The following is a 144,179-nucleotide window of genomic DNA, read 5'->3' on the forward strand; positions in this document are numbered from 1 at the left end:
ACCATGAGCCCAAATAAATACCTCTGACACTAAGTTGTTTGCTGAGGTGTTTTTAATCACAAGAGAAAAGCTCACTTACAGGAGCAGTAATTCTAGAATAGAGTAAGTGGCAGAAGTCGGGGTGGGGGACAAAGAGTATATTCTGCTATGTGTCTCTTCTCTAGGCTTCCTCGGATACTTGATATTGCCTTATCTCAATGGACAGTCCCATGCGCGGCCACTCCTTTAATGAGACAGGACAAAGAATGATAGGAAAATAGACAACTGTTCAACCATTGTGTGTGTGTGTTCATTTGAAGAACAGTGATTCCCACCACTACTACAACCCCACCACACACACACACACACACACACACACACACACACACACACACACACACCATTGCTTCCTGTCTTGCACTCAGGGCACCATCATACACTTACCTTGTTCACATCGACAAAATAGAACAAGAATCATTTCACCCTTTCCTCTTCTCATTTCAGACAATTACCAAACCCTAGAGACTCCAACTTCACTACAGCGACCCTCACTCAACCCACCTTTATCCTACGTGCCCCCGAGTGTTAGAAATCCAAGGGTTAGAAACCCCCCTAGGGTTTTCCCTAGTTTGGCTCCTGGAACTTGTACCCACACCACCTTTATCCTTCCTCCCTTTAGTCCACTTAGAGAAAGTCCTCGTGTCATTCATTTTTTTGACTTCTGCCTTCTGGTGTTCCTCCCCATCTCTGCCAGGAATTCTTTTTTATAATTATTAACTTATTTTTAAAAATGTATTCACTTTACATCCCTATTGTAGCTCCCTCCCTTCTCTCCTCTCAGTCCCACCTATCCTTTCTCTTCCCCTTTCCCCCTTCCCCTCTCCCCTCCCCACTCTCCCTCCCCGCTCCCCCCACCCCTAGTCCTTAAAAGGGGAAGCCCTCCTCCCCTATCATCTGACCCCAGCCTATCAAGTCTCATCAAAACAGCCTTCATCTTCTTCCTCTGTGCTCAGGAGTGACAAAGGAAATTTCACAATACAGCCAACTATCAATAAAGCAAGATATCACTTCATCACTGCACATCGTAACCATCAGCTGGGACTTGGCTACTCAAATAGCTGTGCATAGTCCTGAGCCCTGTGGATCTGTCTTTGAACAACCCAAATCACCATCTCCAGTGGAGTTTTACAGTATTAGAGGAAGAGATAAATAAACAAGTAAGTACAAATTATGCCCAGATTACCAGAAATTGTATGCAGAAGAAAAAGCAAAGAATTCTAGCAGCCAGAGAGTAGAAGAGTTGTCTGTGGTCCAGAGTCTTTACTACTGATGTGCCTGAGAAAAGCTCTGGATGAAGCCAGAGCTCGTGACCCAGGAGCCCCAAGCAGGGCTGGATGGCAATAAGATCTAAGGCAGGATGGTACTTGAATTTTTAAGGAAACATGAAAGACATCGGGTCATGCAGTGTATGCAAGAGCAAGTATGAAGAAAGCCTCGTAGGGGGAAGCAAGATATTAGGTCATAACCATGTGTTCTTTCAGATGATGACTGAGGTTCTAGCCCAAGGTGATGGTGAACCTACAGAGCGTTTAGGCAGCATCATGAGAAGAGTTGTCGGAGCCATCATCACTCTGGTTATTGTTTGGATAACTGACAAGAAGATGACATCTGGATAGAGTAAGAAGCAGACACTCCATCTAGGAGCTGCCTGCAGTCCAGCCTTGGCGTGGGCTGGATTGGTCACACTGCTTTATGCTGTAAATTAGTAGGACATAGGATGTGTTTTGAAAATAAAACATTGCTAATGGGATGGGTGCCGAGGCAATATATGAAAACAACCTCAGCAAACTGTAAATGTCCTTGAAATGCTATTTCACTTACATCTGCATCATACGTGAATTACCTGTCACAGTTCGTAAGTTACGGCGTACTCTTTATCCTAGTCATGCTCCCAGTGATCCTAGAGTGTTTGTGTGCATCTTTGCTTAGTAACTCACCAAGAACAACAGAATTATGCAAATATGGGCGCACACATATATATTTTAAAATTTCACAATGCATGTAGTATTCTCTCCTAATTTCATGTGTGTGTGTGTGTGTGTGTGTGTGTGTGTGTGTGTGTGTGTGTGCGCGTGTGTTTCAACACTGCACCTCCTCAGTTCTTCCAGTATGTGTGTGGTATGGGACCTTCCACTGGAGCATGGATAGCCTCTTAGAAGCTACACCCTAAAGAAAACTGACTCTCCCTCTCCCAGGAGTCAGGGTTGCCTATAGTTCCTCAGCTAGGGTGGGAAATCCTGAGCACCTCCCTTCTACATGCTAGGATTCTGTCTGTGCAGGTTTTGTGCATGCTGCCACAGATGATATGAATTGACACACTTGATGAAGGTCACAATACACATGCCATCTATCTATCTATCTATCTATCTATCTATCTATCTATCTATCTATCATCTATCTATTTATCTATCATCTATCTATCTATCTGTCATCTATCTATTTATCTATCATCTATCTATCTATCTATCTATCTGTCATCTATCTATTTATCTATCATCTATCTATCTATCTATCTATCTGTCATCTATCTATCTATCTATCTATCTATCTATCTCTTTCTTTCTATCCATTCACCCATCTCTCCCTCTCTCCCACTCTTCTCTCCTCTCCTGCTTTATTCTTTCTCTGCTTTTCAAGTGCTCAGATCATATATGTGAAGCATCTTTCCTGGCTTTTAGGAATAATCATTTTTATATACTGTAGTAGAGAATATAAAAAGGCACAATTCATAAAAATAAAGAATGTGACAAATGTGTAACAACATTACATATTCATTTCTCTTATATTTGGCAAATATTTAACAAAAATCGCATAAGTTATACTATCATAGGTAACCTCACTTTCAGAAATTTACCCCAGTGATTCTCTTGTAAAAATAGAAAAACATATATTCACAAAGCGATTCATTGTAATGCTCCTCTTGTGACATCAAAGGTACTAAGAGAAGCTCAGGGCCCAGGAAGAGGGTGAACTTGATTAAATTCTGGCACTTCCATAGCACTGTGAGATGCAGTTTAGGAAAAGAAGGGCTGTATTTATGCAATTCGTTGTTGGATAAATAGAATAGTGGCATCTTTACTTCTCGTCAAGAACTTTGAAGTAATCCTCATGGTGTCTTAATGAATGATAAAAGTACAGTGTGTTACACTGACAACAATTTGTTTTTTTGTGTGTGAATTCAGAGGGAGAGACATGGCAATTTATATATATATATATTCACATACGTATATGTTGACTTGATTCTATGTTCCAAGTTAATAAAAGAACAGTATTTTTTTTTTTTTTTTTTGGCTAGTTGTCAGTGTCTGAGATAGTCAATCTTCTCATAACCCAACAGGCTTTTTATTCTCACTTCTCTTAGGATCCTGCCCATTGCCAGCCTCTGTGAGCTTTCCTAAATAAAGAAAGACTTGCTTCTCAGCATCTGTCCTCTCTCTGTACATTCTATTTTCAGAATTCGGTTAAGGATTGTAGGTTGTGACTTGAGGGCACAAACAATAACTCATGAAGACAGCACATAATGAGAACTGTAGACTCCAAAGAGGTCTCTCTCTTTTGTTATAAAAAGAAGAATTTTAAAAATTTAGATAGTCCTTCTTTTTCTCTCTCTTGATTAAAAAAAAATGGAGCAAACTAAACAAAATATGCAAACAAAAGCAGGGAAAATGTGATTCATCAAACTGGCCCCAATGACATAAATTACATATGTAACCCTAGCCTTGGTACACACTGAAACCACAAGCAGTCCTTGAGATAATCTGGTTTCAGCTCACAGAATACCCAGGTATTCTCCTAGTCCAGGATAAAGTCACCTAAAGAGATTTTTTTTCCAGTCTGCAAGAGCTCATCTTGGCCCAGCACACAGCTTAATCTGTTCTGGTTGAGACCCATTCACCTCACAATGGAAACCATCCACAGAAGACGAAGGGCTGGGAACTGCCAGACAACAACCTCTGTAAAGTTCCTGGACTGAGCTTTCTGGGTGACCATATCTAGAAGTTCCTAGACTCAGGAATCTAGACACCCATATTCAGAGAGTCCTTTTCTGTTTAGATGTTATCTCTGGAAATGCTGAGCCTGCGGGTATCTGATTACTCCTGGATGTGCCTAAGCTGTAGGGTCTCAGGTGGCCATCTCCACCATCAAGTCGTTGCAGATCCCCGATGACATCTCTGGAAGAGCCTGGACCACATATCCAGGTCTCTGCACTCGGCAGCTCACATGGTCAAGTTGTGCCATCACAGCAAACCACTGATCTCTATTTTAAACTCATGGCTCAGTGAGGTAATTCTTGCTTTAAGTAGTATTAAAATTTTTTGGTGTTTATGGATCCCAGAGGATCCTGGGGTGCCTGGCCAGGTCTCTGGTTTTGAATGTGTTGAGTGGGATATTTTTTAAAAGAATGAAAAGTTCAGCAAAGATTCAATAACTCTATAAAGGATGAGTTTGGATTGTGGCATGAGGCAACTCAAGGGATTTAAGCGTCGGAGAAAAAACTGCCATCTGCCTTCCATACAATGTGCTGAAGCCTCAACCTTGAACTTATGATAAGCCTGGCTAAGTTTTATAAGATCAGTCATGCCAAGACTTTCATATATCATAATCAACTTTCAACAGATTCCATTTGATGTGTTTTCATCTGTGACTAAGTGTTCGGCTCTTAGTCACTTTAGAAAATGGTAAACTTTGTCTTAAGCACCCTGTGTCAAATTTGGATTGGTCTGACTCACAAAAGTCATTTAGAGGTTTGAGGCTGTAGCTCAGTTGCTTGCTTGAAACCCACAATCCAGCAATGAAAATCAAATGAAAAAGATGTCTTTTAAAGGTTCTGAAATCTACTGTCAGAAATGCCATGTACCTGCTAACCCACTCCCTTCTGTGTCTGTTCAACACCCATTCATTTCATTTCCATGACTTTGGGAGTTTGTTGCTGATGTTAGAAGGGCAGCACCTTGGCAGGAATTCATGACTTATCGGGGCCAGAGAGATGCCCACTTGTTAAGAACACTGATTGCTCTTGCAGAGGACCTGAGGATGGTTCTGGGCACGCATGTTGGCCAACTCACAACCACATGTAACTACAGCTCCAGGGGATCTGATATTCATTTTCGGCCTCCTTAGGGCACCCAAAGTTATGCACATCTGGCTACACACACATACGGTGGTGTGTGGTTTATTCGTAGAGCTTTGATGAAAAATAAAGGAAATATGGTGTCTTTTTGTTTTTGTGAATTTGAGGCTTGCTTGAAAAAAAAATCCAATTTCTAGCGCTATGTTGGTACTTTGAGAATAGGAAGCAGTGAAAACTGCAGTCTGTCATACTCAACACAAAATATTATGAGCTGGAGAGAGGCTTCAAAGGAAATAATAAACAACAACAAAGCTCCTGTATAGTTCATGCTTAAGGTATAAAGCCCACCTGTTCCACTAGGTAATTTGAGGAGTCCAAGTGGCTTCAGCTAGTGCTTTCAAATCACCACAATTTTCTGTGGAGAGAGACTCTGCAGACTAGAGCTGCTGTTCAATACCCAGAAAAGAGGCTGCACTCACGACTCTCCTGCAGCATTTCTGCATTATCAACCTTTGATTCTAGAAAGAATGAGAACCCACCGTGGCTTCTCCCACGAATGTCTGCACCATCTATTGAGCGAATCTATGCATCTTTTGTGGCACTTAGATATTGTTTCACACAAAAATGTATTGCTTTTACTTAGAGCTTCACAGCTCATCATCAGAATCTATGACTGCTGAAATTTTTTAAAAAGTTGAAACAACTTAATATTGTGTCATATCACCCTCTGTTTGGTATTTCTTTAGGACTTATCACATGAAGGTGTTACATTAACAATAAAAATATTCCAGGAGCTTTATTCAACTTTGTTAAGAAAAGAATTACTGTCATCCAAAGAACAAAAATCATTCACAAACAGGGGCCTACCAAAAGTTATAGCTCTGAATGTAGGTTGTATAGAATTAAAGTCTGCATGCATAAATGTGCACGTCCATGTACATACACACACATACACACACACACATTCATGCAGGCATGCACACACACACACATGTACACATGCACATAAGCATAGACTCAGCCCTCACGGACTTCCTTTATCTTTTCTTGCTTTCAACTGCAGACCTCTGAGACCTAATCCAAGCAGATCATGGTGTCAGCTACCTTCGCTAATAGTCAAAGTGCTAAGTAAAAATGAGAGCATCTTCAGTAAGGGAAAATCGTCTTCCAGTGAGGGCTATATTATGCAGCTGTATTGTATGATAGAATCGTGCAAGCTTTCAGAAATCAATCCCATATTTCAACAACCCTGAGGATTCATAGGGAGCAATATTTTAAACCCATCATGTATCCCTGGCCTTCACTAAAATATAACTACATGCACCTTCTCCTTACTGCCTCTCTAGGGCTCACTAAACCGTAGGTACTTATCTTAGTTTCTTTCCATGTTGCTTTGATAAAATATTGATGACAAAAGCAATGAAAGGGAGAAAAGGCTTATTTTGGCTTATATTTCAAAGGTATAGTCCATGAAAGGAAATTAAGAAACAGACAGAATGAATGCTTACGGTCAGTTCACTTTATTCCACCCCACCCCTTTAAAAATTACAGTCCAAAAATCCCAGCCCTTGGAATAGTGCCACCCATAGTGGACATTTCTTCAGACCTCAGTTAACCTAATCAAGAGAATTCTTCACTTTCATGCTAAGTGGCCCGTCTCCAAGATGCTAATTGAGATTAGAAAGTATCACAGTACTCCAAAATTGTTTGTTTATTCTTTTTCAACCATCCCCCTAACACTGGCAACTTCACCATTCTGTTTTGAAAGCATAAAATGGAGCCTTCTCCCAAAGACATGGAGGAATTTAAGACCCAGCTCTCCAAAAATCAGGAAAATATGTCATCTGGTTGATTTTTTTTTTAAAAGAAGAGCTTCACTTAAGATTTATGTCTAGCTTATAAACTAAACAGAAAAATAAAATGAACACATGGCCACCATTGAACCGATGTTTTAAAACTAAAATGCTTTTTCTGAGATCAAAACAAACACCTTGAGCCTTCTTCCTGGCTCAGACAGTTATAAATAGACTTGGTATTTTAAAGAGCAGACACTTAGTTTTTTTCAGTTCTAGAAGGCTGAAATCCCAAGATCAAGTCACAGCAGTTTATATGCTGGTGAGTCCTATGTTTTTGGATTTAAAGTGCTACCTTATGGATCCATCTCCATGTGGCCACGTTTCCCTCTGCTCCCAGGGCACTTGGTTCCTACAGCTTCTTCTTCCTCTAAAAAAAAAATCCAGTCTTGTTGGGCTAAAGCTTTCTCCTTAAGAGTCCATTTGTTCTTAAGGACCTGCTTAAAGGCCCTGTCTCCAAATACAGTCACCTTGGGGCTAGGGCTCTCATAGATGACTATAGAACGGTGGACGCAATTTGGGACATTACATTCTGATGAGGTCTCAAGGTGAGAGTCAAACACCAACCAAAGACTACACATTATCTTCTGAGGAGAGAACTTAGTTTTGTATAGGATAGTTGTAGCCTGCAGCAGGAATATGGCATTTTTTGTTGTCCTTATTTGAAGATTATACATGGGGCCGAATGCACAAGATAGAGATAATGAGTAAGTTCAGAAGAGGAGAATTACAAGGGGTTAAGTCGATTGGTCGATGTGATCGGGCCACAGAAACCCAAGAATTCGGCCAGACATTGCTTCGCCTATGTCTGCAGGGGTGAGCTTGTCTGAGACTCGCATTTGACTATGTAGATTCACACCACAGCGTATGAAGGTCTCATGAAACAAATCAAAAGTGTAGAAGGAAGATGCTGAGTTTTTCTCGAAGGAAAAAAAAAAGATATCTTTCCTACCTGCCAGTCTTTATGAGGGAGAAAAGCTCTTTCATTTGTGGAGGCCTTGGAACTGAGGTCTACATTTACTTCATGTTTCTGTGGATCCCTCCCAGTCCTCAGCCTCAAACCGGATCTACACTCTAAAGGTTTTAGCAGATCCCCATTGGTTCCTTTTCTCTCAAGAACTCTGACTAAAGCAGATGTGAGTGTAAAAGGCCAGCTGCTACCTCCTCCTCTTCCTCTCTTACTCATGTGTATTATAACTCTTTCCTATTTGGCCATATTTATATTCTGTTGTTGCAAAATTTAGAAATAAGAAACTCTTGGCCGTGATTTCTAGTTTTATGACTCCTCGTGTGAATCAGCAGCTTGAGTAATAATTACACAATATTTAAATGACTAAGGAAAAAAATTCCTATTTTCTGATGCACAGGCCACATGGTCTAGGGGGAAGCGTTTGGCTACTGTGACATCTAGATCCCCAATTATTAAGTGGGAATGAAATTTATTCTCCTTTCATCTCAGAGACTCGATTTATATCTCATGATAGCTCACTCCAATAGTCCTTAAAGGCATGAGTCTGTTATGTAACTAAGAGTTTGGTAGGAATACTGCATGACATACATACAACTTTGTTAGGATGGCTTTAATTGTGCAGTAAACATTTCTAAAGTTGGGGCTGAAGATATGCTTCGACACTTAACACCAAAAATGGGGTTAGGTTCCCAGCACTCACATGCTTGCTCACAGTCATCTGTTACTCCCGTTCCAGGAAACCTGATGACCTCTTCTGGCCTCATCCAACTCTGCATGCACATGTGGTGCACATACAAACATGCACTCATCTGCTAATAAATAAATAAATAAATAAATAAATAAATAAATAAATAAATAAATAAATATTTTTAAAAATTTATAAGTTTCTAAAGCTTAGGAAACAGCTTTTGGTGTGAGACTCCTTTGGCTGAATGCCAGGCTGCTAAGATCACCCTTCCTGTTCATTCCTTGCACTGGTTGACTTTGGAAATTCAGGAGAGATATACTCTTTTTGGTGAAAATTCTAGAATTCCTCCATGACCATTGTTCCCATAAACATACCAGAGGACCAGAGAGGCACATACATCATTGTTACCTCTAAATTACTTGCTCCCTGATTGATCCTGTGGGCTATCCTGTCCTGCCAAAGTCACATCTAAAATGTTATTAATTTTTGCCATTCAACATGGAGGTGTAGATGGAGTTGGAAATATATGGAGTCTAAATCGTTGCTGTTAACAATGGGAGTACAGCTTCATCTTGGTTGGTTTTTCTAAGATGTTCACAGTAATGTATTTCAATATGTTTAGCCCTGATGGTCAGAAAGACGGATTTTTCTTCTTTGCTGTATAGAACTCCAGACCCTGGGTTCCACACTTCAGAAAAAAGTGGTTTGAAAGGAAGAGCCGGATCAATCAGATAAAATGCCAAGAGTAGAAAATATGCTGAATTGATCTACTTTTCTCACCACCCCTTATCACCTTCCACCCACCATTATGAACATGAATCCTTCTGAACAGATTTTCTCATTTTTTGTTCAAATTACGCAGAAATAAAAACAGGGTTGTCTGATTAAAGTCAGCAGAAGGCTTTGTGGATTTTTTTTTGTCACTGAGTCATAAAGAAAGAAAACAAAACACACTCAGCTCAACTTAAATCTAACCAATCACATAATTTTATTAAACACAACATCAACAGAAAGAAAATATGTAGTGCTTTCCCAGGAAGGAAGAATGCCAAGAATAGAGTAATTTTCTGGCTTTGTCTTCAGTATCTATAAATTTCGTTCCATGCAGCTCACTATGTTACTGAACAGCTGTTGATATTAAACATGAGGGGAAAATCACAAATAGACAGTAAGATGCATCACGGGTTACTAGATATTAACTAGCCACACTCCATAAGGGCCCCACTCATATCTGTTTTTAACCTCAGACTAAGGAAAACATTTTCTTTTCGATTATTCTATCTCTTCATTTTTGTGGCCAAGTGTGTATTGGATACAAAACTTGTTCAGACCAAAACTTGGCACGTGAGCTCCTGATTTGACTGCAGTTGGGTTACCACCAATTTGCAAAAATAACGTATGAATAATAATCTTAGTTGTAAGAGTGCAAAGTAAAATAAATCTTTACTTTGCCATCTTATCAAGGAATATAAATCGATCTGGCATGCAAGTCAACCTTAATTTCTTATGTAACGGTTCCAGATGTAGCTACAATTCTGTTTTATAAATATAGCCAACATGTTAGACATAATGATATCTAAAGACGCCATGGATTTCAGACATGGCCCTTGCTCAAGGAACTCCATCCAAGCCTTGGGCCACAGACTTCAGGAATTTGACTCTGAGTTCACTTGACAGCACTGCCTCGATGCATACTCTCCTGGTCACTGGAGGCTCATCGGTGACTGGCAGTACTTACTGCTCTAGTAAAGGATTGGAGTTACAGCTACTTGCAATTTCAGTTCCGGTGCAATCTGAGGCTTCTTGCTTCTGCAGGCACCTGCACTCATGTGCACATACCTCCCTGTAGACATACATAACTGAAAATAATAACAATAATAAATATTTTTAAAGAGGAAGTTTAAAAGCATTAATATGATTGCCTGCACTGAGCCTGGCCCGCCAGCTTGATAATCAAAGCAAGCCCAGGCCCTCACCTAGTATCCCTCTTTTCCCTGCCTATATACATGTGGGGGTGTTGGAGGACACCTTACAACAGGCTGCTTTCTCCTTCCACCATGTAGATAGGCTCTAGGGACCAAACCTTGGGTTCTGCTCAGCAGCAAGGCCTTTACCCAGAGTGGCCCCCTAGGCTGGTGTATTTGAATCATTGGTTCCCAGTTTGTGAACTGTATAGGAGGGATGGTCCTTTTGGAGAAGGTTTGTCACTGGGGGATGGGCTTTGATGTTTTAAAATCCCACACTAAGCATAATATCTCTCTCTCTCTCTCTCTCTCTCTCTCTCTCTCTCTCTCTCTCTCTCTCTCTCTCTCTCTCTCTCTCTCTCTGCCTCTTATTTGGGGATACCAGGCCTGCTTGCCTCCTGTCATGTTTCTCGCCATGGTGCTCATAGGCTTACCCCATGAAATGGGAAATCAAGTCCAAAACTATAAATTTTTTTTTTAAGTTGCCCTTTTCTAGACTCATCTTCACTGACTCATGCTCTGAGTCATCTCATGATCCTTCCTGGCCATTTTTTTTTTCATACCTTAGTCTTGTACAGTTCGTACCAGTAGTGACTTCAAATGCCAAGATGTATTCTTTTGGTATTCAATCGAGTGTCTCCCCTTTTAAAAAATGGATTATTCTGGGTTATATAATGTCTTCCCCATCAAGTATATAATATGCATGGTGTATCTCCCCTCCTGAGCTCTCCAACCGCCCCCCTTTCTTGCCCTTCCCCTCATTAGTCATTTCTTCTCTCACACCATCTGTACTTTAGCATTTTATGTGCATGTGTACTATCTATGACCCACAACTGAGAGAAAATGTGGTAATCATCTTTCTGAGACTTACGTAACAGACATACTATTTCCACTTTCCCGCAAATGCCGTCACTCCATTCCTCACACGTGAACAGCATTGCACTGCACACACATCATAGGTTTATGTGTTCCTCTGTCAGTGAACACCCAACTAAAGGGCCACAAAAACACCAATGTGCGAGTACCTCTGTGACATGGTGACTAGCACAGCGAACAAACAGCCTACAGAATGAGAAGGGCTCTTTACTACCTATATATCTGACAGAGCACATGAATCTAAAGTATACAAAGTACTCAGAAAACAATGTACCTGCCAAACAAACAATACAGTCCATGAATGGGCTAATGAAATGAGCAAGCAGTTCTCCAAAGACAAAGCATGGGGGCCAATAAACACGAGAGCAATGCTTCACTTCACTACCCATGGAAGAAATGCAAATGAAAACTGCACCGAGATTCCATCCCACCCAAGTCAGAATGGTGGTCCTCAAGAAAAAAAAGTAACAACAAATGTTGGCGAAGATGCAGGCAAAGGGGGAACCCTTACACTGCTGCTTGGAATGTAAACCTGCCTAGCCACTACAGAAGCCAATAAGGAGGTGTCTCAAAAGTAAGGTCTACTATGTGATCAAGCCATTTCCCCCTCCCCTCCCCCCCACTCCCCTACCCCCTCCCTCTCCTCTCCCCATCCCTCTTAAATATCTATTCCAAACCCTCACATTTTTTTTTGAGGTGATTTCTTCTCCTGGAGTCAGTGGCACCAGATATTTTTAGACTAAATTTTGTTTTATTTTTGTGTGTGTGCGTAGTCTGTTTGGGTGTGCAGGCACCACGCGTGTGCAGGTGCCTGCAGAGGCCATAAGTGAGTCAGGTCCCCCAAGGCTAGAGTTATAGGTTGCTCTGAGCTGGCCAGTGTGGGTGCTGGGAACCCAACTCGGTGCTTTTAATTGCCACCCCTACAGCCTGGCATCAGAGTTTAATGTCCTTTGCTTCTTTTCACCCGACAGCATCATCAACTTCACTCCTTCCCCAGGAGCCGTCAGTGCTCAGACTTTATGGTCCTCTTCTATGAAGTTTAGTTTTAAGAGCTTTCCCTTTCCTTGCAGCAAAACAGGAAAACCTGACTTTCTTGCTGTCCGTTGTCTTTTCAGCTCATTGAATTTCTCTTCCTTTCTTTTTTTTAAATCTGACATGCTGTATACTTCATGTCTGATATTGGAAGTGTTGCAGTCAGCCCTTCCTCCTCTTCTCTGCTTCCTCTAGAAAGGTGAAATCTTAGGCAATGCTGCCATCTCATTTCCCTTTCTCTACCCTTGGACCACTGGCGGCTGCTGGAAGAAATGCTATATCCTTATATGTTGGTGCTAGTGCTGGGTTTGAGTCACCATCACCTGTTAGCCTCTTATCTCCCTCTGCATAGACTCGGCCTTTGGGTCCACAGAGTCAAACTCAAACCTTACCCAGGCTCCTCTGTTTCCCCCTCTCAGCCCCTACCCCTCCTTTCACATAACAACCTTACGCCCTACTTCAGACTGATGACTGAGGTCATCAGAGCTGACTCAGGCCAACTTCCTGTCTCCCTCCAGTCTTTGCTTTATCTCCACCTACACCCTTCCTTCCTTCCTCCCTGCGATCTCAGTGGATATGGTGCTGTTTCTCCCATCTGCATTTGTCTCCCCTCTCCCCTTAACTCCTCTCTCATCTTTGAAGGCTTCTCCTCCACTGGTCGCTCTTCTCCAGGAGTTTCTTAAGGCTGGTCCCACACTTGGGTTGGGTGACACTCCTTGGAGCCTTCCCAGGACGCAGGACACGTGTATATCCTTCTCTCAGGGACAAGGACACTGTGTCATAAACCGGTTGTCTGTCTCCTGTTGTGAGGTCCTTGAGTTAAGAGGCCAGATTTGAGTCATGCAATGCTTAGTGAAAATCTGTCCTTTAAAGAGACAGTGTACTTATCTGTTTTTTAAAAATCATCACACTTTCTTTTTTAACAGAGCCTGGCTATATTCCCTTAAAAGTCTGAACCAAAATCAAAACCCAAATAAGCCAACTATCTGGGAGTACAGCTCAGTGTTAGAGAGCTTTCCTGGAACCCACAAGACCCTGAAATCATTGTCCAGCATGCCAAACAAACAAATAAACAAACTAACTAACTAATGAAACAAAGAAGAACAAAAACAAGATGAACAGATCCACAGCAGGAATGTCCCAGGCTCACACACTTTTTTTCCTAAAAAATAAAAAACATGTGTGTGTTTTATTTAAATTATAGATATACATAGATACACTCCTATTTTTTTTAGAACTTTATGTGTTATTAAGAACAGATGTTTTGATTCACATTCCTAATGCTGTCAAAAGATAGGTTTTTACTTTTATCAAATGCCCTTTTAGTGCCTCAGTTTACACTTGCAAGGTTAGATTAGGTAAAGACTGTGTCCATTGCCATGTCAAGGTACCACTTTGGTCCATGATGATGATGATGATGATGGTGGTGGTGGTGGTGGTGGTGGTGATGATGATTATAACAGCAACAACACAGAGATTCTTCCCCTGAAAATCAAATCTGAAATCTAAAATTATCATGCTACATAACACTTCTTTTAGTTGACAACTCCTAACGATAAAAATTTACCTCATAAGTTGATTTCAAATATCATGAAATAACCAAGTAAAATTATGTGCCATCGGCCCTTCCTATGCACGGCTTCCTAATCCTTGGAGTCACTGTACTGAGAACCAAAAGCTTAAGACTTTATCCATTTCCACTAAGCAAGACTTGAAATATTTGTGTTGTCAAGGACCCTGCTGAGTATACATGAAACATGCCATGGTGGGGAGTCCCTGCATGTCCTTGCCATTTCAGGGGCTCTCAGCTTCCCTCAAGCACTTGCACGGACATTGACCTGCAGCTTGTGCGTGCTCGTGCTGTGTAGCTGAAACTACACAGTGCATCTGCACTGAACGTGGGCAGCCCATTCTTCTTGCCATATTCCCTTGACTGCGCATGCAGTCTAAGAACGCAGCGTTCAGTGTATGACTTGTATTAGGGACCATGAGCGGCCTATGGAAGACTGAAAAGTACACAGCAGGAATTCACACGTGACAGGTAGTATAAACACCATACTATTTTGTAGGGTAGACTTAAACATCTATTGGCTTTTAGTGCCCTGGCCGTGGGACCAGTATTTCAGTGTTACTAATGGACAATTTTATTTATATGCCACTTAACATCTTAACACTTTGAATGAACTGAATACGCTCTGACACAATTTCACGTGTGTGTTGTGCAGCCTGGCCTCATGCTGACTTTCCCCCCATCTCTCTGCCTCCCTTCCTCCCCACTTCCTCTCCCCTTCCTCCCCCTTCTTCCTTCCTTCCTCCCCACTTCCTTCCTCTCCACGACACTCTCTGACATTTGTGACTGTTCGTTCTCCTTCTCGTCCCACTGAATTAATCTTTTTAAGAATACATTTTAACTTTGATAATAGTTTTAGAATCACAGAAGATTTGTGAAAACAATAGCATTTTCTTTATGCCCCTTCACTCAAAAGTTTTCTTTGCTTTTGTTTTACGTTATTAAGCTACATTTCCCACCAAGATGGAGTCAAGATTGATTTGCTGTTACTATGCTTACCAAACTCTCTCAGCCATACATGAATTTCAATAGTTCTTATAAGTAATACCATTTTTGTGTTCCAGAATCACATTCTAGACATAGTATGCCATTTCCTAGCCATATCCTTTCAGTTTTAACTGGTGTGTGTGTGTGTGTGTGTGTGTGTGTGTGTGTCTGTGTGTGTATGTGCGTGTGTGTACGCATGTGTGTATGTATGTGTATGTGTGTGTGTGTGTATATGCGTGTGTGTGCGTGTGTGTATCTCCATGTGTGTGTGCACGTGTGTATGTGTTTGTGTGTATGTGTGTGTGTGTATGTGCGTGTGTGTGCGTGTGTGTATGTGTTTGTGTGTGTATGTGTGCGTGTATGTATGTGTGCGTGTGTATGGTGTGTGTGTTTATGTGTATGTGTGTATGTGTGTGAATGCATGTGTCTGTGTGTATACGTACGTTTGTGTGTATCTGTGTGTGTGTGTGTGTGTCTGTGTGTGTGGTGTGTCAATCTGTTTTTAGAGTGACAGCCTGCAATAAAGCCCTCACTCTGATTTTGGTGTGTCTCTCCTGGGAAGACTGAGATGATATATTTTGGGTAGAACGTCATTCAATCAGCAGCATGGACGGGCACGATCAATATGACTAACCACCGCTCAGATTGACCTGGACCATAGAGAATTTTCGTATCTTTCCCTGGTTTGATTCCTTTAATGATCATGAAAGGGACGAAACTGTCACCTTCAGCTCCACTTCACAGTGAAGAACCTTGAGGCAGAAGAAGGTGCTTTGAAAGACTGGCTGTCCAAAGCACTCTGACTACCTCCTTAAAATTACATATAAAAGAGCAGTAGCCGATATCTTACTGTGCTTTCCGGAGTCCTTGTGCTCCCAGGGTTAGCTGCAGTTAGGGTTCAATGATCCGTGCTGTGTTTTCTTTATACTGTAGTTGTAACCAGCTTTTGGAAAAAGCCACATCAGAATATCCAGTCAACCAAGTAAATGTATGTGAACCATACAACTAAATATCTCCATTTAAATGCATGTTAAAAACTAAAGTTTACTTTTTCAAGCTGTTATTTTTGTATCACTCAAATTTTTATGTATCCTAAGATTTATGGCCAGTTTTTAATCGAATTTTTAAAGATTTTTTTATATTAACAGGTGTTTTGCCTGCATGTGTGTCTATGCAGTGTATCCAAAGAAGCCAGAAGAGGGCATTGAAACCCCTGCAACTGGAATTATAGATGGTTGTGAGCTGCCACGTGAGTGTTGAGAATCAAACCCTGTCCTCCAGAAGAGCAATCAGCGCTCTTAACCAGAGTCATGTGGCTACTTTTTAAACCTAACACTAAAAGCAATTTAAAAGACAATTTCCTCAGAGAGAGAGAGAGAGAGAGAGAGAGAGAGAGAGAGAGAGAGAGAGAAGTTTGTGACTTCAAAATGCTACAACACGTAACAGAGCCCCTCAATTTTGAATCACAGAGAAACCAGCTTGTTGATTATCTCAAAGACAGTTCTAATTAAAACAATTATTGTTGTGATTATAAATATCATATATATTATCTATTGTTATCAAAAATTAATACTTTTAGCCATTAAAAATAATGACTATACTCAGCCCTTAATAGGAGCCAGGCTTTGTGCTAAATGATCTCACTCCATGATCAAAAAGCTGTAAGTTAAATCTCACTAGTTCATTCTTTTTTACAAGAGTTGTTTATTTTAATTTTTATGTATGTAGGTGTTTTGCCGGCATGTGTGTCTATGTACCATGTGTATAAAATGCCACTAGAGAACAGAAGAGGGGGTTGTATCTCCTGGAACTGGAGTTAGAGATGGTTGTTGGAGACTCCATGGCATAGGTAACACTATGTCCTGAAGGCTAAGGGTCTCAGGCCAAAGGCTAAGGCCTGATGTGTTTGCTTTGCTTTCTTCTCAGAATGCAGAGAGAGCTACTTTCTTATTTTAATTAAATCTTATTTAACTCCATGTTCTTTCTTTTGAAACTAATTCTTGTGGAATCCATGGCCCCCAAATTTCATTTTATCCCGAGGACAATGATGAGATTAGATTACTGGCTTGACTGCTGTGGCTCAGAGGCTCTTATTGATGTTGTCCCTACCAAATTCAGAAGTTATTTAAGATATTGTTTGGGAGGTGGGGCCCCTGTTAGGTGCCCTGTCCAGTCACTTGGCAAGGGAATTCCTCTGTTTTGCACTCCTGCTCTCTGCAACTCAGTGATATCCTGCCCTATGCTTTTGAACATAGACTTGCTTGTTGGACCAACAACCCTCCCAGAGCCTGAGACTTCCCCAGCACCCAGAATTATAAGACACAAATTGACATTTGTATAAACTAACCAGTCTAAATATTTCGCTGTAGTAACATGGATGACTAAGGCAAGATCATGTTCTACCGTTATCATCTTTCTAAAGACCCCATCCTTAAAACTGATGCTGAAGAAACCACAGATGGAGGATTAAAACTAGACCCTTGTTTCCTATTTTGTACGAAGACCTTATCATGAGGTCTGGGACTTTGACCTTATTATAGAAAAACCTACAAACATCTTAACATATAAGCCCAGGCAACTACTTTATAAACTAGACACTAATAAATTAAATAACTGAAAAAAAATATCGGCAAATGGTTAAGTCAAATTAAAAGTCATTGCACAACAGAAGAAACAATGTACAGAGAGTAAACAGACAACAGAATGAGAGAGACCCTGCCAGGTTCTCATTTAACATAGACTAATTATCCAGAATGTGTATTAAAAAAAAACTGAAAATACTTAAAACACAAGGAACATGTCACCCAATACTTTAAAAGAAGTGCAACAGTAGAGCTGGCCCTAGATTTGAGAATGTGGCTTTAACTAGAGGAGAAAGAGAGACAGACACACACACACACACACACACACACACACACACACACACACACACACAGAGAGAGAGAGAGAGAGAAAGAGAGAGAGAGAGAGAGAGAGAGAGAGAGAGAGAGAGAGAGAGAGAGAGAGAGACTCCTCCCCTCTGTTTTGTACTTGCCACCTGGGAGAGTTGATCAGGATGGGGTCATAAGAGTGTGAGAGTTGGCCTCGCCCCTCACCCCCTGCAGTCCCTGCCCCTCACCTAAGCAGCAAGGTAGAGTTGGCCTTGGTTGCAGGGTTTGCTGACGAGTTTCCCCGAGAGAGGAAAGCAGGAGCGGTAGGGTGCCCACATCAACTACCTTTCAGGCCCAGATCCAGGGCTTTGAATTGGTCCACCCCATATCTACCACATTGATGAAAGATTCGGTGCCCCAGATTCAAAACTACAGAATCTCCATGATGCAGGGCAGCATAGGCATTTCTGTGAGGGTCCAATATTGACAGAGCAGCAGAGGCTAGAGAGGTCTCGTACCACGCCAACAAGTCATTGCAATGACTGTGGGACACACTGTGACACACTACAGCATCCATAGTGAGAAAATTTCTCTGGTGTGGGGGGAAGGTTGCAGGGGTGGAGGACAGGTATGAGCGGAGGGAGAGATGAGTGGGATTTGGGGTGCATGATGTGAAATTTACAAAGAACCAACAAAAAAGGTTTTAAAAAGTGCAAAAGGCCAGTGAATTCATGAAAAACAAAAGATGTTCAATATCATTAGTGATCTGGAAAAGGTGAATTAAAATTACATAATAATCCCATCTCATTTCGGTCATAATAGTTATCATGGAGAGAGTGAAAAATAAATAAGGAGTGCTGGCAAAGATACACTGTTCATAGGCTGGTTAACTACTTCAGCCTTTAAGAAAATCCATATGGTGGTTTCTCAAGATTCTCAAAGGAGAGTGGAGCCCAGCTTTACCACTTCTGTGTATGTGCACGAAGGCACCAAATGCATCATGTGATGGAAACACCCACAGACAGATGGATAAAAGAGGGACAGGTTTACACGCTACAAGGACATTTTCAGGAAAAAGCATGGAACTGGAGATCTTTGTAAGGCTGCCTCAGGGCAGTCATCGTAAGTTTCCTCTCATGTGTCGGATGTGAAAACGACAGCATGTCAGTAGGGTGAGGACTATTAAGGAAGAGTAAAGTGGTCAGGGGGAAGGGGTGATGGGTCTAAGGGAGAGTAATGGAGTGTGTCCTCTAGTAGTGTACAGATGTCTGAAAGCGTCACATTGGAAACTACTGCTGTTTGTAATTGTTATACACTAAGGCCAAGCAGGACAAGGACAATGGAGACTTAGTTCTAAACATAGCCGTCTTCTGAGACTCTGGGGTTAGGATTTAAATAGAGCACAGGAGGGAACACTATCTGCTTATAACCTATCCGGGGTTCAAATCCAGCCAGATGGATCTGGAGGCTAATTAAACTCCTCTGCTGTTCTAGGAGGTGTGTCTCACTAGAGCAGCAAAAACTCCGGCGCCATTTTAGTATTACTTATCACAAAAGATGGGGCAGGAGTTTGGCCAAATATTGATTTTGCTTCACATGACAGAATGAGATATTAAGCTCCTACGCTCAGAGAAACATCATGTGTTGGTTTTATTTATTTCTATTTATTTATTTATTTATTTTTTACCTCCACAAGAAGCTAGCCTTAGAAGAAAATTCAATGATGAATGGCATGTAGGCTTCGCATGCTGTTCATTCGACCCTTTTGACAATTCCATTTGTTTATTTAGCAAACTATTTGCTACATGCCTACATTCTGGGAATTTTTCTAAGCACTTTAAAAAAATACTAAGCAGTTTAATGCTAACCATAGACAAGAGGGTACCATCACAACTCCAGTGAGGTGACCGACCACAGGCACATCGCTTAAGATGGAGGCCGGGCGTGGTGGCGCACGCTTTTAATTCCGGCACTCGGGAGGCAGAGGCAGGTGGATCGCTGTGAGTTCGAAGCCAGCCTGGTCTACAAAGTGAGTCCAGGATGGCCAAGGCTACACAGAGAAACCCTGTCTCGAAAACCAAAAAAAAAAAAAAAAAAAAAAAAAAATGGAGAATCCACCTATTATCCACCTATTGATAATTACAGTTGCTTTTTTTTTTTTTTTTTTAAACAATCACTAAGGTTAATTGTAAGCGTCCTACTTCTCCTCTAGCATGACCTTCCTGGGAAAGGTGCAGTTCTGTCTTGTGTTTAAGCCACACATTTTGAGATAGTAAATAAGTCTGTGAGTTTTGTGTCCTAATTTGTGAACCAGAAACCAAGACATTAGCTTTAAAATGCTAGGAAAAAGTTTGTAAACCCAGAAGAACACAATAGAAGCAATGCTGAAAAGCACAGGATTGGGAAAGGGATCCCAAGAATTTTCAGATGGACACAACATAGGTTGAACCATAAAAGTGGAAAAACCTGAGAAAACAAGAAAGCCCGAGACAACAAAGGTACCCACTTCCTCCCCAGAGGATGCTGGACAAGCTGACACTGTATATACGCAGCAAGGGCAGACAGCAGTCGCAGTTGGTTTGCTCAGCAGCAGTATCGGGAGTAGTGGAAATGGCTGCCAACCTTCCTCAAGGGTGCCATCAGTGATTCCCCTCAAACTAATATGAGCAGTTCTCTAAAGGAAGGGGCAGGAGACAGATCTTCATTTAGGTCAAGCTGTAGAGGACACTGAACAGAAGTGCCACTGTGCATAGATGCAGATAGACGGTCTCTGAAGTATGGCTTGGATCACAGGCTACTCTAGCCACTGTTACCTGCTCCTCCTCATTGCACGCTGAAAGGAAATGGGTCTCACAAGTGTTCCATGCCCATGTGTCTGCAACTACAGTTCATGCAATCGACAACAAGCAAATGGGACACACACACACACACACACACACACACACACACATATGTATATATGTATGTATATGTATGTGTGTATGCATATGTATATATGTGTATATCCCATATATACCTAACCCTAACATATATATACATACACACGTATATATGTATATGTATATATGTGTATATCCCATATATATGTATATTTCCCATATATATCACAATCTTAAACCACTCTGGCATTAGCATGTGTGCACACATGCACACGCACGCACGTGTGTGCACACACACACACACACACACACACACACACATCTTTGTTATTGATGTGATAAAACACCTGACAGAATGTAACTTAAGGAAGAAAAAAAATCCCCCATACAATTTGGGGGAAACCACAGTCTATCAAGTTGAGGGAATCTGGCAGAAGAACAAGAGCTGGTTGCCAGGAAACAGAGAGGAAGGCCAGTGCTCAGCTATTCTTTTCTTTTTCCTGTCTATTCAGTCCTGGATTACAGCCTATGAGATGGTATTGCCTAGAATTAGAATAAGTCTTCCCTCTTTTGTTAAACTGCTCTGAAATTGTCCTAACAAATACCCTCAAAGGTGTTTTTCCCAGATGACTCTAAATCCAATTAAGTTGATGGTAAAAATTGGCTATCACAGCTTATTTTATCCTATAGTAGCTCAGACATAGATTTTCAAATTTGAAAAGAATGTGGGCATCTTTAGTTATTTAAGAATACAAAACACTGATGGTGAAACATGGAATTGAGTAATGTGGGCAATCGAAAGAAATAATTCAGAAGGAGAGAATTATTTAAAAGCTGCAAATTATACTATTAAAGATAGTTTAAAGGGTACTAGTATACACCAAGAAAGAACAAGCCAGTGCAAAAAAAAAAAAAAAAAAAAAAAAAAAAAAAAAAGAAAAGAAAAGAAAAGAAAAGAAAAAGATATCAATTCACAACTATATAGCTTTTCACAATTTTAAATAGCTTAACAAAATTCACTGCTGAAGCCTAATAACAATATAAAGACAAAGGTAAATAGACATGTGGGCAATTTGGTAACCCCTGGGTAGAAATGTAACCTTGGTACCCCCACTGTAAATGTACAGATGCCAGGTTGAAGGCGGCCATGAGTCAGGGATACCTGTATTACGGCAAGTATTCTATGCTAGCATGTAAACACGGATACGAACGGTTCTACATGTGTCCATCAACATATCTTCCATCTTCCATTCCACCACTGCTCAAACAGCTCTACCCAGGATCCCATGTTGGAGGACCAGGAAAGCTGCATTAAAGCATTCATTCTGTAAGGGTGGTCAGCGACTGAAAGGAGGTCAACTGGTAGTGTACACAGTGGCTGGTGACATGACCTGGAGAGTTACTCTCTCAACACCATGATAAGATAGCGTGAACAACATAAGGGAGGAATGGTGTGTTTTGTCCCCTGGCTTCAGAATTTTCATTAGCACTACTTGACTGACTTCAGTTATCTAGGCCCGTGGTGAGAATGTCATGATGAGGGCAGAGTAAAGTATCGTGTCACTCATCTCATAGATGCCAGGAAACAGACAGTGGAATGTCTGGAGACAAGGTACACCTTCAAAATCTCACGCCCTGTGACATTTCTTGAAATCAGGCCCAAGCTTCTGCCATCTCCACTAACCTTCCAACGGTCAACCCAGTCAAGAGTCCATGCAGCAATCAATCCATCCTTTAACTCAGATCACTTGCATTGACTCAGTTCTCAACCATACCATCAACTAGAGACCAGGCCTTCAGCACATGAGCCTCTATGGAATGCTCCTGCACACAACCCATAACTCCTGTCACGGAGAGTTAAAAGGAAGTTGATAGATTGCCCTTCCAACTTGAAACATTTGGCTGGAACCAACAGGGTCAGAGTTGCTGGGCAGAGATCCACACACTGCAACTCTGAGATCACTGATCCCGCTCAAGTCCACAGCCGGCTTCCAGCTCTCATCACCTGTTCCTGGTTCTCAGGGAGTTTATCTCCTCTTTAGACCATGCACTCCCTCCAGCAGCTACTCTTTTTACTTGAACTTGGGTTACTTCCTTGCAACCCAAATCACAGGGTTTTCAAAAGAAACCTGAGAAAGAATGGTGCTCACTTTGCATTCAGAAAGCCATTCTGCTTATGGCTACAGGGGAGCTAATGGAGGGGTGGTGGTGGCATTTTGTATATAACCCCAGCTGATACCAAAAGGGCGCGACATCAACACACTATTTGTCAAGCAGTGTGGACATTTTGAATTGCTTAATGCTTTTATGCGCTCACAAATCTATACACAATGCTGAAGACTCCCCACATATTTCTCAGAGTTTCACCTCTATTTAGAAGGATGTAGAAGAAAAGGAAAAGAACTTTTAAAGTGTCATTAATGACAATTTTGTCTTTCGGACCCAGACAAAGGACTGCACTCAACTCAAACCTTCAAATCAGAAACCAATAAAAATGTCTACAAGACCTTGGATACATGTCCCTTGTTGTATGTCCCTTTCCAGAAGGAGGACAGAGAATTCCCTGCCAATGAGAGACCAGAGGTGTCTCTGTCAGGCACACTTTTGCATCCTCCTGCTGAAAAAAAGAGAAAACATCACAGCAGAGAAGGCCAATTGGGTGTCCCCTCAGATTGGGATACAAACAGTGTCCCTTTACACTCAGATGTGGAGACAGTAAAATCTAGTTATTCGAGCCACAAAAGACCAAACACTGCCCCATCCAAGGCAGCCAATCATGACACTAACCCACAGCATCCAATTTAAAGGCCCATGGTCTTTAAGGTCCAAGATCACCCTCATCAAGCCCAGATGCTTCCTTGCAAGTCGTTCCTGATATTTGAAAACTTTTCTAACACTCTTACCAATCTCGTCTAATTTCCATGGAGTGTCTTTCTCTGGGAAACCCTAGTAAATCCAATTTATTTGGCTCCAGGGGAATTAGCTTTGGTTTCTGCTGAAGGGTGTGACTGGCCTTAGGAATGCTGTGGCTATCTCCTCCTCATGCCCCTTTCTGATTTTCCTAGTCTCAATCACTAATGAGCAGGGACTTCCTTACTGCTTGCAATGATCTCCACGTTTACCCTCTATGGCCCAATGAATCCTTTATATGGGTCTCTGATAATGTGCCCTGTAGACTTTTCTTTCCATGTTTCTTGTGTGGACAAGAGAGCACTCCTGCGTCACAGTACCTTGACTATCATCTTCTAAACTCTCTCTGTAACCAAGCAAAGGGGGAGTTAGCCTCTCAGAGCTTTGAAGGCCCTAGGTAAATCCGGCAAGATTTCAGTAACTAAGTTTACTTAATAGTTTTTACAATTGCCTCCTAGCTGCATAACCTTTCAATGCACAAAGCATGTAACTTTTTTCACATATATTTCACTGAGATGTTGACTCTGTTTAAAAGCAAAAACAAACAAACAAAACAAAACAAACAACAGCAACAACAACAACAAAACCCTTGCAAAATAAAAATAAAAGGCTGGAGGACATCAAACAAGGAAACAAAAGTCAGGCAGGGCTTTGAAGCCTTGACTTCAGTTTCTTCTTTGGCTTTGATGTTGGAAATTGAACTCAGGGCTCTAGAAATTTAACTCACAGCTCTACATCTCAAGAGGTCTAGATCCCAAACCTCTACCTCATTTACCCAAGATGTGCACCTCCTCCTCCTCCTCCTCCTCCTCCTCCTCTCCCCTTCCCCCATGCTCTCCAGCATTGGCCCCCTCCCCCATGCTAGATAAATGCACCTAGACTAAGATAAAGCCGCAGCCTTTCTTTAAATCTTTTCGGGTTATGGTTTCACACTGTAGCTCAGACTGGCCTCAAATTCGCAGCAATCCCCCAGCCTCCACCTCCAGGAGACCAGGAGTCACTAGCTAAAGAATAAGTACACCAGGTCTACTACCCAGGCACTGAAGGAGATGCTGGGAAAGGCCAGATTGTCTGTCTGTCTCTGTTCTCAGGGAAGTTTCAATTCTTTAAACTGGAGCAGGGAGAGCAGGGGAGAGGGTGCGGGGGAGGGGGGCGGAGGAAGGACACTTCAGTTTTAAAATTGCTTGCACAGCAGATTCTTTGGTTCTCCTGAGTCCCAGCTTTGAGTCACCAAGAGAGCCAGTTGTGCTCCTCTGGATGTGGGAGCGATCAAGAGAACACTTGGGTTAAAAAAAAGCAAAGAAAGGAAGTGTTCTGCCCCTTCCCCCTTGCAGCCAAGCAGCACCTTGGCCATCAGCTCACCTCCATCCACCTCCTTGGAGCGGGTGAAGGTTTTCTTGACTCCCTGGAGTCCTAGGGGTGGGGAAGAGGGCAGGGATGGAGGCTGGCCCCCAGCCTCCACAGGAGGATGGGCAGCGCTGCAGAATAACACCCGAGGGAGACTGGGTGGTGCAGTCCCAGATGCCTGCAGAGCCCAGCAGCCAGGAGAAGCTGGCTTTGGACCCGGGTCTTTGAAGAGTTCTCTGGAAGTTGGAGGGGCGGGGCGAGAGGCGCTCTCCTGTCCTACTGGAGTCTTGCGCGCGGGAGTGTGAGGAGGAACTCGGCCCCTCAGTCACATTCCCAGTGCTGTCCTGCTCCTATTCGGCTCAGGGTGCTGCCCACAGGGTCGGCGGTGCGACGCAGGCGCCGGGATGGCAGACCGCACAGGCAGAATGGAGGGGCTGGTCTTGCTCAAGGATCTGGTTCCCAGGCTGCTCTTTATATTGCACTCTCTGGTCGCCGTCTGGCGAGTGACCTGGGTGAAGAAAGAGCACCCTTACTGGCTGCTAGCCCTGCTCAACGTCTTGCTGGTCCTGGAGATGGTGCTCACCCTCAAGTTCAAGCGCGGCAGAGGCTACAAATGGTGAGAACATGCTCTGGGAAGGGAGGGTGCACAGGGTCCTAGGCATTGTTCGTCCTGGTGCTGGCAGGCAGCACCAAAGACCTTGTCCCCCACCCCCTCCCCCTTTAGTCCGTGGTTTCCTCTCCGGGATTCTGGCCCGTTTGGTTTTCCACGGAGCTTGGCCGGGACATGGGATGCGCGTGCATCTTTTGGGCACACCAGTGGTACCTTGGGTCCCAGCGCTGCGCTGGGAAGGCTAGAGTTCAGACGGATAAACAGGCACTTGGCTGACCAGCTAAGACTATTCACTAGAGAAGCGAGGCTGGTCGCTGGGTGCCCTGTTTTCTAAGTTGGAACATGAAACCTAGACTGACTAGTCCTGGATGTACGCGCAAGAGTAGGGGTGCCTTGCTAGCCATCTGCGATCCTCCCAGAGGTGACTGCTCCCCGAAGTGTCCACTGCCTAGTGGCTCCCTGGATTCCTCCCCTTCCCCCTCCCCTGCCTTTGGTTTTAGCCCCTTCCCTTCTTGGCAGCCCAGGCTGCGCCCCGCGGTTTTAGCCACTTCCAATTTCTTCCAACCGCAAAGGTCCTTGGCTCTCCGCTGTGGAACCAGTTTCAGGTGTCTGGGTTTGGTGGCTTGGGCGCTTGGCAGCCTCCCTACATACACAGGGTAGAGATACTGGAGGAGGGGACCAGCAGGTGGTGGTTTGGTCTTAACCTCAGCATTGAAACTCAGGTTCTGCTGAAGGCTACAATTCCTCCTGTACACCTAAGGGAAGTGGACCGGCTGACACAAAGATTGCCTGGCCATTTGCAAAGAGCACCCCTAGCTGCCCACCTTTACCTTCCAGGGAAGTTCTGTCTCTCAAACTTTTCCAAATGAGGTATTTTTCCTCAAGGAAGGAGAAGGTCGTATTAGTTCATTTACTAAAAGGCTTGTACTTTGCTGTTGTAGTAGCCATCAACAGAGTGCGGAAAGGTTGTATATTTCATAGTCACCATGGGAGAAAATTGTCTACCTTTAAAGACGATGTGAACACAACTTAAAAGCCCTGCTCTTTTGAAAAAACATCTAGAATCGTCAATACTAAAGTCCTTGGAGGGCCTGGGATAGCTAGCAGAGCAAGAATGGACATAGTGCTTCCCAGCATCCCCCCCCCCCCCAACAGTTTACTAAGCTTGAGGCATTTGTGGCTATTTCTAATCTGACTTCTTGGTATCACAAAGAAAAATGCTATTCTCTTCCCAAAAGAAGACCTCCTGGAAAAGAAGAGAAACAAAAGGGGGAGAAAGTGTAAGATCACCCCACACATCCCATAATATAAATCTGAATAAATCTGACGATTTATTTTATTTTTTTTTTTACTGCATACTTGTAATACAGTAGAGCAGGCATAGCTTCTGTCCCAGGAGGAAGTCTGAGGCCCCTCAAAAAGAACTTTCCTGACACCAACCATGAGCACTTGTGGAACAAATGTCAACCTCAGAGTCAGAGAAGAGCCAGCTCTGCAAAACCTGAAGTAACCCCTTTGTCCCCAAGAGGAGGCCAAAGCCATTCTGGATTGGTGCAACATTAGTCTCTTGTGTGTATGGTGACTGCTGAGTCAGGCTGTCGTGGCACTTACACATCCAAGAAGGAAAAAAAAATAAATCATCTGGACAAAAAGTAGGAGTGTCCGTGAATCAGGTTACTGGGTAGGCGGAGCCACGCTGCCAATGAAGAGGAGTTGAAGTTAAAATGGAGTAGACAGTGGGCATTCCTTCTTACTTCCTGTGTTACCTCAAGGAAGTCACCTAGTGTCTGTAGGCTTCAGCTTCAGATCTGCAAATATGTACTTCACAGATTGTTGAAGAGTTATGTGAATATATATATATATATATATATATATATATATATATATATATATATATATATATGTTGATGGTTAATGGATCATAAGAGGCTTCCTATATATCCTGACTTGTTCATTTCTTTCATATTAGAATATTATATATTAAAGTATCAGCTAGACACAGCTTATTCTTGTGTAATAAAAAGAACTTTAAAGGAGTGACCGTTGGTTCGGAGTACAAAAATGGTGGGGGAAAAATCTTCTATTTTAAACTGTAGATCTGTGCCATGTGTTGTGTATCTGAGCACTGGCTCAAGAGAAAGTCTGCTGGCTTGATAGCCATACTGACTAATATTTGAAAGCAAGCAGAGGGAAAAGTGGATACATCTGGCTTATGATAAAAGCTTAGGGACGAATGAGTGTTTGCAAAGCGATGCAGATGATCTTCTCTTAGTTCCACCCAATACCCGCGCTACACTTTGAGGTTGCAAACATACGTACTGTAGATAAAACCCCCAAGCAGGTATGAGAAAAATAAAAATAATGGGCTTCTAAAAATATACACAAGATTATCCTTGAAATACCATGCCAATGAGAAAGGTTTTGATTTGAGAGCCATTTCATTCTAGCATAATCATTTGCTACTTGGGAGCATAAAGAACAGTTTTCTATCCAAAAATGCCAGCTGATAGAATCAAAGAGAGAGAAAAAACCAACACTACAGTAATATCTACACTAACTATATACAGGGAAGTATAATAGATATTATCTATGGGGGAAAACGGTGATTTCATGCACTGAGATCGTCAAATAGGTGATAAACTTTTGAACCATGGGCCTTATATTTTGAAACCTTCCCATAGAACCAAAAGCTTCTGTAGGTAAAGAAATGAACAGCAACATTAACATCCCATTATATTGGGAGGAAATGGGTGTGGAAACATGCTGATTTATAATGAAGAACTAATTGGAACTGTGTCTATTGGTACTGTTGAAAGGGGCATGGTAGATTTTTAACCCCTATATAAGAGGGGGTATCCACAGTGTGTCGTCAGGACACTGCAGTTACAGGCTTCTGTGTTACGGCTTATTTGTTACAAGAATGGACTTGGAGAAGAATTACATATTTTTCAGCTGGAGACACTTATTTTACCCATAAAAGAAAAAAGAAAAAGAAAAAAAAAAGAAAACATGTGGCTGAGTGAGAACAATTAAAGAAGAAGAAAAAGGAAGAAGATAAGGGAGAGGAGGAAGAGAGGCGAAATTATCACCCAATTCAATGTTTTCTTGATTTTCCCCATTATCTGGGAAACAATCTAACAGGTCTATGAATTGTCATTTAGGTAAAGCCAAAGCACACAAGATGGTGTTTCAATTGTTTTGCAGCCAATAGTGCTAGGGGAGAAGAGGCCAACTCAGCAGCTGCAGCTCTCCCTTATTAAAAGACCAATCTAATCTAATAGAATCCAACCAATGGATATGACAGAGCAGAGCCTAGAGAACAGCTCAGCCCTGAAGGCAGGGGTAAGCATGCACACACAGGGCACAGAAACCCCCTTTGTAGTGACTATTACATCCATAAACTTCCTTCGGACTGTTTAAAGGCTAATTTGGGTATTATTCATTTTTTTTTTTAAATTTAAACCTGGACCCTGAAAAACTTTAAGAGGGACTGGCACAAGTCCCGGTGTTGTAAAGGACAGCGGGGGATCCAATTTCCTAATGTAGCAAGCCTGCACATGTCTCCAAGGGCATCTTCCCAAAGCTTTGGAAGGGAAACGTGGAACTAGATGCTGAGCTCAGCTACCCAGAGGCAAGGAGCATTACAGCATCCTCATTAGCTTGCCAGCTGGAGCAGTTAGTGCTGGAATCCTATAGAATCCAGAGGGTGGACCAGTGACACACCCTTGTGAAGCCCATAAGGAATGCCGGGGAAGTGTGCTTTCCATTCCCCTAGGGTTCACACTACCTGGATCTGCACTTAACGTGTTTCTCCAAGATAGAAGCCAGCCTCACTTAGTTTAACTTTTTCAGGATCTTTATTTTCAGTTTTCTGGGCAACAATCCAATGGATCTGTGAATTATCCTTTAGGTAGAAATCAAATACAAGACAGTGTTTCAATAGCTTCCCAGCCAATAGTGATAAATGTTCCTCGGGGGATAGAAAACGTACCCAAGATTGTGACAAATTTGAAGCCTATTCAATTAAAGTGAGGCAGTATCTGAGAATTTAAAAAAAAAAAAATCAAGTTGAATTTTCTGCCAAAAGTACAAAATTTTAAACACAGACCCCTCTAGATCTGAACATCAACATATTGCAAATGAATTTTTTTTTTAAGCTTTTGAGTTAGATAGCCTTTGTTATCTTTCCATTCTGATTCCTTTATGTTTGATTAGGCAAAAAGGTTTTTTTTGTTTTGGTTTTTTTTGGGGGGGTTGTTTTGTTTTGTTTTTGTTTTGTTTTCTAGACAGTCTTATGTCATCCTGGTGACCTTTAACCTGTGGCATTCTTTCTTCCTCCCTAGGGCTGTGATTATAGATATATGCCACCAAACCAGGCTTGACAATTCTTCCAGTGGCAAGTAACAATAATGTTATGCAAATACTGTGGCCTGGCAGAAGTAACGGGGTGGGATGGGGGAGGGGGAACCACATGCCTGAAGTTTTAAGATAAAAGGTACCATTTTGATTAAGTGCTCACATGTGTAGAAGGAGACTCGCTGGGAGCCTTTTGCATGTGCCGAGCTTCAAGGTTGCCAGACCCTACTCAGCTGACCCCATGTAACTCAGCCACCACTGCGATTGTCTGATTTTTTTTTTTTTCTGTTTTCCTATGGGAAACTGTGGCTCACGGAGTTGGAAATGAGCAGGGATGTCATGAAGATTGCAGCCTCCCATCCTTGTCTGCTGCCCTCCCCAACATCCCAGAGGGGGCAGAGTAGGATGAGCAACAGTAGGGAGGAGAGGAAAGGGCACTGCCCTCAAGCCACAGAGCCACAACAGGATAAAAAGGGGTGAGAGCAGACTCTAGAAGGAGGGGTGCGGAGCTAAATGGAGGACACCGCCAGCAGGCAGAGCACAGAAACGTGAGCATATATCTTAGGTGGAAGCATCAAGCCTCACCCTTCACTCAAACAAAATGAATGTGGACACTCCTGATGTGTAGCAGGTCTGCAAGTGTGGAGGATATGGAAATAAATAGAAGTGAGTTCCTGCCCTCAGACACCTCCCATTTTTTAAAAATCAAAGAATCCGAAAATTACTAAAGTATGTAACTAATAAAGCAGTGAGCTGGCACATCAAGTGAGCAAATGTTTCATGTAAGCAATGAGTGCCTGGGTGATGTAGATTACGGAACGAGAGACAGGTGGGTTCTGCCTGGTAGCTGGATGGCTCTGTAGAGGATTTGGTATCTCAGCATTGGTTTCAGGTGTGAAAAGGTCTGTGTTCATTACTTTTCTGTTGCTGTGAAGAAACACCAGGACCAAGGCAACTTACCTAAAAGTTTAGCATCTGATCCTGGAGGGTTAGATCCCACAGGGTGGCATGGCGACAGCCTGGCGGGAGACCACAAGCATGGTGGCAGGACCAGGAAGCTGAAAGCTCACATCTTTCTATCTTCCTGGCTACAGGACGTGGCAACTTCAGGTTCCTGATCCCCCATTACTAGGATTCTCAGCTAGGGTCATCTACATGGACTCCCAAGAGCCTCCCCTATTCCAGAAATGTACCTCCCCAACTCACACATACATATTTCCCTTCTTTCTCCCAGTCCTCCTCATAACCCCACTCTGCCCATGCCTGATCCCCATCTTCCATCTACCTCCTGAATCTATTTTATTCTCCCCTCTGAGTGAGATGCAAGCCCCGCCCCCCACCCCTTGGCTCTCCTTAGCTTCTTCAGGTCTGTGGATTGTAGCATGGTCGGTTATCCCATTATTTATAGCTAATATTTATGTATAAGTGAGTACATATCATGCATGTCTTTCTGGGTCTGAGTTACCACACTCAGGATAATGTTTTCTAGTTCCGTCCATTTGTCTGCAAAGTGTTTTTTGGTTTTTGTTTATTAATAGCTGAGTAGTATTCCATTGTATAAATGCACCACATTTTCTTTAGTCATTCTTCATTTGAGGGACTTCTAGGTTGTTTCCAGATTTTTGGCTATTATGAATAAAGTGGCTATGAACATAGTTGAGCAAGTGTCCTTGTGGTATGGCAGAGAAACTTTTGGGTATATGCCGAGGAGTAGTACAGCTGGGTCTTGAGGTATAACTATTCTCCTTTCCCCACATCCTCGCCAGCTTGGGCTGTCACTTGAGGTTTTGAGCTTAGCCATTCTGATGGGTGTAAGATGGAATCTCAGAGTCATTTTGATTTGCATTTCCCCGATGACTAGGGACATTGATCATTTCTTTAAGTGATTCTCAGCCATTAGAGATTTCTCTGTTGAGAATTCTGTTTAGGTCTGTACCCCATTTTTTAAAGATTCATTTTATTATTATGTATACAGTGTTGTCTGCTTGTTTACCTGAAGGCCAGAAGAGGGCACCAGATTACATTATAGATGGTTGTGAGCCACCATGTGGTTGCTGGGAATTGAACTCAGGACCTTTGGAAGAGCAGGTGGTGCTCTTAACCACTGAGCCATCTCTCCAGCCCCCTGTACCCCATTTTTAATTTGATTTTTTGGTGTTTAATTTCTTGAGTTCATTGCATACTTTAGATATTAGCCTCAGTCAGATGTAGGGTTGGTGAAGATCTTTTCCCATTCTGTAGGCTGCCGCTTTGTCCTATTGACTGTCCTTTGCCTCACAGAAACTTTTCAGTTTCATGAGGTTGTAGGATTTGAACTTTTATAAAGCTACTTTATTTGGGGTGCTTTAACGCCTATACCTCCCTTTCGACACACCTACCCTACACAGGAAAGAAAAGAGGTTAATGGGGACAGGATAAGTAGGCCATTTAATACTCAGTTCCTTGGGTGGATTCTACTCTTCACTGTCAGATTTCAGCAGACCTGTTCAGTAATTCAGCAAAAGTGACTAAAACCACAGCAGCCAAACGCAGGACCTTGAAATGTTCTCTGAAGTGTTCTTCTCTAGTATCCTCTATAAGTCGAGTGATGAACAACCAAATGATGCAAAACCCAAAAAGGCAAGCCTCTGGTTTGGGGGATCACATATATCTCCTCACAGATAAACTAAGATGTTCATCAGCTGGCAATAATTATGCCCTCGCAAGGGGCATACACTTCTAGTGGACAAACACGTGTCCTCTCACAAGTCTGTTTCCAGCAAACAAACAATGCATGCCCCCACACAAGTCTGTCTCACATCCCACACTTGGGATCAAAAACAAAACCAGGTTTACGTCCACTGTATGAGGTCCCGTTTATTAATTGCTGCTCTTAGTGGCTGAGCTGTTGGCGTTCTGTTCAGATGAGGTCTCCTGTACCATTGTGTCCAAGGCTAGTCCTCACTTCTGCTTCTAGTAGATGTAATGTGTCCGGGTTTATGTTGAGGTCTTTGATCCACTTGGACTTGAGTTTTGTGCAGGATGATAAATATGGATCTATTAGCATTCCTCTACATGCAGACATCCAATTAGACCAGCACCATTTGTTGAAGATTCTTTTTTCCATTGTATGGTTTTGGCTTCTTTGTAAACAAACAATCAATCAATCAATCAAATGTTTGTATGGTGTGTGGATTTATTTCTGGGTCTTTGACTTAATTCCATTGATCAACCTATCTATTTTAATGCCAACACCATGCAGTTCTTATTACTATTGCTCTGTAGTACAGCTTGAAACCACGGATGGTGATACCTGCAGGAGTTCTTTTATTGTACAGAATTGTTTCACCTACCCTGACTTTTTAATTTTTTCATATGAAATTGAGGCTTAAGAACTCAAATCTTGAACTACAAATGCAAATCAGAGAGAGCGAGATAGCAAGCTGGAAATGGTACGAAGGTTTCCATCTCAAAGCCTACCCTCTGTGACATACTTCCTACAGAAGGGCTACACTTCTTAAACCACCCCAAACAGCTGCATCACCTGGGGACTAAGTATTCAAATGCCTCGGAGTATGGGGGATATTTATCATTGAAAACATCACAAGGACCCATACAAATTAGAACCATGCAGGGAGAAGAAATAATCAAAAAGGGATGGTCCTTACGTGCCCTGAGATATTAACACACATCCTCAAATGACTGAGTCATTTCATTGCTATGTTCCTTCAGCAAACCAATAGGATTTGGTTTTCCCCTTGCTCTGTGGCCTATCTAGTCTCAGGCTCTTGACCACCCGAGCAGTATCAGACATGGGTCCCATCTCATGGAGTGGCCCTTATACCCAATCAGATAGTGTTGCTTGTTTTCATTCCCACTGATCTTTGGAACCACAGACAGGATAAAACAGAGGAGCATTTGAAAGGAGACCCAGAGACTTCCATGTGGCAAACTTGGGCCATGAAAGTTCTCTCAGAAGATAGACTCTGCTCTGCTGGTCTCACTCGCTGCTCACAGCTTTGGAAGGCTCTCTGGATTCTTAGTTATTTCAGTAGCGCTTGCACTGTTGGTCAGGTTCTCTGTCCTGCCTCCTGTGAGTCTCACAGCACTGTCTTCTGTGCTCATTGTATCTTTCAGTGTGCTTGTGGGGCAATGTGTTCTGTGTTCCAAGCCTCAACCTCAACGTGGAAAGTTGACTTAAGGGTTATAGGGATTTTGGAAGCACACATTGAATACCTCCCTTCCAATAGCGGTTTTGTGTCATTCTTGTCAAGGCTCAATCCTGGTTTCCCCGTTTTATTATTTCTGTGATGGACTCTCAAGGCAAAGTCACTGTTTTCTCCCTTTATTTCCTGGTGGACTGGGGACAGATGTAATAATCACACTTTAATTAGAGGAGGATACCAGGCAGTGAAAGTGGTGGCTGATGACCAAACTCTGCCTACGGATGAACAACTGATAACTTATGGAACTGAAATCAAGGGGACTGGCATCTTTAGAGCTTCCTCCCCCGGCTCCACCTTGTCTTAGAGAAAAACAAAGCAAAAATCAATGTGGGCAGCTCAAATACATTAGCACAAAAATATTCCTGCTTTTAAATTTCCTGTGTTACTCCTCGGAGCAGTGACATCGTTATGTGAACAGAATTGGGTTGAATGTGAGATGCTCAGCTTTTCTCAAGCAGTAGAGATTTTTCTCATTCGTATCAAGGCTGAGCTCCTTAGTGGATGCCCACAGTACTTTATCAATTCTTCTGAAGTACCTGTACTGAGAGACTGAAGCCTCAGGTGTGTCAGCTGCATTTGCTATGGAAAAAAAAAACCAGCATTTCTTTTCTTTTAAAATAATAATGTATGCACCATAAGAAGTAGTTGTTTGAAGGGCACATAGAAATGATATTCAGGAAACAAGAAATTGCTCATTTAAAGTGACAGAGTAGATACTGACTTAGTTCCCTTTCCCTGACTGTAAGTTTATTCCCCATATGTATTGTATATTACATACATATATTATATATTACACACATATATCATATATATTATATATGTACTATGTATAATTATAGTCTATATAATTGTATATAATACATATATTCTATGTCACACATATAATATATAGCATGTACTATATGTGATTTTATATATATATATACACTTATGGTTTATGTGTTGGGCCTCAAACAGGTAGATGATGTGTAGTTGTCTTAAGTTATGCATGCATTAAAGTTTAGTAATTCTTGAGAGAACAAAATTTCTCCTCTAACTTGTCCTACTATTCCTAGTTGAGTTATTTGTAATTTCTCTGCTTTGTATTTTCCAAGATATCCTTATTGGTTTATATAATATTTTGGTTCACCTATATTAACCACCTGATGACTTGGCTATGTGTTTCTTGAGCAGTCTCTGGTGATTCTAACAAGAATGATAAAGGTGACAATACGGAGTTATAACAGTCACAGGTCATGGAACATTGAAGACATACCAAACTATTTGCATATCTATTATCCCCTGTAATTCTCACGTGACATTATAAATTAACTTTCCTTTTTAAATGACAACTTAGAGGAACTAAACTGATGCAAAGAAAAGTGACTTGTCTAAGGTCGCAAATAGTGACAATAAGCCAAGATTTCTATTTCATTGTCTCTTCTTGCTATGAGAGATAGGGTGTTCTCCATAAGGCAGAAAAGTTCATGCTGAACACATGGCTCACACATTCATATGTAAGCAGATGTTCTTGAAAAAACTAAATAGGTCATAAGGAAAAAAGAAAGAGACAGAAATTCTAGACAGCTTCATTTGGATCTCCCAGCAAAGACTCAACCATTTCTATGGAAAAGAATAAAACTTTAGGCAAGAGTAGCATGGAAGAAAGGGGAAATAGTAGGACCCACAGGGTTCTGGAAACCTACAAGAAGAACTTTATGACAGGCAGATCTGGATCCTGGGGTCCTCCTCAAACTAAGGCACCAGCCAAGGAAAATATAGGCAGTAAGCTTCGAACCCCTACCAAGACCTAGCCAACGAACAGGATATTCTCCACCGTTGAGTGGAGAGTGAGATCTGACTCTCACACGAACTCTGGTGCCCCTTTTCTGACCATGTCCCCTGGATGGGGAGACCTGGTGGCATTCAGAGGAAGGATAGCAAGTTACCAAGAAGAGACTTGATATTCTAAGAGCATATATAGGGGGAGGAGGTCTCCCTCAGTCACAGACATAGGGGAGGGGAGAAGGAGAGAAATGGGCGGGAGGGAAGAATGGGAGGAAACAGGGGAAGGGCTAACAATCGAGATGCAATATGAATAAATTGATAAAATTAAAGAAAAAAACTATACTATTATCTTTATGTATAATTATATAAATCATAGTATTACATAAATCACATCCATAATATATTTATGTTATCAGGAACCACAAAAAATTCCTATAATCATGATCAATTTAATTTCACTTATTCTTAATTAAACAAACAGTTATTCTCACTCAACAAGCATTCCTCATACAAGATGTCATCATGTTCTTGAAGGAATATGAAGTTTGTTCAGCTGCATGTGTGTGCAGGCAAAGCGACATGTGGGGAAGCAAAAATTTCTCCAACAAAGTATGTTCAGGGTCCAGGAGGACTGCGTAGCATGGCCAAGATACAGCAGCAAAGCTGGCTGTCATCCAAGGGAAAGAAAGAGACATAAGGACACAGGTCAAGGAGCTGTCGTGATGGTGCTGTCATCTGAGGGACAAGCAGAGACTTCCTGACACAGGCTGATGACCTGGGAGACTGGAACCCTCAAGGCTTGGCTCAGAACCAGTTCATGTAAACAGATTATTATGGTTTCTTTTGCTCAGGAATATTTTGTGTCAAGAAATATTCATGGGTCTACAGATTAGTTCACACTTTTCCCCTATCACGAGTTTAGTGGTAAGGCAAGATCCTCAAGTTCAGACATGAGCTGTCTGACTGCAGTAATGTTATCCTTGCTTCAAATGTGTTCTTGGGGATTTTGACATTGAGTGCTATGTGTAGCTGTCTTTTCTTTCTTTTTTTAAAAAAGTTTTATTTATTTTTATGTGCATTGGTGTTTTTTCCTGCATGTATGTCTGTGTGAGAATGTCAGGTCCCCTGGTATTGGAGTTACAGACAGTTGTGAGCTGCTCTTTGGGTGCCGGGAATTGAACCTGGGTCCTTTGGAAGAGTGGCCAGTACTCTTAACTCCTGAGCCACCTCCCCTCCACACAGATTGTCTTATGTAGAGAACAAGTCTCCCTTTCTGCTTACATCATAACTTAGGAATATGATTTTTATTTTCATATTTATTAACAACAATGAAATGTATAATTAAGAATTTTAACACTCACTTTTAGAATTATCTCTTGACAAAACCTACAAGTGAGCAATCCTGAAAGAGCCTCAGGTACGGTGAAGGATCCTATTGAATCATTCTATCTGTCTAAGAACGTGATCCTCAATCTTTTCAAAATTCCGCCCTCCTCTCTTGCTAGTGCCTGTCTCATAGACCTCTATGAGATAACTGAAAAAAAATATCATCTAATCGACAGTCATTAATATATACCTGGTCTATTTCTTTAAGGTGTTCTCCCAAGCTTATAGTCACATAGTAATGGCCTCCCTTGGCTGTTAAAGGCACAACATATACAAAGAGGTCTGGGAACACTGGTAGAGAGAAGTGGTTTGTTATCTAAAATAGAAAAGGATACTGGGTAGGATCAAGAGAGTTACATTCGCAGGAGTCCGGAGGCTGTGCCTCTCCAGGCTCGGACTCATTTTGAGATGTAACAAATGGGCAGGTAAAGGACCAAAGGCTGCAGTGTTGACAGCCATAAATCCACTGACACTAATGGAATGCTCTTGTGAAGGAGCCAAGATGGAAGTCACACAGGCTGAAGTCCATGGAGAGAAACCAGCCTCCTTAAAAAGAAGCCAAGAAATCCTTAAATCAGAGCTCAAGGCTTAACACACGGACAACTTGACACAGTTTCTTAATTTCCAAGAAAACAATGTTTCCAGAAATTATATTTGGCACATTCGAGGGGCTTTAACATCAGATTTTGAAACTTGAGTGTATGATCCTTGCAACTCCATTCTGTTCTGTAGAGTGTAAAATGCCACGAAGTGAAATAGAAACTAAGTCTGTATTCATACAGAAGTAATTTTTGGACATTTTTGTTTCATTGAAATATTAACCATGTTCACATTTGTATATGTGATTAGAGGCCAGAAAAAAAAAACCAGAAAACTAATGTAGCAAGTGATATTATGGTTAATTTCCCTCTATATGTGTGTATATAATGTTATATGGCTAAAAATGAACAGGTGCTACACTTGCAATAAAAAGAACAATAATTGTCATTGTTAGAAAGAATGTAATGGAATCCTAATTCTAGACTAGTGACGAATGAAACACATAAAGCCAACTCTAGCCTTACAGTGCTAAATGCATGACATAATCATTTTGTGAAAAAAAAAACATTGTAATTTGATGAAATGAATACTTCGTATGATAAATAGCATTTTAGTCTTAGTACAAAATGAAAAGAAAAAATGCAACAAGTACATCTTTTGAAGGACTCCATGCTAAGCTTGATGCGGTGGTGCATGCTTACAACCCCAACAAGAGAAATGTGAAGGACAAAAGTTCAGGAGTTCGAGGTCAGGCTGAGCCATCTGAGACCACCCTCCCCCCCTCCTTAAAAGAGAAAATAAAATTGAAGTGAGAGATCTCAGATCTAGTGTTCTGCTAGACATAGATGCTCCTATGGTCAAGAAATAAAACAAAGTAAATAAATTAAATAGGTGAATCACTACATGAGTGAACATAGGAAAAGCCTATGAGGTATTTCTTTGGAGAGAAGTGGTATGTAGGAAAAAAATATTCAACAGAAATTTTAATTTAGGAAACACAGCTGAGCAAAACAATTTAGTGTTAAAAAAAAAAAAAGCCTTGCCTAGCAACTTTAATTTTCTGACCAGATAACAATAATAGAGACAAAAGTGCATTTGAGTTTCTCCAAGCAGCTGGCTCATTGGTGTTGGGCTATTATCAGTTTTGCAAAAATGTCCCACAGGGATGTGTCCTAGTCACTGAGGGATATATGTCAGTGTCCAGCAGTATATTGGGTGGCATTTTTATAAATAAGTGTCCAGAAACTCATTTGATTTCTGACCTGGTTAGGTCCTCTCGTGGCATTACTCATCAAGCATGTTGCTTGACGCCTAATTATCCTAAAGCCATCAAGGCGGGGGAAAAAAAGTGCAATTATCTGGTAGCTCCTAAGAAATACCATGCAAATTGATTAATTACACAGCCAAACATGGGCAAAGGTTTGATTTATTAATTTTTAAAATTTAAACTCTCCTTGGTTCCAAAACTGAACAGTATTGATGACACAAAAGTTATAATGCTATATACCTGGGGCAGCAGGATAGCTCCGTGAGTAAAGACGCTTGCAGCCAAGCTCAAGGACTCAAGTTAAATACTCAGAACCCACCTGATGGATGAAGACCACCAACTCCAGAAAGTTATCCTTTGACCTGCATGCCTGCGTTGTGCTACGCATGCATGCACCATACACCCAATAAATAAATTACTAAAGTGTTTTAGAGGAGTCTCCAGTCCTTCAGACTAAGGCATCATGGCTATCTTCTCAGAGTGAGACGCTAAACTTCCAAAAGAGCAGAAACCGAACCAAAACAAAAAACCATTAGTTTCACTCAGTAAAATTATTAATAAAAATTATTAACTTACAGTTTTGTTTCAGATCAAACTGGGGCTTTTTATCAAATCACTGTTTGTCGGGACCTCGCGTGTGCCAGGCACTCTAAAGGAACAGATAGTCAAAATTGTGTGTGCACTAAAATTTAGGATTACTTGGGGGAAGGTACATAATGAAATGATATCTAATACACACACACACACACACACACATATATATATATACATTTATATATATATATATATAATTAGAAAAAATTTAAATATATTGTGAAAATGCCTGAAAAGAAAGCTTGGAGGAAAGTTTTGTAAAGGAGTCTTCATACTGCTGAAGCAGGAGAAGGAAATGTTCAATCAGACACATTTGTGAAGGCCTGAGGCCGGCAGGTACCTTGTCCACTTGGCACTGGAAGAACGCTGTAGAAGCTCTGTGAGGAAGAAAGGTAACACAGCCCAGAGACGCACAGGGCCCAGCGTGGGCTGCCTCTTAGGGCCTACAACGGGCAAGTGGCCCACACACTTCTCTGTCCTGCAAAGGTCAAGTGTGAAGCTAACGTTGGTGGGCTGCGGTGTTCTCAGCCCTGCTAACTAATGGCAGCCCCCCCTACCCCCTTCTGTGCAAGCAGTTTTAAATAGTTTAGTTGTGAGAATCGTGGTTTAAAAATAGAATTTGTCTTAGGATATCTGAAGAAATGTTCTTCTAAAATAACTTAGTAAATGTTAACATAGTGAGCAAATGTGTACCCATGGGGGTAAAATTTCATAATTAAACCCCGGGAAGAGAGAAGCTATGTAACCGAGTAACTGAAATATTTGTTACATGTGTCACATTGTTTCTCCTAACACTTCCAATCAACCTTATGTCTCAAAAGGTAAGAAATATGCAAACACAAAGACGCGGTATTCCAAGTCAGGTCTCCCAGATGTGACCATTTCTACTGACCACTCTGCCTCAGACACAATGGGACCCTGGACTGCAGAAGTGGCTCAGTGGTCAAGATCACTGGCTGCTCTTCCAGAGGATACCACTTTGGTCCCCAGCTCCCGTTTCAGGCAGCTCATAACCCCTTGTAACTCCAGCACCAGGGGAATCTGAGGTCATCTTCTGGCCTCTGAGGACACCTTCATGCGTGTGCTGTATACCCATACATACGCATAATACAAAAATACATATTCACCTTTAAAAGTAACAATTTGGACACAACAAAAATGTTAGGTGAAACAAAGTTAACCTGTGTGAATAACAATTCTTTAAAGGTCACAATGCAAAGAACATCTTGGGTACTAGACTTCCAGAAATAAAAGGCCCATGTGTATATTTGTAGATCCATCCTTTTTTTCTTTCTTTATTCATTCAGTCATCCTTTATTCACAAATACAAACATTTGTCGAATGAACATTAAATGCAGGTTCTGAACACTGACTGCCATGCCTTGCAAGTACAAGTGGGATGCAAATGGGCAGACAAGTGCAGAAGAGCATTCCAAAGAAGCTTCCCTTATTTGGGGAGATGTTCACATTCAAAGGCATTTCACATTCTCTCTTTGTAGCTTGGCCAAAGTAGGCACGGTGTTCTGAATGGGGACCCATGATTTGTTAGAGAAAGCTATGGATAGAGTGGAATGTAATTTGTTTTTCAACTTGGTCATCTCTTCTCACCTTCTTTGTTACGTCACATAGACCTAGTAAAGAGCAGTTGAAGAAAAAGAACCCTTCCCAAACTGTTTTTGCTTAAGTAGCGTTGGGGCTAGAACTCAAGGCTCCAGCGAAGCATCGTACCACGGATCTAGCACACACTTTTGTTTTGTTTTTTGTTTGTTTTGTTCATCCCCACAGCAAGTTGGGGCTAAAGTTGTTGATCTTGACAGGATGAAGCAGGAGTAAGGAAGGTGACATTAAGACAGATCGTGGAGTCCTTGGCTACCAGGTGAATGAGATTAGACTTTCTACATTACACAACACATAAATTCTTGAATACTGAGTTTGTGTGTGTGTGTGTGTGTGTGTGTGTGTGTGTGTGTGTGTGTGTGTGTGTGTACAAAGTCAATCTCCTAATTAGTGGGAAATACGCTCAAAGGGGATAATATTATCTCTTCTAGCTATAGAAATGAATCTAATGAATCAAAGATATTAAGGTCATTGTTTTATTTTCAACATCTTTTTGAGATCGACTGTGTGGGATGTCTAAGGCTTCCCCAGATTATGATTGTACCAATAGTACTACGGTTGCTAGTCTCAAAATCAATCTCAGGGTAACTTTGTTTCACCTAACATTCCTTGGGTCCAAACAAAGACACCTGACATAGCGCAGCGTTCCCTCTGACCAAAATTGACTTCCTTCCCCATGTCACACAGTAAGTCTCCCTCATGCTTCCTGGGCTATCTGAAGTCAAAGACTTGATGGTTTTTCTTTTAAGAGCGTGCCCAACATGGGTTTTTGACATTTCTCTGTAGCTCAGACATCTTCCAAGTTAGATTTTAATAATATCTTGACCCATACCCTTTGGCTTCAAAATTGGTTTTGGCAAGAAATCAAAAGTAGGAGAGTGTCTATATTAAATATTGATTTTTTTCAAAAGACTTCTTTTTTTCCCCTCGCCCTTTCTCCCTCTTTCTCAGAAGATTAAAGAAGATAACAAAAGGGTTAATGGCCTTTTAAGATTCCACCTGATTTTTTTTCTTTTTCCTCTTTATCTTTATATCCTTTACTATCTGGCTTATAATAGTGTAGTTTGGTTAATGTTTAATCTCACAACTACAAATATGTGCTAAAAACATTTTCAATAAAAAGAATTAAGTTATAAATTTGATTTCAAGATACTCTATCGAGGTAAAGCTTAATTCAAAACCAATTTGAAGAAGTCAATTTGCAAAGAACATTGTCTATAATAATAATAATAATAATAATAATAATAATAATAATAATAATAATAATAATAGTAATAGTAATAGTAATAAACAATAATATATATTATATAATAAATATAATAATATTTTTATATTATTATTATTAGTGGTTTTAAAAGGTAAAAGTCTTGCTGTACATCACAAATTGGCCTTAAGTTTGCAATCCTCCTGCATCTCAACCTCTACGGTACTGAGGTTTCAGGTGTGCCCAACATATTATTTCAAATTTTTGAGACTGCATTTTCAGGCTGCATTTTGAGACTGCTGTGATGGAAACACCCTGACCCAAAGGCAACTTAGAGAAGAAAGAGTTTATTTGGTTTCTGATTCCAAGTTAGAGTCCATTATCCCAGGCAAGTCAAAGCAAGAACCGAACGCTTCATACCCGCAGTCAGAACAAAGAGAGAGAGAAAAAAAATGCATGAATCTTTGCATGTTTTTCTGCTAGCTGTCTTCTCGCTGACACGTGACGAGCCTAGAGGATGGTGCCGCCCACCTTCAGAGTGGATCCTCCCAACTCAATTGACCCAGTTAAGACCATCTCACCCACACCCTCAGGCAAGCCAATCCAGACAACTCCTCACTAAGAGTCTATTCCCTAGTGGTTCTAGATTGTGAAGGTAAAGATCACCGGCCCAATTCCACAGTAAACATGAGTACAATCCACCTTCCACTGAGAGCGGTCTTCCACCAGATGCCGAGGCAAACTGATCCTCGCCAGGTCTATGCGGCAGCCATGGTTCCCTTCCAAGTTCATATTCAAAAGTGGGGCAGGATTTGGAAATTAAATTGTATACAAGACTTCTAGTTCAATGAAACTGCTTTAAAAAGAGGAGGGGAGTGAGAGGCCTCTTCTAAACTTGCGCTCCGAGACAAGTCTATGCAAAGACAACACTCAAAAATTCTCACATAAGACCCGGAACGGAAGATTCACCTGAACCCTGTGGTTCAACCTCTAGAACTCTGAGAAAGTCAGTCACATTGGCAAAGCCGAGCAAATTGACCCTTGCCATTAAGAGCTGACAGTTGCAATGCTTGTCCCCATTGTGTGAATTGGGAAACAAATTAGGAGATCCTCAGCACAGGCCATCTGAACCCGAGTGAGGGTGTCTCTGTGAGTGGCGCCCTCTGATTTTTCAATCAGGAGGTAACAAATATTGAACCAACCAACCACTGAAAATTTCCCCAAACTTCAGCTGCCATTTTTCCTTTAATTTTCCAGGTTTAGCAAATACACAGGAGATCAAAGAAACGTCCTCCTTCCTTGTCTCCATCATTTGGGTTTTGTATTTTAGCAAGAGGTTATTATGTCAGATCTCAGAATGAGGCATGGGGGGCGGGGGAATTACCATCAACTTTCCTGAAATTGCAGTGTCGAAATAAATCCAGGATTTGCTCTGACTACATATGCTTTCTGTAAAACATCTTAAATACAAAATAATCACTGTTGTGCCTGAATCTAATTGGCGGTGTCCCACGATGCCATATTACAGTCAGTTTCTATTAATTGGATTAGGGATTCACTTCGAGTGGCAGCTGGCAGAGGCTTTGCAGTGACTGTGTGTGGGTCTCCGTAATCCCTGCGGCAGAAATCACGTAACAATAGCAGAGGGTGACTGTTATTGGGCTCGGGCATGTGCTGACGTTCTTTTTGGGAAGGCATGCATATGTGTCTGATGCCCATGTGTGTTCACAATGTGAGAGCTCATGTGTTTAAGCATGCATGTGTATGCGGAGGCAAAGGGTGGACATTGGATGCCTCCCTCGAGCCTTCTTCGCCTTCTAGATTGAGACAGGATGCTACCCCTGAACCTAGAATTTGCCAGTTCAGCTAGCCTAGCCAATCGGCTTGCCTGCGGCGGCGGGGGGGGGGGGGATCCCTACCTTCTACATACTGGACTCACCCAAGACCACGTGGCATTGACAGGAGCTCTTGGGATCTGACCTTAGCTTCTTAGGTTGTAAGCAAACACTCTACCTGCCGAACCATCTCCTGACCCCTTCCTTAGTATTCTCCCTTGGAAATTTCAAAAGTAAGAGCAAAACCCTCTCTCTCCCGCTTTCCAGGTTCTCTCCAGCCATCTTTTTATACCTGATCAACATCATGCCGTCCCTGTGGTTCCTTGAAATGCACCATGGAAACCAGGTACTCGTTTCTAAAGAAGCAAGAGATGGTGGCGTGAAGCAGCAATCCACTTTCAGAATAAGACATGAGTTGTTTCAGCTATGGGCTTTCCCGTGGGGTTGGAATTATCTAGAAATGAAGAAATAAGGGGCCAGAGGCAAAAGAAAGTGACCCTATAATCTGTCAAAAATAAATGAAGCAACCACAATTACTTTTGTATTATCATTACTCAATTAATTCCCTTGTTGGCGATTATCTTAGTTTGTTTACTGATGCTGTGAACAAAACCATGATGAAGAGCAACTTGGGGAAGGACGGGTTTATATGGCTTCCATGTCTGGTCACAGCTCACTGAGGGAAGCCAAGATAGAAATTCAAGCAAGGCAAGAGTCTAGAGACAGGAACTGGAGCAGGGGCCATGGAGGAATGCTGCTTACTGACTTGCTCACTCATGGCTTGCTCAGCTTGCTTTCTTATACAGCACAGGACCACCTACCCAGGGATGGCATTGTCCGTAGTGAAACCCCCTTCTAGATCAGTCATCAATTAAGAAAACGCCTCACAAGCTTGCTTAACAGGCCATTTTCTCAATTGAGTCTTCTCCTCAAATGACCCTAGTTTGTGTCAAGTTGCCATAAAAATCTTCTCCTTACAACTACCCTCCTGTCCCCACAACATGCTAACTACAACTCATAGTGGAATGTGAAAATGGTTATTTGCCCATTTATGTTGGTATGTATACGTGTGAGTGTGGTGTATGATGCGCATGTGTCTGGTATACGTGCACATAAATATTTGTGACTGTCTTCTTCCTGCAGAAGCCACTGGAAGACAGGATGCTCTCTCTCACTCTCTGCTGAATTTCCTCAAGGCCAGGTCTGTCACTGAACTCTGCCAGTAATGCCCAGTGATTCTCTTGTTTCTTTTTCTGCCAGCTCTTGGGTCATAGGGTCATGCAGTAAAACATAACTTTCATATGGCTGTTGGGGATTTGAACCCAGGTCCTTGTTCTTGCACAGCAAGCACTCTTACTTTCTGAGCCATCTCTCTATCTCTGTGAATGGGGTTTAACTCTTGCATCTTCAATGGGTCCCAAGAGTTTATGCTACGGTTCTCACTATGCTAAGGCCTCATTCTAGCATAATTTGATGGGACATTTTTACGAGACATAAAAGCAAAAATGAAATTACATTAAAAAAAACTTTACCTTCTGTGCCTGCATTAATGCATTCAAACTTCTAGAGAGCATTGAAAACATATCCCAGGAGCTTGTGGGGACATCATAGTAAAGCAGAAATTTGTGAGCTGGAGAGAAAGCTCAGCAGTTAAGAGTACTTGCTGCTATTGGGGAGGACTGGAGTTCAGATCCCAGAACCCACACCCAGCTGTAACAGTTCTAAGATCTCTAGTTCACGCATGTGGGCACACACAGACACACAGACACACAGACACACACACACACACACACACACACACACACAGAGAGAGAGAGAGAGAGAGAGAGAGAGAGAGAGAGACTTAAATATAAAAATAAAATAGAATATTCTTCTAGAACCCTGATATTAAACATAAAGGAGTGATATTATGGAGCCCAACACAGAAAAAAGTATTATATGTATCCAAGTAGATATGACCATGGATTCCAATCCAATCTCCGTTTCTACAGGGGTTCTTGCCACTCAGGTTTATTTGTTTGGTTGTTTTCTTGAGTCACAGTTTAGCCTGGTATTTGCCATGTAGCCTCAGGCTGGCCCTAAACTTGAAGCAGACATTCCCCAGCATAGCTGGCTTATACAGCGTTTTAAATATTGACCTTCTTCCTCCATGGGCTTGTCTGGCTCCTGGGCTCAAGACTGAGCCTGTCATTTGTTTTGTTAATTCCCCTGTGCAAGCTTAAGAGGCCGCATTGATAACATGCTTTAGGCAAGAACTGCTCAAAATTGACCCTGTATAGACGTCTTTGCTACCGCTGTTATTTTCTATCAAGGTCGAGTCTCTAATTTATGATTAACTTTATCTGAAAATGCCTTCTGCCAACTCGAGGCACACAGAGAGTAATTTACCTTTGTGGATCCCTTTTGAAAGAACTCCCAAGCAAATATCAATCTTGTAGCCATGAGTAAAACATTTCACCTCCTCAGCGCTCTCATCAATTCTACGACATGGCTATCATCCACAATAACAATTCATTTCTCCCAAATGCTTTAATAATATAAATGTATTACACAGTTAATTGATATACAAGTCCAATCCCATTACAACCAATAGCATGCAACCAAAAGCTCTCTTTTTAATGAGAAAAAAAAAAAAGTGAGAGAGTTTTTAGCCTCGGGCAAAACTTCTGTGATTTTCATACTACAAAAGAAATCAAGTCTTTATTGCTGGGATTTGACACTGAAAATTAAAATGAATGACTGGAGATTGAAGCAGGCAGGGCAAGTGTAGATAGAAGTAGAAAAAAGAGAGAGATAAAAATATTGGGATTCTGTTTAAAGAAATAAGTGGCGTGTCAGGATCAAGGGAGGTGTAGAAATCCACTCTCTCCTCTCACTGCGATAAGCACTTTTGCTGCATTTTACCTGACATTTCAGAGAGTTTTCAGTTAGCTTTTTTCACTTGTCGATTTAAAGACCCCATGCATTAGGCATGGTGCAGACATTTCTATTTTATAGACATGAACCCTGGGGCTTAGAAGGCTTAATTAAATTCAGAACCAACACCTGGTCCAGGAGAACACACTCTAGTGTTTCAGGGGAGCTTGCGTAAGAATCATCTACTTTTTTTCCATGATGGAAAAAGCCATTTGCTTTCCACTCATGGAGTCGAGAGATGGATTCATGGTTAAGAACACTTTCTGCTCTTGCAGAGATCCTGAGTTCAAGTCTTGACACCCAAGGGACCCATAACCTCTTTTCACTGCAGCTCCAGGAAACCTGACACCCTTTCTGGTCTCTTCAGTCATCTGCAGGAATGTGGACATAAAACCACAGAGACATGCACACAGTTAAAAACAAAAACACAAATTGTAATTTCCAACATTCTCCATTTATTTGCATCCCCATTGCTCTAGATAGGCAGTTTCATACCTTCATCCCGGAAGCGATATGATCTACACACATGTAAACAAAACTGTCCTAAGGACTGCAATTCTTTTTTTTTTTAATTTTTTATTATTAATTTATTCTTGTTACATCTCAATGGTTATCCCATCCCTTGTGTCCTCCCATTCTTCCCTCCCTCCCATTTTCCCATTATTCCCCTCCCCTATGACTGTTCCTGAGGGGGATTTCCTCCCCCTGTATATGCTCATAGGGTATCAAGTCTCTTCTTGGTAACCTGCTGTCCTTCCTCTGAGTGCCACCAGGTCTCCCCCTCCAGGGGACATGGTCAAATGTGAGGCACCAGAGTACATGAGAAAGTCATATCCCACTCTCTACTCAAGTGTGGAGACTGTTCTGACCATTGGCTAGATCTGGGTAGGGGTTTAAAGTTTACTGCCTATATTGTCCTTGGCTGGTGCCTTAGTTTGAGCGGGACCCCTGGGCCCAAATCTGCCCATCATAATGTTCTACTTGTAGGTTTCTGGGACCCTCTGGATCCTTCTTCTTTGCTATTCTCCCATGCTTCTCTCATCTAGAGTCCCAATAGGATGTCCTCCCCTCTGTCCTCAGTAGAAGAATGGATAAAGAAACTGTGGTACATATACACTATGGAATACTACTCAGCTATTAAAAACAAGGAATTCACGAAATTTGTGGATAAATGGATTGAGCTAGAAATTATCATGATTGAGTTAACCCAGAAGCAGAAAGACTCATATGGTATATACTCACTTATATCTGCATACTAGCCCAAGGGGCATGTCCCACAAAAGCCTTCACTTACCAGGACTGCAATTCTAACCACGTGTGAGCTCTTCTTGTGACAGAGCATGCTCAAAGTGACAGGAAAGCTCTTTGTCATGCCCTTGTTATCTTTGAGCCAAAGGGATACATTAGGTTTTAATGACACGGCCATAAATAAGTAACATGCTGGTATCAAAATGACCTTCATACAACCCTTTGCATGATGATAGCTACAAGGTCAGACACAAAAGCAGACCAAGGCAAATTAGGGTTAAGGGTTTAAATCCCATGTTGGTGGTAGCCTCACGGTCCTTAAAAGGAAAGTTCTGTTCATCTAAACCGAGTAACAGGAAAGGAGCTCAATTGCCACCACGACGCACATGAAAAGTCATTTGCTTCCAAATTAGAAAGCACTGCACTCAAGGGCAACATTTTCCCTAAATAGCAAGATGTTTATGGAGTTTGGGAGATAAAGGTATCAAGACGTATCATCTCCCTCTCACCAATTTTAATATACATTATATTTCCATGCCTATAAAAAAGGTGGTTAAATTTTGTTTCTAATGACAGTTATGTACTTAAGCTCACAGAGGCACTCTGTAAATGATGAGTTAGGGTGTAGATCAAAGATTAAATGTTTTGTCTCCATTATATCTTCTTTAAACCTTAGTGGCACAAATGTATACACATGTATGCATGCACACACAACATAAACACACATGCACTTTCATACAGATTCATATACATGCACATATGCTCACATAAACAGACACATACATACAGAGATTCACATACACCTACACACGTGAACATAACACACACACATACAATAATGCATATGCGTGCACACACACTTTCTTGCACTTGCATGTACATACGCACATACATGCACACACAAATGCACACACATTCATAGTGTGAATACTCCTAATCATTCATGTTATTTCACTTACAACACTAATCACTTGGGTTCGGAGCAGAAAATAGTGGCTTCTTGGAAGGCTTTTTTGTTTACTTGTCAAATGGCTTGTGGAATACATGGCATGGTATCAAGAATAGTTAAGAATAAAATATTTCTTATGGCTTGAGCACTTTTTTCCTCAATAGCTTTCTCTCTTTAAAAAAAAGTGTAATCATGGAGAGTGGTGATGATTTTGGTATTAGTGGTGGTCGTCATGGCCATAATTTGTGGTAGTAGCTCTCTTTCTCTGACTGTCTGTCTCTGTCTCTGTGTGTGTGTGTGTGAGAGAGGGGGGGGGGGAAGAGAGAGAGAGAGAGAAGAGAGAGAGAGAGAGAGAGAGAGAGAGAGAGAGAGAGAGAGAGAGAGAGAGATTGCTATAAAACCATGTCAGCACTGCAAATGCTTAGGAAGAGTCAACCAGTCTCGAAGACAAGTTTAAAGTGTGTGCCCACAGTGGCTACATTGCCAAGTGTTATCTCTGCTTTCTTATAACATTTTCCACCTCTTATTAATCTCAGTTTCCCAGTATCTGGCTAGAGAAAATTATACACAAAGAAAGGAAAGAAAGAAATTGTCTTTTATGCCAAGTATCCAATTTCTCAAGACCCTAAGTTGGCTTTGGTATCAACACTGGTGTCAGCGACATGGGACATGCTGACTTTGTGTGTGTGTGTGTGTGTGTGTGTGTGTGTGTGTGTGTGTGTGTGCCCCAATGCCTGGCCCGATGGGTGAAAAGTAATTGAATTATTTATTCAACTGGAATGATAATTTTAGATAGAGAGATTTCTTGGTAATGAGCAAACTCATAAAATAAATGCTTTGAATGGGTCCTATGTATTCTCAGAGTTTGTATCACAATTATTCTAACAAAGGTTCAACAAAGGGACCCCCACTACTCAGCCATAGATTGCATGGCTTTTTGTGACAGCTCAGCATCTCTATCCTCCTGTGCTGTTGGAAGGGAGACAGGCAGTGAACGCTCTCTGTGCGTGTCTTCCACTTCACACCCTGGTCCCAGGTAATGTCTACGCAGTCTCTGTAAATGTCACAGCTGCTTTGCTGTTACTTTGCTGTGATGGTTTTTGCACACCGATGTCAATTCTTAGTATTGCAGCACCCAGCCTGAGAAAACAGCACAGAACATCAGCAGAAGAGGAGATATCAACCAAACCCTGACGTCCCACAAGCACGCCAACGGGGTGGGGCATATCCTTGAGCTGGTAAGAGCTTTCCCCACCATGTACAAAAAGTTTCATAAAGTTGCCAAAAAACAAATTTTTTTGGCACAAGTGTTACAGAAGATGTACCACATTTGTTAAACCCGTATCACCTACATAATGATGCAGTTTTCCTTAGCAAGCAAATGCATTAGGAACACTCTCACAGCATGTGTATAGAAACATACACTAAAACGTATCAATATTACGGCATATTACTTGTATTCAAATTTATGTGCTCTAATTATATGCCTGTATTTTAAAATACGGTTGTGTATAATATCTTCCTTTAACCAGAGTCAATTTGAATTCACAGCGCAACCGAGAGGAAGGTAGTGATATTACCCATAAACATCTTTCTCTCATCCATACACAGCCTGCCCTTCTATTATATCTTGCACCTCGTTGACATATTAGTCCAGCATCTGTGTGTGCTTGAGGCAGGGTACCACACAGTCCAGGTTGGCTACGAGCTCACTATGTAGCTGAGAACGACCTTGAACTTCTAAGCATCCTGCCTCCACCTCCCACGTCCTAGGATCATCGGCATCTGCCAGGTACATGAGGTGCTGTGGATTGGACTCAGGACCTTGTGCATACTTGGCACTCTGCCAATGAGATATGTCCTGAGTCCCGATGTTTTTTGTCCCAAAGCATGATGCACCTACGTGGATGTGTCGTTGTCACTAAATGTTATGGTTTACATTAGAGTTCACTTTGGACATTGTATGTTCTATGCATTTAGACACACATATTATGGTTTCTATCCAAAATGTGTGCTCACTTATCAATGACCCTCCCTTCTTCGCCTTCCCCAACTACTTTTTAGAAAGCAGACCCTCCTTCCCCTCCCCTCTCCCTCCCTCCATCTCTCTCTCTCCTTTCTTCCCTATTCCCTTCCTCCCCTCTCTTCTTCTACCACTCCTTCTCTCTGTGATGAGGGAGATCAAGGCCACAGTTTTGCACGTGGTAATCACATCCTGCCAGTGGGCAACACCCCCTAAATAGACACATTCACACATCTTGTCCCATTTGCCTTCTGATTCAATTTTGGATCTTTATATGTTTTGGATAACAGTCCATTAGCAGATGTGTCTCCATTGAAAATATTTCTCCCTGTGCCCGTGGTTTGTCTTTTTGTTTTCTTGCCCTTTATAGAGCAGAACATTTTTTAGCAATTCTTTCCCAGATCCTTACTTAGATTCTGTATCTAAAATCAGCATCGTAACACACATCACTCTGGCTTCCCTAATGCAAGCTTCTGGGCACTTCATAGCTTTGCATTTTATGTCTAGTTCTTTGAATTTTGTGAAGACCGTAAGCTTCATAGCTCCATGTGGCTCAGTTCTTCTTTTCTTTCTCTATTTCTTTCTTTCTTTCTTTCTTTCTTTCTTTCTTTCTTTCTTTTCTTTCTTTCTTTCTTTCTTTCTTTCTTTCTTTCTTTCTTTCTTTCTTTCTTTCTAGGCATATGGATACCTAGTTATTCTAGTACCATTTTTAAAAAACAATTATTTTATCCCCTCTGAATTACATTTGCTAATATTTTGAAATTACTTGTGGGTTTTCGGGGTCTGTTTTTGGGTTCTCTTTTCTGTCCCATAGGCCTATTTGTTTATACTTTTTACCTAAAGTGAACTATCTATGTAATTAAAAGTTAGGTGGCATCAGGGCTCCAGTTTTGTTTTGCTTTAATATTGTGCCAGCCAGTTTGGATATTTTACCTATCCGTGCAAACATTAGACTCTGTTCTTCAGCGGTCACCAAATAGCTTGATGGCATTAGGGTTGAGCTGGCATCAAACCCATGTCAAGTTATCGATAGCTGACATGTTGGCAATGTTGAGCCTCTTTCTCCATCAACACGTGGCCTCTCTTCAGTTAGTCTTTGATTTTAGCCTTCCAGGACTGTGGGCAAAGTCCAGCATGAGAGCATGTGCCTCAAAGATGCAAGGTCCTGAGTCTGATTCCTGTACTGTCCAGAAAACAGACAGAGTGATTTAGCTCCTCAGCATTTAGTAGTTTTATCATATATGTATATGATACATATATACATATCTGACACACATATGCACGAACATAATATATTTTAACACAGATGCACATATAACATGTATGCTTTAACATTTCGTTAGATTCATAAGCTACTATTTTATTTTCCACAGTGGCAATGTAAGTGATACTGAATATTAGCTTCAATATTTATGTCTTTGCCAGTATGTAGAAGGAAGATTGACTCTTGGACATCAAACTTTATATCTGCAATTTGATTTTTAGTTCTGAGAAAGGTTTTTCTTCTTTCTCCCACCCATTCTTTAGGACTTTCTACATATACAAGAATGTGATGTCTGAACAAGACAGTTGTATTTCTTCCTTTCCTATGAGTACAACCTTTATTTTTTTCTTATTTTGCTGAACTAGCTAGAAATATATATATGAATATATAAATATTATATATAATGAGTTTGTGCACATAAATGCATACATATTCTTTATATATAATATTCATATAACAAAAAAGGATATTTGCCAAACTAGAGTGATAAGGTGGCATTTTTCCTTTATGCATCTTGTATAGAGCAACTTGATAAAGATCTCTTTGAAAATAGTTTACAGAAGGGACTCAACACAAGCAAAGGTCTCTACAACTAAAAAACAAACAGTGTTTTCTAAAATAAGTGCCAGAGCAGAACAGAGTGGTCCAGGCATTATTGTCCATGCATATTATTTCAGTTAGAGCTTATCTATATGACTGTGGATAAGTCATTCTTTTTTTTTTTTTTTTTTTTTTTTTTTTTTTTGCTATTTTTGTGTTTTTAATTAATTAATTAGTTAATTGATTTTATTTCTTCACTTTACACCCCAATTGTAACTCTTCTTTCCTCTCCTTCAAGTTTCACCTCCCCTCTTCCCCTATCCCTGCTCCCCTACTCCTCAGAAAAATGGGAAGCCCACTACCAACCCCACCCCAGCACATCAAGTTACATCAGAACTAGACATCCTCCTCCCCTGTAGCCTCAAGAGGCAGCCCCACCAGTGGGAAGTGATCAAAAAGCAGGCAACAGAGTCCATGTCAGAGACAACCCCTGCTCTCCTTATTAGGAGACCCATATGAAGCCTGAGCTGCCCATCAGCTACATCTGTGTAGGGTGCCTAGGCCCATTCTCTGCATGATCTTTGGTTAATGCTTCAGTCTCCACAAGCCCCTCTGGGCCTTGGTTGGTTAGCTCTGTTTGTCTTCTTGTGGAACTCCTGTCACCTCCAGGTCCTTCAGTCTTTCCCCCCAACTTTTCCACAAGACTCCCTACACAATACCCAATGTTTGGCTGCGAGTCTCGCTAGACAGGACTCCTAATTGGAGGGAGAGGAACACCAATCCACCCGCCAAAACTTTCTCCTAAAATGTACCCTGCCTACAAGATACGCAGATAAAGACAGAGCAGAGCTGAGGAAACAAACATCCAACCAATGCCCAGCCCAACCTGAGAGCCACCCTATGGGAGAGAGCCAACCCCTGACACTATGACCCTGGTATGCTTGTAGAAGGGAGCCTAGGACCACTGCCCTCTGAGAGGCTTCCCCCTCTGAACAGATGTTGAGCATCCCTAGGTTTTTCATCTTAACTAAAACAGTAACATTTATCCAGATAGCGTGTTTCCCCTGTGAGTTAAATGGGTTGTATGAGAAGCCTCACAGGAGAAACAGCAAGAACAAATGAGTGGAAAACTTTCTTGATCTTCCTGAATGGATTGAATCAGCCCTCTTATCCCTTGGTCATTTTTCTTCCTTGTCCTTGCATATTTCGTGTGGATAACTGATCAAAAGACACAAGTCAGTTCTGCACAAAGGCAACTACGCTGCTTGTATAGGTCACCTGGAATCATTGTCCTGTCTACTTGTGACACAGATCTTGTAGTCCTACATAGTTTAGCCCAAGCAAACATTAACATACTTTGAAATTTACTTAGAAATTAAATTGGAAGGGTATTTCCTCCATGATATGCTATGGGATCTAACTTTTTCTCAAACCTAAGAGTAAAGGCAGACTAAAATTTTCTTGCAGAATTATAGATGATTGAATAATATGCTATGTATTCAGAGTAAATATAGGAAATATTATAATTAGAATTATTCTCTTCCACTGAGTAAACAGATAAATTTTTATTACAATTTTAAGGCAGTGATGGACAAGAGGAAAATTGTAGTATGCTAAAAATTTCAAAGCCAATAAACTCTGATTTTAAATCAGTATAAGAGAAATACTGGATTTTTAAATAATTTTCATATGGAACTTATCAAACTTTGCTATGTATTATACTTTACTATGGAGTGTAATAGTCATATTTAAAATAATAATCATATTTAAAATAATCATATTTAAAAGGTTATTAATTTGGTTCTTTATATATCACAAAGGCTCATGTCACTAGCAGTATAAGGTTTAAATTAGGCACTTGCCAAGTAAGTCCTACCTTAGAACCCCAGTATCTTTCTTTTTTACAGTGTTCAGCTAAAAGGGCTGTGATTTTCCTTAATAAATGAGAGTGACTCTTGGAAAATGTTGACAAAAGCACACTGTTGACTGCAGGTCATGTTGATGTAGATAATCCTCTACACACTGGTGGTTTCTAACCCTGATGTCCATGGGATGTCTGTTCAACAGGCCAGGGGATTTGTAGATAACTTAGCCATGGTGTGTGAACCAGTCTGGACCTTAGGACTCCATCAAACGTTGCTGTTAATATTAATCATTGGGCGATGGTTTCTGCCGATTGGAGGCACCGTTACTAGAGATCAGCTCTCAGAACTGCTTCTGATGTTTGTGGGGACAGCAGCTGACATACTGGAATTCACTACGGAGACTCTGAAAGAAAATAATGTCAGGTAAGGTCAGAACCAACATCAGCACCACCTGTTTGTCTCATTGCTCCCTTATTCGGACTCTGCATGAGTCAGGTTTTATTGTTTGTTTGTTCGTTTGTTTTCTAAGATAGCCTCATGTCAGGGCTCGAGAGATGACTTACTTAGTGAATTGTTTTCCCATTAGGACCTGAGTTCAGATACCCAATTCCCATGGAAAAACCAGGCATGGTGGTGTGTGTCTGTGATCCCAGCACTGGTGATCCTAGCACTAGTGATGTGAAGACAGGAGACTCTGGGGCTCACTGGCCAGCTGCTCAAGCTGGGTCAGTAAGCTCCACGTTCAGTGAGAGACTCAGAAAGTATGGTGGAGGGTCACAGATGAAGACACGCCATGTCAAGGCCACCATATGCACCGTCACACATGTACAGGCACATTAACACACATACGCTCACCCGTGAACATGTATTCACATACACGGCACATGTACTGTGCATGCACATATATATTTAAGGACATGCTAGGGACAAACCTTTATAGTAAAAAGGAAAATACAGGAAGGAAGCACTGCTCAAGAAAGGGACAGCATATACCCACCCTGGATAGAACACAAGACACCTATACAGCTGCACCCTCAGTGCAGGAGGGTCATGGCGGAAGCACAGTGGCCACAGGTATCTGGATCTCTCGGGTGTCTCTTTCCTCTCTTACCCAGGTGTCAGGAGTATATCCAATGGCAATATTTTCTTCTAGATCACTGCATAGTTACAAGAGCCACAGAGAAAGTGTCCCTTTCTCCGGCTGAAGAATTTACATTTCCCGGTAAGAAAGGCGAATGGAGCAGATGAAATTTTATTGTGTGAAATTTTATTTTTAGTCAGTTTTGTTCAAAGTGCCCAAAGGCTTTCTGGTAGAGATGCCTATAAATTAAAACTTATTGAGTTGGTACTTTTCTTTTCTTTCTTTTTTTTTTTTTTTTTTTGCCACAAGCAAATAAACTCCGAATCCATGATCACATCTGTTTATGGAACTGCTTTCTTCCCATTAGGGATTTGAGTCTCCGTGCCTGGATGTACTTTAAGCTTGGGTTGTTTTGTATGATGCTATAAAAATAAATTGGAAAGAGGCTGGCTTTTAATGCTACAGTTTACTTTATCTCACACTCCTCAAACAACAAAACATAAAGCCTAAGCAAAGTACACCAGCTTATTAAGTAAACTTAATTTCTCAATTACAGTGTGAATCATTATTTATAAGCAAGAGGTATTTTATAAGAACACTCACCGTTTTGTGAATACTAATTTTTCTTTTGGTGTACAAAGTTGACATTTTTTTAAGGAGTCAGATATGAATTGGATGGCTGTACTCTTGGTGTTTATTTTAGTCTTGTGATTTCAATGCCTTATGTTTGACCAGCGATTTATATTGCATAATGCTTCCAAATACGTTTAAGATAATTATAATACAACGCCATTACTAAAGGAACACGAATGGATTGTGATGGAGGACATAAAATAATGAATGTGGATAGTTACAGAGGCATGGCACTATGATGATAAAGTACTCCTGTCTGCAAATGGATGCACGCATGCTGAATAGCTACAGAGGACATAGGCAACACAAGGTAGTAAAAGGGCTTGGGGAGGGCGATGTTTTATGGAGCTCGTCATAAAACAAGGCAGATGCCAAACCCAGTTATCTTAATGGACTCTCCGAGTCCCATCCACAAGTATCATCACAGAGTAATGTATCCCATGTTTATCAATAAATATTGATTATTAAATAAGTCTATTTAATCACTTGACCCATAAAAAAGCACCCTTGGAAGTCACTAGGCACTGTTTAATTGACTAAGAGCTGGTTTGTTATGTAACATTTGCCAGGTACTGTGCTAGGCAGAGCCTAGGGAGCCAAAGCATAAACCAGTTACGAACCAAAGAGCACACAGTTCAGCCAATGCAGCATTGTTTCGGTCCAGCAAGAATTTAGGGAGGACTTGATATCTCAAAGCTACATCTATACCTCCGATTTTTCTGCCACTGAGTATAGATTTTGGAAATTCTGAACTTGCCTTTCATACAAGTTAATGCTTACTGGGGCTGAATAAATTAGACTTGGCCCTTGTATCTCTAAGCTTCTCATCCATGGATAGAAAGTATTCTATAAATGACTCCCAAGTTTATTATAGATTGTGTGTGGATTATATGTTAATGGTATACAATGTTTTATAAGGATTTGAGTGTCCTAACAAGCACAGTCCCAAAGGATTTTTGTTACAGATTCTATTTTTAAATACATTTCAATATTATTTTCAATTATATTTTCTCAAATTGAAGTTATTTTCTTTCAAATCAGATTGTGCCAGTGGCCTTTTGCAACCTCCCATCTGCCCCTCTTGCACCTCCATAACTCAAATGCACCTCACCGTGAGGCCAAGTCCCGGAATGTATCTAGAGATTTTCCTTTCTTCAAAAAGATTCCTTCCAAGTTCTAAATTCCCACCCTGGTCTTACTTATATTGTAAGAAATGATACCACAAGCGTGCGTGCGTGCGTGCGTGTGTGTGTGTGTGTGTGTTCTCGCCTCTGGTCTTACTTATATTTTAAGAAATGATACCACAAACATTTGTGTGTGTGTGTGTGTGTCCATTTGATTTAATTTTGTGTGAACTTTCAAACTCAGCACTTTTGTCATCGACCCAGAATTTATTTGTTGTACCAGACTGGCATAGTTGTCTTAAAAACTATGTGTTGAAAATACTCTTTCGGAGTCCAGCTGGCGTATCCATTCAAAATCAGTCGAGTCCAGGTGTAAGAGCTCCAGTGAGGCATGTGTTTGTCTTTCCAGCATCATCACACCTGTGGTGATCCTTGAGGCGGGGTGCTGTAGACACTGCAGTACTGCTTTCTAAAATCATTGCTTCGGGTAACCCAGGGCCATTGCCTATCCTTGTGGCTGTGATTATCTTGCCAAACTTTAAAACAAAACAAAACAAACGAAACCAAGCAAGGAAACGAAAGGAAAACCCTGTGGTCTCAGAGGAAGCGAAGTGACCTGAAGGACTAGTTGGGAAGATTCAGAATTTTGAAGCCCTCGCATACTTGAATACGAAAAGGCTGGGATTGTTTCTGACACTTGTGCCTGCTTTGGGGACCTTTGTCCTCCTACGAGGTTGCCTCGCCCAGCCTTACTATGAGGGGAGATGCAAAAAATTTTATTGCAAGTTCATATGTCCCTGGGAGACTTGCCCTTTCCTGAAAGGAAACTGAGGAGGAGTGGATGGGGTAGAGAGGTCAGGGTAGGGTAGGGAATGTGGGAGGCGAGGGAGGGAGGGGAAACTGCAGTTGGGATGTAATATATGAGAGAATAAATTAATAAAAATATTTCTAAAAAGGAAAAAATGTCTGGGCTTAAGTACACTCCAATTCACCTTTGTTTTTCTTTTTTTAAGTCTTTTCTCTGCTTTTCTAAATGATTCTCTTGAGTCTTTTATTCATTTTTATTATTTCTTATAATCCTTCTAATGGGTTTTTCTTTTATTTTCATTTTATCACTTTTAGTTGCTTTAACCAAGACATAATCTACCTACATAATGAGTGTGTAATTGTCAATGATGCACGAAACTTGCTTATTTTGTTTTATGTCCAGGTTTTACTGTATGTCAGGTCATGTTGTTTATAATGAAAGACACTTCTGCTTATTGCCAAGGTTTGCTCCATGAATTTCTTTTTCTTGTCTTATTCTACTAACCAGTAGCTTTTCTCTCTGTTGGACAGAAGCAGTAGAACCGAGCAACTGGATCTGGAGAGAAACATTTCATCACTCTCCACTAAGGATGGGGTTCACATAGGCCTTCAGAGACTATCATTATAAACTTGAGGAAAGGTGTTTTTCTTTCTACGTTACTGAGAGTTTTTTTCTCTACATGTATTGAACTATCAGGAAGTCTCCCTTTATTGATATGGCTTATTTTCGTTGTCCTTTAGGGCTAAAAATTAACATTGTCAGGTGTTAAACCACCTTTGATGCCAGGATAAATTGAATTTAGTAATGCTGCATAATTCTTTATGATACGATTTTTGGTCTGATTCGTGGGCACTTCTCATTTTCTCTCTGTTACACACAGGAGTGTTGTTCCACAGCACCGTTGCTAGCTGTGCTTTGTATTGGCCTTTGCATCAGGGTAACACTGGCTTTTAGAAACACCCCAGGCAGCAACCTCTCTATTTTTAAGCCTTTACTTTGTTGGAAGCTGTTTCCTTTTCTTCTTCCTCTCTCTTCCTCATCTTCCTCCTTCCCTTCTTCATTTTATCTAATTACTAATTCAACATTATTTCTTCCTCTAGGATTAATCAGATACTCTGCATTTTTAAGTTTCGGGTTGTGTTGTTCTTTCTAAGGTTTTTTTTTTTCCTCTTCCATATAAATAGTCTATCTTTTGTCTTGAAGCTATCATACTGCTAACATATCTGTGTTAATCTCTGTAGAGTCAGGCGTGTGCCTTCTTTTTCATTCCTGGGTTTGAATGTTGGCTCACTCTCTTTGCTTTTCCCCAAAGAGGATGGACTTGCTTGTTCTGTGAGTATTATTGTATTATTATTAGTAGTATTAGTATTGGTATTAACAGTGTTGGGTTTTGTTGACTTGATTGCTATTCTGTTTTACATGTTATTTGTTTCTGCCATCATGTTTGAGCTTATTCTTCCTTATGATTGCCTTGGATTGTTTACAGTTTTTCATTTCTCACTGAGACCATAGGTGACCAGCCTTTCTCCTCTTGCATAAGCCAGGTTTCCGTCTCAGCACTGCTGTCTTAACAGCCTACGGATGCTGATGTGTTATCCTTTTCTTTAATATGATTCAACTCTCCGGTTCTCCTGTCATCTCTCCTTGGATCGTGATTATTTGAAAGTGAGGTGTGTCAGTTTCCAAGTAGATGAAGGTTCCTTAAATGTCTTTCCTTTGTTTTTACTTTAATTCTATTGTAGTCCGTTATTATAACTTAAATGGGTTCAAGACTTTTAAATGTGCTGATCCTTGCTTGGTGAAGTGTGTGGCTTCCTCTAGAGTGCTCCGCTTGCTTGTGAAGGATGTGTTCCTGTTTATGCTCTACAGCAGGTTAATACTGATGCAGTTACAGTAGAATGCAGCAGCATTCTCTATTTCATCGTCATGCCTGGCTCCATCTGCTTCATGGACCGTAACTTCACCTCCATCTCCTCCTGCATGCTGTCACGGCAATACATATAGTGCGCCTTTGTATATTATAGCACACAATATGGTTTTGTCCTTTACGATATTTCCACTTAACAAAACGGTGAGATCCCTTTCCATCCTGCTTGGCAACATCATTTGGGTTTTCTTCCCCTCAAGACAAACTTGCAAGCGAGAGACTTTCCAAGCCTTTCTTTAAATGGAAAAGTGTTTATTTTGTCTTTGTGTTGAAGAATAACTTTGTTTTAGAGAGAATGCTTGGTTGACAAGCTTTCCTTTTAACACACATATATGTCAAGTGTCTGTATTACACATGTGTAACTCAACCATGCGATTGTTTTCTCACCACCACCGTTGTCTCCTACCAGATGTTCCACCTTGCTTATTCACAGTCATCCTGAGCATGAAGAACGTTTGCTCTTGCAGCTCTTAAGGATTCCTTTTCTTTATGTACTGGCTGTGCTGCTGCGTCTAGGCACATACCTCAGGCACTGTCTCTAAACGCTTGCTCTGCTCGCCGTCCTCCTCACCTTGCTGAGATTGCTGTTGACCGTGCTTGTCTGAGTATTTCAGAGATCTTGGGTTCTATCTCTCTGAGCTTCAGGGTCAGATATTTTCTATGGTTCTATTTTCCAGGTTACTAATTCTTTCTCTTGCTATCTCAGATCTAGACGTAACGTCAAACTGTGGAGTCTTTTTAGTTGATTTTTTTTTTTCAAATCAATCCCCCTACTGTTGACTCTGTGTGTGTGTGGGGGGGGGGGTGTCTCTGTACTCATTTCACACAGTTGCTATCTCTTTACTTAGACTGTGAACTTATTGAGGCTTTCACATTCTGTTTTTTATTTAATTTATGCACAGAACTGTCTTTCAGCTTTAAAAATATTAACTGTTTTGATACTCCTATCTTTTGGTCTCCAGTTATAGCCTCCTTTATTTCTGTTTTTGACATATCACATACCTTGTCAGTAACTAGACATTTTCCAAATGGCTCTACCACCATCACAATCTTCTTCACTTGTCATCTTAAAACTGTTTCTATTTTATGCATATGAGTTTGCCTTCACATATGTATGTGCTCCATCTGTGTTTAGTGCCTGCCGAGACAAGAGGGTGGTTCGTGGAGCAGGAGTTGCAGGTAGGTGCTGGAAACTGAACCTGGATCCTCTAAAAGAAAAGCAAGTGTTCTTAACCACTGAGACTTTTCTCCAGCCCTCTGCCTCTGTTTTCTTAATCTGAAAGGATCTATCAGCGTTTCCACGACACTGGCTGATGCATTGACTTATTTGTTTGTTTGTTTGTTTAGTTTTCATTGTTATTTCTAGCTTGAATCTTGAGTAGTTCCAGTAAAAGGATGCAGTTTGTGGTCAGTCTGTGCTTTGAGCAGAAATAGTGATGAAGCCTTTAAACCCTCGCAGCTGGACCCACTGAATACACGCGATGTACTGAGTCATACATCTGGCCTCGAGGAATGTTCATGTGTTCCTCGGGCTCCCATTTAAACAGGGCCCTGTAGGGTCTCGGCTGAACAGGCCTGTAATTTCTCAGTCAACTGACCACATCGGGAGAATTTATCATGTCCCTCCAACGCTTCCTTGTTCTTAGAAATTGTCTAGGAAATTTGAAATCTGTTTATTGCTCGCATGCATAGGCTTACAACCTTGATACTGCAACTTTTCCCTTTTATCTAACAAACCCATTCCCTCCCTCCCTCCCTCTCACTGGATTACTTTTCTAATGATGCAGTAGAATACCCCAAAAGAAAAGAGTTAAGGCAAAAAGGTTTTAATTGGCTTACAGTTCCGGACAGGATGCTCCCAACATGCTGCGGAAGGCATGGCTGCAGGAACAGGAAGCTGGCTGCTGGCCAACAGGAAGCAGAGAGAGAGAGAGAGAGAGAGAGAGAGAGAGAGAAGACAAGTCAGGTCAGGTCAGGTTGTAAACTCTCAAACCCCATCCATCCCCAGCAACACACTTCCTCTAGCTAGGCTCCACCTCCCTCCATAAAGTCCCATAACCCCACCCCCCAGCCGTGCTAGGAACCAGATGTACAGACACAAAGGCCTACAGAGGACTTTCATATTCAGATCACAGGCATCCTTGGTTTCTCTCCCTTAGAGCACCTCTTTCAGGAAATCTAAAGAATAATTCTTTGCTTCTCTGTTCTGATAAATTTATTTTTATTTTTATTTTTTATTAATTTATTCTTGTTACATCTCAATGTTTATCCCATCCCTTGTATCCTCCCATTCTTCCCTCCCTCCCATTTTCCCATTATTCCCCTCCCCTATGACTGTGACTGAGGGGGATTACCTCCCCCTGTATATGCTCATAGGGTATCAAGTCTCTTCTTGGTAACCTGCTGTCCTTCCTCTGAGTGCCACCAGGTCTCCCCCTCCAGGGGACATGGTCAAATGTGAGGTACCAGAGTACGTGAGAAAGTCATATCCCACTCTCCACTCAACTGTGGAGAATGTTCTGACCATTGGCTAGATCTGGGTAGGGGTTTTAATCTTCTCCCAACTCTTGTCTTTCTTACGGACATAAGTTTCCTATCTTCCAGATATACTAAAAAAAAAAAAAAAAAAAAAAAAAAAAAAAAAAAAAAAAAAAAAAAAAAAAAATCTAATTAGGAGGCAATGTCATTGAGAAAGGTAGGGCTCCATCTCGCAGTACTTGTGGGAACATCGGAGCCTCACTTTAAGTCTCAATTAGCAAACAGAAATATTCCATCCACATCAATCAGCTGACGTCCAAGGGTCCTCCAGTGTTTTCTTTCCGAGGGTCTGAAACCTCTCCCACCATTTGTTGTAGCACATTAGAGTCAGGTTTCCCACTGACTGCAATCATTCGGAATAAATTCTTCCCAGGCCCCTTCAGCTCCATCCTCCACAATTCTCTCAGGCAGCTGAGCCACAAGCAATGGACACTGCGCATGCTCACTGCTCTTACCTGAAATGCTTGCTACATTAAGGAAAGTTGACGTTACTGATTTTGTTGCTCTCTCTGGGTAATTTCCACAGCGCGGACCGCGATCTTTGACAGCGTGTCTAATACAAGCCACATTTGTTGAAGGGGAGAGGCATCTGTTGACCTTTCCTTTCACCGTAGCTTCTCTTTCAAAGAGTTCGCGAGTCTAAATTCAGTATATACGGGAGAAATAGTTCATCACCTCTGGGAAACACTAGGTATGATTTCTGAACACAGATTATTCATTATAAAGAAAAAGTCCGTTCCCACAGCATTACTATATTTCAGAATACTTGGCATTGCAGAGAAGGGCCTCCCTGAGCGTCTTCCGTACTCAGTCGCTCTACAGTTTTCTCAGTGAAATGTTCCTTGTAAAACCTTCATGCTTTGTACCCATGCTTCTTCATTTTCTCTTCTTAATTGTCTTAATATGTGTGCGGCGTTTTTAAACGTGCACGAACCCTATTCACTATCTCTTTAAAAAAAAAAAAAAAAAAACCTTTATATTCCAAAAAGAATTAGTTAAGAAAATAATCAAGTGTGATATTTTAAACTAAATTTTTAAATTTTTATGTGTATGAGTGTTTTACCTGCATGCATATTTGTCTACTACGTGTGTGTCTGATATCCACTTGGTCAGAAAACAGTGTCAGCCCCTCCCCCCCACCCCCCACCCCCGGAACTAGAGATACAGGTGGTTGTGAGTCTCAGTGAGGGGTGCCAGGAGTGAAACCTGAGCCATCGCTGAGCCATCACTTCACACACACACACCCGCGCCGCGCCCCCCCCCCCCCCTCGTCGTTTCCTGTTTCTGTTTTTCACCTACTAGGTTGGTTGCGATGATTCACTCAAGGCTAGTCATGTATGTTCCCAATTACCAAAATGGAGACGCATAGACTCGCCTCTGTAATTTGACTTCTGGAGCTCTTTTATTTCTTGATTAAAAAGACCTATGCTGAATGTTGATGGTGCCATTCCGTGAGCTGAGATCTGACACTGAACAGGAGAGAGAGAGAGAGAGAGAGAGAGAGAGAGAGAGAGAGAGAGAGAGAGAGAGAGAGAGAGAGAGAGAGAGAGAGAGAGAAGCTGAGGCCCAGCAATCATCCATCTCTGTGTCCTGATGGGATACAAGATGAAGCCCACGGAAAGGCACGCTTTCTTGGATAATGTTTTTAAAGGTTGACCAGCATTCCAATGATAGTGTATAAATCCACCCCACAGTCCTTCGAGATTCTTGACGGCCACTTAAGCTCAGTAACTTATTTACTTTCCTACATTAATCTTCCAGGGCTCCCTCTTTTATCCAATAATCATTGTTCTTCTTTAGTTTCTTCTTTGTTTCAGATGTACCTTTCCAAAGTTGTCTTTTGATAATTTTTATTAATCAGCACCGATGTTCTTCTATACTCGGTGTGTTGACAGATAATACGTGCATGCGTTAAAACTTTGCAGGCACTGTTCGTGATTCTTAATCTTGACTCTCACCTTCATGAGATTGGAAATCACCTAGGAGATACATCTTTGGGTGTATCTTTGAGGGTCCTTCTATAGAGGCTTAACAGAGGAAGAACCACCCTTTCTAAATGGAGTTGGAACCATTTCCTAGGCTGAGTTCTGAGACTGAATGATGAAGAAAATCTGAAAAATTGAGCTAAGCACTATCATTCATCTCACTCTGCATCCTGACTATGGATACAATGTGGCCAGTCATCTCCGATGCCAGCCTGGGTGATTCTCCACTACAGTGAACCACACCCTGAAACTGTGAGCCTAAATCAACCCTGATTTCCTTCCTTTGCTTGCTTTTGTCACAGCAATAGAAAACGTAGCTACTATAGACAATGAGATGGTTACTCTGGACATGTATCGGTCTAGGGATATTCTGCAGTTTATTTCTAAATAATGAGAAGAAGAAATTGTGACAAAGAATTTTAAACAGAAGGTAGCGTAAAAGTAACATACTCATTAAATAAACAACAGTCCTAGCTATTGCTTACTTTTTTCACGATGTGTACCTGAAATTCTTCTGAGGTCTCTAGGTTAATAAGTTATTTAATTTTTACATGCACACCAAGGCAGACACTGTCGTGGATCCCTTCTAAATATGAGTGTTAGAAATATAGTTTCAGGCTTATATGTAATAAAATAAAAGTAACCGACACATTAGTTGTCCATGCACAGCCTGAGTCAGGTGCTATATCAAGATACGCCTCACAATAAAATAGCACACTGAAATAATTCTATGAAACCCAGTAGCTATTGTGATTGTCACCCTCACAATGCAGAGAAATAAACAAAAGCGTAATCATGATAAATGTCGTGGATAATATGTAGCCTGTCAGCATCAGGCTGCCGTTAAAGGCTTTGTTCTGCTTCTCCGAGATACTGGACTGCTGCTCGCATTCCTGTCCTAGGACCCAGAGACTGTACTGCCACTGTGCTCCGCCGTTTGACAGACAAATGTTTTTGCTTGAGTTATTGAAGTTTGAGTTTGCAAGACACTTCTTAAAATGGCCGTTTCGTAAAAACTCTCTTTGCATTTATCTGAAAGAGCTTCTCTAAAACGTTAACCATTTTCTTGCAAGCTTCTAACAAGATTAATCTTAACCGAGGCTGTCTGCCCCGGAAGTGATGTATTCTGCCTTTAGGCGATGTTATTAGAAATGATGGATGCATCTAAAATCCTCTGAGTGTTAGCTGTTGATCTGAACTCACAAGACAGAAGTTTATTTTATTTCCCTCGCTGGGTTGCTGTAAGTACAAAAGGGAATAAACATTCAGGGCCTTGAATCATTCTCTACCTAACATGGCTCTAAGTTTCCCGGCAGTCATAGGCTCTCTCTGTTTGTGCGCATTAACTTACACATCTCTCTCTCTTCAAACATGAAGCATGATGCATGTTTCAGACGCATGCTGAGCATTCTAAAATACAGTTGAACTAAACCTCTCCATCTAAGTCCTGGAAATGGTACAGGATGTGGGTGTGGTGAGTGTCCTGGATTGACGGGCATTAGAGTCACCTAGGAGACACAACTGCCGATATCTGTGAGGGAACTTCCAAACGGATTTGACTGAGAAAGGAAGACTTACTCTGATGTAGGTGTCACCTTACAGTCTTGAGTGAGTTGGCTAGTTTTGACACAGGATTCCAGGGGACCAGGATGAATGAAAATACAAAAGAGACTGTGCAGAGCACCTGCATTCATCCGTAAGTGCAGGATGCCTGCCCAGCCGTTCTGAGTAACACTCAAACCGCGAGCCAAGACAAACCCTTGTTGCCTGTACTTGCTTTGGTTAGCTGTTTTGTTACAACCAGGAGAAAACTATCAAAAGTGGCTAAAATGATAGATGTGGGCTGGAGAGATGGCTCAGCAGTTAAGAGTGCATACTGCTCTTCCAGAGGACTCCAGTACTGTTCCCGGCACCCAAGTCAGGCAGCTAACAACTGCCTGTGACTCTGCCAGGGGCTCTGATGCCTCCTTGTGCCTTGCATGGGGATCTGCATGCACACATACACATATTTATCTCTGCATGCACAGGGAATCTATTTGCAAAAATTAAACCATTAAAAACAACTCTTTTAATAGATGCTAAAATCTGCCATCGATCTTTTTTCTTTCCAGAAACATTGATTTGGACATATTTCCCCAATCCTATGTCTCAGTTTTCTTATTGATCAAACATGAGTAATGCATGCACCTTCTTTGTTGAGCTACTAGAGAATTAAACACAATCTCAGAGTTAGATACAGAGATAACTGTCTGCTGTGTAAGCCTAAAATCAGAAAACATATTTAATATTAGTTAAAAATGGAAGGTTTGCGATGTACAGACATTGACATGGTAGAGAAGAGGTTTAGTCTACATTCTCAAGGGACTTCCACTTAAACTTCAATTTCATATTTCTTGTGAATTGACCTATGGTTTCATTTGACTCTGGAAAGTCATAAATCATGTCACACCACAGGTGCATAATTAGATATCAAGGGAAAACCCGTGAACTGCTTCTGGGAAATGGAATCTTTTTCTATTCTGTTCCACCGCCAATTTAGGTTATGCAGTCACATCTTTTGGACTCACGATTGGGTTTTCTAGAGAACTGCTCTCGGTCCCCATGTATTACGTGCATATGAGAAGCCCTCCATCAGCATCATCAACAAGGTCATTGATCAAACACCACCCAGTGGATCCACAGGAGACAGAGCCTACCGCTCCAGTTAAGGCACTCCATCTGGGAAGTCATTGGCTCAGTCAGAAATCCACCTACCCACACTCACTTGCAATATTTCTTAATTTTGTTAATAAGATCCCATGGGAGATATTTGAGGGAGGCACATCTAGATCCAACTGTCTATTATCAATTTATAGCAATATCTCCCTGGTAATCCCAAGTCAAAAATTTTTTTTGAAATAAAGACAAAATAAGCTTACTTGAGAGCAGTTTTTCTTGCATAACCCACATGACTCTGGTAATAACTGCCTTCTCTGAGGGCTCTCAGAGACCTGCTGAAGACTCACTTATGCGGTCTAAGTAGGTGTTAATGGTAATTTGCCTTCTGTACTTTGAAATCTTTCTCGCTTCATTTTGAAAGGGGAGACTTCGTTTTGTTTTTATTTCTGTGGCCAACCCTTTCTCCATATCAACTACTGAGGCAGAGAACAGCTTAGGAGTTTCCCTCACAAATTCAGGGTCTTGAGCCTTGATTTCTCAAGGTCCCCACACCTGAAGCTTTTGCCGACACCCCTTGACACCATCTCATTGAGTTCGCTTCCAATCATACTTCCTGAAATCTCTCTGGCTCTGTTCAGTCAAAACCTCCCACTTGTTTGGTTGGTCTTGGTTTGTTTGTTGAAACTTGGCACTTGTGCCTCTTCTGTTCTTTCAGAATCTACTGTTCCAGATTGTTCTCTTAGGTCTGTGATATTTGGGAATTTCGTTCAACACAGACCCTTCTTTTGTACATCCAATCAAACTTTCCTATGATTATATACTGAATATCTATCATTTCCCGGTTCTAAGGGTTGAGGATACAATAGTGAAGGAGGAACACACACACACACACACACACACACACACACACACACGCACACACACATTCTTTGCCATGTAGTCTACACTTTGATGCAAGTCTTTGTTTAGTGAAATTATCACTGCTTTCCCTGCACCCCCTTTAAGGGCCTTTTGTTTTGTTTTGTTTTACTGTTGAGCTTTGGGTAGATGACCATCAGCTTGTCCTTTGGGTTGTCTCTTTGTCAGGTTTTTTAAAAATTATATATATGTATAAATGGTCCCCTGTGTTAATACATGGGCTGGTGCTAGAGGTCAAAAGAGGCTGCCAGATCCCTGTAGACTGCAATTATAGATGATTGCAAGCTGCTCCTTAGGTGTTACAAACCAAATCCAGGTCCTCTGCAAAAGCAGTGAGTGATCTTAACCACGAAGCCACCCCTCCAGCCTTTTGGATGGTCTTTTCAATAGAGTCCTGGAGCCTTGGTGCTATCATTAGCTTTTCAAAGAGATCATGATTGAAACTCAGAATCTGGGCTGAGTGTGATGACACACTCCTGTAATCTCAGCACGCAGGGAGGCAGATCTCTCTGAGTTTGAGGCCAGCCTATTCTACAAAGTGAGTCCAGGACAGCCAAGGCTACACAGAGAAACCCTGCCTCAAAAAACCAAACACCAAACAAATAAAATAAATAAATAAGTTGGACATCCGAATATTTATGTCTCTATTTAACTGTTTCTCATGGCATTTCTCTTCTGTAATATTTCTAGGGTGTTAACAAATTAGAGAAAAATATGAGATCAATAGGCACTATTCTTATTTATGCTTATTATAATTTACTATTATTTGTTTTTAAAGAAGAAAAATCAAATGTATACCAGGCTGACCTCTAACTTGCTATGTATCCAAGGACCAAATCTTTGTATGGTTCCATTACTGTTCATTGTTATTTTTCTTGAATTCACTATAACACAGGATAATTTGCCAACTCACAAAAGCTTTATTTAGTCCATAAAAAGCTGTGATTCATCTGATCTTTCTTTTCTGCATGTGTTCATGTGTTTTATTGCTAATTTAAAATGGTATTGTCTTCTAGAAATAACCCTGCATTGGTCTCCGGCATTCTTATGGTATGGACGTGGAGTATGCTGCAATTTCCCCTTGACCTGGCAGGTAAATGTTTTCATATTTGTGTAAAGAAATAGAAAATTACAACTCTTAAACACAAATTGTACTGGGACAAAGGAGGCAGCTGAGCGGACTCATGTTTTGATATCCTAGTGTTAGCTGTACTCCAACTTTGAAAGAAGGTGGGTTGAGACTCACAAAAACCAGCTGTGGACCCACTTTGGTGTGCAGTGAACTTAAGAGACATGCATGTAGCCAGCCATGGTGGTATGTGCTTTTAATCCCAGCATCCTGATCAGGAAGGCCAGAGGAGCAGGAGTTCACACCCATCCTTGGCTACATGGCAAATTTGAGGTCAGCCTCCTAAATAAACAATAACAAATACTTGAGTGGTTAACTACTTTATATTCAACTCAGTTAATACTTCTATTACCTATTATCTGTAATCCCGCCAAAATCAGTCGAGATATATGTGCCTCGATTTTTCATCTATGAAATGGGATGACACTCATAGCAGTTTAACTGATGACTCAATGACTTGGTGAGTTGCTAATGTGTAGTCTCCATATCATCTGCCCCTCACATTGTGAGAGCCCAGGTATGAGGTAAGAGGAGCACTTTCAAGCCCCAGTGTGGAAAATTAAGATTTTTTTCCTTAATGGAAGCTCTGGTTCTAGCTTTAATGAATACCTCTATTTTAAAGGGTTGGCAAGAATAAAACTGTTTGGCTGGCATGCCATCCTAGAAATTTCCTACAGCTGTGATGATGCCTTACGGTATAGTACAGTCCCCACAAGACACACACAGCTGGATGGATTCATATTAAGTAAAACCAAGGGAGCAACCCTTCAGAGGCACTAGACATAGTTCACCTGCTCCTTTGCTGCATGTGTCGCCCATGTTGGACAGCAGAGAAATAAAACAGCTTTACCACCACAGAGAGTTTCATTGAACGGTGTCAGCTTGGGATCACATCATAATGTTTTGGCTTGTTGGAAATGTAACTTGGGCATTCTTCTCCTTGGTTCTGTAGTTTGGAGATGCCCCAGACCTCAGTCATTCTTTTTCTTAATCTACTTTATCCTTTGTGGCAATCTTCCTGCTGGCTTCAGGATGAGAATAAGTTGGGATAAGTAAATTTGGGCCTCCACTGAGAACATTTTGGGTCGTAAGCACACGCTTTCTTGGATAAAATTGTTTCCTGGATAGGTGGAAAGAGTTTCCTGGCTTTTTTCAAATTAGGAAAACACCACCACCACCACCACCAACAACAACAACAAAAACCAAATTAACAACAACAACAAACACAAGTTGGGCATGGCAGTGCAGTCTTTAATCCCAGAACCCTGAAGAGAGAAACAAGCAAATCTCTGAGTTTGAGGCCAGCCTGGTTTACTTTCTAAGTTCCAGGCCAGCCATAGCTACACATTGAGATCCTTATCTTTTTTTAAGAAAAGGAAAATACTGATCCAATTACAAATTAATAATCGCAAACACCATAGGTGTTTTGCTGAAGTGTGCCTTAGGATGAACATGGTAATTTTACCCAGCTAGAAGCCAGCCAGCCTGTTGTCCCGAAAGATTCCTAAGCTCCAACCTTTATATACTGCGTAATATTACTGTTAGTGGGTCTTCCAGGAGGGGTTTTCTGAGCCTGGCTTCTTAAGAAAGGCACTTACTGACCTTATATTTGTCTTTCCTTTCCTGTTCTCTCGCCCTCTCCTATCATGTGGTTTACAGACTTGCTAAGAAAGTTTGTATTTAAGGAAGAAGTTTTGTTGACATTTAGAGGTGATAATGCTGTGCAGCTGTTTGAAAAACAAAGACCAAGTGTCACTTCTGACTGAACCGCTATTGTATTCTCCAACACGCGGCGCATTAAGTTCGCCCATATCAAAGGCGCTTCATGATATTTGCACGCTCTTGCTGGATTGAGACGTTCTTTGTTGGGAAACTCCAAATGGAAGGCTTTATTATTACAAAAAGGATTAGTTTCTTCCCTTGACCCTGAATTAAATTTACATCTTAGAAATTAAAACAAACGTTTCATCTGTTGATTGAGTCTCCTTTTGTTCAATTGGGGAAAATATGCAATTATACTCAGTCTTTCTTCTAAACTAGGAAACAAAAGCAGGAGGGATTAGGACAGAATAAAATAATGGCTTTTATTTGGGCTCCCACACATACACACACCATGACCAACATTAGAAAAATATGTTTAACGTGAGTTGCTGTTGAATTTGTGTTCTAAGCTCTTGAGTTCTCGCAGCAGAATTCACCCGAGTGGTTGAGTAAAGCAGTAAGTAGGAACAATCTAGAAAAAGCATCTGGGATGGTCTGTGCTGGGAACTCTGTCATTCATACACTGTGCTTACCAGTCAGGAAAGTCACCTATCCTTCCCACAGAGGACCAGGCTCCCTGACTTGAGGTGTTGCCTATAGCTCTTTGTAGCAAATCTCCAAACACAGAGACAGAAGTTTCCTTTACACCTGGCTCTCTTTAGTCTGTTCAATTAGCCGTCCCCTACAGGGAGGCTAGAGGATGGAACCACGTGGCCAAATCAGGAGGACTTAGATGGAGAAGTCTCCCCAATCGATCCTCCCAGTTAAACCGAACAGTCATTCTCCATCCTCCACAACCAGACCAACAGTAGTGACTTGTCACATGTCCCTTTCCAGTTGCGTTTCACAATGCTGACTGCTGTTTCTTTTCTTTTTCTCCCCCCAGTCCAGTTGAAACTGGTATGCCCCTCCTCAGTGAAAGCCAGGGGCTTCCTTAGGTTGTTCCTGAGCCAGTACAGCGCGGATTTATGGGCCATTGGCCTCAGCTTCTTCATCCAAGATGGTCCCTTCCTTGTCGTGCGCCTGGTCCTGATGATCTACTTCAAAGTCATCAACCACATGCTGGTGTTCTTTGCTGTGAAGAATTCTCTGGTGATGGCCTTGCACTTCTACCGGCTCGTGGCTTTGATCATGGCCACCCGTGCGTCCATGCAAGAGCAGCCAGGAAGCCCCAAAGCGCAGTACAGTGTCCCAGACCAACCTTCTGAAAGTGGGCCCAGTGACTTGGAGGTCACCTCCAGAGAGGCCCTGTCTCTGCAAACCTCACCTGTCACCTCTGAAGAGCCCTACCCTATACCTTAGTTACCTGTTCCCAGCATGCAATGGGGAGGCTCAATTCATTTTCTTCTTAAAGACTGGTTCTCTCATCTTACATGAAAAGATGTTCTAGTATCAAAGCTAAGGTATTTTTAATTTTTTTTTTCATCTGAATGGAAGGAACTTTGATGAATGGCTGTCGCTACAACCTCCTGCAATGGTAGGAGACCACACACTATTCTGAGAACTGCTCTGAGTGACAGGTTCTTATGGAACTGTTTAGAAAGCTGCAGACAGGGCTGTCATAGCACACCCTCCAAAATTTAGGCCTATTTACCACCCTCACCCCTGGCACTCCAGGATTACCTAGTAGTGTAGAGGCTTTTGACTGGCTGCACTGTCACACTTTCTCATCCGATGTTTTCTGCACCGTCCCTCTGACATTTAAAAAAATGTATATCCAGTGAATGCAGAACAAATGAGTGGGGGAAACATTTTCAAAATCAACTGGCCGTGGCCTGGAAGCTGGGAACTAGTGCTGCCCAGCATCCTCGATGCAGAAAGTAGCTGTGGAGGCCACACAGGCCTTTCCAGGAATCTTATTCTTCTAGATCAATGTGACAAAATGGTGCATATCGTCTTGAGAATCATGACAGCTCTGGGCTTGGCTAGTACAAAGTTCACAGCAAGCCATTTCGGTTCTACCAACTTGATAGCAAGTAGATATTATTGAGACACCTTCCAGTCACACTTTCCACCTTATTACAATTTACAGGATCATGACCATTGGTACTGGAATACCAAGTTAGTTGCCTTTTCAGCAGTGTCAAGGTGCATCATACTGACGAGGTTCCCGGGAGCTCTGGCATGTAGTGATGAAGGAATTTGAAGCCCTTACTCTTACCATGTTTTCTGGTGGCTGGCAATAGCCGATACAGAAGTAGTGACAGTAGTAGAGACAGCCATATCTCCTGGGAAATGCCTTCCCTGGCTCCACCTTGGTTTCAGGACAAGTTGGTGGTGCCAGCCTCATGCACAGGGCCTCCATCAATGTTGAGAGTCACCGCACGCTGCCCTGTTACCTCCTGGGAGTTGTGATGGCTTCTTTTCCCATGTATGAAATATCCTTTCCCTTACTTTACACATCTCTGTACATTCTGGGTAGAAATGATTCTAAGCCTTTGAAAGCGGCTCTTGCTTTTAAATACATGGTGAAAAAAAAACACTAGACTTGGCTATCTAGCAAATAGCTCTAAAACTATTAGTGTTGGAATTTAAGGCATTAATCAACACATGCCAGCATTCCCAGGCCATCAGAGATGTTTATTCAGAGAATTTCCTAAATTGGATGTGACCATCAGACAATTAGCGGGACTTTTATTTTATTTTGTTTTAATCTATACATTGCTGGTATGGGATGGTATTTATCCACCATGTTTGATAACAAGTTTATAAGGAAATCCTGTATAAACTAGGAAGCCACAACTCTTTTCTAGTACCTTCTACTCATTTTATTCTATGTGCCTTTGGTTTTTACAATATCATGCTTGTAAAACAGACAGGAAGTGAATGGAGTGCATTTATAGTTTTCATAATAATTGTATGCAAGTTAAGGTCAAGATTTACTATTTATCTAAAGTATAGAATATGAGCATTTTTAATAGTGTGTTATTTAAAAGTCTTCTCAATGGGACTTTGGGGAGACGTCTCATGATTAAGAACACGTAGATCTTGGAGAGGTCTTGAGTTCAACTGAACACCCATTCGCCAGGGCTTAACAACCACTCATAGCTCCAGCCTCTGTGGGTACCAACTACACTCATGCATGCATGCACACACACACACACACACACACACACACACACACACACACACACACACATACCGAGAGAGACAGAGAGAGAGTTAAAGAGCGAGAGAGAGTTAAAAATATTTTAAAATAAAATACTCTGTAATGGGAAACAAAAAAAGAAAGAAAGAAAAAAGAAAAACGATAATACTTGCTATTTGCCGAACTGCCTCAGCCTTCTCTTGTGGTGCCAGCTGCCTTGTGTTGAACACCTTTTCCCATGACACGTATGTGCCACTCCTTACTGCCTGTTTGCTCACAGCATATTTTTTTGTGTGAATTCTTCCCCAGAAAAACAAACACTGAGCCTCTAAAAATAGAACATAGGGTAGTATGACTGCTGCAAGGATATTTTTAAGTGCTTTCAAATCTGAGGCTTGGCTTGGTTTCGTGAAAGACTTTCTAGTGTTTAAATAAAGTATTTTGTAATTAGCTCTCCTCCTCGGGCCTGTCCAAGATCTGGCTTAACTTAGAATGCCAGGAAGTCAGAGAGCACCCAGGACCAGTTCAGTAATTAATGGATGGTCAAAAATAGACACACAAGTCTTCAAGGCTTTTCCAGGAAAATCTGCTAAAGACAGCGTTTAACCTAGCTGCCAGTGTTTCCATTTCCTTATGCTGGCTGCTTTGATCATGGGAAAAATGTCTGTTTGCTTAGTCTAGGTTTTTATCTCTGGTGAAAAACTAAAAATGTACTCAGTTGCCTGTTTGTAATTATTACTACTATTTTACCCTTCAGAACTGTGCTTTTATTGTAGACTGTTACACCCTGTAGTGTTTTTAGATAGCCAAGCGTTTGTCTGAACTGAACAGTGTATCAATCATCTCCAAAACGTTGGCATCTTTAGACTCTTTTACATTTTATTTGTAGTGAGATAACTACCACCACTGTTGGGTGCAGACTCCACCCTCTGGCCCCAGCCACAGTGCCTGCCAAGCTCCGGCCCCTCCCCAGGCCCCAGGAGGGGCTTCACTTACAGTTGCTGGAGCTGTTGCTGTTTGATTAAAGCTCAGTCAAATATCCTTCCTGCAAGCATGTTCTTGCACTGGTGAGAAAGCCCTGTGTCCGTGTTTGCAGGATGCTGTGTGGCCACACCTCAGGGTCCTCTTAGGCCTTTCTGTATCGAGTGCGTCGTAAATGCGAAAACACTGTGCTTAAGATGAACATATTGCTCCATCTTTGATTGCTCTGCAAGGTTATACTGCTGTTGTAAATAGCAGTGCTCGAGTGTGGGGCCTGCAACTGGTCACTGACATTGCACGCCTCCAAGGTGAGATCTGAGACAATTCCGTCACTGACTCTGTTGTCCCACCACAAGACATTGAAGCCATGAAGCCAGCCGGGTCCAGGTGAGGATGGCATTCACTGTGACCAGCACACCTTTTTCTGTTGAGCAGGAGCCTTTCAGAGGAGGAGAGCCTCGGAGGAGGTGTGAATCCTCTTAGCCAGATTCTCCAGTGAAAAGAGAGAACTGTTGAGACTCGGCCTGTCAAGCTCCATTCCACTCCAAGGCTTGCTGAAAGGGAATGCACAGACTCACAGATCAAACAGCCTTGGATTACAAGATGAAAAGCCACTGTTCGTTCTTTTCCTGTTTTCTAATCCTAGGCTTTGCTTTTCACTTAGGGGGACTTTTGATCTGTTCTCAGACATATCTGATGAGAGTTGGACGAGGCAGCTGGAGGCTCCCTAGAACTCTCAGGATGATGATGAGAGCCTGTAAACAGTGATTGAAGAATGAGCCATTGTGGCCTTCTCCTGTATCAGTTTTATCTTTGAGGTCTTTTTTACTGGAATAACACGTGAGTGCGTTTTCTGTGAATATTTCTAGATTGGGCTGTGACTGGCCTTTCGGTTTTATTATGGACATTAAATACTTGTGTAAAGCTTTTTCCCAGTGCCTGTTTTTTTTTTTTTTTTTTTTTTTGGCTTACTTTTTGTGTTTCTCTTCTCTACTGTAATTCATTTCCTTCATGGTTTTTAAGCTCTGGCTTAATAAGTAAAACTGATCTATTTAGAACACGATTCAAGTGGCATTTCCAACCAGCGAGCAAAGAATGACCAATTTTATAAATGATGTTGGAAAATGTTGCTATCCATCTGGAAAACATAAAGCGGGATTTTTATCTCATGAAATCTATAGAAATAAATTCCAGATGGATTAAATCTCATTGTAAAATGAAAACTATAAATATCGGATGGAAACACGGAATGTGTCTTGAGCGTGTGGGGGATGGGCAGCATTCTATGAAGGAAGTCCTGAAACCCAGAAGCAATTGACTGGCAGCCTTTTCTATATGGATACTTTACATTTAGAAGTGGCTAAAGGTGTCATGATCATACCAGTTGGAGAAAAAAATAAAAAGCTATAGTAGCCAAGAAAGAGGAGAAGAGTAGACATTGGGATGGAAGAGCCAAAAGTGTCTTTATTCATAAAAGGTTGAACATCTAAAAATAACTAAAACCTATGTAACAATTTTGTTTAATTATTAATTTATTCTTGTTACATCTCAATGGTTATCCCATCCCTTGTATCCTCCCATTCTTCCCTCCCTCCCATTTTCCCCTTATTCCCCTCCCCTATGACTGTTCCTGAGGGGGATTTCCTCCCCCTGTATATGCTCATAGGGCATCAAGTCTCTTCTTGGTATATGTAACAATTTAATAGCTACCTTGATAGCATATATGAGCATTCAACATGCAAGCAATTTTTGAACAGATTTTCTTTCTGATATGAATTAAGGTCTCAAAATGTATAAGTTTAAACTTCAAAATTGAGAGGAAATTTTCAAGTAATGCTGAGCACCATAGAGAACAAGTTACCAAGTACACACACACACACACACACACACACACACACATATTCTTCTGGGTGGTATTAAGTGACAATGATAATTTAGAAGTACCAAGATCTCCTAAATTCTTCTACGGATTAACATCTTCTCCATCATGCTATTAATAAGATCCTCTTTCGCATGTGTGTGCTATGCATGGGTGCATGTGTTCTAATGTGTGAGCATGTGAGCATGTGTGAAAGCCTTTGCAGGTGTCAGATGCCTTCCTCAGTCACTTTCCACATTTTGTTGACTAAGGCAAGGAGGATCTCTTCAGGAACCCGCCACTCACTAAGTCAGTCAAGTCAGCCAGTTTGTCTGTCTCTGCCTCTCTGCACTGCGATTACCTGTGACTTACCAAGCAGGAAGGTGTGTACATGAACCCTGGGGACTCAGACTCCGTTCTCTGTGCTTTAGGGCACGTGCCTTACCCACTGGACAATGTCTCATCCCAAGTCTTTAATTTCTACTGACCAACATTGATGTTAACAACAGGTTTTACGTTCTAGTGACTAAAGTATTTTATAATGGAATAAGCACAAAGGGATAGCTGGAGTATGTTTTAAAAAGACAAATGGGAGAGTGCTGCTTTCAGTATACTAAACTACATTACACAGTTACAGTAGACAAGAGAAGCTGGTTCTGTCATATGAATAGGCAAGCCAAAAATTTGAATGGTATAAAGTCAATAAATATGCTGAACTATGCAAGGGACTCGGCTACATGATAAATCACAGGCTAGGAGTAGATTATTATGAATAGTGTAGGTTTTGTAAAATATTAAATTGGATCTTTACTTCAATCCATATGTTGAAAACACTTCCAGATGGGTAAAGTGATTAAAGATTTAAAATTTAAGAGAGAGAGAGAGAGAGAGAGAGAGAGAGAGAGAGAGAGAGAGAGGATGTTGCTTTTGTACTTGAAGTGGCAAGAATGGATTTTTGATAAGACATAAACCAAGGATGCAGAGGGGATTCATACAGCGTGGAAAATTTCACATCAAGAGGACATCATAAGCAAACAACAAACTAAGTCAATAGAATAATAAAACAATAAGCCAGATGGATGGGCTTGCAACAAGTATACCTAAGTGTGGGTTTTCCTAAGTAACAAACAGATTCTGTAAATAAGAAAAAAGTAAAATGCCATTACATAAGCAAATGACTTATGATTTAATGCAGAATGAAGAAAGTAATGAAGTAAACCACAACAAAATAACATTTGTCAAATGAAACCTAAACTATGAGTTATCACTTTTCACATGTTGTATAGGGGGAAAAACACATTTTTTTGAAATTGCTTCAGTAGAAGGAAGCTAGAAGCAGGTGGTAGTGAGGTCCATGGGTAGTGAGTGTGCCCACTGGTACAGTTTGACAATAAAATTCAGAGATGGAAATTAACATTTGTGATCAGACCTAGCAACTCAACATCTAAAAAACCATCCGATGAGTGTATGTATGCAAAATGTGAGAGTAGACAGGCCCTGGGACACAAAATAAACAATGGGAATGTGATGCCCCATCAATTTCAGAAAGATTGTTTGATTTTTTTAAAAAATATGAACTGAGTGAACAGTCACCTCGAGCAGCAGATCCCAACCTATGGTTGTGGCCCCTTTGGGGGTGGAACCAACCCGTTCACAGAGATTATCTAAAACCATCGGAAATATCACACGTTTAAATTACTGCTCATAGCAGTAGCAGAATTACAGTTCTGAAGTAGCAATTGAAATAATTTTATGGTTGAGGGTCACCACAACACAAGGATTTGTATTAAACGGTCTCAGTATTAGGAAGGTTGAGAACCACTGGCTTAGAGAATTTGTTAAAAATTAAAGATGAGTGAAATCTAGTGTGTTGCTCTTTTTGTGCTACCAACACCTTCATGAGTGCCTATTAAACATGAAAATGCTGTTTTTTAAAAAAATATATATTATGTGTATTTCTGACTCTGCTTTTATCCTCTTTGGTAAAATGCATTTGTCTTCATTAAGTGTATGATATTGTTCCCTGTGTGCATGCATGTATGAGGAAGATGTGCACGCAGTGCCTATGGAGGCCATAAGAGGGTGTCAGATCCCGTGGAACCGGAGTTCCAATGGGCACTAAGAACCAAACCTCTACAAGAGCAGCAAGGGCTCTTAATAGATGAGCCATTTATACAGCCCAGTTTTTAATTTCTTTTAATAGCATGGGTTTTACAAATTGACTGGTTACCTTCAATATATAAAAAGAGAGTCAGCAATAAAAAGAAATCTTGTTGCCTTACGCACTTTATACATGGATCTGTCCCCTTGTACAAAAACTTTGATATCATTTTATGAATCAAGCTATTCATTTCTTTTTTTTTTTTTTAACCCAAAAAAATAAAGATCTTAGCATTGTAACCAAGAAAAATCCCATGAAGCACTTGATAAATCAAGGGCTTAGACCATGTCAAATTCTGTTTGCCTCATAAAGAATTGAACACATGGGAAAGAAAATCACGAGTACATCCATAATAGACCAGAAAATCAAACCGACTAAAGGATTCACTGGGCTCTGATTGATAAGCATCACAAAGGTTGAAATGTAACTGCCAATCTGACAAATCTTTACTCTGAGATTTATGGAGCCACCAAAACAAACCATACAGAGAGTTAGCTTTGAATAACATTGCCAAACTTATTTTTGAAGAGAGACTGGGGATTGAACAGAGCCTTGGGGAGGTGGGGAGTATGCTTCTGAGAGAATCCATGAGTTCATTTCCAAGCCCATTTTCACAGCCCATCTAATTTGAGCATGTAGCCATTTTAGATTTTTGTCAAATATTTACTAGATGTACAATGGGTTATGGTACATGATCTAATGGGTCATATGCAAATCTGATCAAATCACGAAGCAAAACAAACATTCCTAAGCCAACATATGTCAGATACCATATAGACTTTGCATCCAGTGAAGAATCTGGGCCAAGAAAATTTGGATCTATAAAGCAGATCTGTTTTCTCTGTGGAGAATAATGGCTCCTGCCAATAGTGTGGCTGGAAAATTCTGATGGCTGCGGTCCTGGTATCTTGGGCCTTGTTCCTTTCTTCTGGTAAAGACTGCTGCTGTCTATTATTTAAAGGTTCCCATGGGACCTGAGTGACAGCTAATAGCTGGGTCAAAAGCTGAAATTATGTCATCAGCTGTCTCCGTTTCAACTGGTTCAGACGACTGGTGGGTTTTACTGGTTTATCTAAGCCAAATATGTTTTATAGATGCTCTGTTTGTTCTCTCGCTGGTTGCTCTATATGTGTCACAAAGGCGACATGTATGCTTTATAAGGAGAACCCATGGCAGAATGAGATGTGTCCTTGACCCCTCTTCTTTATTCTTGCAGTTCCTTCCTAAACAGCACTGAGTTCTGCAAGGTGTTTTTGTTGCTGCTTTCTGCTTATGTTTCTCTTCCGTCTTTAGCAAACAGAGAGAATGAGCATAGATTACAATGGAAATTTATTAGATTTCTTTGCATAATACAAGCTTGAGGCTAGACAGTTCCACCACAGTCATCTGCATGCTAGAGAGAGAGAGAGAGAGAGAGAGAGAGAGAGAGAGACAGAGAGAGAGAGAGAGAGAGAGAGAGAGACAGAGAGAGAGAGAGACAGAGAGAGACAGAGAGAGAGAGAGAGAGAGAGAGAGAGAGAGAGAGAGAGAGAGAGAGAGAGAGAGAGAGAGAGAGAGCCTGAGAACCGACAGTTGCTCAGGACATGAGGCTGGGTGTCTTAGCAGCAGCAAGGTGTTGCTAAAAGCCTGGGAACTTCCTGGAGGATAGTATCTGGTCTTCAGTCTATGTAGGAAGGATAAAGAAGAGGGGTTCCAGTGTTGATGAAGGTAACAACACTACCAGCAGCACAGCAGATGCATGTACCAGCAAAGACTGCTGGCAAGCAGGCAAAAGCAGCCCTGCCTTTTGCTCAGACATATTTATATCTGAGCTGCTAGTCACCTGAAGGTGCTGCCTACTCTAGGAGAAGTATTGCCTGTGCTCTCAGCCTTTCAGGAAATAGCTTCCAGAGGGATCCTGCTTAGCTGAGTCTAGATCCAATCCCACATCTCTGAATAATTTGGCTTAATTTAGCATTTCAGCCTTTCTTCACCTCCAAAATTGCTATCCTTCTCCAATTGGCCTTTGGTCAACCTGCTTTCAATCTCCAGACTAATTTTCTAAACTGCATTTATAGCCATGGATTCATGTATCTCTTCTATTTAAGACATTTTATAAAAGCCTATTATCAATAAGACTTAAACCCTAGGACTCAAGGCTCCAGCTCCATTCTCTACAAAGCAGCCATCATAATAAATTCCCTTGCATCTGTCATTATCTTCTACATCATGTGCTTGTAAGCTGAGTTTTTTGTTTGATTTTTGTATTGATTCTTTCCCCCAGCAAACCCCCTACGACTCCCACCTTACTAGTAAAGGCACATCTAGTCACCTTTTCCTCTCAAGAGCAGCCCAACTACCCAGAGGAAGAAATAAACTTGACAGCCTTTCCTCCATCCTGGGAGCAGAGACCCCAGTGTTGACTCTTAATTTCTAGAGTGTGCAATGGGTCAACAATGGCCATGGCGCTGTGACTGCTTATTTATCATGAACCACAGCTACAGTTACACGAGAATCAAAAAGCCCATGGCCTCAGAAAGTTTCCTTTTTTTTTTTTTTTTTTTTTTTTTGAGTCTGAATGAAATACACATTCCCTCCAGAGTTCACCAATCCCATAACTTCTATGTAGAGTGCCTTGGTATTGCCTTCCTGCTGATCCCTGATCCCTGCAAAGACTTTGATTCATTCTTCCAATGGTGTTTCTCACTCCAGGTTGACCAGTTGGTTCCACACCATCTTCCACAAAAGCTTCCAAAGGCTGAGCTCAAACACGGCACTTTCCTGCCTCCAGAGCTGAGTGGCTCTCCTCGTTTCCTGTGCTTTAGAGCATGCTGGACTTGTCTCCAGCTGCATTCTCATCATCTGCACTGTGACAGTGTAATTATGACTCTATCTCTGCTGTCAGCCTTGCAGCTGCCTTGAGGCCACAGGTTACATTTTATACTCCCTTATAATAACCACAGAATTCTTCTCCCAGAATTCACCAGGATTTTTTTTTTAACTTTCTGGTACTTCTTGGGACATCCCTGTCCCAGTCTCTCCCACTCTGAGCCAGCTGCTTCTCATTTGACTACAGTTTACATGCAAGATCCGTGGGGAGGGTATCATATTTCTTTTTCCCCAACAGTCTCTCTTACATTCATGTTATAAATTTATTCTCCTATAACTTAATATATATATAGATATATATACCACATAGAGGGAAATAGATGATAAATAGATAAATAGATGATAGAAAGAAAGATAGATAGACAGGCAGACAGATGATAAATAGATATGGATACATGATAGAAAGATAGATAGATAGATTGATTGATTGATAGATAGATAGATAGATAGATAGATAGATACATCACATGAAATCCCTATTATTCTCTCTTATCTTACTCTACTTTCACACTCTATCACCCCTTTCTTTTTCCCAAAAAGTCCCCTCATGTGCTTGTACACATGCATGCGTGTGTGTGTGTGTGTGTGTGTGTGTGTGTGTGTGTGTGTGTGTGTCTATATGTACTTGGTAAGGCCACTTTCATGACCATGGATGGGATTTATTTACTGAAGTAAGAGAAACTTACTAGTGGCTGCTATACCACTGAGGAATGTAATCTTACCCCCATTCCCCAGAAATCATTACCTGCCTACAGCGCCTTGTTCGTGCAAGAGGCCCCAGGATCCTTCTGTGATAAACAGTTGATGGGCCCAGTCTTGTGAAGATAACCACAACTAAAGTGAGTTCACAATGGCAACAGCCATGACACATGTAGAGGAAAGCTTCTCACAACACTCCTCCCTATTTTTCCACCTTATACTCTTTCCATGCCCATCTCCCTGGTGTTTCCTCTACCTTGGTGGTGCAGATGTGTGATAGTCCCCTGGAGGGGGAGACCTGGTGGCACTCAGAGGAAGGACAGCAGGTTACCGAGAAGAGACTTGATACCCTATGAGCATATACAGGGGGAGGAAATCCCCCTCAGGAACAGTCATAGGGGAGGGGAATAAGGGGAAAATGGGAGGGAGGAAAGAATGGGAGGATACAAGGGATGGGATAACCATTGAGATGTAACAAGACTAAATTAATAAAAAAATTTTTAAAAATAAATATCTTACTTAGTACTAAGTACTGGACAGTCAATTATTCTCATCACATTAATCCATTGTGAGTCTCTACATTAACTTCTGTCCACTGCAAACAGAAGCTTCTCTCACCAAGGAGAGCAGCACAGTTCTGTGTATAGACACAAGCATTCCAAAGGCAGTTTAGCCCCCTGTCCATTTAACAAAGCAGCAGTAGTTGGCTCTTGCTTATGACCTCCTCAGCCATAGGCTTTTGACTAAGTTCTCACAGTACTAGACATAATCTCCTTCCAGTAAAACAGGCCTCAAGTCCAATCAGAAAGTGGTTGGTTGTACCTATAACAGTTATGCCCCTAGTGAGTCTCTGAGCATATCTTGCCTGACACGTTACTATTATTGTAGCACATAAGGTCCATAGCTGGGTAAGTTTGTTGCTAACGTCTCCTTCCCAAAAGGCTTCCTAGCACCTTCCAGCACTGTGAAAGCTTGTCAGCAGGGAGGAAGTTTCCAACTAAGTTCCAGCTTGGTTTCTTTATATTTTGCAACTAAAGCATGTGGCAACTTCAGGAACAGACTCGTACCATGTAGTTTTGAGGGTCAGGCAAGAGCAATGGCAGTACCTTGCTTGGTTGGGGACGGGGGTTAAGAAATCTCCTTGATTAACAGCCCATAGGGAGGCATCCCCTATCACCCACTGAGACCACATTTATCTTTATTTCCTTTCTAACATGTTTATAGTATCCAACTTACCTACAATACAAATGTGAAGATCAAGAGTATCTGTCTTATTCACCTTAGTCTATTGGCAAGTGTATTAGTAGTGGCTCACACACTCATTTTTAGTGCATTGTGTTGACTATCCCCCTGTATACAATAATTATTTTATAGTATGACAATCATACTTTGTAGTTACATAAGTGAATATATTAATGTGTTATCACTGACTGCACATTTCCTAATGTGAACTGTTTCATTTTTTCCTTAAAAGCATCTACTCCTATCTACTCTACTCCTGAATATGAACATAGAAAAAAAAATCCAATCAGAGAAACTGCAAGCTGTAACACCCCTAATCCTTCCCAATTATCTATCTTTTCTTTGTGGCCTCCTTGTGTTTCCCAAGGTGCTATGAGGAGCATCACCTACCATTGCCTACATTTCTCAGCATCAGCATCGTTCCTCTGCCCTGTGGTTGTCTCTTCATTCTCAGAATATACTTGCTCCACTCTTATCTACCTGGTGATGATCTTCTTTCTTGTCTCTCCTCTCACTGGCTTATTCAATGTCATCTCCAGCTTTCTCCCAAATTTCTCTTCTATTTCTACACACACACACACACACACACCTCAACTCACTGGGAACAAAACTTTAAATCATCTCCAAAATTAATTTCTTAACTTTGCTACATTATTTGTTGACAGAAATACCCTCCTTCTAGTCATTTCAGCTCAATGTTTGGGGCTCCTGTTCGGTTAACATTCTTCTTGTACTTGTTGAATTCTGACAATCCTAATCTTATTTTATAGTTAACACAGTTGTATTCCTTTCTCAGGCTCTGTAGGTAATATGTTTATGGATAAGATTTCAGGCATGCATACAAACATAAAGAACAGAGTAAAATGATCTCAGATCCCACCTTGTTACAATGTTCGCTATCAGCAATTTAGTGGTAATTATTTTGTGAATTTTTAAAGGTAGGTAATAGCTGGAAAGATAGACAGAAGTGAGATAGTGTATTGTTATTTTTTATTTTTGGTTGCGAGCTTAGCCTTTAATGGCTGAGACAACTCTCCAACCCTGTTATTTCTAAAGACAAAATTGCATCACACTGCAAGAATTGGAGAAAAATGTGGCTTAAATTTGCATTCTGAAATACTTCAGCTCTCAATATTTTTAATACTACTTCTCTGAATACAAACCCAACCTTATCGGGAAAAATAACAGGTATCTTAGAACTTTGTGACTATGAAGCTGGAACTAAATGGTGTACCCTGTGGTAAGCAGAAGAACGGAGATTTCATTTTACTCACAATCTATATCCCATAGACACTGTCATGTTAAATGGAGTATATATACATAGCAACAAAAATCTTCAAAGACTCTATGAGCCCTTGACCAACATGTGAGAAATGCACAAATAAATATGACATTGACCTTGGCTTAAGGGAGATTTATATCAGCGCTCTTCAAAAACAGCCACTACAGCCCCGTAAGCTTTATTCATTGCTACCCGTCTTCATTCCCAGAAAGGGCTCCCTTTGGTCCTCTGTGGGTTTTATATAGGATCTGAAGTTCCTGGCCTTGCTTCCATCGTGCACTTTGAAACATGAGAGGGGAGGCAAACAGGAAAGGAGATCTAAGGAAGCTGGTTTGAAAGAGATGAAAGTTGTTTGTGTTTTGAGAGCGCAATTTGTGTAGGTTGGTGGCAGTTGATTTCTGTGGTATGGCCACTGTCAGTTCCCTCAACGCTGCCAAATCTCATCTTGGGCCCGTCATGATTTTGGCAATAATCTATAGTCTTTGTTCAGAGGTAGCCATGCTCTTCTGGCTAAGGTTTCTGTCTGAACCCAGCCATGTTTCCATATACGAAGTCAAAAGAGTATTCACGTGCAAACACCATGGAAGACTTAAAAGCATAAATGAGCCTTCAGAAGAGTCCAAAGTAAGATCCTGGGAGATTTCCAGGCCAGGAGACATTGTTTTTGTCGCAGGTGAGTGAGCAGTAACATTTATTTTCACAGAAAAATGGGTAAGATCCTTGAAAGGAAGAAGAGTCATCAGAATCCAGCCATCTCAATTGCAGCAAAACAATTGTGTTTGAGGACTGCGATTTCTTCCAGAATGCTTTCCAATCACTTTGAACAAAGCTCACAATTATACTTTAAAAACATGTGTTAGAAGCCTTAAAGAAAACCCAACTTTAGGGAGCACGTCCATCTATTTAAGAGCAAGTCTCCATCAATGCACCTTAGGTAAGCACTTTCAACTGCACGTTACTAATTTGGATATGAGAAAACCAATCACTGGATTTTTGCCTGGGAGTCAAGGGCAAAAAATGGAAAGGGTTGGTATTTCTGAGCCCACCTTGATTCTTCACAAATTATCAAAATATGCTGTGTGGAACTCACATACATCTCCGGCTCTGATGTGCACATGACTTTGCAACCTGTGCACTTATGACTCATCACCCCATAGTTATTTAGATTTTAAAATTATATGCCTGCATATAAAGCAGCAGCTGCTGAAATAAGGCTGTGCATGGAATCTTTGTGTTCATTGTTCTTCCATAGAAGACTGAATATCCAGGAGCGGGTCCATTTGTTATACTGTATGTGGCATCTCCTGGGTGACAGCCACATTCATCAAACCTCCAGTCCCTGCAAAGGGATAATGTTCAGGAAATATTTGAGCAGCTATCAGAGAATTCATTCTTGCCCCATGGCTCTTCTCAAACTTAATTTAAAAAGAACCCCCTTTCTCTCAGTCTTCCAAAGAATACAAATTTCGTGCCTCCAACTTCTTGGGGAAGCCAAAGCAAACGTTAACTGTTATAACTTTTATTATTATTATATTTTGCTATAGATTCCTCAAAAAGGCTCTTTGTTTTAGCATCATGCTTTGACTTCCTGTAAAGGACAGCCTGCTAAGAAGTTTACCACCACAGACTAGACTTTCCAGGTATATTTTGAGCCATGGGCTCTCAAAGTATTGAACTGAGACTATAGTGTTGTATTTCCTGAGCTTTTGAAAAGCTGGGAAAGGGTAGCTGGAAGAAGAGTCACCACAGTCATAACCCAGTTAGTGGCAAACTCAAGATCAAAATGGCCTGTATACAAAAGCAATTTTTTAAAAATAAAACAAAATTTAAACACCTTTAGTTTTTACTGTCACTTCCTGTCTCCAGTGGCCTTGAAATAGTCTTACCCATGGTACAAGAGCTTAGACAATAATTTCATGTTTTTACCTTCATTTCTACAACCACTCTAGAAACAAGTTTAAAAATATAAGGACGTGAACATCAGGCAAGATGTGTTGGCGATCTGGTGCTATGTATATAAATGCTAAATTCTGGCCCCCAAGATCTGGTTGCAGTCCAGTCTCAAGTAGAATTTGTTGTATAAACTTTTCTCCTCAATTAACTCTGGTTGATTAATGAAGAAGTCTGGACAGCCTGTAACTGGGCAGAAGAGAAATGGGCAGAGTTTTTAGTTCCTGGGCTTAGGGATCTTAGGTAGGGACCATGAATCTGGGAGAAGAGAGAAGGGAAGAAGATGGCTTGATGGATGAGATCCATCTCAGACAGGATGACATATTGGCAAGAACCTTGGGGAGTGCAGCTTGGAGGTAGTCAGGCTGGCTTAGAAAAGTAGTTTCACTCATGCCAGCCCAGTTATTGTGCTTAAGGCTTGTTTAAAATAAATCAATAGGCCTCTGTCTCAATTATTGGGGGAACTAGCTGGGTTATAGAAAAACCCATTAGAAATAATAAATATTTCACAACAAAGATGGAATATATTTCCCTTCTCTATTTATTTCATGTTTTCTAGGCCTAGGTTCGACCAGCAAAGTTGATACACTTTCCTCATAATTGGGTTCAAATGCACCCAATAAAAGAGATAACTACAGGAGCTGGGGGAGATTGCTCAGTCAGTAAAGTGCTACCCTGAAAAAATGAAGACCAGAGTTTGGATTGGCAGCATCATCTAAAAGCAAGACAAAAGCCATACAGATCTGCACCTACAACATTTGAGCCAGGGGTGAAGACAGTTGGGTCCTTGGAACTCATTGAATAGTCAGCCTGGTTGGGAATGTTAACTTCAAGTTCTGTGAGAGACCCTGTCTCTAAACATAAGCTGAAGAGCAACCAAGAAAAATACCTGATTTTGACCTCTGGCCACTACACGCCCACCCCCCCACACACATACACATACACACACACACACACACCTGCACCCACGTGTGCACACACCATAGGCACACAGATGACAACTACAGCAATGGTTGCGGCCAAAGTAGAGTTATAACGTATGTCCTTAAATCATTAAGCAGTTTGCTAAAACCAGCTTCCACCTCCCAGAATATTCTAATGCTCCTTTAAAAAAAAAAAAAATGAATGAGAAGCATAGCTTGACTGGCTCTTTCCAAAGAAATGTTTGAACTGTGCACATTTGTTCAAAGAAAACTCTTGCCATTGTTTCTTCAGCACTGGGATTAATTAGGTCAGAACATTTTCTTTTGATTGTGTCCCTTTTCTGTATTTAATGAAGGTGGAAAAAGAAATAAAGCTAAATTTCCCTCCTTCACACGCTAAAGCCCTTACCACATTTGTAGGACAATTAAGAGCACATGAGATGGGCACAGTGGCAGGAAGTAGGTGGGGCTGTGGGACAGATCTGGGAGTTTCCATGACATAGCAGTCCCCCTTCCCTCCCAGCCTGTCCTCTCCTGCATATGCACTTGAAGTTACCCTTGTGGTGATTCCGCCCACAAGTACACTAGACCAGGAAACAAGCTTCTTTTTCTTGAACCTCATTTGCATAAATTAAAACAATCCAACTGGCTTGCCTTTACCAGGATGTTCTCCAGCGCATACGTAGTAGTCCTGGTGTCTGCCTCACTCTGTCTTTTCCTTCCTGAACTTTTTCCTTCACCTCCTCCAGGCTTTCTCCCATCAAATTGGCATAACTTTTTATGTGAAAGCTCAATTGGTGACCTTGGGAAGTCAGAACTTCTGGCTTCCGAAAAGAATTCATTGCCGTGTTGGGGTGACATTGGCTTTCATGAAAATGAATGCTCTGAAACAAACTATCGGCTTTGGGAAATAATTCATTACATTTCCTTTTGGTGGGGAGGGGGGAATGAAAATGTCTCACATAAAAGGACCTCTTGTGTGGGTAGCCTGTGTGACCTGTCTGTCATGAAAGCGTTAGGACAGTCCGCTGTTTGGGAGCCTGGAACACAGAAGCTTTCATGCCGACTTTCAGGAGAGCAAGGTGAATCATGAAATACTCAAAATTATTCTCCCGTGGTTCTGTTAAAATCTGAGCCTAATTGTTTCTGAGTGTGCACCTGGGAGATGCTGCATGCAGGACAGAGATGGGAAGTGGGGTTCCCAGGCTCTGTCCTGATCAGTGATGGGGATGCAGGGCTGAGTGTTTCTCTCTCAGCCCACTCTTCCCATCGGCTAGGCAGGTACGGTCACAGTTTGCTGCTTCTCCTCAGCGTGACAGAATGCTTATCACTTGCTCCAAGACTGGAAGGTTAACAAAATACCTTCAATGATTTTTTTCCTTAATTTTGAAACATTATAGTAAAGTTATTTTTATTAAAGTCTAAGATGTCTGGCCTGCAAGGGAGCATATAAAGGCATATGCTTACATACCTGATGACCTGTTATATCCCCCAGAACCTACATGGTAGAAGGAGAGAATTGACCCCTGCAAGTTGTCTTCTGGCCTACACACACACACACACACACACATACAGAGAGAGAGAGAGAGAGAGAGAGAGAGAGAGAGAGAGAGAGAGAGAGAGAGAGAGAAATATAGAGAAGAATTCATGTGTCTAATAGCCATCTTTAAACCATAGCATTATGTCGTATTTACTTTAGACATTTACTTATTTAAAAAAAGATGGGAATTTTATTTTAGCATTTTTCAAAAACTATGTATGTGTGTACATCTGTGTTGGCACATGCATATGAGTGTAGGAGCCTGCAGTGACCATAAGAGAACAGTGGATCTCTTGGAGGTGGGTATACAGGAGGTCATGAGCCATCTAATACAGGTGCTGGGAGCTGAGCCTAGGTCCTCTGGAGGAGTAGTAAGTTCTCTTAAACATTGAGCCATCTCTCCAGCTCCATGTTCCTCTTCTTTCACTTTTTTCCTTCCTTCCTTCCTCCCTTTTTCTTCTTCCTCCCTTTCCCCTTTCTTCTTCCTTCCTTTCTTTCTTCTTTCTCGTTATTGTATTTAATATGAGTGATATGCATGTGACACACTTATCAAGGTGTACACATGAAAGTCAGAGAAGAACTTTGTGAAGTCATTTGTATTCTTCCTCCTTCGTTTGTTTCCAGGAATCAAATTCCCATCACCAGGCTCATATTGCAAGTACCATGGAAGCCATCTTGCCCACACCAGACTGTCTTCACAGAAATATATAAGTTATAGAAAGATGAAATGAAAACCTTTGTATTCATTCCTAATTGCATTTCTCTTTCTCCCACCCTAGCAACAAATGCTCTCATAAATTTGGCATGTACCCTTTAAGTTTCTGCCTATATAGCTTTACGGTCCATCTTAATACATAGTATTTGAAACATACAAGTCTACTCGTGTCTAATTGTCATGATCCCATTTCCCACTCTGTCGGAATCCTGGCATGCTCCAAAAAGTCCCATTCACTGCCCCTCCTCATCTCGGTGGCCTCCATTTAAAGGGGGAGGTAATGGGTAAGAAATGACAAAACTCAAAAAAAAAAAAAAAAAAAAAAAAAGATGGGCTTACAAGAAAGCCTGTGTTTCTTGATATGAGGATATAGGTTCAGATTTGCTCTTTTGTTTTATGCTCTGACTCCAAGTATAAATAGAAGGGCCTCCTCTGGCACAGGAACTATTATCTTATGGTCAGTCTGCAGAATGAAAAGATGCAGAGAAGAAGCAGAGTAGGCTCTGAACCCTTTGCAAGGGGCGCTGGCTGCTAATTGGAGTCTTATGAAAGCTAGACCAATTAAACTTTTCTACACATATTATGCCCTGATCCCCGTTGAACCCAGGAAGAGTTAATTGCCTGAGCCTGCTGTCCCTCACTTTGTGGGATCTGACTGGTTGGTGGCATGTACATACCACCTTTATGTAGGCCACCTTCAGTTACACTGTAAGAGAACTGTAAGAGAACAGTCTGTCTTTACATGTAGCCAAGCGGCCCTAAATAGCAATGTGTTACTTTAGTTTGGAGAATTTTATGGACATGCCATTGTCTTACCAAGTTGTTCTGAAACCTACTTTTTTTTAACTAAATATTTCCTTTGTCCCTGTCTACTTTGATATCTATGTAGGGGTGTATGTGTGTGCGTGTGTGTGTGTGTGTGTGTGTGTGTGTGTGTGTCTGTGTGTCTGGGTGTGTGTCTGTGTGTGTGTGTGTGTGTCTGTGTGTCTAATGACAGAAAACTACACTTTAAGAATGCATGGAAGGTACAGTACCACTGACTGAGCTCTCTCCTAAGCCTTCTGTTTCCCTTTTTGAGACAACATCTCACCACATCACCCAGGCTGTCCTTGAATTCATTCAGGAGCTTGGGCCAGTCTTGTACTCACTGCATTACTTCTGCCTCAACTTTTGCAGTAGTTGGAATTGCAACCTATCCTGGCTGGACCATATCCTATTGTGCTCATTCATACAAAGCTATTTCATTTCTTATAGGTATTTGGGCTGCGTATGAGTTATCAGTTATACTGTGACAGAATCCTGTTCGCTTGCACAGACAAGGGTTTCTTTGAACACACACACACACACACACACACACACAGAGAGAGAGAGAGAGAGAGAGAGAGAGAGAGAGAGAGAGAGAGAGAGAGAGAGAGAGAGAGCGACTCACACTCAATGTAGGTTCTGGCTGACATTTCTGATCTCTTTCTTGCTGCCAAGAGGCTTTGTACTAAAAGTAATCAGATGTCACTGTAGGGTGTGCCATGAGGTTTGAGGACATGTCTTCATAGTATATTAATTAACAAAGTACTCAAGTCTCCTTGATCTTAAACACGCATCATTTCTCTGCAATGAGAATATTTAAGATCCTCTTTTTCAGCTCCGTGTGAATTATTAGCTATAACACTATTGACTGAACCATGCTTTTTAAAAATTGAATTGCAGGTATTCTTCCTCTTGCCTGTCTGTGAGGTTGTTCTCATCAGCCATTCTCTTCAGGCGGATTCCTAAAAGCCGCATTATTTGTCAATGATCATTTGTCTGTAGTTGTGTGTAAATATTCATAGGATCATAATGGTTGTTTTGAGGGAATCTCTAATATTGGGTCAGTGCTCTTGTTTTTCTTCATTTGTTAACTTGGAGGGGGTGCAGGATGAGAAGTAGCTAAGAAAGATTCTGCCCTCCACAAGCTTTATGTCTCCTTCTTTCTTTCTCCTTTTAAAAGTAAAACCTTCAGCAGAGGCACTTTTGACCTTTGGGGTCAGGTCATTTCTACTCTCAGGCTGCCCTGTGTGTTACAGGACACAGAGTGATCTCTCTGGCGTCCGGGACTAATGCCAGTAGCACGTGTGAACACCCAAAGTGACTCTAGGCATTGCCAAATGTTCTCCTGGGAAATACGGCATCAGATGACCCCAGGTTTATCATTTGAAATGAATACATTGAAGTAGAAACCAAAACCCACTCTCTTTTGGCTAAGCTGTCTTGGTATTAAATTGGGAGCCAGTAGTCAATGTGAATGTATGTAGATCAATCTATGAACACCGTACAAATCAAGACTGGCATTTACTTATCGAGGCTGTTTTGCAATAAAGTCAATTAAATTTCTTAAGCAGAATGTAATTGCCTTTTAAAAAGATAAATATGGGTGAATTAGATTCTATAATTTGTTGTAGAAGATTATGTTTATGCCCAGGCTTACAGATTTCAATTTTCTTCCTCTTTCTCTCTTTCCCAACCTCCATACTCTTAAAGCAAAGACCTAAGGGAGCTGGATTGAAGGTTGAAACAGAGTAAATTCAGAAAAACACTTGCTGAAGGACCCACATACTGCTAAGAGGAGACTGTAAATTAGCACTCTGCACTTTCATGACCAGTAGGAAAAAGAAAACCTGGTCCTTCAGAGTCCCCAAGGACCAACTGTCAGAGGCAATGATGCTGGTCCTGAGACCTAGGTCAGACAGGAAGCCATCTCACTGGGCCTGAGAAAGGCATGTTGTACGCTGTGCATCACTCATGCTAAGAAGTTGCACAAGACTAGTGGACGCTGTGATCGCCTTCTTAAAAAAATACCAATTGCAATTTGCAACTCTCACACACACTTCTGAAGTCACCGAAACACCGAATGACTAAGAATTTTCTGCCCAATACTTTAAAAATAATTTTTGCAAGTGTCTATTTGACCTCGTGCAAGCCTTTTGATGAATTTATGTATTTTTGACTATACTCTTACAGGCTTTTAAAATTCCATGATTTGTGCTCTGCACACCCCCCACACCCTCTGCCCCTGACAAAATACTCAATGGAGCCATTGTAGAGTCACTGCGGCTTGCACTACTAACTTAATAGCAATTTATGTAACTTCATTTCCCCAGTCTGCTCAGTTGCTCACACGCTGTAAGTCTCAGGGGCACCTTATAAATTAATAATTTTTAAAAAGCCTACAATAATAGCTGCAAAACCAGCAGAAAAAAAAAATCCCATGCTGGACAGGTTTCACTTTCTGTTCCAAATTGCTAGCACAGGTCTATTAGCAAGCACTGCAATCAGGAGGTTTAGAATGCCTTTGCCTGCAATTGTATCCTTTAAAGAAAATTCTATATAGTTGGTTCAGGTGAGATAGCTAAGATCTTCAGAAAACACTGGTATTTATCATCACCACCACCACCATCATCATTGTTGTTGCTATCATTACAAATGGTGAAAGTTGGGATGCATAAATAAAGCCTGCCCCAGGGGCAGCCTGGAGCTATATTCCAGCAAGTTACTGTGTGACTGTATTAGGAGAATTTTATCCATCATCAATAAAAAATGAGCATCACCATTATTATGGCAGTTTCCACAGTGACGGCTGCTTCTGCTATTACATCTCTTAGTAAAAGGGTGATTCTCTTCCCCCATTATACGGTGTCAACTCATCCACCTTACCAACATGAAAATACAATGCACGGTCTTACATGGACTCTTCCTTAGTGAGGTCACATTCCCATGAAGTCGGGGGCACGGCCACAATGATACCAAACCATGGGCAGAAAGTAAAGGTAAATTACATTAAAAAATAAAATAAAATAAAACCGATAACAGCACTGAAATACTTCCGTTCCTTTAGCCAGAAAGGAAGAGAGTTTAAATGAATTGGATAAAAATGCACATTTTACAGAATGAAAGTGAGCTCCTTGGTGGCAGAATTGTGTCAGAACAATGCCCTTGATGTTATACTGGAATGTTATCTAGCACCCCAAATCCTTCAGTGTGCCCAGGCTCTCTGGGGACAGACTGTGAAGAGATGATGAAAGCAAGTCACATCTCACTCAGCTAAAGCAGCAGGGTAGTTAGAGATCTCTTCCTCTACCATTCTTTGTTTATCCTTTCCCTAGGCATTTATTATTATTATTATTATTATTATTATTATTATTATTATTATTATTATTATTATTATTACCCAAATGATGTCATCAAAGGTATAGATAAGACTTATAGGTAACTCTTTGAAGAGTATGCACAAGAAAGATCCAGAAGACACAGAAGACAAGATCTGGAAGAGAATTTCCAAGTAAAGGCCCATCTTCAACTCTTCTTAGCTGTGTCCCTTTGTGATTGCCTCCCCCTCCCTTTTTTATCCTTTTATTATTAATTACAGTCTGCTCATAGCCCCCTCCCTGGTAGTCTCCTCCTGGTCCCGCCTTCACTCCCTCTTCTCCTTAGTCCTCAGAAGGCTGGATACCTCCTCCCCTACCAAATGACCTTGGCCTATCAAGCCTTATCAGGACTGCCTGTATCCTCTTCCTCTGTGGCCTGATAAAGCTGCCCCAACAGGGGGAAGTAATCAAAGAACAGGCAACAGTCCATGTCAGAGACAGTCCCTGCTCTTCTTACTAAGGAACTCACATGGAGACTAACCAGATTATTGGCTACATTTGGGCAGGGGGCTTAAGTCCTCACCTTACATGGTTCTTGGTTGGTGCATCCGTCTTTGCAGGTCCCCTGCCCTGCCAAGATTTGATGGCTTTGTTGGTCTTCTTGTGGAGCTCCTATTCTTTCTGAGTCCTTTTATCTCCCCTATTTTCCCATAAGACTTCCTGCACACTGCCTGAACGTTGGCTGAGTCTCAACATCTGCTTCAGTCTCCTGCTGGGGGGAGTCTTTCTCAGGACATCTATGGTAGGTTCTCATCCTGTTCCCTATCTTCAACTGTTTCCAGTGTTTATTCAATTTGCCCTTCTGAATGAGAATCAAGCATCCTCCCTATGGTCCTCCTTGTTACTTAGCTTCTTTAGGTCTGTGGATTGTAGTATGGTTATCGCATATTTTGTGGCTAATATCTGTTTATAAGTTAATATATACCATGTTTGCCTTTCTGGGTCTGGGTTGCCTCACTCAAGATGATCTTTTCCAGATCCATCCATTTGCCTGCAGATTTCATGATGTCCTTGTTTTTAATAGCCAAATAGTACTCCGTTGTGTAGATATACCACAGTTTTTAATTTTTTATCCATTCTTCAGTTACAGGACATTTGGGTTGTTTCCACCTCTCACCAAACAAGTGAAAGACTTGTATGAAAAAATACTTCAAGTCTCTGAAGAAAGAAATTGAAGAAGATACCAGAAAATGGAAAGATGTCCCATGCTCATGGATCAGGAGGATCAACACAGTAAAAATGGCCATCTTACCAAAAGCAATCTACAGATACAATGCAATCCCTATTTTTAAAAGCCTACATAATTCTTTACAGACCTTGAAAGATCAATTCTCAACTTCATATGGAAAACCAAAAAACCCAAAATAAAACAGTCCCGAGGAATCTCCATCCCTGATCTCAAGCTGTGCTATAGAGTAACAGTGATAAAAACAGCATGGTACTGGCATAGAAATAGGTTGGTTGATCAATGGGATCAAATCAAAAACCCAGATATAAACCCACATACCTATGGACACCTGGTTTTTGACAAAGAAGTCAAATCCATACAATGAAAGAAAAAGATAGCTTCTTAAACAAATGGTGCTGGTCTAACTGGATGTGTACATGGAGAAAAATACAAATAGATCCATATTTATCATCTTGCACAAAACTAAAGTCCAAGTATATTAAAGACCTCAACATAAAACCAGACACACCAAATCAGTTAGAAGAAAAAGTAGGGAAGAGTCTTGACATTGGCACCAGAGACTACTTCTTGAGCAGAACACGAACAGCTCAGGCTCTAAGTTCTACAATCAATAAACGGGACCTTATGAAACTGAAAAAAAATTCTGTAATGTAAAAACACGGACCAAATGGCAGCCTACAGACAGGGAAGAGATCTTCACCAACCCTATATCTGACAAAGGGCTAATATCCAAAATATGTAAAGAACTCAAGAAATTAAACACCACCAAATAAATTATCCAATTAAAAAATGGTGTACAGAGCTAAGCATTGATTTCTCAACAGAGGAACATCAACTGGCCGAGAAACACCTAAAAAATTGCCCCAAATCCTTAGTTATCAGGGAAATGCAAGTCAAAATGACTCTGAGATTCCACCTACCATAATGGCTAAGATAAAAATTTCAAGTGATGGCACATGCTGGCAAGAATGTGGTGAAAGGGAAACACTTCTCCCTTGCTGGTGGGAGTGCAAGCTTGTACAACCACTTTGGAAATCAATCTGGTACTTTTTTAGAAAATTGGAAATAGTGCTATAGCAAGAACCAACTACACCTCTCCTGTGCATACACCTAAAAGATGCTCCACCACACAACAAGGACATTTGTTCAACTATGCTCATAGCAGCTTTATTTGTAATAGCCAGAATCTGGAAACAACCTAGATGTCCCTCAACTGAAGAATGGGCAAAGAAACTGTGGTACCTTTACACAGTGGAATACCACTCAGCTATAAAAAAAAAAAAAAAAAAAAAAAAAAAAAAAAAAAAAAAAAAAAAAAAAAAGGCAGGAAATCTTGAAATTAGCAGGCAAATGGATGCAACTCAAATGATTGTCCTGAGTGAGGTAACCCAGACCCAGAAAGACATGCACTTATCACTTATAAGTGGATATTAGACCAACATAGATGTCCTCTGGGAGACTCCACCCAATGGGGGATCTGGACAGATGCTGGGACTCACAGCTGAATTCTCGATGGAGTGCTGAAAATGGTATGGAAGAGTGGAGGTAATGGAAGGACCCAGAGGGTTCAGGAGCCCCACAATGAGACCATCACAGCTGGTGGATCTAGATCCAGGGAGGCTTGCACAAACTGTTGCACCTATCAAGGACAACACATGCAGTGAACCTAGACCCCTGTTTAGAAATAGCCAACAGACAGCTCATTCTCCATAGTTGTGGAGGGAGTGGGGACTGCCTCTGACATGAACTCTGGTGCCCCAGATTTGATCACTTCCCTATGGTAGGGAAGCCACGTAGGTACACAGAAGAAAGGGATGCAGGGTATCCAGATGAGATCACCTGATATGCTCTGGTTATATTGTTGGGTGGAAGATACCCTTTTGTCAGAGATCTAGGGGAGGGGAATGGGGCGGAAGAAGGAGGAAGGGTCTGAATGGGAAGATACAAGCAAGGGGATACCAGTCAGGAGGTAATCTGAATAAATTATAATAAATTAAAAAACAAAAGTGGGTACAAAGCTAAACAGAGATTTCTCAACAGAGGAATCTCAAATGACCAACAAGCACTTAAAGAAATGATCAAAGTCCTTAGTCATCAGGGAAATGCAAATCAAAATGTCTCTGAGATTCTATCTTACACCTACCAGAATAGCTAAGATAGAAAATTCAAGTGGCAGCACATGCTGGCAAGGATGTGGAGAAAGGGGAATACTCTTCCATTGCTGGTGGGAGTGCAAACTTGTACAGCCACTTTGGAAATCAATCTGGCACTTTCTCAGGAAACTGGATATAGCCCAGCTATATCACTCCTAGGCATATACCCAAAAGATATTCTACCATAAAACAAGCATATTTGCTCAACTGCATCCATAGAGACTTTATTCATAGTAGCCTTTCCCTCTTTGTACAAGGACGTCTGACAGGTGATAGCTCATTTGCACACTCTCTGTTTGTAGCCAATTGGACTTTAGGAATTAGACTTTCTCTCCAAGTGGATTTAGCAGGTCAGTTGTGAAAAAGCTTCATTCTTTTATGGGAAAGGGTCAGGGAAAAAGCTAACCTGCACAGAGAAAAGAATGTGAAAAAAGTGAAGAAAATGTGCAAATACAAGAAATGGAGGAGGGTTGGTGTAATGACTTGAAGGAGACCATCAGCTAGTGCAGAGAGACTGAGGTCAGTCTCTGGGACTCACAGGAGGAAGGAGAGAATTTCTGCAAATTGTCTTCTGAAGCCGGGCATGGTTGCGCATGCCTTTAATCCCAGCACTTGGGAGGCAGAGGCAGGCGGAGCACTGTGAGTTCAAGGCCAGCCTGGTCTACAAAATGAGTCTAGGACAGCCAAGGCCACGCAGAGAAACCTTGTCTCGAAAAACCAAAAAATACAAAATAAAAAATACATTGGCTTCTGATCCTCACATGTGTGCAGTGGCATTCAGGTGCCCACACATATCCACACTAAATAGGTAAATAATAAATAAAATTAAACGTAGAAATGGAAACTGAGGCTTAGTATAGCAATAGGCTATTCTGAGGGAAGGGGAGGGACCCTCACCATAGCTTCCCACCTTGCAGATCCTATGAGGTCCCACTTAGCAGCATGCTTGCCCTCCAGTACAGTCTTGGTGCTAGGCCTCTATTGAGCTTCTGAATTTGTATGAGGTTTAACAGCTGCAGCTATGGAAAGTACTGAGATAGTGTTTGAAACCCTGACTTACCAAGGGCAAGATTTCCTGACCCAGGACCTTCCCAGGGCCACTGTAGGGAAAATTAACCCTGTATATGGACTCTAGCCCCCACGGGTGGACTATGACATGCATGTGCACACACCTAAACACACTAAAATAAATAAGCAAACATTTTAAAAAAATAAAGTGTAGTCCCTTAAGATTAGAGATTTGGGGGGGAAAAAAAAACAGTGGGTTTATGGTTTTTTATAGGCCTGATGGATCTTCTTGGTTTTTTGCAATTAGTTTGGGGTCAATATCTTTGAAGAAGACACAATCAGTGGCAAAACATTGCTTATCTATAAATAAATTCTCAGTAAACACGTGGGACTTCTAAGTCAGAAAAATGCAGAGATTATTGTGATAATAATTAACAAGTTATGTTTTGACGGATGAATGAGGGATAAGCATATCAAAGGTACAGAATTTATTAAGTGCTGGGTTTTGCTGTTGCCAGAGATTAACAAAGGCTAAGATTAGTAAGAAACAAATCATTAGCAAATAGATTTATATAAGAAAATGGATGTAAAAATGATAATTTCATTTAATTTTAAGGAAAAACAACCCTTTGCCTTCAGGAAATATAAGAGAGAGTTTAGAATCTGGCATGTTTCTAAGGATAGTTTTTCAATGAATAATACATTTTAAAAAAATCTATCTCTGGCTGTTTTATACTATGTTTGAAGGTTTAACTTAGTCTATAGTCTGTTTATTTGGCTAAGCAACCTATTAGCTAAAGAGATCATGAGGTTAAGAGATGTTTTGATGGTCCAGGACATGCCAAGAATGGAGACCCAGCTGAGAACCATGGAGGCCACGTAGCTTGGCTTAAAGAAAGCAGAACAGAGCAGACGTCTTAATTACACTCACCATTCCACTGATGAGCCATGTCCTATTGGCAAATGCACTGACGTGGCACACTCACAGGCCTCTTTGAGGCCAGAGATCCAGCAGTAATCTCATATCACATCTCGGACACCTCTGTCTCTGAGCCTTCAAGTCATCCTTGCTTTACAATTGCTTTACTCTTTAGGGTTTTAGTAGTAGTGGTAGTAGTGGTGGTGGTGGTGGTGGTGGTGGTGGTGGTGGTGGTGGTAGTGGTAGTGGCAGTGGCAGTGGCCGTGGTAGTGGCCGTGGTCATGATAGAAGTAGTGGTAGTGGTCCTAGTAGTAGTAATTGTTCACTTTATATCCCAGTCATAACCCTTCCCTTTCTCCCGTTCCCTCGTCCCTGTCTCCCCTATATCCCCTACTCCTCAGAGAAGGGGAGTCCCCACCCACCCACCCCAGCATATCAAGTTACATCAGGACCAAGCGCATCTTCTTCCCCTGTAGTCCAGGAAGTGGCCCCACCAAGGCAAAGTAATCGAAAAACAGGCAACATTGCCCATGTCAGAGTCAGTCCCCATTCCTCTTACTAGGTCACCATTATGAGGCTCCAGTTGCCCAACGGTTACATCTATGTAGGGGGCCTAGGTCCAGTCCATGCATGGTCCTTGATTGCTCATATAATGTCTGACCTGCTAGTACTATACTTTAACATAAAGTTTAACAAAGAGATAAAGAACAAAAGCAAGCCCTCCTTTCAAGCAAGGAGAAGCCACAAGAAGAGGATACAACAGGGAAACTCCTTCCAGGAGGCTTCCTCTGCCTGGGATGCTATGAAAGCTCCCTAAAAGACCTATCAACTCACAGAAGTCCACAAGGACTTTCCAGGTGAGTCTTTGATAATAGCTAGGCTCATGAAGGGCAAACAAAAAGTTATAAAAGCTAGAAATCTCAGAAATACAGAGGAAACACAAACATTTTCCTAGCCAAGAGCCCAGAAGCCGTACATAGGAAGAAAAGCTATTTCTAGAAAGAACAATCAAATATCATTCAGTCAGTTGCATGGAGATCATGGGCTCCTGGAATACAAAATCAGGGTGGGCCATCATAGGAGGTGAAGCTAGCAAGACAACTAAGAGTGAAATCCTGGGGGCTGAAGGTAGACCCCCCCCCCGGGCTCGATTCTCTTCCTGAGGAGTTATTGTTGTCTTGGATAACAAATCTTTTAGAGAGTCTGGGCGGCTATGGAATGTGTTAAATTACTAAGAACTAAGTAAGTGATTTTTATAGGTCTGCAGGCATTTCTTCTTTTATGTTATCCAGATGCCTAGGGATAAATGGAGCAAACGGCAAGCAAATAAATTCAAAGGAAATTAATTAATTAGCAAACCTCTTGTAGTTCAGCATCAGAATTAATGATACTTGCTACAAACATCTTTTAAATTGATTATTACAGATTATAACCAGAAAGCATAAATGCTAAGTCAATGACCTTGGAAGTCCATTATAACAATTTAAAATTTTTTCTTATTAGGGCCTGCCTATTTTCTGTGTCCAAGGGACTGGCAGAAAGGATTGTATTTTTGAAGACTAGAAAGTCAGTCTCAACCTGCATTGCAATATTTCTCTGATTTTGAAGCTTACTTCACAGCAAACCAGGAGAGTGCTCGATATGTGTTTCTCAGAGATGACTTCAAAGTTCAAGCAAGTATGGTAGTGTGTGGCTGTAGTCCTATATCTTGGGAGTTGGAGGCAGGAGGACCAGAAGTCCAAGACCAGCCCCAGATACAGGTATCTGAGGCTAGCCTGGGCTATATGAGACCCTGTCTCAAACAGTCCAAATTAAATAAAATACCAGTTTTTTGAAAATCTATTAGAGGAGTTCAGGAAATTAACCAGAGAGGAAAGTCAATGAGAAAGATGCAACACGCAGAAATATTAGTTTAAAAATACAAGAAATGGAGTTTATTAAAGGCATACAAAACTATAGATGGGCGGGTGTGACCCCGCAACTGAAGCTCACTGGAGCACAATACGATGTACATTTGATTCCTTGACTAAGAAATACAACCAGAAGACATAGACTTCGGGCTCTGGAACATTTTTACTTAAAAAAAAAATATATTATGGCTCCAGTCCTGTAATTATTGAGACTGCTGACCAGAGCTGTTTAAAACTCTTTGTAAATCAGGTTCATCATCATTTTTTAATTAAAAAAAAAATAGGGAAATGGCATAGCCTGTCTCTTAAGAAACAGGGTTCCTTGTGTCATTTAGCCTAATTAACTGGTTGGAGTAGACGTCCATAAAAACCCGAGCTAGCACTTCAGGGCCCATTACCATCACCCTGAGAAGCTGCTGTCCTTAGCTGATTTCTCTCTGTCTCAGCTTGAGGATCCTACCCCATAATACTGAAGGAAGCTTCTGCCCCAAACCTCCTTCTCTCTTTAGTTCTCTCGGTGGTTATGACAAGCTGCTAATGGGTTTTGTAATGAGCTAAAGTTCCCAGACGCTTTTGTCATACGATTGGACTTTAGGTTTACAGCTTACCACAGTCAGTTCCATCAAAATCCAACAGTGTGTATAATCTGGTATACATTTTCTCCCAGATAGCACACTGTAACTAAAACCGTTGAATTTTAAACATTTGTTGCATAAAACACTGATCCGCAAAACATAGTGAAGGAGAGAAGAAGAGGAGGAGGAGGAAGAGGAGGAGGAGGAAGAGGAGAAGGAGGAGGAGGAGGAGGAGGAGGAGGAGGAGGAGGAGGAGGAGAAGAAGAAGAAGAAGAAGAAGAAGAAGAAGAAGAAGAAGAAGAAGAAGAGGAGGAGGAAGAAAACTTCAATATTCCTTGAAATCAAAGGAGAAAAGTTCCAGGTGAATGTTTGTACGTTGCACATGACTTTGTATTTCAAGGTAAACATTTCCAGTGTCCGGAGACTAGTCCTTTTAGGAAGACTCTCAACCACCAGCATATTGTTTGGAAGCTTCTAACTGTAAATAAGCCTTTTCTCTCTACTAAATCAGAATTATAAACTTACTTGAGTAAATACTGTGTTTCTTTTACTTGTAGAATATACCAGTATGCAATGGAATTTCACTGTTTTAAAATATGTGATTGAATGATATTGAACTTTAATTTTTCTATTTGCTTTGCAACAAGCCCCTTTTGGCAGGTAACTTGAGGGTCTTGGATGTCATTCTGAGACTGACTTTCCCCAGCTGTAGGCCTGAGGATGGCCATGAGGATTCTTCATTTTAATTCAAATGTATTCCATTATGAGAGAATAATTTTTGTTCAGTTGACAGGGAAATAAAGAGTAGTGACTACTTTATTTGGAGAATTAACAAACTTCCTACCAGGCCTAGGAGTAGAAAAATATTCATAATTTTTTCAATGAAATGATGTCGATTGTTAAAAACAGCCAATATAATGCAGAATTTACATTATGCCCATAAAAATAATTCCTATATCATAGAGATCAGGGATCAAAACATATTGGGTATTCTGAGCGTTGATATGAACGTTACCAGGACAATTTTTTGTTTAAATGGCTAAAATCCGCTTAAAAGTGAGTACATACCATGTGTGTCTTTCAGGGTCTGGGTTACCTCACTTGGGATGATCTTTTCTAGTTCCATCCATTTGCCTACAATGTTCTTAATGGCTGAGTTGTATTTCATTGTGTAAATGTACCGGTTTCTTTAACTATTCTTTGGTTGAGGGACATCTATGTTATTTCCAGATTCTGGCTATTATGAATAAAGCTGCTATGAACATAGTTAAGCAAATATCCTTGATATATGCAGAAACATCTATTGGGTGTGTGCCCAGGAGTGGAAGAGCTCTGTCTTGTGGTACAGCTATTTCCTGTTTTTTGAGAAAGTTCCAGATTGATTTCCAAAGTGGTTGTACCAAGTTTACACTCTCACCAGCAATGGAGGAGTGTTCCCCTTTCTCCACATCCTCACCAGCATGTGCTGTCACTTGAGTTAACGACAAAAACAACTACAAAAAATTAACTATAGAAGAAAAACAAACAAACAAGGACAGGAAATTCTCTTGCAGTAGATATCCCAGAAGGCTATGAATATTAGAGGTTGCTATTAGAGGTGCTGAGCAGATTGTCTGTGGGGCAGGATTTTATGGCTGGCTAAACTTTAAATATGAAAGAAAAGAGATTTTTGAGTACCACCCAGTAAGAGTGTTCATACAAACATTCAGCTCAAAGAATAATTAATATTTTTCAAGAAGAAACATGAACTCAGACATTGACAGAATCCCAGTGAATATAATGATTTATTGACTGCTAAAACAATGTGCTATTTTGCATATTTAAATGTAAAATTATAGCTTTAATTGAAAACAAGAGAGCTTGAGATAATTAATTCCAAGAAGGATTTTTTTTATAAGCTCCATATTGTACAGGACAGAAAAAAAAGTCACACACTTGAGAATTTTTTAATGTTACTAACTGCAGTGTTCAGTTTAATTCAGAGTATCTACTGAAATAATGTGATGAGGCGTCTAAGCCAATAGCGGGGAATATAAGGCACCACTAAAAAATATTAATTTAAATCCTAATAAGAGAAGAAAGAAAAATGGAAATGGAATGAACAAAAGACCCTAAATTCAGATGACCTAAATAAAACTAGATATATTGCTCAGGCTGGGTAGAACATGCCTAACACTCAGTGGGCAGAGGCAGGGGAGAGCTACACATTTGAGAATGGTTGGACCTAACTTCTACATAGCAATTTCCAAAGCCAGCTAGATTTTATCCTTACCAGACACCCAAGAAAAAATTAAACAGATCAATAAAGGTAAGATAAAGCTCACAATGATTTCTGTCCTATGTTGATTAATGAAAATCCAAGCTAAGCTACCTTAGAAAACTGGAAGTTTGTATGGAGAAAGGGACTCCAAACAAGAACCAATAGAAAAGAAATCAGAGATTTGTTGTTGCTGTTGTTGTTGTTAAAAACTGGTCTAATGTAAAAATCAGACCAATAATTGCTTGAGAGTGGAATTGAAACAAAGAATAATAATAATAAAGAATTAAATTCACAAAAAATTATGCATCCAAATCATGACTCTGTATCTTTGCCTACAGGAAGCTGCCCTATACCTACACTGCGTCTTATTCCAAATCAAATCCTGGCAGAATTGAAAGGTCAAGCTTTGCAAACACAGGATCATAACGGAAGAGTTTAACTCAATTGTCAGAAACTGCACCAGCCGAACAGTCAGAAGCCAGGCAGTTAAGATGTGAGTGTTTTGAATAGAGTACAAACCCAGGAAAAGTTGGAAAAGATGGGAAAAGGATGGAAGGAGCAGAGGGAGGGGAGAGGAATGGAGGGAGAGGAAGAGGAGGAGGAGGAAGGGACTGAGGGGGAGGGAGGGAGAGATGGATTTACAACAAAGGAATATAAAACATACTTTCATTCTAAGCACTCAGGAAACGTTACTCACATTAATATATCCCACATTGTTTGACTCTCCAAAATTAAATTAAATTAGTAATCCAAGAGTAAATAGATGCTTTCTATTAGAATGTTTGAAATTTAGGAAGGCATGTCTAAATTGCTTGTAGAAAATTAAAAATATTTAGAGTTAAGTAACTACAAATGCAGTAAGTAATGATGAGAAATGTTTAGCTGACATTTTATTTAGGAGATTAGAGTCTTGCATGCCTTCATTAAAAAACCAAGAGTACTTGAAAACAATGGATTTAGCTTTCAAATCAAGCAAGGACTAGCAACAAGCTTATAAATGTTAGAGAGACGAAATCTTCATAAATATGGAAAATATTAATTCAAAATGAGTAAGAGAAGCAAATCAAATAAACCAAACTAAATATTCTTCTTTAAAGAACTAATAAATAATCACATTCCCAAAAGGAATGAGTAAGAAAAGCCGAGGAATTGAGAACATTATGAACAAACATGATATAATCACAGATAGATTTATTTTTGAGGTCATAAAGGAGCATTGTAACAAAAAGTAAGAGATAATTGAAAACTTAATGAAATAACAATATTACTATTTTATTTTATTTTATTTTAAGACATAGTCCCACTATGTAACCTTGGATGGCCTAGAAATGCAATATTCCTAAAGAAAATGTCTGAGAAACTGTAACAAATGACCATTAAAGGAATTTAATCTATAATCAAAATTATTGCCAACAAAATGAATTCCAGGATTCGACTACTCTTAGGGCTCATTTTGTTCAAACATTTAAAAGCCAGTAAATACAAAATATTTACCCGAACAGAAAAATGGAGAAAACTGCCAACTTTTTTTTAATGAGGCAAGAAGTAACCTTAAAATCAGAATCAGACAAGAACACACATAAAAACATAAAAATTATGAGTGCAGACAGAAAGTTCCTAAATAAAACCCTAGTGTAACATGAGCAGGCAGTTCACAGAGAAAAAGATTTACAAGCATGGTAACTTAGACGTCACTAGCATTTAGCCAAAAACACATAGTTAAAACACAACAGTGAAAGTGTTGGCTGAGAGGTGGCTGCCTGGCTAAGAGTGAGAACTGCATTTGCACCTGGGGTTCTGTTCCATTTGGGGAGCCTCACAACTGCTTGTAACTCTGCTTTGGAGGATCTGATGCCCCCTTCTGGCCTGAACAGTCACCTGCAGTCATGTGCACACACACACATACACACTCTGACAGACAAAAATACTATTTACACAAAAGGTTGCAAACATTTAGGAAGTCTGACAATATAAAATATTGGCAACTACAGAAAGAAACAGGATATCCATCTTGGTGGGAAAGTTGTAAATTGCTACAACTGCAAACATTTTGTTCAGCAACTAGACAATCTCCAATACGATTGAAAAGCATGGACCTTTAGGATTGTCAGAATTCTTCTTTGAGGCATGAGGTCAAGAAACGAATCTTGTAAAGCTACACTCCTGATGTGCACAGCTTGGGAACTGCAGCACTCTGTGTGTGTGTGTGTGTGTGTGTGTGTGTGTGTACTTATGTATATTTGTGTGTGCATGTGTAAACTACAGGACTGTTTTGTGGTTGTGTGTTTGTGTGTGAGTGTGTGAGTGTGTAAACTGCAGGGCTATTTGTGTGTGTATGTGTGTACTGGAGCACTTTATACATGCATGAATGTGTACAGAGGCAGTGTTTATAGATGGTGTGTGCGAGGGAACTGAAGCCCTGTTTATCTATGTACATGCGTGTTTCTTTATATGTGCCGAGGCATTGTTTATATATGTGTGCTTCATGATAGTACAAAAAAGACAGGAATGCAGCAGAGATCAGGTTTGCAGCTGAATAATGTGGCTTGAGCCCGTACTGCGTAATTACAGAGGGAAGATTACAGTGAGATGGAGGCGAGCCTGAACTATCTAGTTACTTCTAGACCGGGCTGAGCTACAGTTTAAGAACTTATCTAAAGAAAACGAGGAAGGTTCAGTAAGGAGAGTCCTCTCTTCCCCTAACATCTGACCTCAGCCTATCAAGTCTCAGCTCTACTATCCGTAGTCTCTTCCTCTGTAGCCTGGCAAGGCTGCCCTGCCGGGGGAAGTGAGCAAATTTCAGCGGCCAGAGTGCATGTCCAAAGTAGTCCCTACTCTCCACATTGTGGGACCCACAAGGAGACTGTGCTAGGTCCTTGCTCAGGTCCTTGGTTGATGTATCAGGATTTTAGCTGCACCAAGATAGGAAAGATGTTTTCTTCAAGGCTGCCAAATACAAATAGCCAAAACACTAAGAATGTAACATTTATACAATTCTTGGTTGTTTCATGGTTCTTCTTGCTGTAGGTAGTTTATTATATATACATGTAAAAATATGAATGTAAGTGTAAAATATTTAATAAGAAAAAGCAGAAAGGAAAACAAGGAAGGAAGGGAGGAGGGGGAAGAGAGGAAGGGAGAGGGATGGAGGGAAGGGAGGAGAAAAAGGATGTGAAAAGGGGAGAAGGGGAGGAATCATATTTTGGCCTGTAATTCCTTCCTAAGCTAGCATGGTGCACACAAAGCTCTATCCATCCTGATTGTCCCATCAGCCATACAGATGTTTAATGAATCGTATAGTTAAGTGCTATCATAGAACAGGTTATGCGTCACATCATTTCACCCTAATGTTGGGCACTGTAACTAAGGTAGGCTGGACTCAGCCACGTCCAGTACATTAAGTACATTAAATGCACTTTAACCCACAACATTTTCTGTTTGTAAAGTGTTTTTCAGGATGTAACCCCCATGTGAAATGAAGAAGTGAAATCTCTCGGTGTTCACGTGGGGTGAAATGGATCCAGAAATACACAGGAGATGTTAAAAAAAAAAAAAAAATGAAGCCTCATTGAGTAGACCGTAGAAATGATCTGTGAGCAGCTTGGCTGGTGGTGACAACTGATTTTATAATGTTTTCTTTCCATGATAGGCTAAATGACACCGCGTGGATGGTGTGTGTCGTTATGATACAGCCTACGAATAAGATTCATTATGCAGCCAAAGCGAATTGTAGCCATGGTCAGCTTATGAATCTGAAGGCTGGGACATTATCCTTCAGCACCCTGGTAGAGTCAGTATGATCCCAACGGTCCTTACATGAGGGAGACAGGAGTGTCGATGTCAGCATGTGACGGCAAAGGTGGGGCTTGGAAAGACTTAGCCTTGAGGCTGACATATTAGTAACCTCTAGTACATGGGAAAGGGAAGGAAGCGTACTCTTTAGAGCCTCCAGAAGGAGCACATATCTTTAATGTGCTGATTTGGGCTTCTGAAACCCCCAAACACTGTGAGATTGCATTAAACCACAGGCTGCTGGGAAATTGTTAAAGAGAACCACACTAGAATAGCAACATTTCACCATTTATAATAAAAGATCTTGACAAGTCTAACCAGGATGGAAGTTCCTTAATTTTAAAAGACATCTGTATACACACAATGCAAGCATCCTTGCGGCCAAGTGTGCGATTATTTTCCTCTGAGATCATATGTGAAACAGAGACGTTCATTATTCCTGTCTGTATTTAATGCCATACTGGAAAGTCTACCAAATGCCGGAATGCAGGGAAAATGGACGATGAAAATCTTGAAGGGGAATAAAGGAAAAAGTCCATTATTTGCAGATGGCATGATTATGAATAAATATCCAGAAGAATCTGTAATAACTATTGAAGTGGAGATGTGAATTTAGCAAATCAAAAGGATGTGTGGCTCTTTGAAGATCTGACTAATTTCATAACCATTACGCTCAAAGATGAGTCTGGAACATTTTGTTATGTCAAAAATTAAAGCAATGCCCAGAAGTCGAAGAGGATGTGTCAAGATGTTACAGAGAATTGGAGGAGGCTCTCTACTTACTTTATAAAAGAAATTTTATTTTTCAGAATTACTAAAAGCAAGCATTAACATTGAATAAAATGAGACTTCATGAGTCAGTAGTGACAGCAAAGAAATAAAGAGAAGAGAGTCTTTTCTGTTCGATATAAGCTTATATTAATGAATTCATACAAGGATCACAAATAGTTCTTAAACTATTGGAAGGATAGTTAAATGGCACCGAGCCTTTGTTCGGACTCAAAATATCTCTTCACATTTCATTGTCAGGTGTTAATTAAAGACATATAAATGACAACAAGGATAAAGACATATAAATTAATGGTCATTTCACAGTGAATGCCATAGAAGCGAAACAATCAAACCTAATCCATCTGCAGATGACAAGCACGCACCTTCAGATATGTATAGTGGAAAGGCTGGCTAAACCAATGATGGAGAGAGGGAGGAAAACTAGTTACACCATGATAAATAATTCATAGACAGACACCTAGACTAGATGACAGATAAGTAGACTGATAGATGACAAATGGATGCTAACAGATAATAAGTTATAGATAGGTGGTAGCTGAACATATCAATAGATACGTGATATATGACAAGATAAAGGCTTACGCAACCCCTCCCCATGTGTGTGTGTGCACGCGTGTGTGTTAGAGAGAGAGAGAGAGAGAGAGAGAGAGAGAGAGAGAGAGAGAGAGAGAGAGAGAGAGAGACATGAAAGATTTAGAAAAATAAAAGAACTAAAATGTAGATATATATTCATGAATCGAATATGTAGTCTTGTACAATTCTATTATTCCTAAGTATACTTTCTAGGAAAGAGCAGCAAAATAAAAAGAATTCATCTACCCCAAAGAAAATTCCGTATGTATCGTTAAAACTGTACACAGAAATGCAAGCATTAGGAGTGACCAAAAATGGATATGGGCATAGTGCAACAGGCCTGTAATTCTACACCGGCAGGATGGAGGCAGGAGCCTCGGTTGTTTAAGGCTAGCCTCTGCTTTATACTGATCTGAGCATCTATGTCAAAAAAAAAAAAAAAAAAAAAAGAATAAACCCTTGGAAAGGGACGGAGGAGAACAAACATGAGAGAGGAATCAGAACATTCAATAAGACACGGTGTCTCTCCCACAGTCTGTTGAACAAAACCTGTGAGGGAAATGTGTCCACCAGAAATGAAGGTTTGATACGGTACTACAGCAGCTAGTTACATATTACGGGATTTACATAAAGGTCAGCAAATTGGTCAGGGAAGCATGCTTTCATGTATGATTCATGAGCGATCTGCACTAAAGAGTTCTGGATGAAAACATAGTTTTAAGGAATCGTTGCTCAGTCAGTTCTATTTTCTTACATGGAAAAGCAAAACTGCTTTCACTAAAACAGACATAACAGCCAGCTCCAACGAACCTTATGATCTCGGAGACAAGACACCACAGTAAACCTCCAGATTAACACAACAGAGTTCTGTCATGAGACTGTCAGGCAGAGGCCATTCTCACTTAAGATGGACAGAGCTATTTCCCCTAAGAAAATGCTAGTTGTACACGCTGACATTAAGACTTTTCATTTGTCAAGTGGAAATAAAAAAATTAAAGGCAAACAGAGTCATGTAGTCATAATATTTATAATTTGAAAAGGGGTAGTCTCTAAGGAAAAGAAAGAAAGAAAGAGAAAGGAAGGAAGAGAAAAGAAAGGAAAGGAAAAAGAAAAGAAAAGAAGGTAGAGTTGGTCTTCCTGAGGGAGGTAATTCAGACCCAGAAAGACACGCATGGTATATACTCACTTATAAGCAGATATTAGCCATATAATACGGGATAACCACACTACAATGCACAGGCCTAAAGAAGCTAAATAACAAGGAGGACTTTCGGGAGGATACTTAATGCTCACTCAGAAGGGCAAATAGAGTAGACACCAGAAGCGGTTGAAGAGAGGGAACAGTATGGGAACCTGACATAAATGTCCTCTGAATGACTCCACCCAGCAGGGCATCAAAGCAGATGCTAAGACTCACAGTCAGACCTTGGGCAGAGCACCAGGAGTCTTATGAAAGAGTAGGGGGAAAGGAGGACCGTGAGGGCATAGGAGCTCCACAAGGAGACCAACAGAGCCAACAAATCTGGGTCCAGGGGCCTGCAGAGACTGATGCACCAACAAAGGACAATACATAGTGAGAATGTAGACTCCCTGTTCAGACATAGCCAATGGGCAGCTCAGTCTCCATGAGAGCCCCCTAATAAGGAGAGCAGAGTAGGGGTTTGAATATTTACTGCTTGTATTGTCCTTGGTTAGTGCAATAGTTTGAGCAGACCCCCTGGATCCCAATCTACCCATCACGATGTTCTTCTTGTGGGTTTCTAGGACCTTCTGGGTCCTTCTATTTCCCCATTGCCTATATTTCTCTTACCTAGAGTCTCAGGAGGATGTGCTCACATCTATCTCAATCTCCTGGTAAGTGAAGACTTTCATGGGACATGCTTTCGGGGCTAGTGCCCAATTATAAGTGAGTATGTACCATGTGAGTCTTTCTGCTTCTGGGTTAACTCACTCAGTATGATCATTTCTAGTCCCATCCATTTGTCCACAAATTTCAGGATTTCCTTGTTTTTACCCAATGGACAGGACATTCTCCACAGTTATGTGGAGAGCAGCGCCCGGCTTTGACATGAACTCTGGTGCTCCATATTTGACCACCTCCTCTTGGTGGGGAGGCCTGGTGGCACTCAAAGAAAGAATAAGCCGGCTACCAAGAAGAGACTTGATAGCCTACGACCATATAGTGGGGTCCCCCTTGGTCATAGACCTAGGGGAGGGGAATAGGGTGAAAGCGGGAGGGATGGAGGAATGGGAGCATACAAGTGATGGGATAACAATTAAGTTGTAAGCTGAATAAATTAATAAAATTAAAATTAGAAAAATAAGGAGAGCAGAGGATGTCTCTGACATGAACTCTGGTGTCCTCTATTTGATCACTTCCCCCTTTTGGGGTCACAGAGGAAGAGGATGATGGCAGTCCTAATGAGACCTAATAGTCTGTGGTCAGGTGGTAGAGGAGGAAGGCTCCCCTTCTGAGAAGACTAGGGGAATAGAGGGAAAAGGGAGGGGGTGGGACTGGGAGGAGACGAGGGAGAGGTTACAATTGGGATGTGATATGAATAAATTATAAAAATTAAAAATCTTAAAAAGAAGAAAAGAAAAACTGATCTGAGTACTTGGTTACAACTTTCATCCAAACAGGCCCATAAGCATATAAGGACATCGCGGGCCAGTAGTGAATTAGGCATGAATAATACGTGACATTCATAACAACCAAGATGAAAATGAAGAGATCTTGATTTTCATAATACACAGTTCTGCACTGGCAGCTCCAACTGGCAGTTGGTGGGGGGGTGGTGGGATTCTTTTTTATTTTTTATTTTTAAATTTGTTTACATCCTGATTGTAGCCCCCTCCCTTGTCACCTGCCAGCTCCGCCAGGGGTGGGACTCTTAATGTCAATATTTACTTGTGAACAGACAGGCATAACTAAAGAACTGGTTGAAAAACAAAGCTACCTACTGTGCTCATCTTTCCAAGTTCCTTTCTTCGCTTTTGTGACAAAGCATGGACTGAGAGCAACTTGCAGGAGGAAAGAGTTTAGATGGTTTACAGATTACAATCCAGTATCAATGGAAGCCAAGGCAGGAAGGGACGGATGCGGAGACTCAAGCAGAGACCGCGGAGGAACACCGCATGCTTGCTTGCCTCCTCTGACTTGCTCAGCAACTTTTCTCATACAGCCTGGTCTGCCTGCCTAGGGATGACACCACCTGTAGTGGGCTGGACCCTCTCACTAATTAGCAATGAAGAAACTGGCCCACAATCTTGTCCACAGGCCAGTCCATTAGAAGCAGTACCTCAGCTGAGATTCCCTCTTCCCAAATGACTACAGTTTGTGTCAAATTGCCAAAAATAGAAGAAAATTAGAAAAAAAAAAAAAAACAACAAAAAAGCCCTCAAATTGCCAAAAATAGAAAAAACCAACAACAACAACAACAAAAAACTCCTCTAAGCAACACAAGTAGTTGTTTTGTTGTTTGTTGTAAGAGATGTGAACTATGTGTGATTGCTGCCAGGCTATCAACTTTGCAAGCTCTTTGAACTCTTTTTTTTTTTTTTTTTTTTTAAACCAGGACCAAAGGTGTGTGCAACTCTTAACTCTTAAGCTTCTCTGCAAAGAGTGATGGGGAAATAAAAGGTGGTGTTTTGAGTCCCTGACTTTCTTATCTGGTGCATGAATGCTATTTTTCAGTTTTATTATATTTACATTATGATAACACTGTGGCTCTTGGTATTATTGTTAATACTGTGTGTGTGTGCCCATGTGTGCCGGTGTGTGTGTGTGTGTCTGTGTGTGTGTGTGTGTGTGCACGCACACATGTGTGTGTGTGTACAGACATGTACATGTTGACGCTGGAGAACAACCTTCAGGTGTGGGTACTCTCTTTCCAAATCTTGTTGGAAACAGGATCTCTCGTTTCTGCTGTGCTTTATATACTCTACACTTGCTGGCCTATGAGTTTCCTGTTGAGTCTCCTGTCTACTTCCCATCTCAGTGGAGGAGTGCCGGGAATGCAGACGCTTGCCCCTCCATCTGGCCTTTTTATATAGAGTTCTGGGGATCAAACTCCTATTGTCAGTTATGTACCGCAAGAACTTTTACACACTGAACGATCCCACTGCATCTTAAAGTCATACTTCAGTATGATTATTTCATTGTCATTATATTTTATTGCACTTATTGGTCATAGATGATTTGGCTGGCGCTCTGTTTTCTCCTGCCCACCCTTCTCTCTTGCATTTGCATATACACAGACACACAGACACACCCAAACCTCCCAGTTATGAATGGCTGAGAAAATGGCTTATTACCCTGTTTTCCAAAGACTGCTAAAGAGTTCAAGCTTTCCCAAAGACCAAGACACATGTCATTCATCACTGTGTATGTTGCATGGTCCATAAGGAGCTAATTTAAATTTCTTCCCACTGAGTAATACTGCAGGTCACGTCCTTATGTCAACATTTGCTTTGAGTTCTTTTCCACTTGGTGGGGTTTATAACATGTGTAAAATATTTTCTTGGCTCTTCAAGAGTAGGTTACATATGCATGTAAAAGCAAGAAGGAAATTAGTATATACTTTTCCAAAAAAAAAAAAAGCCTTTCAAAAATGAATGATCACTTTATTAGTTTCTCAGATAAAATTAACTCCATCACTTGAAAGAAATACAACACTCATATTTAATGCAAAGTATTGAGATGAGAGAATGAAATATGTCTATATTCATAATTCATCACAACATTTTATATTCAATTTTCACTTTGCCAGGATGCATCCATCACTGTAATTTAGAAAAATAGAAGAATCATTAATACTTTATGAAAAAAAAATGTCAGGGGATAGGCAGAATTCCTTCTAGCAGAGGTTTTATTTCAACACGTTATATTTTCAATTCTTTGATGAAGACAAAAATCTCAAGGGGGAAAATTAAATGTTGCAATATGTCCTTTTAATATATAAAATATAAAGGCTTAACCATCTAAGTACCACCAGCTCTCTGAGTCCATCCACTCCAGGCACTGACCATGGGAGCTGACCACTGGACAACTCGGAAAGGTCCTTTTCCTTCTGAGTCATGTTGCCATGGACAGGCAGCAACATCTCTCTGGGGACTGGCCTCCAGCAGCATTTTGTAAATTACTTACCATATATCAGTCTCCACTCAGTAGACTATAAGTCGTAGGTGCTTTCTATTGGCCAAACCTCGGGATATTTATAAAATGGAAGATAATGGTTTCCAGCAGGACAACCTAACCAAATGAAGACACACATGTGGAGAATAAAAACGAACCAGGTTTCCCCCGTGGAACCCCCTTCCCTCTTGACTTTCCAGTTCTGCCAAGAGAAACTAAAATTGTAAGCGTATTTTAACGTAAACCTATTTTATTTGACTCAAATAAATAATCAACAGTATCTCGAGACTTCTTTGCGTTTAAGCCATGTTTCCTGCTAATTGCTCAGCTGACTCTCTAGCAAGCCTGTAATCGTCCACTCGAGCCCTCCTGGAGCCTAGTTCTGACTTGTCATGTGTTGGAGACCAGAGCAGTGGACCCGCACAAAACTTGCTCTACATGAAAGCCTTTTGAGCTGGTCTTTCTGCAGATTCAATTCCTTTAACAGCTAAGAAACCACGAAGAGTGCAATGCAGGAAGCTTTGATGTAATGAAAAGAGACCGGGCCTCCATCATTCACCACTGTAAATTACATTTCTCTGAAATGAAGTCGTAAATATGGACTTTATTACTCTATTTATAAGCTTAGATTAAAAAAAATTTCAACTTAAAAGCAGCATCACCTTTTAAGGAAATGGGGGGCATACATCCAGGTTCGCAGGCAGGTAGAATCCAAACAGGTTCAACACACAGCCATTTAGTGGTGTGATTTTTCTGATAAGTGATAAACATGAATTCAGTTTGGGATTTTAAAAAATGGTACTGAGGCTGTTGCACGAAAATGCACACTATTGGAAAAACTTCACTACAGAAGAATCATATTGCTGAACAGCAGCAAAAACACGAGAAGAGCCTCTGTCTCAGTTTCCCCATTGTCCTATCTTACTAAATGCGAAGGACAGAGAGCATCACACAGAAGCCACACAAGATACCAGTGAGTCCCACCAGGTCTCCCCCTCCAGGGGACATGGTCAAATGTGAGGCACCAGAGTACGTGAGAAAGTCGTATCCCAGTCTCCACTCAGCTGTGGAGAATGTTCTGACTGTTGGCTAGATCTGGGTAGGGGTTTAAAGTTTACCGCCTGTATTGTCCTTGGCTGGTGCCTTAGTTTGAGCGGGACCCCTGGGCCCAAATCTGCCTATCATAATGTTCTACTTGTAGGTTTCTAGGACCCTCTGGATCCTTCTACTTTGCTATTCTCCCATGCTTCTCTCATCTAGAGTCCCAATAGGATGTCCTCTCCTCTGTCCCAGTTTCCTGGTGGCACTCAGAGGAAGGACAGCAGGTTACCAAGAAGAGACTTGATACCCTATGAGCATATACAGGGGAGGTAATCCCCCTCAGGAACAGTCATAGGGGAGGGAAATAAGGGGAAAATGGAAGGGAGGGACGAATGGGAGGACACAAGGGATGGGATAACCATTGAGATGTAACAAGAATAAATTAATAAAAAAAAAATTTTAAAAAAGAAAAAGAAAAAAGAAAAAACAAATGTCCCTAGACTTTAAAAAGAAAAAAAAAAAAAGAAAAAAAAAAGATACCAGTGAGTCTGAGGACCAAAATCTGAGACAGAAGTGAGGATATGTAAGCTCCTCAAAAGCAAATAACGCCAGAGTTGAGGCAGATAGAGTTACTATTGTCTTTCTATCAAAGCAGACTTCAGGGAATACATGGCCTACAGCCATTAAAATATATGGCAAAGCAACGAGAGGCACTAAATTTTTATCCTTTACATGAAAAACAGCATGGATTTGAGGAAAACGCCACCAGTGATTGGGGGAAATCTTCAGCATATCTAATCCCCACATGAGACGAGACTGCTGGAGGTAGGAGCAATGAGCCAACATGGCTACTGGGGTTGGTTTGGTGGTATCTGTATACAAATGCTAAATTCTGGGCCCTAATATATGGTTGTAGACCAGATGAGCGCACTCTTGTGCATACCGTTCTTTGTTGTATAACTTTTGCTCCTCAATCATCTCTGATTGGTTTATAAAGAAGGCTGGATGGCCTGTAACTGGCAGAAGAGAAATAGACAGAGCTTCAGTTCCCAGGCTTGGGGCCCTCAGGTAGGGACCAAGAGGTGAAGCAGAAGCAAGAAGAGGGGAGAAGAGAGAAGAAGGAAGATGGAGAGAGGGGATGCGGAGAAAGGATGTGGCCTGATGGACCAGACCCAGCCAAGACAGGATGAATTTTGGCAAGTAACTTGGGGGAATGCAGCTGGGAGGCAGCCAGACTAGCCAGGTCACAGAAAAGCCCTCTAGAATTAATATCTATTCTACAACGTATGGCGATGCTCTCACAGCTTCCATGGAAGGTGCTAGAACTAGAAATGGTGTCTCTAAGAAAATGATTTTCCTGTCCTCCAAGACACTCCAAAGAGTAAATGCTCTTGAGTTTTCAATTTATTGGCACCCATTTCACAGTTATATTTTAAGCATCATGTATGTGGCCAGCATCATGGTTTTTTCCTGAGGATTCAGGGTACTGAGGCATTACTCAAAAGAAAAAACTTCTTGGTAATCATGGAGGCTACAGGATTTTGTTGTTGTTGTTGTTGTTTTAGGAAAAACCTTAGGAAAAAACCTAACATCCAATATTATTTACAAAATTAATGATAACAGTAGTGGACTGTCCTGAAAGCTTGTGAAGTATCACTTATTTGTCATAGGCTCACTTCCTTTCTGTGCCTTAAGTCCTCTGTCTGGAGTCCTTAACATATGTCTTCTCTCATTTTGCTTCAACCTTATTGAACTTTCAACATGGCTGATGATTGGTTTTTTGTTTGTTTGTGGCTTCTGTTGATGTGACAGCATCCTTCTGAGAGGTGTCTCATCTTCTTTATTAACTAGGTATTGTTAAGGGCATGGGGTGCAGGCCAGGTCACAGACTGATAGGAACAGAGGCTGTGGATACAAATTTCCCACATTAGAGGAGCCAAAACACAGCCTTGGTGATCCAAAGTTTTGATGGAATCAAATGAATAGTGACAGCAACACACAGCACAGCAAAGTCTGGGAAGAACAAGTGTCTTGGATAGAAAAACTGGAGGACAAGTTGACTCCATTGACATTTCTTCTGAGATGGTTGTTTGCCAAGAGGTTTAAATACTATATTGCAAGTTTTCTTATAGAATAAAAACTTCTAAAGTAAGCACAATACAGTTACTTAAGTCATTACTACTTAATTGTTATAATTTTCAGTTAAGAAGCTGGTTTTCTTTATGTAAGTTACCAATAGATATGAAAGTATTAAATACAAATTTAAAATATGAAATGTCCATTTCTAGTCTACTGTAGAGCTTACTTCTTTGCACCCTGCCTGACATGTGACTTCAAGACAAAGGATAAAACCTCTACTCTTTGAAAGGCAGTGTGAAAAGGATAAAAGTAGATGATATCTATAAAGGACATGCCTGATAGAGAACAATTACATAAAGTTTACAATGAACTCACTAAACGAAAATGTAGAAAACAAACCATTTAATTAAAGAAAAGCAGAGCGAAGAATTTCAACAGTAAATACATATCCAGTGAGTATGAGAACAGACTTCCTTTCATATCTCATCAGGGAAATGTGAACTGGAACATAAATGAAATATCTGTGAAAGCTAATTTTGCTTGTCAGCTTGACCACATTCAGAATGAACTAAAACCAAAGATGTAGAGCACTCCCATGAAGGATTTTCTTTACTAAGTTACTAAAAGCAGGAAGATCCAAGATAAATGTGTGCAGTACCTTCTGGTGGCAGCCTGGGTAAATGATGTGGGATAAGAAAATTTTGCTTTCTGCCTACCTGTGTTCACTCTTGCTGGTGAGTTCATCCATGTTGTTGCAGCATTACTATCCTCGTATTAGAACCAATTGCTTCATGATTCTAAGATAGACCAATGGTCAACATCTTTCAAAGAATCCTCTAAGACTTGATGACAGATTGGGACTGATGAGACATCCAGAATGCCTAATGGGGAGATGGAGGACCACAAAGATGATTTTCTCAAGATACAGATTATCCATTGTACCTTGGGATTTCCATGAAGGTAAGAAATATGGCCACACACTTTACAACTGTGGTGATCCTATTTTGACACTTTCCCCCATGGGTGAACAAAAGGAGCAGAATGAGAAATACATACACAGAAAAAGAACATTCTGAAACTCCTTCTATGAAGTTAGCATCCCTCTAATACAAAAAACAAATAAACACACACATGTGAACCCTTGCATGTGTCCCCCATACACACACAAAGAAGAAGATGAAGACAGAGGAAGAAAGAAGAGGAGGAAGGGAAAAGGAAGAGGAGGAGGAGAAGAAGTAGAAGAAGAGGAAGAAGAAGAAGACAATGACTATAGGCCTCTATCCCTAATGAACATAGACTCAAAAATGTTAAAAAAACAAAAACAAAAAACTTGCAAACAGAATGCAGACATATAGCAAAAGGATTATCCACCTTGACCATGTTAACTTTATTCCTGAAATGCAAGGATAGTTCAACATATTGAAAGAAAATATAAATATAATAAGCCACATAAATGGACTTAAAGACAAAAATCAGATAATTGTCTCAATAGCTACAGAAAAAAATCCTCTCACAAAATCTAACATGCCGCCGGGCGTGATGGCGCACGCCTTTAATCCCAGCACTCGGGAGGCAGAGGCAGGCGGATTGCTATGAGTTCGAGGCCAGCCTGGTCTACAAAGTGAGTCCAGGATGGCCAAGGCTACACAGAGAAACCCTGTCTCGAAAAACCAAAAAAAAAAAAAAAAAAAAAAAAAAAAAAAAAAAAAAAAAAACCAACATGCCCTCATGATAAAAGTCTTAGAGCACATAGGGCTAGAGGAAACATACTTCAACATAATAAAGACTATATGTGAGAAACCCACAGCTAACATCATCCTAAATTAAAAGGATTGAAGCAATCCCAGTGATGTCAGGAAGGAGACAGGGATGTCTGTGCCCCAATTCCTTTTCTGTGTTGTGCTAGAAGTACTAGCTGGAGCAATAAGACAAGAGAAGTAAATTCAAGAGATATAAATGGAGAAAAAAGACATCAAACTATCCCTATTTGCAGATTATATGATAATACACATCAGAGATCCTAAAAATTCTACTAAAAAACTGGAAATAACAAACAAATTCAGCAATGTGTCAGGATATAGAATCAACTTGCAGAAATAATAACTTTTTTTTTTAACCAGCAATAAATACACAGAGAAGGGGATAAATGGCATGCTCCCATTCACAATAGTATTAAACAAAATAAAATATATAGGAAGAAAACTAACTAAGCATCTTGGGGAGGTGGCACATGCATGTAATCTCAACACTTCAGGAGCTAGAGGCAGAAGGACCTCTGTGAGTTTGAGAACAGCCTAGTCTGCAAAGGGAGTCCAGGACAGCCAGGGCTACACAGAAAAACTCTGTCTTGAAAACAAAACAAAACAAACAAACAAAAGTAACCAAGGAAGTTGAGGACTTCTACAATGAAAACTTTAAATTACCAAACAGAGAAATATACTATAAAATGAAAAAATATTCCATGATCATTGGTAAAATCAGTATCATGAAAATGATCACTTTACCAAAAGTTATTTATGATTCAATGCAAAATCTCTACCTTATTACTTACAGAAATAGAACATACTATCTTTAATATGTAATCACAAAAGACTTGATACAAACAAAAAATATCCTGAACAAAATAGCAATGCTGGAGAGATTAAAAATCCAGATCTTAAACTATATTAAGGAGTCCTCATGGTAAAAAAACAAAACAATATGGTACTGGCACAAAAGAGGCATGTAGACCAATGGCACAGAACTGAAGTCCCAAACATGAGTACATTTTATATCAGTCACTTAATATTTGATGAAGAGGCAAAAAATAGAAGCTGGAGAAATGAAAGCATCTTCAACAAATGGAGCTTGGAAAACCAAATGTCCACATGCAGAAAATGAAAGTAGACCAGTATCTAGCACCTTGCACAAAAACTAACTTTAAATGGATCAAAGACCTAAACTTGAAACTTGAAACTGCTACAAGAAAATACAGGCAGTGCCCTACATGATAGAGGTATAGGAATATGACTCTATTAGCCCAAGAATTAAGAACAACAATTGACAAGTGGGACTTCATTAACACTAGAAAGCTTCCTCAGAGGTAAAGAAACCACCAAGTGGTTGAAGATGAAGCTCACAGAATGGGACAGAATCTTTGCCAGCTTTGCATCTTACCAAGGTTTAATATCCAGAATATATAAAGAGCTAAAAGTAATAGTCAAGAAAAAGAAAACAAATGACCCATTCAGAAATAGGCCTGGGATCTGAATAGAGAGCTCTCAAAAGAGAAAAATAGCTAATAAATATCTCAAAAAAATGTTTCATCATCCTTATCAATTAGAGAAATAAAAGTCAAAACAACTTTGAGATTTTTATCTTACCCCAGTCATAGTGGCAAAGATCAACAAACCAACCAACACCAAATCTGGAGCAGGTGTGTAGAAAAGGTAATCCTCATTCACTGCTGGTGGGATTGCAAGTGGGTGTAAGCACTATAGAAATTATTGTGGAGAATTCTCAAAAGCCACAAACAAAACATACATCCTAATCCATGGATATTTGCTCATCCATGTTTATGGCTGCTTTATTCCCAACATTTAAGACATTGAAACAACCTCTACATCCTTCAACCAAATGGATAATGAAAACATTGGTGTGTATACATTATAGAACACTGTCCAACTGTAAAATAAAAGTAAAATTTAAAGTGTTTTCAGGTCAATGGATGGAACTGAAAATTATTGTACTTAACAAGGTAATTCAGACCCAGAAAGACAAACTCCATAGGATCTCTCTTATTGGAGCCCCTACAGACGTAAGTAGATATCTTGGAGCAACCGTAGAAACCAGGAAACAAAGAGACAGCACTGTTGTGGAAGGATGAGAGGTGAGAGCAACAGGAAACTGAATAGCAAGGAATAAGTAATATGACTGGGAAATGGGGAAAGGAGGGCATCTAAGGAAGGATTGGAGATAGAGATAAGTGCAGTAGAGGAATGAGGGATGAGGGATGAGGGAGGGTAAAATAACAGGAAGGATATCTGAAAAAGTCCTAAGGAATCATCTTATCATTCATCTGCATGAAAGAACATATGTCTGTATTGACATACTTATGTTTTAAATTAAGTTTTCTGATTTGGAACTGACAATGCTCCCTCCAATAGTTAAATATCGCCTAACAGAAATCTTAATACCAGATATGAGAAGCCGTGTTTGAGTTGTTGGTCAAGGTTGTCCAAGAGAGTACTAAAACATTAAAGGCTATTTCTATTTCCCTTGGCTGCCCCTCCGAGATGTGAGAGGTAAGTCACCGTTTCACACTTCAGACACTGTGCCCAGATACCCCTGAGATAGGACTGACCTGAATGCCCCGAGGACATGCAAGAAGGTGTGATGCAGACTTCCAAGGGAGGGAAGCCACCAACAGTCGCATCCATCCATGGTGTCTATGAACCATAACAACAACCAGAATGGCAGGATAAGCCTAGGGTACAATAGTGGCACCCATACCTTGGCAGTAACCAATACCTTTCTATTTGGACTTAAGGTCTGCTCGACAAAAAAGAAACCATACCTGGTATTAGAAATCTAGCCAATTATCCAGGACCAGTGAAACAATGATCTTGAAGGAGAAGCTATAACCAGTACTTTGTTCAACCAGCATAATCTGTAATTACACTCTAAGTAGTCCTCCGCCTTCATTGAGAAAACTGCTCTTGGAAAAGACAGACAAAAACACAACCTGTCAAATTTCATAATTGTGGAGCCTAGTCCCCATGGCTATGTCTACAAAACTCCCTCACTAAGACTTAGAGAATATTGTAGAAGAGGGAGGTTGTAAGAGCCAGAGCATCATGGAGTTTGCTGTGAGGTTGTGTCTCCTAGGAATGTCAAAGGATGCACCCATGATGTCTCAGCAACATGAGCTCCCAAACATGTGCTGAACAAGCACAGAAACAATAGACATGCCAAAGTGGACAGGCAAAAGTCCAAGAGGCCTCAGTCCTACACAGGCAACTAAGGAATGCTGAAGGTGGGAGAAATAGTCTTCCCCAGGGAAGAGCACACTAATTGGGTATCTAGTGTTAAATGGTCAGCCCTGAAAATAGATACCAGGGACGTTATACAGACCAAGCAGATTGTATTTATGAATATATATATATGCAAATACATTAGTGTGTATGTATGTATGTATGTATGCATGTTTATATGTATGTATATAAAACTAATTCATAAAAAAGAGGTCATACATTTGAGAGAGCAAGGAGGGATATACGGGAGGATTCACAGAAAGGAAAGAGAAAAGAGAAATGATATAAGTATTATAATATCAAAAAGGAAAGAAAAAATAAAAAATGTTAGATTAGTGACTATTGTGGGCATCAGAATTCACACACACACACACACACACACACACACACTAGCCAAATGTGTTGGTATTCTGTGCAATGAAGATTGATCTACTTTTAAGCCATATAGCTTGATGTAGGTAGCAAAACCCACCTTATGGATGCCCTGAAAGCAAGTTCCACCCATTCTGTAGCCCCACGCCATAGTTCAACACACGTGAACCCCTGCTCTTCAGACAGAATCTTTGCTAACCTAAAGAGCGTTGTGTAAATCAGATTGTACACAATGAAATGGACTCATAGCATTACTACTAATATTCTAAGGTGCAGATCAAGTTTCTAGGTGCTATTTGGTGACAAAGATGATCTTGATCCGTAGATACTGCTGGGTTCCTAGATTAGCTTACAACTACCCAGGAGGACCTGACAGAGCCTTGAAATAATCGTTAAAAATAGCGTTTGAGATCTCACCTTCACATTAGAAAGCTTGGAGCCTTCTAACACGGATTAAAAACACAACTTTAACTTGAAACGTGGATCCGTGCTTCTGGGGTATGAGTGGATGGATGTCTCTCAGTAAGAACTGCTGGGTTGTTGCTTATTATTTTTGTTTTGTTTGTCTTAGGAAAATAATAACAGTGGTCTGTCTGGAACCTCTGCTTTGGTAACCTTATTTTCACAGAAACTAAAAAAGAAAACACACATTAAGGCTTGCAGGTAGCACAGTGGTTCACTACAGAGAGGGAGGGAACCTGAGTGAATTCCCACACTACTTTCTCCTTCTGATCTAATACTCAATGGGTGCCAGGACCTAGTTAAATAAGATTCTCATATTTTTTTTTCCATTTTAGAAGACCTGATGGAGTAATGCCTCAAGATGATCATTGAACTTTTGTTATTTTAATTGCATGCCTGTCAATATGTCTGTAGGGATTCATTAGACATTGCTCTTGATACAATTTAAAGATTGTTTTTTTTTTTTTTTTTTTTTTTTTTTTTTTTTTTTTGCCTCTCAGCTCACGATCATTCAGTTTAGAGAGTGGAATTCTTAGAACTGTACTTTGCTGCTTAATAGGATTATAGCTCACCTTCTGGAGAATGCTAGCGCTGAATGCTTTATTCTTGGCTTTATGCTTTTAATAGTTCATTTTGTTCCAACCTGTTACTGTTTGCCACCCCCCTCCATCAATACATAAGAAATATTCTATATTCTAAGAGCCTTTCGCTGGCCTGCTGTGTCCTAGAGAAATATTAGTGAAAATAAAATGAAAAGGGAAAAGAAGCTCCATCTTGTGTAAAATAAATTCACCCTAGAAGATAAAAAGGAGATAATGTGCAATATTCACTTGAAAAAATCAATTTTTCTGGCACTTTTGCCCGAGGGTGGGCTATGTAGTCTTTTATAATCTCACTGTCCTGTGTGTTATTTACAAATTTCTTGTAAAAAAAAGAAAAAGATGGGGGAGGGAGGAACAAACAGCAATTGAGACAATCATACACACTGAAATTGGGGGTTGTGTCTTCCCTTTGTTTCAATGCATAGGTAGCTGAGGTTTTCTGTAAGAAAAAAAGTATTGGGAAATAAGAGGAAATGAATTATTGCCAGAAAAATAAATAGAATGATGTCTGAACATATACATTAAATTATCTTCCTAGGGGCTTTTTGTGAACACGAGTCTGATAGTGCACTTCAATGCATTTACATCTTGGAATTTTAAAAAGCCTGTCTATCGGTGAGCTTTCTGAATGGGTTTTCAATTGCACAAATGGTCTCCCTCGCATGGAAAGCAATACTGTGTTTTGAAAGGCAACATACCTATTGTGCTGTCCACATGGGACTATCAAGGCTTATTGGCTATCAACAATTGCCTTAGAAATGAAAAACATTGTTTGTATCAAAGAGCTGTTTGAGTCTACAGGAAAAGCTTCGTAGCCTGCCAATCATCCACATATCCTGAGGATTATATTGTTAATAGTTTTATGCAATTCTCATGCAGAAGATGACAATGACTCTGGTGAGTTATAGAACCCCACGGTGTTTTCACTCTGCCTGGGTTGTACTTCCTGACACTGCTGACATCAGAATCTTTCTGCGGTGGGAGGAACTGTTGTCCTCCTATTTTTAGATAGTGGAAGTCTGTCCAGCAATTGTTACTGTCAGTGACTTGAAATAACTCTCCCTTCCTGATTTCAGGAGGGGGGAAATCACTTTTTTTTTTCAGTTCAGTGGGGCATTAAGAAAAACAGTTATTACAAATATCTGCCTAGATTATAGGTTTAGAAAAACAGCAAATGGAATAATGTCCTAGATTCTTAGCCAAAGTCACCAGGGCTACTAAGTTCCCAGAACAGAGACACAACCTGGATATTTGCAAGGCAGTATTTTTAGATGTTTGTCATTTTAACGGATGGTTTATAGGAAAAGCTTCCTCATCCACTTTGAAATCATGAAGTTGAGCTGGGCTGTCAGTGCAAAATGTATTTCTTATTTCAGAAAACAGCATCTAGAATTTCCTTATTAACGTAGTTATGCCATAGCAGAAACTACTCGGGAGTCACAGACATGCCTGTGTCATTCAGCCGTCTATTTATCCAGCTAGTGCGTGAGAGTGAGCTACTGCAAAGCCAGATATGAGCAGAGGTATTATTTGATAAATAGATAACAGGATACGTAATGAAGGGTTAAGTGTTACCAGACACTCTTGGGATCTCTGGGGCACATTTTTAAAGGATCTCTTATCTTCTTATCCTTGCATAAGATTAATTCTGATTATTAACAGAAAGAGACATTTCTTTTTAATCCAAAACATACAGACTTGATATTTCAAAAACTGAAAAGTAAAAGGAAATAAATGGAAACGGGATTAGGATGGTGCAGAGAATACTATTGTTCTCATTTATAAAGTAAAACACATGAGCACTGTGTGTGTTCACTGGAGAAAGAATGGTGCTATGGGAGGTACTGTGTTTGGGGAGTTTACTTAGCCATATATATATATGTATATGTATATATATGTATATATATAATATATATGTATATGTATATATATGTACATATATAATATATATGTATATATGATCACAAATATATGTGAATATATTTTAGTACATACATTGAAGCTATACAACATACAGCACACAGTATAGAGAGAAGCAGTACATAGATATTTGATGTTTTACTATAATTTATCATTACTCATATTCACAAATTTTCAGAAGAACACAGTGTGACCCCAAATGGATCCCTGAACTCTTCACTCCCTAGAACTCTACCCTTAATTTCCAGTAAGTCCCAAGTTGACTGGCTGAGTCAACACATTTCCTCATTGACCCAGTGTTGAGGGACATCAAGATGGAGGTGATAGGGAAACTCAATTCATTCATTCCATTTTTCTATGTGACAAAAAAAAAATCACATTTTGGATAGTTTTCAGGGCCAAAGAAACCAGGGTAAAGTAAAGTGGTCAGCTATGGAGTTTTCGGGGTTCTTGTCTAGAGAGGAAACAAAGTGGTAAAAACAGATATTAGGATAGAAACATTTGGAGAAAACAAAGTGGAGACTGTGTTGGTAGATGCACAAGGAAGGACCAATAGGTTAACCAGAAACTGGGGATCAACCATTAGTTCAACTCTGACTCATGTATGCCCAAGGCAGCAAAGCTCACCTGAGTCCACTTCCGTGCTGGCTTTTATTCACTTACTCTGCTTCTGTAACACCTCCACCCCAACCCGGATACTTGAAAAATACACTTTCTTACAGAAGTGACAAGGGTGAAACACTTTCTGGGCAGAGCTGAGTGAGAAGCTTGGCTTATAAATCTGTGGAAGAAGGAGGAGGCTGGACCCAGGCCTAATGAGGAGGAAGCCACAAGTACCCACAACCCTCAACCCTTCAATTCTTGGTAAGCCTAGTTTCAATGTTGCAATGTATCCCATAGGCTCCTGAGGTTGAGCATATAGTTCCCAGCTGGTAGCGAACCTTTGAAGGCTGTTGAACAGGTGGGAAGCAGAGACTCAGTAGGAGAATTGGGTCATTTTGGGGGGGGACGGGTGTAGGCCTTTAGGTTTTGGTAGGATGGCCCACATCTCTACTTCCTCATTGCAGATGTGATGTGACCAGATGCCCCATGCTCCTGCCACCATTGGACTGTATCCCTTCAGATTGAGAGCCAAGTCGGAGCTCAAGCCACGTCGGAGCTTCTCTTTCTTTAAGTTGCTTTTGTCAAGCATGTCAAGCATTCTTGTGACAGCAATGAGAAAAGCAACCAATGCAGTAAGAAAGAAGTCCAAGGCAGAAACACAGCCCTGGCTTAATGAAGAGCATTCTATACTCTTCTTATATCGGGGGTGTAGGATTACAATGGGGCATTGATATACCAGGGGGCAGCAGAGAAGAAGAGATATGAGTATATTTCAAGGAAAAGGCAGACAGGACCAGAAGTTGGAAGGCAAGGATACAGGCATGAACTGATGAGAGCATCACTCGGGCATGAATGACAGGATGAGGTAGAACAGGAAGAGGAGTAGATGAGGAAACAGGAAGAGGAAGGACAACAGGAAGAGGAAGGACATGGACATTTAAGTGTGACTACGTATCCGGGAGGGTTTAGAAACAGGCCAGTCCTTTGCTTACTCCCATCACTCTTGAGTTTTATTCCAAGTAGGCCCTTCCTGGAAATAATTGTGCTATTTTTATCTTTTCTTCCACTTGTTTTCTCTGTCCTGCTGACCCCTTGGGTCTTTGGTGGTGAATTCAACGCTACTAAGGGCCCTGTGACATCAGACCCTTTAGTTTGCAAAGCATCTGTATCACAGCTTCCAGGATTGCATTGCAAAAGGAGAGTTTGCAGTGTGCTAAAACTCAGATGTCCCGCAACTCTTTAAAAGGGGGTCGGGGTGCGCACAGGGGTGGGATGTGATGTTTAATATGAAACGGTGAATGACTGCAGCATTGTTTTACTCACACAAGGACTCCTTTCCTCTCCATGTTCCTACATCATGGTTCACAGGCTCAGCAGACAGAACGACTTTTGTGCTTTTCTGTATGAAAGCTTATATACTGGAGTAGTAGCAGAGGTTCTGAGACAAAGAACGAGAAATATGAACTTTGTCAATTATCAGAGCCATCTTAGAAGCTTACATCGGATTGAGACATCTTGTTTCCCCCAACAGGATTGGTTTTTTTTTTTTCTGCTTCCTTTTTTTGCCCCACCTTCTTCATTCTCACCCCTCCCATTTCCTCCCTCCCTCCCTCCCTCCCTCATAACATATACTGATGTCTTGCAATGTTCTAGCCCTTGGTTCAGAGAAAATTGCAGTGATAAAATGCCTGACCAACGCAACATGGAGAAGGGGGCGCGTGGTGTTGTTTCTCAGGGCTGGAGGGAGTCCAGTTCGTCACAGCGGAGGGAGCAGAGTGTAAGGTAGATGATCGAGACCGCTGCTGGTGGGATGGCAGCACCTACATCCAAGGTTGTTCTGCCCTTCTCCAGGAAACCTGCTGGGAAACGCCTGCATTGATAGGCCGAGGGCCGATTCCAGATAGAGTCAACTGGACCATGAAGATGGGTCATCGCATAGAACTACTGTCTTCTCCCACACAGTACAGAATATATGTCAGGTGAAAATAATAGTTTAAAATTTTATCCATATTTAATACAAGTGCTGTGGGAGAACTGATGGTGGGTGCTATAGAGGAGAGTACAGGAATTACCAAAATAAACAGGTCCCCCAAATCATGAAGGTAACAGATAGTAATGTGATAAAGCTGATATGTTGGAAGAAGAAGAAAATGCCAGGAATCTATTTCAGAGGGACTAGGAAAGGTACGGTGTGAAAATAAAATCACTCAAAGAGCTAAAGAAATCTCACTAGCACCTGGCTCCTGTTTGTGGTCCCTGGGAGTCAGGCAGGAGCTGACACCAGAGAGTTCCAAGAGTGAGAGGATGGTTCAGTCTCAGGACCTATGTTAGTGAGATATACAATAATAGCGGGCGAAAGGAGAAAGAGCAGTCTGCTTGTGATAACAGAGGCAGGAAAGACATTAAAGCAAACACGCATGAAAAGCTCTTGGCAAGAAGACTCAAATCTCGTACTTCCCAGTGGTTCTTGACTAAAGATGCCAAGTACCTATATGATAGTATGTAAAATATTTTCTCTGAAATTTTGAATGAGTTGCCTCTGTTACCGTGTTTTTTTATTTGTTTGTTTGTTTGTTTGTTTTTATGTTATAATAGCAATTTTAGCCAAGACGAAGAAAAATGAAAGGAAATTAGGTAACCTCGCCAGAAGAAAAGAAGGGGCTATGTTTTGCTCAGAGAATTTTCAATTTTCCAGTAAACAAATAGATGTGATGTGAAGGGTTAATGTATCCTCTGCCAACTGTACCCTTGGTTAGAGCAGAGAAGCCTGTTCACCAGATCTCCACTGATAAAACAACTCTAAGGTGGTAACAGCTTTATGCCTGAGTTAGAGAGCAAAGCAAATGTCTGTCTTCTTCAACTCCCTTTTATCACCAGGCCTTTCTTTAAATTCTTTGGCAATTTGCACATCAGTTGCCACACAATGTGTGTATGCATCCTGCTAATGCTGCATGGAACACAATCCTGTGAGGCCTCTTTCCTGTTTTTGAAAACATGTTCAGTGTGTGGTGGTTACAAACTATGGGGACTGCAGACTTGCTCCAGTAGTCTTTCAGGGATTTCACAAAGAATTTTATAAAAATATCCACCCTCAGATAAAAGGCAACATCCCAAACAATGGCTTTGAATGTTAACCACAGTCCTGAATACATAAATGCCACAAAATCTGTTTCTCTAGGCCTCACTGACTCCTGACTTCAATTTTATTTTGTTTTTGTTGTTGTTGTTGTTGTTGTTGTTGTTGTTGTTGTTTGTTAGTTTCCTACAGTGTTATCCCAGTTGGCTAGCATCTGAATTTAAAGGAAAGGCTACAAATCTTAATGGCACACGTAGTCTATACAGCATATAAAGGATGTTCAGCTAATACAAATTACAGGTAGTGTTTTATAAAAAAAACAAAAAACAAAAAACAAAACCCCTTTGGACTTATGTTTAATTCTTTGCTTTGTTTAGGAAATCTATATAATCTAAAAGTCTCTTACCCACTTCACAGCTTAGTTATCTATACCATGTGAGTGATAACATAAGTTACATAGATAAATGTGAGAAGGGGAAAATGAGCTAGGCGCTCTTGAGAACACGAACACCACTGCCTGTATCTAATGGCAGACTGTCCCCTCTGTTTCTTCCATTTATCAGATCAACTAATAATCCTTGACCAAACACTTAATTTGCTTTCTAACCTCAAAAGCTATTCATTGACTTAAAGAGAAAAGGCATCAAGATGCTTCAAATGACTCACAACGAGAGGGTGTAAATGTCACAGAATTTTGCTTTTATAAGGTTAGGGAGTCTGTTAGTCAGTTTTTTTATTATCGAACCAAAACCCTTGAGGTGGGTACTTTAAAAAACAAAGAAATATCTCTCTCTTTGTTTTAGGGCCGGAAAGTCCTGGAAAAGGTGGCCCTATCTGCCTGGCTTCTGGTACAGATCTCCCAGATACATAACAGCATGGCAGACGGTATCTGGTGGGACTGTGTGCAAGAGACTGAGAAGAAACCCATCCTCTCAGTGAGACAGGAAGGAGCAAGGACCAGGGATGCTGCCTTCATCTTTTTCAGAGAACTCATAGACGTCCATGAAGATCCCATGAGAACTACACTAGCCCCAGAATGGCCACCCTAACATTTACTACTGGGCTCCCCTTCTTAAAGAGCAGCATGACAACCCCACCGCACCAGGGAACAAACCTCAAGAACGTGACCCACGAAACACCACGTGACCTTTCTGTTCGTTGCTGTTCCTTACGGAGGAGTACGTTGGCTGACATACAACAAAAATCCAATTAAAAGGGTAGTTAATGAATTAAAGATTGAGCTTTGGAGCTTCATTCCATCCAGTACAACTATCTTACGTTATCCATATGATAAAAATCACATGAAAGGACCACCATGTCACCACGTTGCAGTGCACTGTGACACAGCGTTTAATGCATTCATGATGTAGTCTCTCGCTGCCCTACCAAAGACCCCAAACTCACTCACCACTCTATTACAAACTCTGGCTGTCACTAATGTACTTTCTTTCCTGTCAACCATGCTGTTTTTAAATGAGAGAAAAACAAGGTTAGAGGTTCAGCAGGACTCCCTAGTCGCACACAGTCAAGCTGGACATCTTATCAGAGCAGATTTCTGTTCCTCTCTACAGCATCACTGTGTGTGTTTCATAGCAGTCACCTAAGCAGCGTTAGGAAATGCAGCTCCTCCCTGCCCTCCCTTTCTTGGGTATAGATAAGACTGTCACGTTCATCATGACTTCCACCAGCTTGAGCAGATGGTTGAAGAAAGACTCTTTCAAACAAAGAAGCTCCAAGTAGAAGCTACCAGCGGGGGGGAGTCATTATGTCTGTCCAGGCGCTCCTATAAGTACCTTGCACACACCACCTCTTCCTCAGCGCAGCTCAGAGGAGGGACTAAGGCGCCATTTCCCAGCATTTCTTTCAGGTGAGGAAATTGCAATAAAAAGACCTTAAGTCTCCCACTCGTGTTCACAGAGATGAGGAATACAGTACAACCATCAGATTTCCTCTCACATGGATGGTTAGAGGTCATGCAGATCACAGAGGGTGTAAAGGTCACAGAGGGCATTCGTCAATGTTCTACACCGTACAGGAGGACTTCTTTCCAAAACCACCAGTCTGTTCAGCAGCCTTAATGAGACATTTAATGGACGAATAGGTATTACTGCTATTATTAGTGCTATTTTGTTCATTGAGTTTCACATATATACTTACTGTATCTTGATCATAAACAACCCCACTTCCTCCATCCTATTTGCCCTAAGTCCCAACTCAACACATCTTCCTTCTTCTCAGTTTCATATCCTTATTTTCAATATCCAGAGTCTGATTCATGTGACTTCTACGTGCATGCATGTAGGGTTTTCTACAGGGCATGAACAATTTAATAGCAGCTTCTCTCCCAGAAAGAAAAATGGCTTTACCTCCTGTCCCAGTATCCATTACCCACAATGCCCCTTATCCAAAGGTCTCAGGCACCCACAAGGCCCAATCAACGCGCGCGCACGCGCGCGCGCGCACACACACACACACACACACATACACACACACTAAACCTCAAGGCTTAAGGAACATCCTAGAAGAGGAGTTGGAAAGAACATAAGAGCTGCAGGATGGAAAAGAGAGCTATGAAATACTGTCCTCTGGACATCACATGGCTACTGCACACAGGAAATCACAGAAGCAATGGTCACTTGGTGAACACATTTTGAAAAGGGCCTATAATATGTAGCATTGATCAAACACTTGACCAAATGAGCCTTAATGGAAATATATCGGTGATCATTTATGCAGAGTAAACAGCCTATCTTTAGCAAACTCTCTGAGTTATAAACAATAATCATGGACAAGAAAAAGCCACCCTCTCTGCTGAGCCTCAGGGGGCTCCCCACCTCCCAGCCTCATAGCTCCTGGTCATCTCCACATTGCTGTGGGTTAAGTTTACCTTCTTCTAGAGTTCCACATATGCGGTCATATAATGTGTACTCTCGGACCAGTGACACATTTCCTCCAATGCCAGACCTACTCCAACCAGGTCACACCTCAGAATGCCTGTCAAGTAGAACCACTCCCTGATGATAAACCATTCAAATATATAAACATATAGAGGCATTCCTACTCAAAACAACATAAGGCCGCACCAGAGAGCATTTTGAGAAATGTAGGGTGTGTGTGTGTGTGTGCGCGCGCGCACACACACACACACACACACACTATATTAAATATAACAAAGAATAGAGTGAGATGTTCATGTCTCTGTGTATGAATGGAATAGTCTTTAATTCAAACTAACAATCTGACCTCAGCATGTACATTGATAGTGAACACTTTGTGAAATGTAATTAATTAATGGAGGATTAGATGTTGGGTCTTCTGACTGTTGACCTTGCAATTCTACAGAACATACAAGCCATACAACGTATTAGTTTTGCAATCATCTTTGTTACCTCTCTCTCTCTCTCAGCTACCATTTGGAAGCCTCTCATCTCTTTTACTGAGCTAATAAATTAGAGGTTCCATAAATGGTTTTGTTCAGATTCATTTTCTTCCCTCACTTAGTGAGCAGCCACCTACAGCTGCTCCTCACTCTTAATCCATCTGCATAGAGATGCATTGTTACATACAGCCAGCCATAAATATTGCCACGTTGACAAGCTGGCTGTAGATGGGAGGGGGTACTTTTATTAGTAGTATCCTTGATTAAGAGAGAGGACAGATTGACAATGCAAAGGCTCTGAGGTCCCTTCTAGTCTGCAAATGGTCTGTTCACATAATTATATTTCTAGTAACAATATTATGATACGCATTGCAATCATCATTGCAGTTGCTGGTGAGCTGCCGAGTGCCGCTGCTGTGTTCTGCATTTTATAAGGCTGGGCACGAGGGAAGGCAGAGTTCAGACTTGAAAATATGAAGTAGCCTGATTATGTAAAGACACCTTACCAGCCAGAGCAATGGGCTTGAGTTGTTGGTGCAGATTCAGAATCTTGTGGCACATTTAAATGCCATGGACTACACAGTAGTCTTACCATCCGTATGTTGGCCCCACTGACACAGTCAGAGGCCATTGACCTTCTGTATTTAAATTCAGAGTATGAATATGTCCTTAAATTTTACACTATTTAAAGGTTAGGGTTTTAGTGTTCATTGTGTGTACATGTATATGTTTGTGGGCATGTGAACATGCGTGTAGGTGCCCAGAGAGGCCAGAAGAAGGCATTTAGTTATTCGGATATTGAGTCCTAGACAGTTGTGAGCTGCCTGATCTGGGCGCTGGGAACCAAAGCTAGGTCCTCAGCAAGAGCAGCAAGGGCTCTTAATCAATGAGCCACCTCTCCAGTCTGTTAAACACCTTTTTAAATAGGACATCTTTTTTATTATTATTAATTTTAACATATACATTTATATTATTACACTTTAATAAAATAAAGTACATACAGCAGGAAGAACCATGAGACAATCAGAAGACACACACACACACACACACACACACACACACACATAGTGATATGGCTATTTGTATTTGTCAAACTTGAAGAAAGCATCTTTCCTATCTTGTCAGGTCTGAATTTCTGAATGAAAATCAATATCTATCATATCTCAACTCTATTAACTTAAAACATCTATCTTGATCTAAATAGGACATCTTAAGAGATGACAAGTTCACAATTACTTGAATAACTCCCAGTTTCAAAGACTTAGGCTATTTCTGTCCCCAAAAGTGAGAGAGTTAACTTCGTTCCAGTTTGTTTTGAGGGTCAATCCTAAAGGGGCCTGAAGCTTGCGAAGCACTGTGTTGCATCCTGGGACTCATTTAGAAACATGACCCATGGAGTTTCTACATGTAAAGAGACTGCACTCCAGTAGAGAAAGACAGATATTGAGCCTGCAGTCCCAGCTGAGATTATACACAAATACAGGATGCTGGGAGCAGGGGATGGGCAAATCCATGGGAGCCTGTTGCTGTCTATTCAATCTGTCTGTGATGACACCATGTAATTTCCAGCACACAATCATGACACAGATGTCTAGTCATCTCCTTTGTGCTGCTCCTTTCTAGTCACACCCACACCTATACCCCATACCTCTAATCCCTTAGCAACCCCAAATGTGCTCTAGAAACAGAATCATGCAATAGAAAAACCTTCTTAGGATTTCCACTTTTCTTTGCATGGAATGACCTTGAAATCCATCCAAGCTGTCATGGGCATTCTTTTTCCCCACTAAGTAGTACTCCATATGATGACTGTTTCACATTTTGCTTAAGTGTTGGCCTGTTAAGGAACACTTTGGTTCTTCCCAGATTTGGGGGGGCGGAATAAGCTGTAATGATTATTTATAGGTTTTTGTGGAGAGAGGGTTTATTCAACACAAGAGTCCAGAAGACCATTTACCAGACTTATAGTGAGAATGTGTTTGCTTTTGTAATAAACAACCTATTTCTCAGAGGGACTCCAAGGTCTGACATTTGACTAACAGTCCTGGAGATACAGTTTTCCAGCCTCATTGGCAACATTTGATGCTCCATGTTTTAATGCCGCCTGTTCAAGAGACCGGAGCACCATGGATTACTTCATATCTTCCTGATAGCTCATGATGCTGACTGTATTTTCACATGCTTTTTTGGCATTCCTGGTGTGTATCTTTCGTTTTCTTGTTTTCTGGAATTATATCTTCGTGTTTCATAGCTCTTTTCTATTAAGTCATTTGAATTTTGCATTCTTACAGATTGAGGGAGATTTGCATATTATAGGAATGGTCCTCTGTTACATATGTGATTTGTAGATGCTTCTGCCACTCTGGGGCTTATCTATGGACACTCCTAACAGGCTCTTTCACTGAGAAAAGTTTACAGTCTACTTATAAATATATATAACCAAAGCTGGAGAGATGACTCAACTCTTAGGCATACTTATTGCTTTTCAAAAGGAGCCCATATTGGTTTCCAACACACATCTTAGGTGGTTCACAACTACCTATAAATCCAGCTCTGATGCCCTCTTCTAGAATCCCCAGGCAGGCTCCTGCACACACATGGCATGCACTCACACAGACTCCTAAGTAAAAAACAAGCATACAAGCACAATTTGTTTAAATATTATAATATATATATATATATTTCAGGCATATATAGACTATACATTTTTCTAAACTGTAGAGGAAAGGGACAATGATATCAAGATCAGAAATGATGTTGCTGTCTACCAATCACGACTTGTGAAAGCAAATGAGATAGAAAATGCCGTGGCTTACTCAACATCAGGCACTGCGGGATAAGATACATCCAACACTCGGGCAATCTGCTGCTCCTCCCAGCAGACTGCCCATGCATGCAGGTGGCTGTGTCCACTAAGATTTTCAAAGCACTTTCCCTCAGGAGAAAAACTTCCTGAGCAGGGTGGAGACCAGGATCTCTGGGCACTGGTGGACTCAAGGAGACAGGAGATGTATCAGAATGTGATGGCTTCTTGAGATGACAGCATTGGCTAGATGTCTGTGCCCTACATCACAGTTCATCACTCCAAACACACTTGATGGGGACCAAGATAAGAACCTTTGAGGGATCGCATCTTACAACATGAAATGGAAATAATCATACAAAGTGGTGTCGTGTGCTGTGATAAGGCTTAGTATTATAAAAAGAGCTTGAAAGTGCAGGCCATTTCTGGCTTTTTCATCTGTGTCAATTTTTCATGTTTATTTTTCATAACTGATTTGAATATTCTGAGAAAGTTAACATAACACAAAAATGTACTAATTTTTCTTCCAAGTTTCATATTCTACGTAATTTATTCCCAGCTCCCAACTGGAAGGCAGAATAACCAAAGCTACTGTAAGTACCACTGACCTGCTTTCTGTGTCAGGAGAGAAACAGAGGACTCAAGTCTTTGCACTCCTGATTTTTCAAGCTACTAGCTGCAGTAAGATAGTTTTCCTAAGTTATGTATACCTATAGCCAGGCATCATGCATGTATACATACAAACATATTACATGTGTCCATATATATATACATGTGTATATACACATCTCTACATTTATCAGAAACAGCTTTGTGAGGCATCGAGAAGATGGGTCAAATGTTTAATTTAATAAGATTGCCTCGAGCACTCAGAGTTTTGTTTCCAGGTAATATTTTTAAGGTCATTGTTTGAACTTTAAAGAGGAAGCTATTTTGGAACTAGTGGATTATAGTACATAGAATATTCTACAAAACTATGCTTTATCCCCCCAATACTCACACACGTACATACACACATGTGCACACACAAGCGCACTTAAACATGTACACACAGAGACACACAGTACATACACACACAAGCACACATACACACAGGCACACCCAAATATATACACACACAAATACAACACACACATACACACACATACAGGTACATATACATACACAGATACACAATACACACAGACACACAATATACACCTACAGACACACATACACGTAGGCATGCACAATACACAGACATAGAGACACACACACAGCTTTCTGAGCTGTCAGTTTTGAACAAAGAAGGTCTCCTGGTGTCAAACAGCTTTGGCCATCCAAGGCCACCCTTCCTTGGGGAATTGTTGGCAATTAGATACAGGTGGGAAGAACTCCCCTTCACAGGAGAGACTTCCAACTGCCAGTTTGCCCACCAGCCTCTTGGACTCTAGAGAATCTCTTCCCAGCCTGTGTTTTGTATGTAGCCCTCGGAGCCCCCCACTCCTGCTTTGGACAGCCTGCGGGTAGGTGAGGTCTGAAGTTGCAGTCAGGGCTGCTCAGGGGCTGTGGCTGACACTCATTCTGGCCCTTTGGAGTCTAGAAGAAATTGGGGAGAGGGCAAACTGACTTGAAAACCAGAATGCACAGTGCGAGCAGGAAGTGAAGCAACATAAATGCGTTCCAGACCCGTCTTTCTGAGGCCACAGAAAGAGCAGTCGTGACTGACAGAACAATATTCCCGTGGCTCAGCGAGTGGCACTGCCAGGAATATATTTTATAAGTTAAATACTTACAATAAAACATTAATATAATTTATCCTAAGAATGTCTGCTGAATCTTTTCTCTCTTTGATGGCAGAGAGGGAAGCCAGTGGCAGTTTGCCACAGTGATGTGGCACCCTAGCAAGAGAGCACTGCATGCTGTATCACAAACATATGGTCCCGGTGATGGTTTTTACATTTGATTCCTTTAACTGCTTTTTTTCCCATCTTGAGAAGACCTCTTCTAGACAAGAGTAATCTGTTTTCATGTCAACCTATCACATCAACCATTAACACATGTCTCTGCTTTCCGACTTTACATGGTTAAGAAGTTAAAACTTAACCTCATATTTCTTATGACCCGAGTTTTTGATTATGTAGTAAGGTTGATCGTTGTAGCTTCTCTCTGGTGAAGTTACTCAGTTTTCCTCTCAGTTGAGGAATCTTTTCCCCACCCCTCACCCCGCCCTGTGTAGTTAATGTTCCTCAAGTTACAGCGGATTAAATTGGGATGTGTACAAAATATGTCAACCGCGATGGTAAGACGATTCCAAAGTTAAGGTCAGGAATTAGCCTCCAATAAGACAAAGCTGGCCCACAGATGTGTCTCATTAGGCTTAGAAAGTATTCAAGCATTTTTTAAAAATTAGTGGCCAAAATTTAAAAGTTGATATATTGCAAATAGAAAATGAGACCTTCACATTCTTTCAAGGACAGCGGGAAGGCAACAGCCTCAACCTTCATTTGTTACAAAGTTGGCTGGTAGTTTCTGTGCGGCATCTGCCTCTTCTATGGAGTGCCGCCTCCCTTGTTCAGGTCTACTCTAGGCCAATACATGTTCTTCATTGACACTGGAGGTCCCAAACCTGCCCCTATCTAGACAAGCAATGCTTTTTTTTTTTTTTTTTTTTTTTTTTTTTTTAATTATAGGGAGTGCTGAAAGAATGAGTTGCATTGAACTCAAAAGACAATTACTCCTGAAAGATTGATAGCCATCCTTAATTATCTGAAGAATTGCTTCTGGGAGAATTTATTGAGTAAATAAAGTTCTGTTGCCTTTGAACTAAAGGAAGGCTCCTGTGTAGTGATAACAGATTGAATGTGGAATAGAGAAATAAAAGGCACAAACCAAAGACCCCATCACTGGGAGCATTTGGGGTTCACCACTAGTGGGAACAGAGGCACGTGCTGGCCCCCTCTAGTCTCTGAGCCCCTTCTCTGAGTTCCATGAAGGTATCAAATGTCTTGTGTTATTATTCACTTTGTGGTTTAGTAAGTGGTGTGCCAGCTGACTGGAAACCCAGTTTGAATTGAAAAACACTACACGAGCCTCCGAGTGTTTAGCTGGCATAGTTTTTGCCTGGCTAGGGTGGGGATTAATGAATATCAATGTCATCCTTTAGAAGCACAGGCAGTCCTGTAATTAGATTTGTTACGAGTTTGACTCTCTTGTCCCAGAAGGTTTGGTTTCTCATTCTGATATCACATGGCAAATCAGATGTATAGTTTTTCTCCTGGTAAAAATATTGATTATTTAAAAAACAGTAACATCAACACAACTGTCAAGATGAAAATTCTGAAGTGGCATAATGGTTGAAAGGTGATTCTGAGATTTTTATTTGCTAAAACCATGAATTATATACGTATGCACTATATATCTGCATGTGTATGTAATTTCCCTGAAGGCTTTATAAACCTCTAGAAAAAAAAATGACAGCTGCAGTTATGTAAAGAAGCAATAATCTTGAAAGCTTAAGACTGATGTTTGCAAACCCTTCTCCTCTGAAGTTTGGCCTTTTCACACAGCTCAGGGTCTGGCAAAGTAAAAGCCTTCTGGCCACATTCAGCCTGACTCTTATTTTTGTCAATAAAGTTTTATTACAGCACAGCCAACCTGTTCATGGTTGATTATTTGGGGCCAGTCTCTCTGCAGTGGTAGAGGTGACTTATTCCAACACAGACTGCTGGCCTACAAACCCGAAAGAATCACCGTCTGACCCTTGATGGGAAGAGGCAGCTGACATCTGATCTCAACTTGCCCATTTGCAGCGTAATTTCCTGTCAGGCAAATAGAAACTTAAGTGAAATCTCTACCCAATACCGCTAGACAGGGAAGCCACATACTCCCCAGTCTGGGGTCAACCGACAGCAGGTTTGCTTTCCTCTTTCTTACCATCGTCTCTCTATCTTACCAGGTAGTGAGGATACCTTAAGCTCCACTTCCTGTTCATTTTCACATAGAATCCCCTCACACAAGAGAATTTCTTGAGCCACAGAGTAACCTGTATTGCGTGTGGAATGAGGGCAAGTGGGAGTCACATTGTCTTCAGAGCTGGAGAGATAGCCCAGTGGTTAGAGTGCCTTTTGCTTCTGCAAAAAATCCTAGCTCATCCAAGGTGGTTAATAACAACCATTTTTAACTCCACTTCCAAGGGATCTGCTATCCTCTTCTGAGCTCTGTAAGCATCAGCCATGTACCAGGTGCGCAGGCATACATACATACAAGCAAGACACACATTTGAATTTTAAAGCTAGAAAAACTTGCACTTGAAAAAGCTCTAAAGTTCATGAAAGCTCCTGATAGCTTGGCGGCAGAGAGTTCTGAGCCAATGTTGGTTTTCTCAAAGATAGTAAGAAGGAGAAAAAACAGGAAAGCTATTTGTATCTTTCTTTTTAATTTTGCACTGGTAAAAACCTGATCCAGTGAAGCGATTGGTTCATTACTGCAGTCGCCCCCACTGCCCTTAGCAATTCATTTCACACAGTCTACCAAAGTGACAGTATTACTTCTGCTGCGAGGATTTATACTGTCAAGAGTTATCCTGGAAATTACATTCTGGATGACAGAAGAATATATTGTTGCTAAATATAATTTGTATATATTGTCAAATGAACGAATTTTGCCCAAAAAATTGAATATACTGAAGATTCCTGTTGCTGGCAGTAAGTCAACGGAGATGTCATGAGGAACACTTTTTCACCATCACCTGGAAATACCAGATAAGATGCAAACATTTCCTTGAAAGAAAAAGCAAGGGCTGGCAAGGTGGCTCAGGAGATGGAGCCACTTGCTGCTAATGCAGCAAAGAGAGAGCTGGTTCCTTCTGAGTGTCCTCCAACTGAAGTCCGTGCGTGTGTGCTATGGCATGAAGGCATCATGGTATAAAGGCAACCAAGAACATATGTGTATACACACACATGCACACACACAAGCACACACGCACACAATCTGAAAAATAGCAAATGTAAAGATTCCTTGTGGAGGAATCCACAGGGTCTTGCAATTGAGCAAGAATTCCATGAGTTTCCTCTCTTAACTCTCTTGTGCGCTGCATGCAGCTTCCTGGATCTCTTCCAGGCCCCTTCAGCTTCTCAATTCTGTCCAACTTTTGGCTCCAGCCCAGTCTCTCTAACTTCGCACTTCCTTACATACACAAGGCTATTATGCAAAGGCCACTGCTCCCTCCCTATAAGCCAGAAGACAGCAAGCAGGATTTGGTGTTTAAAACACAACATTGTTTGTATTGGTATGTGATAAAGTAAAACAGGGGATGTGAAGTTAGAAAAATATCCAGGGTCTATCAGAGGAAGATGGTAACACTGATAAATGAATCAGAAAACTAAAAGACAATATAAAGTCTAGAGATGGGTAAAAGAGTTGGCTCTGGACCAATGGGATGGATTCAGATCCCTAGAACCCATGTAAAAAGAAATTCAGGCGCAGTGATGTACACCTGTGACTCTAGCCCTGGAGCAGGGAGCTGAAGACAGGCAGATCCTGGGGTTGTCTGGCCAGCTAGTCCAGATGACCCTACTGACTTCAGTAGGGGTCAGGTTTAGTGAAGAATCTGCCTCAGTGGATAAGATGAACAGGATAGAAAGTGACATCGAAACATCAACTTCCAGCCTCAACATGTGTGCACCATGGATGAGTGCGTGCACACACACACACACACACACACACACACACACACACACACACACACAAACACCACACACACACATACACAGGGCGGGCATATATATATTTCTAGAAAAAAGGGAGTGAGGATAACTGTGTTCATGGATTAAAAAGGGTCAATACTATGGGTTCAGTTTCCCCTCATGTGACCTAGAGACTCAATACAATCTCAATAAAAACAAACCAAAAAACAAACAAACAAACAAAAACCTGTGATTCATTTTGTGGATTTAAAAAATTATCCTGAAATTTACTTAAAAATCCAAAGGCAAAAAATGGACTGATGCCACCGTTGTCCAGCATTTCTACAGAGCTGCAGACTGCCAGCCTCAGGATGGAGCTACAGAGCATGAGACAGGGAGGAGCTTTTTTTTAAATGCAGAAAAAGACCCATCGAAGTACAGATAACCAATCTACGTCAAAACAGCAAGAGCAAGGCTGGAGAGATAGCCCAGCTATTAAGAGCACCCAAGGCTTTTTTGCAGGGGACCCAGGCCCAGTTCTCAGCACTCATATGGTGGCCCAGAACCAATTGTAACTCCAGTTCCAATGGATCCAGTACCAACTACTGGGATCCAAAGGTACACTGTACACACATGGTGCACAGACATGCAGGCAAAATGCTCATACCTACCAAAAAGTGAGATAAAATAATAATACATACATTTAAAAAAACAGCTAAGGTAAGTGTAATATGAAAGAGATACTATTTTCAACCAATGGCACAAGTGGACCACTGTGTGCAAATAAAATAAAATAAATCAGAGCACATCATGTATAAATTTCCACTTAAACTAGACAACAGACTTCAATATAAACTACCAAAGTATAAAACTTTTAGTAGATAAGATAGATAAAACAAGATGACAGTGGACTTGGCAATGTCTCATTAGCTATGACATGAAAAATAAAAGTGACAAAGTGGCCTTTATCAAAATTAAAGAAGTTTTTTCTTCAAGTAAAACTACTAAGGCTAAGGGTCGTGTCTTGAAATGATTGAAAATAAAGGACAAATCTGCTAAAGGACATTAACCACAATATTGAAAGAGCAACCAAGAACTCATCAATAGGATGGACAACCCCATGGCACATCACATCTCATTAGGAAACAAAGCCAGGAGAGACAAATGAGCACAGGATAAGGCAGCCCAACCCACAGGTCATCAGATGATGCTCAGGACAGCCACCATAGGATTCCTCTCAAAGGCTATTGCCATGGCTGAGATGTGACCATATGAAGCTGCCACCTGGCAACATGAACTCTCCTGCATTACTGATGGGAATGCAAAATGACCAGCCAATCTGCGAGGCTGTGTGGAGAGCTGTCATAAAGTAAACATTGATCTTACCCTTCAATCAAGAAATTTGTAGTCATCCAAAGGAGCTAGAAATAGATGCCCACGAAAAACCCTGACACAGACAGTGGTAGAAACTTTAAGGGTCATTCCCAAAACCTTTTGAACTGACAAGGTAGCCCTACTGCAAATGAATATATAATTAAGCTTTAGTGCATCCCAACAAGGGAATATTATT

At 40.9% G+C, this 144,179-nt stretch overlaps 1 protein-coding gene across 1 annotated transcript; it reads left to right on the forward strand.

Annotated features, from left to right (window-relative positions):
- The first annotated feature begins 25,393 nt into the window (after positions 1-25,393).
- Positions 25,394-73,362, forward strand: Tmem26 (transmembrane protein 26). The gene is made up of 6 exons (XM_051153192.1): positions 25,394-25,672; positions 44,705-44,783; positions 50,675-50,788; positions 55,445-55,665; positions 69,931-70,007; positions 72,691-73,362. The coding sequence occupies exons 1-6, from the start codon at positions 25,461-25,463 to the stop codon at positions 73,104-73,106; spliced, it is 1,119 nt and encodes a 372-aa protein (XP_051009149.1). The 5' UTR covers positions 25,394-25,460; the 3' UTR covers positions 73,107-73,362.
- Positions 73,363-144,179: the final 70,817 nt, after the last annotated feature.

This window comes from Acomys russatus, chromosome 11 (assembly GCF_903995435.1).
Source record: "Acomys russatus chromosome 11, mAcoRus1.1, whole genome shotgun sequence".
Lineage (NCBI taxonomy): Eukaryota > Metazoa > Chordata > Mammalia > Rodentia > Muridae > Acomys > Acomys russatus.

Bases quoted from the DNA above. Each gene is read 5' to 3' on its own strand.
- Tmem26 (XM_051153192.1), top strand. From the start codon at position 25,461: ATGGCAGACCGCACAGGCAGAATGGAGGGGCTGGTCTTGCTCAAGGAT. The intron at 44,784-50,674 runs GTACTCGTTTCT...GTCAATTCTTAG, and splicing joins AAATGCACCATGGAAACCAG to TATTGCAGCACCCAGCCTGA. The intron at 50,789-55,444 runs GTAAGAGCTTTC...TCTGTTCAACAG, and splicing joins TGGGGCATATCCTTGAGCTG to GCCAGGGGATTTGTAGATAA.